This window comes from Ochotona princeps, chromosome 13, assembly GCF_030435755.1.
Source record: "Ochotona princeps isolate mOchPri1 chromosome 13, mOchPri1.hap1, whole genome shotgun sequence".
In the NCBI taxonomy this organism is placed as follows: Eukaryota; Metazoa; Chordata; class Mammalia; order Lagomorpha; family Ochotonidae; genus Ochotona; species Ochotona princeps.
This window is the reverse complement of record NC_080844.1, coordinates 3,604,387-3,748,565: the sequence shown is the minus strand read 5'-3', so window position 1 is coordinate 3,748,565 and position 144,179 is coordinate 3,604,387. Positions and strand designations below refer to the sequence as shown.

Genomic DNA, 144,179 nt, shown 5'->3' with positions numbered 1-144,179 from the left:
ATGGCTACCACAAGGTGAATAAAGTTCCAGAAGATAACAGAAAAAGAACAAAAATCTGAACACAAAATGCTAGAATTAACAGATAAAACTGCCTAGTCTATAGGCAGAAACAAAACCTCACATATTCAAAATGCTCAGCATATCCCCAAGTCCTGAAGTGGATCACGAGACTGCTCAGAAATCACCGCCATCAAGCATCCTTGACTCAGAGCAGGACACACAAGGCATTCCCTGAAGGGACAATGGTCCAAACCACTCCTGCTAGGATGGCACTCATTCATCCTGCACTAGAGGGAGAAAACTCTACCTTACAGCTCTGAAACAGGAAGGGCAAGTCTGCAGACACACACACCACTGAAATAAAAACTGCAGTGAGATTAAGGAAACCTGTGAGGATACTCTCCTGCTGACAAAAAAGTTCATACGAAGCGTTTTCACTGTGACACAGTGAGTGAAGACAATCTGTAATTGTGAGATCTCATACATGTTCCGGTCTCATGGCAGCAGCTTCCACTTCTGATCCAGCTCCCTGCCAGGGCCTTGAGAGGCAGCAACACATGACCCAAAGGTGGGTGCCCCTGCCACAATTTTGACACATCTGCAAGAAGCTCCTGGATCTCAGCTTCAACCTGCATAAGCCCTCTCCATTGTGGCCTTCTGGAAGTGAAGACTGAATGGAAGACTGAATGGAAGACTGTGCAGTCATCATTGTTGCTTTATTCAGTGCTCATTGTCTGTGCGAGGCTATCCCTATACTCTGCGAGGTATCCTATTTCTGAATCAATTATTTCCATTTTCTGTGCTTTGAAACTTATTTTGTCTTTTCTGTATAGTTTTGAAGATTATATATTTCACATGCAAAAATATCTTTGCCTTTTTTCCCCCGGTTTTCACTGCAGCAAGTCTGTGTTCTTCTCAGAACAAAAGGGTAAAGGAAATACATTCTTGGATTAGGTTTGTACCAGAAAACTAAAATGAAATAGTTTGTGTGAAAGTGCATTTCTGTCAGAAATGTATTAAGAGACATCAGATGTGGTTATTTTTCTTGTTTTTAGAAAGGAAATGGAAAATTGATGACCCAGTAGAAAGCAACCAAGAAAATCAAAATGAACACTTTTGGCAGCTCGTATTCACCACCAACAGAACCATAAGTGTGGAAAGTGGTGCAAAAGTAAGGAAAACTTCCAGTCTGGGCACAGACCTTGTTTCTTCAAGAAATTTTCCCTGTAAAATTTGTGACTCATGTGAAGTGAGCTTGAAAAATATTTCAGGCTTACTTGGTGGTAAAAAGAATTATTCCCGAAAGAAGCCTAATGAATTGAATGTATGTGAGAAGTTACTCCTTGATATTAAGCATGAGAAAATTGCTGCTGGAGGGAAATCTTGTAAATATTTACAAAAAAGAAATGGCCTAAGTCACCGCCATGCTCTCGCTCAGCCAGTCCTGGACCCACCTTTTCAGTATCGTGAAAATGGACAAGGCTTCCATGAGGAGTCAGCCTTTGTAGCAAGTCAGAGGTCTCAGTTGGGAGAGACAGCCTGTAAATACAGTGAATGTGGAAGAACCTTCATAGGTGATTTAAAACTCAGTGGATCTCAGAGAACCCACTTGGAAATGGAGCCAGACGAATGCAGTGTGTGTGGGAAGTCCTACGTGGATTTAAGATTTGGACATCAGAGAGCTCCCACAGGGCACAGTCCCTATGACTATAATGAGTATGGTGAAATCTTCTGTGATGATTCAACTTTTATTATCCACCAGGGAACCTACTCAAGAAAGATTTCTCAAGAATACAAAGTGAGTGACAAAACTTGGGAAAAATCATCCCTCTTTAAACATCAGATAGTACATACGAAGCAAAAGCCCTATGACTACAAAGAAAATGGGAATAATTTCAGGAAAAAGTCACATATTAGCCACCTTCGAAGAGGTCACTCAGGAGAAAAAACCTTTGAATGTAGTGAATGTGGGAAGACCTTCTGGGAGAAGTCAAACCTCACCCAACATCAGAGAACACACACCGGGGAGAAGCCCTATGAATGTACTGAATGCGGGAAAGCCTTCTGCCAGAAACCACACCTGACCAACCATCAGCGAACACACACAGGAGAAAAACCCTATGAATGTAAGCAATGTGGAAAAACATTCTGTGTGAAGTCAAATCTCACTGAGCATCAAAGAACACACACAGGGGAGAAACCCTATGAATGTAATGCATGCGGGAAGTCCTTCTGCCACAGGTCTGCCCCAACCGTCCATCAAAGAACTCACACCGGGGAGAAACCCTTTATATGTAGTGAATGTGGGAAATCCTTCTGTGTGAAGTCAAATCTCATTGTACATCAAAGAACTCACACGGGGGAGAAGCCATATAAATGTAATGAGTGTGGGAAGACCTTCTGTGAAAAATCAGCTCTCACAAAACACCAGAGGACTCACACAGGGGAGAAGCCCTATGAGTGTACTGCATGTGGGAAGACCTTCAGCCAGCGATCAGTGCTCACAAAACATCAAAGAATTCACACCAGAGTGAAAGCTCTTTCAGCATCCTGAATGTGTGAGACCTCCATACAGTTTGTCACAAGTGTAGTTTTTAAAAATGAGAGAAAACCAAAGATTGTCTTAAGTTACTAGAAAATGACACCTTGTTTGAATATACAAGAGTGTTCCAGAATTAACGCTTGGCATTAGTTCATGTGTACTGAGGAGAAATCTGTTCATTTAAGCTATGTAGTTTAAAAAAGCAAAAACACTTTTATCTGGAATTTATGTTATTTGGTGTTACATTCCAGATGATACCAAAACTGTATTATAAACACAATGGGCAATATTTCTTCATATCCATATTCTCAGTGGAATCTGAAGTTTAAAAAAATTGAATGACAATAGCATTAAGTACACATGTGGAAAGACTTTATGTGAATGTGTCAGCAGAAGTGTACAGTGTGTTCGATTTGTATACTGGAACCCAAGATGATTGTGAGGAGAAAATATGAACCCTAGTTGAGTGCCGATTATGGTATTTATTAATATTTTCCATGTTAGATAACACCAGTATCTTTCTAGCTTGATATGTGTGTATGAGTATGTATATATGTATATTATATGTAAATATATTTGTACTCACATAATTAAACATATAGTGAGTGATGTGCTAGCATTATCTAACACTAACATAAAAGTGCTGCTGATAAATTTTCAGGATTTTCATGAGCCAGCTGTTAAACAGTCATTATTCAAAATTCTATAGACTTAGACTTATAACTAAAGCATATTTAAAACAAAGGTAATGAAAATTCAACAGTCATCAATCACTTCCCAAGTATTTGACTGTAGGTCACTATTATTATCTGTTTATTACTGAATCTGTATTGTCAAAATAGTGTAACTATTATATTGCAGCATTTCTCTTCCTCGTTTCATTAGTCAGTGCCAATTCACTGGTGGCTTGGCCCTAATGGGAATATTTACACCATGGAAATTGGCAAACATGACATATTATGGGTTTTATTTTCCTAGTGAACCCATTGTCAAAACTTGCCAACACACCTCTCTCTGTGCACGTGAAAATACATTTGGCAGCCTTAAAGTACAGCATATGTGCCCCATTTTCTATTTCCTGACATGGCTATGGCCATTACTACTTAACTGCCTCTTTAGTAAAACCAAAACAATGTTTTTGGGAGGTTTTTAACTACCTCTGAATCAGTCCTGTTCTCTAGCACAGCAGACTTTGTAACTTGGCCAGTATTTTTAAAGTGAAATGGTATTTCACAGCTGCCACCTGCCTTTTCTGTTGCCTGGCAAAAATGAACAAATATGGCCATAACTACCAAACTATTCTCAATAGAGAAGTCAAATATATTTTTCCAAGGTCTTTAAGCTACCTCTAGGTCAGCCAATAATGTAATTACTGCTAATAAGATTGGCGTTGATATAATTGTGCAGAGTTGAGCATCAGTGATAAGCAATGATACTCACTGCACTCTACACATAAAGAGAAGTGTATAGAATGAAATGTCCATTTTGTATTTGTGATATTTCACTGTAGTTAGTGTCTTTGTACACATACGTGTAACCCAACATTTGTGTGTGTTAGTGCCATAGAGCATAATGTAACTTCTCTGCCTTCTTTGTGGTGGTTTCCTGGGCTTCATTGGACCTACTTCTTCCTTGCTGAGCTAAGCTTACCTCTTGTCCACCCTGTCTCTGGGTAAAGTTTAGGGGGTAAACCAAAATTACTCAAAGTAAATCATGGAAATTGAATTCTAATGATTTTGAAGGGTGAGCATGTTTGGAAAATACTCTGGTGATTCTGAGAAACAGCTCAGTGGTTAAATGTTGTCAGGCATGAGAAGATCCAAGACACGAGAAGACTGTCCCTCCTGTGCTAGACCATTTCATGTCTGCGATGTCGATGGATGTCTGGGACCCTGAGGAACAGTAAACTGAAGACAAGTGCACAGGTGGAGAAAGCCGGCTCAGAAAAGATGTCACTGAGCTCACTGCACCTACTCTTTACCTGTGACAGTAATGACCTTTTTGTTCTTAGGGCTGTCTAATCCTTAGAGCTAAAGGATCCAGCTGACTTAGAGGAACCTTTTTATAAGTTAGTATTCTATACAGTGTTTTGGGGAAGAACTGTTTTGACAAGTTGATACAGGCTTAACTACTTGTATCAGCCATGAGTGATTCTGGTGGGGAAAACAAGGGGGTGGGTTCTTAAATAAAGACTTTTAATGGCAGACAGTACAGAGGTATGGGCTGGGAACAATGGATGTTTTAATACCCAGAGGCTGGCATCAGCAGGAGGCCACTGCCACTCTGAGACCTTAGGGGCAAGGGTAGATGGTACCAGAGCCCAGTGAGTCACCATTGTGGAGCAGAGATTGTCTTTAGGATTGCAGCTGCGGGTTACCAGCCTCTGCCTTTGGAGCAGCCAGCCAGATGCATCTGCAGTGAGCCCCTATGGGTGAAGAGGGAGGGAAGAGTCTGGGCGGAGAAAATGAACAACAAAGCAGCACAAGTAAATTTGCTTTTTCATTTCTGTAAGTTATGTTTTTTAAGAATATGAAAAATAAAGTTACTCTATAGTTGAAAATTAAGTAGTTCTGCTTCATTGTCCTTTTGTATGCATATAACTAAGCTCCTTTTAGAACCAGGGACTGCAGCAGGTCCATCTGCTCTCACATGTATGAGTGGACATTGTGTCAGATTATATTATTCATGTGTTCATGGTGTTCATATATGTTTTTAGGGATTTATTTATTTTACTTTATAGAGTTACTGAGAGACAGAGGAGCAGAAATAGATCTTCTGTGCACTGGTTCACTCTCCAGATGGCAGTAGTAGCCAGAGTTCAGCTGGTCCAAACCTGGAAGACAGGAGTTTCTTCTGAATCTCCCACATGGGTGTAGGGACCCAGTGATTTGGGTCATTCTCCACTGTTTTCTGGAGCTACCAGCAAGGAGCTGGATCAGAAGTAGAGCAACCATGACAAACCGGTGCCCATATGGGATACTGGTGGCACTGGCAGGGGATTAGCTTGCTATGCCACTGTGCTGGCCCCTCCCTTATGCTCATATGGGTAAATAGCCAATTGTCCCTGGCACTAATTTACTCCCTTTGTTATTAAGTTGATATGACAGAATCATGCATTTCATGTAATGTGTTGTGGTAGGTGATTTTTACTCCTTGCAACTTTTCTACCTTCTTCTAATGGTAGAACCTGGACTCGTGCTCACAGGGCTGACACTTGACCAGTCCTGCCTTTGTATTCCCCAAGAGGTGGTGAATGGTTCCAAAATCAGCCAGTGAGATCCTACCCTAGGATTTTTACTGGAGATGAGATTATTTGTGTCTTTGTTGTTGCAATCATATCACGAAAGTATATTTCAGCTGTATTCTGGCAAGAATCAAGCCTTCAATACACACAAAAATACATTTGCAAAAGAAATTATGGTGATAAAAGAACAATACAAATAGAGGCATGTGTGATTTGGGGGTAGAATGGAGAGGAAGGACTTGACTGAGAGGGCTACATTGAGGGAAGAGCAACGGATGTGAGGAGTAATTGTTTGCAAGAACTTGGTGTGTGTTTAACACAGAAGCATGTGTAACAACATTTTTATGCGAGATTCTGTGTAATGAAACAGTACTTAACAGTTATTGTAATTTTGATTTATTTTTTCACTACTACCTTCTTTCAAAAACAATACTCATGCCCATTAACTAAACTAATTAGAACCAATGGGTCCTCTCCCAGGCACTGGTGGGATAGAACCAGATCAGGAATTGCTTGGTGGTTAAGTTTGTGCTCATGGCTTATCCAGACTGGGCTTTTTTCCATGCACACTGTAATACTCATACACACACAAAACAAACACATACACATAGTATACCTATGGCTAACTCATACTGAAATCTTAGTTTCAATGGGCATTTGAATTTTAAGTCAATTATATTTCATATATTAATTAAATTCTTTATTACATGCGAACTTATAGTGATATGAATTGCAAATTACTATTACCTGAAATTAGATCAGGGCAGAACTGGTATGGCTAGAAATTTATAAGCTGTAATTCTTTTTGTTATTGGAAAAAACAAACCTTCATATCTAAGTTTTTCAGATTTTAATGTTTGTGGTAGTGATGAGAAGCATTTTTTATCTGAACATCAATAAGTTTAGAACAACAGGATAATAGAAGGTTGTGAGGTACTTTAAACAGGAAATACCATGCAGTGAGTTTAATAAGAGAAAAACTTAAGTCTCCAAAAATACTAATTAAAATCATTGACATGACTTTACCACAGAAATTATAAGCTGATATTCCCTGAAAATAAGGTTTTCCATTTTTACATATTTTTAAAAAAATTTAATTTGAGAAAGGCAGATTTTACAGAGAGGGAGAGAGGGATCTTCCATTTGGTTCATTCCTCTAAGTGCTGCAGTGGCCACAGCTGGGCTCCTCTGAAACAACGAGCCTAGAGCTTCCTCTGGGTCTCCCACAAGTTTGCAAGGGACCCAAGGACCTAAACCTGCTTTCCCAGGTTATAAACAGAGCTGCACAAGACGTAGAGCAGGCAGCACTTACACTGGTGCCAATATGGGATGCTAACATCACAGATGGAGGCTTAACCCTCCTATGCCAAAGTCCCAGGCCCTCCATTTAACCTTATATATGTGAGAAAAGCAGGAAAATAATATAGTTGCTACTAATTTCTAATAGCTATACTTCAGGGCTGAGGAACCATCAGGCCTATAAAATCATTTGATCTGACCCTGCCAAAGCAACTGCAGGTGGTACTTGAAATTCTGTAAGCCTAGAATCAGGCTAATTTTTTCGTTATTTTCTCTAGTTCTTTTTTTATTATTATCATTTTATGATACATTTCCATAGGCCCTGGGATGTACTCTGTCCCCTTCCCATAACCACTCCCCCTACCCCATTGAGTTCCCTGGTATTATTACTACAGTATAGTTCTTCATAAACAGTCCTATGTCCATCATTGCAGACATGGATAACGGCAGAGTCCAGCATCCTACTATCAAGATATGGTTAACAGTTTCATTGGGAGTCCATCTTTGATCTGGAAGTACAGATGCATACTGCATTGTATCCTCACATCTGGATATGATAGTCTCCATTACACAGTTACTATACATCCCCTTAAATGAAAAGCCACACAACAAAATCAACAACAGGCAGAAAGAAAATAAAAACATCGTAAACTTAAATAATATGTTATTGAATGACTAGTGTCACTGAAGAGATGTAAAAGAAAATCAAGAAACTTCTTGAAGAAAATGATGCTACTGTATGATCAATGAAGTCAGTGAAGAATTTAATGGGAAAGTGTTTTGAAGAGATGAAACTAAATTTTCAAAATCAAAATCCATGAGATGCAGTTTTGCTGATTTTTGTTGGTGAGATATGTCTCCTGTAGGAAACAAATAGATGGGTTCTTGTTTTTTTTTTTTTTTTTTTTTTTTTTTTTATCCAGTCTACTAATCTATGACATCTGATTGATGAGAATAAGCCATTCACATTCAGGATTAATATGAATGGGTGGTAATTTGGCCCTGTCATTTTAGTAATGGGTTGTTCCTTGATTTAGTTTTCTGTTGTTATTTACTGGGGTGTTCTTCACATTTGCCTTTTGCTTTGGTGGGGGCTATTTCTCTTCTCTCTCAGGAGAATACCTTTACCATTTGTAGGCCAGGTTTGCAAGAGGCATATTCTTTTAACTTTTCTTTACTGCAGAAGAATTTTCTTTCATTTTCAAAGACAAAGGACAGCCTTCTTGGGTATGTTATCCTGGACTGACAATCTTTACTTTTAGATTCTGGAATATGTCGTTCCATTCTCTTCTGGCCTGTAGAGTTTCCTGTGAGAGGTCTCCTGTGAGTTTAATTGGCATTCCTTTTTATGTGAACAGATTTTTTTTCACATGCTCATTTAAGGATCTTTTCATTATGTTTGATTGAAGAGAGCTTGATTATCATGTGTCTTGATGAAGATTGCTTTTGGTGAACTCAGTTGGGAGTTCTGTGCCCCTCTTGGATATTTTCTCATTATTACATTAAATGCATTTGTAAGCCCAGCTTCTCTTTCTGCACCTTCTGGGACTCCCATAGCTTATATCTGGCCTTTTAGTAGTGTCTTTCAATTCTTGAATGCTTTTTTTAGCTAGACCCAGATCTGCTTCCAGCTTCTTGTTTGTTTTCCCTTGGTGACAGGAAATATCTTCCAATTCTGAGATTCTTTCTTCTGCCTCCTTCATTCTATTTTGGAGACTCTGCACTGTACTTTCTTTTTTTTTAAGATTTATTTATTTTTATTACAAAGTCAAATACATAGAGAAAAGGAGAGACAGAAAGATATTCCCTCTGAATATTCACTCCCCAAGTGACTGCAACAGCCAGTGCAGCACTGATCCAAAGTCGGGAACCAGAACCTCTTCCAGGTCTCCCACATGGGTGCAGGGTCCCAAGGCTTTGGGCAGTCCTCAGCTGCTTTTCCAGGCCACAAGCAGGGAGCTGGATGGGAAGTGGAGCTGCTGGAATTAGAACTGGAGCCCATATGTAATCCTGGCATGTGCAACACGAAGACTTTAGCTGCTAGGCCACAGCACCGGGCTCTCCACTCTACTTTCAATCTACTACATTGTACTCATTTCTAACATATCAGCTTTCATTGGATCCATTTCCTGTGTTATGTATTGCTTAATTTAACACCTGTATTATGTGCTTCTCACTGTTGATAAGAAGCCTTATAGTAAGTGTTTTGAATTTTCTATTCCCCACTTTTTTCGATGTATTCCAGTTAACTCTGAGGTTGGCGAAGGTCTTTGCTCCTTTGCAGGGGAGTCTTCAATAATATTCATTATGCCTTTGTCTCTTTTGCTCTTGTTATCAGATTCTTATCCTTAGGCAAGTTTTTTTTTAAGATTTATTTTTATTGCAAAGGTAGATATATACAGAGAGGAGGAAAGACAGAAAGAAAAATCTTCCATCTGATGATTCGCTCTCCAAGTGACCTCAACAGCTGCTGCTACGCCGATCCGAAGCCAGAAGCTCATATCCTCTTCCAGGTCTCCCATGCAGGTGCAGGGTCCCAAGGCTCTGGACCATCCTTGACTGCTTTCCCCAGCCACAAGCAAGTTGCTGGATGGGAAGCAGGGCTGCCAGATTTAGAACCAGCGCCATATGGGATCCTGGGGTGTTCAATATGAGGATTTTAGCCACTAGGCCCCTGCACCTGGCCCAGGGCAGGTTTTTAAGTTGTGTCACCTACAGGTCTACAGTTTGATTTTACTTCTTGTGGTTGGTACACGGCTCTCTGTGTGCAGTCACTTGTGCCTCTCCCCCAGCAAGTTGCAGGTCTGGGTTCTTATGTTGGGCTTCCACCATGGCTGGATATGGGGGCTAGTAGGGTTGACCTAGGCTTCAATGCCTATTGGCATGTATGAGAACTGAATGGGATGGGGTACAGACAGGACCAGTCTGCTGTACATGCTAGCAAGCACAGGAACCAGGACAGGGGTCCTGGTGGGGGTCATTGTGTGTCACTCTGACTAGGCTTCAACTCCCACTCGTTTGCATAGGGGCTGTGCGTGCAGTTGGCAGGATCAGGCTGGACTGCAAGACCAATTAGTTTGTGTAGAAGACAGGGCTGGAGACAACTGACCCAGCAATTGCAGCTATCACTGTGTGCATAGGCCATTTTGTGTGACAGACTGTACTGGACCCTGTATTGGCAAACACACACAGAATCAGGTCTGGGATCACCTCAGATGAAAGTTCTTTGGAATTCTCCCAACTGAACTGCTGGACTCTGAATTCCAACCATGGAGAAAATTGCAGGTTCCATAGTCTGACCATGGAATGCATGTGTCAGAATTGGCTTCCTCAGTGGCTTACACGGAACAGTAGACGGCATATCTAGATGCACATAAAGGATATGGCAGTACACTGGAGCATGCAGAGAAAACCTGGTTCCATAAGAGAGGATGGAGGATAGAACAAATCAATCAACCAGCCCAGCCAGGTATTGGCAGTGAATACCTGGGCAAATGGAGACTCTAAGGTGGACTATGTCTGTTGAGTCTGGAGAGATTTCACTTGGATTGGAGTAGCAGGATTGGCAGCATTACAGAACTGTTGAACTATCAAAACCACTTGAGCAGGGCCCACGGAGCATGCCTCACATCAGGGACCCTGGAATGGTTAGGAGGCTGAGTGTGGCTTCTCCTCTTATCTCTCCCCTCCCCCCAGATACTACCAAGAAAAAAGAGAATGTGTAAACAATGGTCTTACTCACTTTCCTCTAGCCTTGACTCTTTGCACCCTAATCAAATATGTAAAAACTATCAAAAATAAAATTTAAATAAAAAATAAAGAACAATGAATGTAATATATATGAACCAGACCTGAGTCTCTCCCTCTTGTCTCAGTACGACAGAAACACAAGACAGATGCAGCCAAGCACACAGCCCTCATCTCCCATCTCTCACTCAAGGAATGTGGCATGTACCTGGGAGTGACAGGCCACGAATATTTCTCATATCACACTGACAGCAAGCTGTCAGAGGCTGAATTGCAGACCAATACAGCTGAGGAGTCTTGGGCTCTCACTCCAATTCCACTCAGTTAACAAAAGCTCTAACTCTACAATCTAAGAATATTGTGCTCCCAGTTACACTTGCTTTGGCTTTGTGGGGAGGAGACCAAGAAGACCAGAACTTTGTGACTACCTCCACATAACACATTCTACGTGGATTAGAAGTGTGTCATTGTCTCCCCTAAAAATTGGGACATGGCTCACATTTTGCCAACAAGACAAAAGAGTGAGTAAAGTCAAGGGGCCTAAAATTCTTCCCAGTGAATTATTTGAAATATTGTTCAGAGAAGTCCTACTCCAGAGGAACTGAAGGAAGATGTTGGAAAAGAGCTAAAGAGGTGGGCTAGTGGCTTCATGAGAGATACAGGCTACACTACAGGCCAGGTGGGTTACCAGGGATGAAAAAAGCTAAGCGACAACTAGGGAATCCCCATCCCATCAGAACAAATCCCATTACTGACACCAAAACCTCGATGCCAGCCTTGTGTCATACACTGTTAGTTGTGATCCATTTCCAATCTTCCACCTATTTCCAGCCCCAAGGTAAGCATGGTCTTGTACTGGCTAACAATAAAACAGAATAGAAAAGAACCTTGTATTGTAACTATCAGAGAACTAGAGGTATAGACAGATGGACAGTGTGATGGTTGTAAGCACCTTCCCTTTCAAATGAAGATAATTCTTGACATTTGAAGGTTTGGTACTCTTCTTCTTTATTTTTATCTGTTTGAGAGCCAGATATACAAGGGCCAGGACATTGAACAGCAATTACACAGACAGAGGAACCTGTCCACATACTTGTCTACATATCCAGAGAAAAGTGAAAGCTCAAAAGTGACCTAGGAGACCTTACGTTTGTACCTCAGACTGATCCCTGGTACACAGAGACTAACATTTTCTTTAGAGAGGAAGAGAATGACCACACACAAAAAAATAGTAAACCCTGCAGAAGAGGAAGAATCCAATCTCCATAAACACCACAATTGTTCATTCAAAACACCATTTTCATAGACAAGAGAAATCACAAAGTATAGTCAAAACTATGTCCCATTCATTTTTCCTTTAAATCCTGATGGTAGACTTAAAACAATGTCTTAAAGATGATCATGAAGCTAAAAGAAGAAATAAGGAGAAACATCGTATGAATAAAATAGTGTTAAAGAGGAAACAAAACAAATTCTAGAGATGAAAATGTGACAACGTATATTTGCTTAGAGAGATTCAGAAACATTTGAACAGGCATAGGAATCCAGGACCTTCAAGACAGAACCACTGAAATCACCAATATGAAGAACATGAAATAAGAGGAAAACTGATCAAGACCAAGAGGGTTGTGAGACACCATGATGTGCACTGCGGGAATCCCAGGGGGGAAAAAATGTAGATTATTTGAAACAGTGATAGTTGATGAATATGTGAACACAGATGTGGCAAAAGCTCAATAAGCTCCCAGTAGGATAGAACCCATGGTACCCACTTTGAGGCACATTACAGTCAAACCGCCAAAAGACAGAATCGAAACAGCATCAACAAAGAAGCAACTTGGGGCCTGACATAATGGCTCAATGGCTAAATCCTTGATTTGCAAGTACTGGGATCCCATATAGGCGCCAATTTGTGTCCTGGCTGCTCCACTTTCCCTTCTAGCTCTCTGCTTGTGGCCTGGGAAAGCAGAGGATGGACCAAAGCCTTGGGACCCTGCACCTATTGGGGAGACCTAGAAGAGACTTCTGGTTCCTGGCTTTGGATTGGCTCAGCTTCAACTTTTTTTTGCTTACTCCCCTATCAGCCATTTGGAGAGTAAATCAGCAGATGGAAGATCTTTCGCTCCTTCTCGCCATGAGTCTGAACTGCCTTTCCAATAAACACAAATAAATCTTAAAATAAAAAAAAAAAGCAAGGTATTACAAGAAGTCCTCAAAAAGGTTTTCAACAACTTTCTTCTCAGATTTTGGAAGGCAGTGGGTTGATACATTCAAAATATTCAAGAAAAGCAAAAAGTCTACAAAAAGTCTACAAAAATCTTATGTTCAGTACAACTGCCCTTCAAACTGGAGAAATTAAGACTTTATACACAAATGGTTTATTACTATTAAGCCTCCCCTGCAGAAAGTATTAATGGGAATCTTTCACGGTTGAAACAAAAGGACATTAGGTACTTGAGACCATACGAACACTGGTCTAGGTAAATATGTGGCTAGTTCTAAAAACTAGCATTATGTAAACTTGGATTATGATCCTGGTTTTTGTTCCCTACTGATTTAACAGACTAATTCATAAGAAACATTTATTTTTAGATACTCCATAAGTAATTTTGTGAGATCAGTCCCTGAAAAGGGAGACAACCGTAAAGAAACTGAGTTTTTGTATGTTGCAGTTTAGTATGATTGAAATTGGAATGTTAAATTAAGCAAAGAAAATAGCTATGGAAAATATGCAGAGGGAAGATGGCTAACTTCAAGGATGTGATGTCAGATGGAAAGGCACTCATAATTGCTAAATGTTTGTGCATTCCAAGAGGATTTTATTAAGCATGGCTTCCAGTTGCTACTAAATGATATCAGCCTCCTCAGGGAGGAGTCAGGCATGCATGTGCCCAACATAACCTGTGTCAGTCTGTATTTGTGAAGACAAAAGGATATAAAATTAAGTTTTAGTAACATTGCATAGTTGCCTACTTTGGAGGAAACTTCTAACTCAAGAAAAAAAAAAAAACAGAGAAAGAAGTGACCCTCAGCCAGAAGTAAAATCTGAAGTCTTAAATATAATCCTCTGTGCTTTAAAAGCCCATGTGAAGGGGACAGCAGTGGCTAAGCCTCCACCTTTAGTGCTGGCATCCCATAAGGGTATGGGTTCAAGTCATGATGGCTCCACTTCTAATCCAGTTTCCTGCTTATGGATCAGGAAAGTAGTGGAGGGTGACCCAAGTCCTTGGACCCCTACATCCACATGGGAGCTTCTGGCTTCTGGCATTTGGTTTTCCCAGCCCAGGCTGTTGCAGCATTTTTGGGATGAGCCAGTGAACAGACAATCTGTCTCTCCATCTCTGATACTCTGCTGTAAAAATAAACATTAAAAAAATACTTTAAAAAAAGGAGGGAGGGTGGTGCAGTGGCCTAGAGGCTCAACGTGGTAGCTTAGTGGCTAAAGTCCTCGCCTTGAACGCGCTGGGATCCCATATGGGTGCCGGTTCTAATCCCGGCAGCCCCACTTCCTATCCAGCTCCCTGCTTTTGGCCTGGGAAAGCAGTCGAGGACGGCCCAAGGCCTTGGGTTCCTGCACCCATGTGGGAGACCAGGAGGAAGTTCCTAACTCCTGGCTTTGAATCAGCATAGCACCGGCTTTTGAGGTCACTTGGGAAGTGAATCATCGGACAGAAGATCTTCCTCCCTGTCTCTCCTGTTCTCTGTATGTCTGACTTTGCACTTCAAAAAAATACATTTTTAAAAGAAATTAAAAATTGAAAAAATCAGTATCACACAGCAAATAGCGAAAAATATCAGTGTTGGACAGCCGCATTTAAAACACTGCACTTGCAGCTTCTGAATTTGTCTCACCAAAATTGACTGAAACAAGACACTGAACTATGAGATTGCAAAAAAATGCAGAATGCATAAAAAATGATCAGTATTCAGTATGTGCAAAGAGAAGGATCCAATGTGTGATCATGTGATGAATAAATGATTTACAAACACGAGTGCTATTTTGCTAAATACTTTCAAAATCAACAGGTTTTCTGGCACTGTGGAATACTGTTGAACCTATGCTTTTGCCTCAATTCTCTTAAGAGTCTGTCTTGTTCTGTTGTTACTATGTCTAGTTGTAAATCTTTACTGCTAATCCTGTTATGTTTAACATTGTGGAGTGAGAGATTTATCTTGGGGTCATTTTATAATACAGAAAATGTTCCTAGCCATGATGTCCTGTTACTGGTTTAGACACGTAACATATTTAGCACCTTTTACCAAGTCTTCTGGTACCTTGGTGTTTATTTTCTCTTGCTGTCTGACCAGCAGTGGAGCAGCCACAGCCTTGTTGCCAGCTACAGTGAAATGGGAAAAGCATTCCTTCTTCTATGCTTTAGTCACAGCATATCATAACCATGGTTTTTGAAAGTTTGGATTGGGGCTTTTAAGGTCTTTTTGAGGAGCAATGAAAATCCCACTATGTCCCGTTTCTCTGTTATATAATGTGTATTTAAATCCAAACACACCACTTTTCCCCCAAGCATTAACATGATTGCTGGTCCCCTTCAACGCATTGTAGGTAACATTTTTGCATTTTGTAAGAGTTTTAATTCAGTTTATTATTTTTTAATTGAAGAACCTCCAACATACTGGAATTAGAGTATAAAACTTAAACAATTACTAAAGTTGAAAGAATGATAGGTGTCTTGTGGCTATCAACATCTCAAGCAGTAAAAATGACCTAATGTAAAAAAATAATTCTTGGGTGTTATCTTTCCAGTATTAGCTACTATTTAAGGAATGTGATTCTTGTAATTTCCTGTAAAAAGAATACAACACTTCCTAATGTATTTTTTCCGGCTCCTGACTGTCAGAACTCAAATGTAACTATGCTATAGCAACCTCTCCTGGGTACCTGGAGGGGAGGTGGGGAATAATCTCAGAATATGCAGGTGACACAGATATGACGTGACAACTGCTGATGTGACTTTGTTCACACTGCTATGACAGGCCCTAAAGGAAAGTCGGTGTTTTAAAAATGTGGGTAGCATCTTCCTACTTGTCTTCAAATCAAAGAAAAATACATGTACTTCAGTTTTGCTTTTTCTCAGTGATGCAATCAAGCAATAGTTTGTTTCAAAGTGACCAACTGAGATATACAAGCTTTTTCCTTATTTAAAAAAAAAAGGTATTTTTCTTTTTCATTCATACTGTCTATTAATTACTGTCTTATGTATTAGGTGTTCAATAGATGGGCGGGGACTTTAAAACATTCATGGAAAAGTGGAATCTAAAGATCTGTTAGGGTCCATTGCAGTAATGTAGCAGCTGAAGTCCATGCGTAGCATGTGCCGGGATCCCATATGAGCACCGGTTCTAATCCTGGCGGCCCCACTTACCATCCAGCCTCCTTGTTGTGGCCTGGGAAGGCAGCTGAGGATGACTCAAACCCTTGGGACCCTGCATCCATATTGGAGACCCAGAAGAAGCTCCTGGCTCCTGGCTTCAGATTAGCTCAGCTCCAGCCACTGTGGCCACTTGGGAATGAATCATTGGATGCAAGATATACCTCTCTGTCTTTTCTCTCTGTGTATCTGACTTTACAATAAAAATGAATAAATCTTTAAAAAAAGTAGATGTTTCTGTATAAAAAATTTTGAAGTCCATGCAGAATTTTTCATAATACACATTACATGGACTTTTAGAGTACTCGTTAGATCTCTAGAAAGAAAATACGCAAGATATAAAGGTGAAATCAAAACATTTTACTATGATCACTAAAAATGTAGGAAATATGGAGCAAAAAAGCTAGAAGGCATGAGAAAAATAAAATGAGCACAATAAAAGAAATACCTCATTTAGAGTATTTTAAATGTAAAGTGATTAAAATTTTCAATCAAAAGATATCAAGATCGATTTATTTGATTTTATTTTATTACAAAGTCAGATATACAGAGAGGAGGAGAGACAGAGAGAAAGATCCTCCATCCAATGATTCACTCCCCAAGTGAGCCGCAACGGCCAGTGCTGTGCCGATCTGAAGCCGGGAACCAGGAACCTCCCACGCAGGTGCAGGGTCCCAATGCATTGGGCTGTCCTCAACTGCTTTCCCAGGCCACAAGCGGGGAGCTGGATGGGAAGTGGAACTGCCGGGATTAGAACCGGCGTCCATATGGGATCCCGGGGCTTTCAAGGCGAGGACTTTAGCTGCTAGGCCACGCTGCCGGCCCCAAGATCGATTTTTTAAAAAATGACCCAGTTATATGTGTGCAAGTCATCCAGATTAGATCCTAATTAAAATATTTTAAAAGGGAAAAAGTGAAAGAATTCCATGAAAACAGTAAAAACAAAATTTGTTTTCTAAAGATGTTACATCAGAAAAGATTACAAGAGGGTCAGGCATGATGGTCTAGTGACAAAAGTCCTCGCCTTAAACACACCGGGATCCCCTGGGTGCCGGTTCTAATCCCGGCTGCTCCACTTTCCATCTAGCTCCCTGCTTGTGGCCTGGGAAAGCAGTTCGAGGATGGCCCAAAGCCTTGGGACCCTGCACCAGCATGGGAGACCTGGAAGAGGCTCCTGGCTCCTGGCTTTGGATCAGCTAAGCTGCAGCCATTGCAGCAACTTGGGGAGTGAATCATTGGATGGAAGATCTTCCTCTCTGTCTCTTCTCCTCTCGGTATATCTGCCTTTCTAAAATAAACAATAAAAAAAGGAAAAAAAAAAAGATTACAAGAGACAAGATGTTGAAATACTCAATAAAAATATAGTAATAAAAACCTGTATATAATGTAACAGCAAAATATACAAAGCAAGGATTTACAGTAAGAACTAAATAGAGAAACAGTTCTATAAGAGTTGGAAGTTTAATGTCCTTTATCATTAATGGAAGGCAGACAATATAACAAAGTAACTACTGAGACATATCAGCTCTGTGCACTAAAATAATCTGTTCTCACATGCACATAAATCATTCTCCAGTTTACACTGTATAGTACGCAAATTCAACCTCATTTAAAAAAAGAAAATACTTAGTGAAAGAGAGGGAGAGAGATCTATCCACTAGTTCATTCTGCAAATGCTCACAGGCGCTGGAGCTGAGCCAAGCCGATGTGTTGCCACAAGATGTTCATTAGCACAAGCTGGAATCAGGCACAGCCAAGACTCAAATTCAGGCACTATGATACAAGATTCCAGCAACTTTACGTGACATTCTAAACCACCATGCCAGACACCCATCACCTCAACTGATTTTTTAAAGATATCACACAAAGTATTTTCTCTGAGCTCAGCAAAAGGGAAACTGGAAAAATTCATAAATCCATAGAAGAGAAGTATATTTCAATGTATCAAACAAAAACCACAAGGACATCAAAAGTGCTTACAAGATTAATTTTTATACACCAAATTTATGCAGTACAACTAAAGTAGTAACTAAGCAAGATATTTATTACCACAGATGCTTACATTAAGATCTCAAATCAACTTACCTAACTTTAAAACTTAGCAAACAGAAAATGAACCAGCTATTGCTTCTTGGCCTTTTGGCTAAGATTGAGCATGAAAATGAATGAAAAGTAAGAAAGTTTGGAGCAGAGACAGAAAGAGAGACAAAGCAACAGGGGAGTTAGTGAAACCAGGAGTTAGTAAAAAAATAGATAGATACATATGTATATATACATACATATATGTGTGTATGTATGTATGAAAGAATATGACAAACCCTTAGAGAAACTAAGAAAAAGAATGTGATTCGTGAAAATCAAGAAGGTCAAAGAGGATATAGTAATTCTAAAGAAATAAAATATTTTTAGAAAATATTAAGAACTGTTGTGTTCCAACAAATCTGTAACATGAAGTAGCCAAAGACCTAGAGACATAAAATCCCCAAACACTGTACATGCTGGTGGGTACTGCTGCCTAGTCTGGGATGGCCCACCCCATCTTGGCATTCACTGGCAGAAGCTGCGGCATTTCTCTGTCTGGTCTGCCTCCAAGCCCACTCACACGACAGTGGGTTCTGCAGACTGGACCAGCCTGGTCTGGCACCCATCTGCCCCCAACACCAGCTCCCATGTTCACCAGCTGCATCTGCAGCCTACTAGGGAAATCCCCAAGCATTCCTATCAGATCTCATCCCAACTGGATTTCTCTCACTCTGGTGAATGCTCTAGCCAGCCTGACATGGCCTACCCTAGTACCACTCAGCAGTGGGTACTGTTGCCCTGCACAACTGGTCTGCACCCATTCTGGCTCTTGCTGGCAGGTGCAACAGCCCAGCAAATGCTACTCTGGCTCTTACGAGTGCCAGCAAGTGGTGGCACATACTCCAGTGTGGCTTCCTCCCAGACCCAGCCCACACACATACCAAGAGATCCAGCAGCCTTGTTTAGCATAGTCTTCTCCCTACCCTAAGCCTGACTCTCATGCTTCCCAATGGGAGCTCTAGTCTAGAAGGGGAGTCCCCATAGTTCCCCCTCCAGGCCTGCTCATAGTCCAGGATCTTGTACATGCGTTCAAGTGCTTCAGCCAAGCCTGGCATGGCCTGCTCCCCGTCTTGGCACTTGCCAGCAGATGCTGAAGCCTAGCTCAGCCTGGCCCCAGCCATGGCTCTTACATGAACACATGGGTGTGGCTGCCTAGCTTGGCAAGTCAGAGGATGCTATGACCTGACCCAACCTAGCCAACACATATACCTTGTGTCTGATGCAGCCTTCTCTGGCCTGTACCACCCCCAATCCCAACTCTCATGCTCACCAGTGGAAACAACAGCCTAGTCGAGGAGTTCTGCAAGTCCCCTACTATCCCCATATTTCATGTGTCTTGGTGTGTGTGAGCATAATCTGGCCCAGGTTCTGGAATGTACATGTGCTGATTGGTGCTTCAACCCGGCTCAGCCCACCCCAGACCTAGTTCTTATGTGCAATGGCAGGTGCTGTAGCCTGGCTCAGCCAGTCCTGCTCCCAGCCCCAACTCCAATGAGTGCCAATGAGTTCTGTGGTCTTGCCTGGCTTGAATTGTCACCACCCCCAGCTCTCATGCAAACAGGTAGGTACTGCAGTTCCATAGGATGATTCCACAAATTTCCTACAAAATCTTCCCCCAGGCATGGTTCTTTTGCAAGCCAGGTAGTACCATAGCCCAGCCCCACATGGTCTACAACCTGCCCTGACACTTTATTTATGGCAGGTACTACCAGGCAGGACCTCTCCCCCAGCCCCGCCCCCCAACGCAAACCTTCTTTTGTGTAGGCCACATGGCAAAGCCACTAATCATGGCACATGAACCAGCAAATAACTGAACTGCATTTTTTCCTCTGCAGAGCATCTGACAGCCAACACTGCAGCTTCCCCTTCTGCGTGCTAGGCCAATGGAATCTCATCTACTTCTCTCAAGACAAGGCTATCTGCTCCTCACATAGCTGTTACCATCCATTCAGTAATACCTTCAGCAGCGTGGCTGATCCACCCGTGAACCAACAATTCTACAAGGCAGGAGACCAGGCTGAGCCCCATTTCCCCAGAGGGTATGGATTGACTCTGCCCTCGGAATGCTTTCCGGCAAGTCTCTCTGCCTGATGAAGTTCCTCTGTGAGGAATCCACATTGTCCCTTAGTGGCAACATCCCTCCTTGGATATGCCACTCCAGGTCCACTGTTGGTCACTCTTGATTCCTGCCACTTCTGCTGTGGTGAACTCTGTCCAATGCAGAACTGGCACAGCAGTTCTCAGGGTCACAGTAGTGCTGCCAGTCAGAGGCTCCAATGACTTAAATGCTTCCTACATCAGCCATGTTCTTTTTGCAAAACCTGCATCTATTGAACCAAGGAATCTAGGGATTTTCTTTGGTCCAGACAAAACAAGGCCTAAACAACTGGTTACCCTGTCTCATGGTACATATTGTCCATGTACCTCATTATATTAGATCCAGTTCCAGATCTTCTCCCTGAGTTGGATAACTTAATTTCTGAAAAGTTTCCATATTATTATTTGATTGTTAAAAACCAGGTGGTTATTCCTAAACTCAGTCACAATTTTAAGCTTTCTTGAAAATGGGTTTAAGGTGGGTGCCAGGCCAGGGTGTCTTCATATTCGGATCCCTGACTCCAGCCACAGTGTACATGCAGTGAGCTGTCCCCCAACTCCACTGTGGGTTCTGCAGACTGGACCAGCCTGGTCTGGCACCCATCTGCCCCCAACACCAGTTCCCATGTTCACCAGAGACTGCTCCCTTCATGGTGAGTATACCAAAGGGGGAAGTATAGAGACCTGGGTGGGCGACAGCGAGCTCTGGGGTTTTTGGTTCTTTGAATCACTGGTTACCTAGCTCCATGTTGAGCCCACTGTGCTCTGGGAAGTCAATCAATCCTAAAGACTCCCAATGACAGAGTAACTTTTCCTTCAAAGAGAAGTGAGGGTAATGAGACCTGGAAGGGTTGAGAGAGACCAGATGATCTTTATGGATAAGTCTGATATACCAACCTCCTATGAATTCTATGCAGAACTTGTAATCACTGAACAAAGCTGACCAAAAACACTAGTCCATGCAAAAGCTAATGCTCGGGACTTGTCTAGCAGGATCATATCCTATTACCTGATATGATGATGGCTCAGGAGATGGGTCTCCTTAGGCAGGACCATGATAATATATAGCACAAAAGAGAACCATACCCAGGGGTAGATTCTGTGGGGGATATGTGGACCAAAACCTGTGGAAATTCTAGCCCCACTGGTTAGCTCAAGAGTTGGGGTAGTTATGGACTAACCTAGGTGTGACTAAGGAGCTGGCTATCACTCACAGGTAAAGGAACCAATAACAGTCTGGACTGATCAAGGCAGCAGTACCCGAATGTGCATCCTGATTAGGGTGTGGGGTGGGCCGGGCAGCAACATTCACCAGCTCATACAAGGCCAAATGGAAGGCCAGATTATGCCGGACACTGGTCTAAAACCCACTGGCATGTATGAAAACTGGGTCTGGGAATGGGTCAAGTGGAGGAACTTCAGAAACTCCCGTGGCGAGTCATTGCTCCCGCTAGTGAACACTTGATCCAGACCTGGGGGTCAGACAAGCTGGGCAAAGTAGCCCCAACAGCTGGCTAATGTGTCAGTTGGTAATGGAACAGAGTAGACTGGGCAGGACTGAGCAAACCTTAGCCCAGAAGCAAAATTAGAAATCAGGATGGAGCACAGGTCATGCTGAGTTAGGCTCTTGAACCTACTGGTCTGCATGAGCCAGGGACACAAAGCCACAGCATCTAAGGCAGGAGCCAGGACAGGTGAGGGGCTGAGCCAAGCTGAGTCAGAGCCCCACTGGTTAGCTCAAGAGTTGGGGTAGTTATGGACTAACCTAGGTGTGACTAAGGAGCTGGCTATCACTCACGGGTAAAGGAACCAATAACAGTCTGGACTGATCAAGGCAGCAGTACCCGAATATGCATCCTGATTAGGGTGTGGGGTGGGCCGGGCAGCAATGTTCACCAGCTCATACAAGGCCAAATGGAAGGCCAGATTATGCCGGACACTGATCTAAAACCCACTGGCATGTATGAAAACTGGGTCTGGGAATGGATCAAGTGGAGGAACTTCAGAAAATCCCGTGGTGAGTTATAGCTCCCGCTAGTGAACACTTGATCCAGACCTGGGGGTCGGACAAGCTGGGCAAAGTAGCCCCAACAGCTGGCTAATGTGTCAGTTGGTAATGGAACAGAGTAGACTGGGCAGGACTGAGCAAACCTTTGCCCATAAGCAAAATTAGAAATCAGGATGGAGCACAGGTCATGCTGAGCTAGGCTCTTGAACCTACTGGTCTGCATGAGCCAGGGGCACTAAGCCACAGCATCTAAGGCAGGGGCCAGGAGCAACCACTGGCATGCGTGCAATCTATGGTTGGGAACAGGCCTGGCTGGGGAGCTAAGGGGTCACCCTAGCTGAGTTGAGGTTCCCACCAAGGAGCACAGGGCTAAAATGGGGTCTGTGTTCTGATCAGGATACAGTTGTAGTCTCACTTAGTACAAGTGTGGACTGGGACTGGATGAACCAAGCTGGGCTAGACTCCAGCACCATCTGGTGTTCTGGAGGACCAGGGAAGATGTGGGACGGACTAGGCTAGGTTCTCACCCCTACTAAGCCATGTGTGAGCTGTATGTGGATATGGACAAGCCATGGCTGGGCTGAAACATCCAACAGTAAGAACCAGATTGGGTTGAATGCCAGTCAGGAAAAACCACTGATCCTGCTAGGACAGGAGGTGAACTGAGTAGGGCTGGCTCATGGAACCCATGGTATACATGAAATCTCGCACTGGGAGAGGTTCTGATGGAGGAGCCTGGGTAATTTCTCTGGCAGGACGCAGACCCAACAGGTAAGCCCAAGAGGCATGATAGGAAACAGCCCAGAGCAGGCCATGGAAAGTTTCCAACTGGCAGACATTTGGCATGGGTCAGGCTCAGAACAGGCTGAATCAGTTCAGTCCACCCACTGGTGAATCTGAGCACCAGAACAGAGTGTGGGTCGAGCCAGGTTCGGTCATGACAAAAACCAGTGCGCAATACAGAATGCCAAGGTGAGGTTATCTGTACCGGATGTGACTGCAGCACCCAACCATCACATGTGAGAACCAGGAAGGGAGGAGGCGGAGCTGGCAGGGGGAACAGAAGGGGGGTTCCCCTGCTGGACAGCTGGACAGTGTGAGCTGGAATGGGGGCAGACCAGACCAAGCAGGGCTACAACACCTGTGGGCCTCATGTGGACTAGATCAGGGAAAAGCCAGGCTGGGCTCATTGTTCCGACTGGTGCAAACAAAAATTAGAGTGGGTGAGGGTTGGTAGGGCTTGGCCACAGCATCAGCTGGCAGAAGCTGGCACTGGGAGCCAATTTTGTCAAGTTAAACTGCAGAAACACCTGGAGAGTGCATAATGCGGGAGTGGGAGTGGCCTAGAAGGGAAACAGTGGGCTCCTCCCTCTTGGGTTACCACTTCCACTGGAGGGCAATAAAACCAGGGCAGGGGCAAGAGTGGCTAGACAGAAAGGCACCCAACAGCATATGTGTAGGCTGCACAGTGGAGTTGGTTAGATGGAACTAGCCTTTAATGCCTACTGACATGTATGAGAGATGAATGCGATGTGGGACAGACTGGACTAGTCTGCTACACATACTGGCAAACCAGGGTAGGGAGCGGGCCTGGTGGGGGTTATTGTGGGCCGCTCCAACTAGGCTGCAGCTCCCACTGGTTTATGTGAGGGCCGAGTATGTGCTGGGCAGTCAGACTGAACTGCAATACCCATTGGTTCCATTGGAAGATGGGGCTGGAAACAGAACCAACCCAGCAATTACAACCACCAGCTGACTGGGGCGATGGACTGCACCAGGACCTGTACTTCATAGTACATACAAAACTCTGGTATAGGATTACATCAGACAAAGTTTCTTTGGGGATCTCCCCAATTGAACTGCCGGACTCAGAACCCTAACCATGAAAAGACAAAAGACAGAACAGCTCAATCAACCACCTCAGTTATGTGTTGGCAGTGAAAAACTGTGCAAATGGAGACTCTAAGATGGACTATGTCAATCAGTGGATTCTTCAATGACCTCATCGTGTTTGGAGTGGCGAGACTGGCAGCAATTCATAACTGTTGAACTATCAAAACCATTGAGGAAGACCCTCGGAGCATGCCCCACATCTGGGACCTGGAGTGGGTGGGAGACTGGGTGGGGCTTCTACTTTAATGGTCCCCTTAACCCCAGATACATGAAGGAGACAATGTGGAAATAATAGTCTTACCCACTTTCCTCTAGCCCTTGAACCTTTTTACCCTAATTAACCATGTAAAGAACGTCAAAAATATTATAAAAAATATTTTAAGGAAAAAAAAAAGAAAATGGGTTTAACTATTACCCCAACTATGGCGGTTGTAGAAATGGCAGTGAACACACGTCAGCTCCTGGGAAGAACTGGATTCTCCTTTTAGATCACCACCAGAAAAGCTTAGGTTTCCTATACAGTAAGGATCAGGAACATGGTCCTGATTGCAGAACCAGTCCTGATTACAGAATCTTCGCATGTGTCTCCTACTCCACTCTTACAGACCATCCCAGAAGATCTATAAAATTCAGGAAAAATCTAGGCATTCTTAAAGAAGAAATATCTTTGGTTGTAATAAAAAGGGGTTGAATGAGTTCCAGCAAGCAGGGCTCTCAAGCTCGTGGAAACCAAGCTGCGGAAGAAAACTTCAAAAGGCCAACGAGAGGCAACATGCAGAGAAGATCAGAGGTGCCTCCTCAGGAAAGAAGTCAACTGGCCAGCAGCTGAAGAATGCTGAACAAGCTCTGCCAGGAAGATGGGGGGATCATTTGGCTAAGAACCCCCCTTCTGGATCAATGAGGAAGACCAGAACAAGCAGAAGACCCCCCTGGAAACAGAAATGGCAGAAGTACCAGCTAAGCACCCCAGCTGCCTCCTAAGAGGAGGGCACGGGCTAATCCCACTGTCGAGAGTGAGGATGCATTCAAGGATCGAATGGAAGTTAAAGTAAAGATTCCTGAAGAGTTAAAACCATGGATTGTTGGGGACTGGGACTTGGCAACCAGGCAGAAGCAACTGTTTCAACTCCCTGCTAAGAAGAATGTTCATGCAATCCTGGAAGAATATGGCAACTGCAAGAAGTCACAGGAAAACATCGATAACAAGGAGTATGTGGTTAATGAGGTGGAGGGAGGCATTAAGGAGTATTTCAACGTGATGTTGGGCACTCAACTGCTCTACAAGTTTGAGAGGCCCCAGTATGCCAAGATCATGTTGGCCCACCCTGATGCAACAATGTCCCAGGTCTATGAGGCACCACACCCACTGAGATTGTTTGTGAGAACTGGAGCAATGCTGGCTTATAAGCCCCTTGATTAGAAGAACCTTGCTCTGTTGTTGGGCTACTTGCATGATTTCCTAAAATATCTGGCAAAGAATTCTGCATCTTTGGAAGGATCAAGATGGCAGAATAGGGTAAGGACATGTTTAAACGGACGGAAAAACAGTTAATCAGGATGAAGCAGAGAGGACATATTTCAGGAAATAGGAAAGGACACAACAATAGCAGAGGAGTACCTGGAAACTGACAGACACAGGAAAGCAGTGGGCACAACAGTGTGGTGTTGCAGTGACTGATACTCCAGCGGCATTCAGCTAACAGCAATCTGAACTCCATCAGCAACCAGGTGGGAAGGGACTTTCACTGGGAGCTTGGGAGGAGAGCCCAAACAAAGAACTGTCCGTCCTGCTGGTCCGTTTGATCTGACCAGGAGCAGAGACAGAGCAGCAGATCCCAGACAGACAGTGGGAGAACAGGGTGGATTTCACAGCCCTGTCAGCCCCCTAGAGCCAAACTGTGTGCCATTTTGCGTAAGGAGGAAAAGGCAAGGGAAAGGACTGAGCACACACTGAGCTGGGAGTAAACTCATTTCTGACTCAGTGAACTGCAGCTACGTGGCATCCTACAGGTTCCACCCAACACAAGTCTGGGTAGCCCTAAGACCTGACGGCCAGCAGATCAAGAACTCTAGTAGTGGTACGTCAGGTGCCATTTTGTACACTGTGGCAATACCTTTAGGACTGCAGGGGACAACAGTGAACTGCGTATGTGCTGAGCTCATGAGAACTCATTGAGGTCCATGGATTGCACTGATCCCGCAGGAAGAAAATACTGACTGTGGCATTGTACGGGTCAAAACAGGTCCGTGTGGCACCCAGACCTGACTCCAACAGATTCCGGCAAGATCAGTGCCACCAACAAGCTAACTATATAGGACGCCTGGTGTCTCTCTAATCCTGGGACCTGCTCCAATTGAAAGTGGGAGAAAGGTTGCAGAGACAACAGTGCAGCCTCAGCACGGTATCATAGGAGGTGGAGAGTGGTGAGCCAGGAGCTGGGGCTGTGGAGACCACGGTGGAAATCTAACATAAGAACCCAGACCTGGAACTCGCTGGAGGTTGTGGCACAAGTGGCTGCAAGCAAAGAGTTGTGTACCAATAGCAATAAGTAAAATCACATTGGGTGACAGAGCTTAGAAACCTGCCCCAAGGAGAAGACTCTGCTAACCAGAAGTACAATGACCAAGAGCAAAAGGAGAGACAAAAGCACAATGAATATTACCGAAAACTCCCCTGCAAAGGAGCAAAACCCTATGCCAATCTCAGAGTTAACTGAGGAAGACATCGAGAAAATGGGGGACACAGAATTCATAAAACTCATTGTAAAGATTCTGATCAACAATGAGAAACACATACAAGAGTTCGAAGAATTTAAGGAAGCAATAAGGCAAGTCAAGGCTGATATACCAGAAATTAATTACACAGTAGAGCAAATTAAAAGTATAGTGGAGAGTCTCCAAAATAGAATGAAGCAAGCAGAAGAAAGAATCTCAGAATTGGAAGGTATTTCCTGTTATCAGGGGGAAGCAAACAAAAAGCTGGAAGCAGAGCTGGATCATGCCAAAAAAAGTATTCAAGAATTGAAAGACACTATGAAGAGGCCAAATATAAGAGTTATAGGAGTCCCAGAAGGCGCAGGAAGAGAAGCTGAGTCTGCAAAAGTATTTAATGAAATAATAAAGGAAAATTTCCCTAATCTGGAGAAAGAATGTGGAAACAAGATCCAGGAGGGGCACATAACTCCCAACAGGCCTCATCAAAAGCGATCTTCACCAAGACACATGATCTTTAAGTTCTCTTCAATTGAACATAAGGAAAAGATCCTTAAATGTGCACATGAAAAAAATCAATTGACATATAAAGCAATGCCAATTAAACTCACAGGAGATCTCTCACAGGAAGCTCTACAGGCAAGAAGAGAATGGAGTGGGCCCGACGGCGTGGCCTAGGGGCTAATGTCCTAGCCTTGAAAGCCCCGGGATCCCATATGGGCGCCGGTTCTAATCCCGGCAGCTCCACTTCCCATCCAGATCCCTGCTTGTGGCCTGGGAAAGCAGTTGAGGACGGCCCAATGCATTGGGACACTGCACCCGCGTGGGAGACCTGCAAGAGGTTCCAGGTTTCTGGCATCGGATCAGCGAGCATTGACCCGCTGCGGCTCACTTGGGAAGTGAATCATCGGACGGAAGATCTTCCTCTCTGTCTCTCCTCCTCTGTGTATACCTGGCAGTAATAAAATGAATAAATCTTTTTAAAAAAGTGAAAAAAAAAAGAGAATGGAGTGACATATTCCAGATTCTAAAAGAAAAAAACTGGCGGCCTAGGATAACATATCCAGCAAAGCTTTCTTTTGTCTCTGAAAATGAAATAAAATTCTTCTGCAGTAAAGAAAAGCTAAAAGAATTTGCCTCTTACAAACCTGCCCTACAAATGATAATTCAAGATGTTCTCTTGACAGGGAAGAGGAACAGCACCTACCAAAACCAAAGGCCAATGCGAAGAACATGCCAATAAAATGACAACAGAAGACTAAACCAATGAACAACCCATTCCTAAAAGGACAGGACCAAAGTACCATCCATACATCTTAACCCTGAATGTAAATGGCTTAAGCTCAATCAAACGTCCTAGATTAGTAGACTGGATTAAAAAACAAAACCCATCTGCTTATTGTCTGGAGGAAACACACTTCAACAAAGATCAGCGGAAACTATATCACATGTGTTTTGTTGTTTTCTGTTGGCTTCATCTCTTCAAAACACTTTCTTCTGATTAAATCATTCAATGACTCGTAGATCATGCAGTGGCATCATTTTCTTCAAGAAGGTTCTTGATTTTCATTTCTTCAGCTACACGTTAGTCATTTAATAGCATGTTATTTAACTTCATGGTGTTGTTCTTTTTTCTCCTGGATGTTGATTTTTTTTGTGGCTCTTCATTTTAGGGGATGTATAACTGTGTAACGGAAACTGTCATATCTAGTAACATGTCATTTAACTTCATGGCATTGTAAATTTCTATTTTTCTTCCTATTGTTGATTTTGTATTATGACTTTTCATTTAAGGGGATGTACAGTAGCTATGAAATGGAGACTAACATCCAGATGTGAGGATGCAGTGTGGTATGCATTTCTGCTTCCAGACAAAGATGGACTTATAATGAAACTGTTTACTATATCTTGACAATAGGATGCTGGACTCTCTGCCATTGTCCATGCCCACAATGATGGACATATGACTGAGTATGAAGAACTATATGTTAGCAATGATATAGAGGACTAGGTGGGGGGGAGGGAATTGGGGAGTGGATAAGGGAATATGGAGCTGTATCAAAAAATGATACCAATAATAATAATAAAATGTAAAAAAAAATAAAATAGGGAGGTCTTTAAAAAAACAGATTGAAAAAATCTTTGTAGACTTCAACAGAGATAAGGGACTAACATCTAGTACTTACAAAGAATATCAAAGGGCCTAATATCTAGGATTTATAAAGAACTTCAGAAACTCAGTGACAGCAAAACAAACTCTTAAGTAATGGGCCAAGGAAATGAGCATTTTTTCAAGAGAACAAACTTAAACGGCTAGTAAACATGACAAAAGGCTCAGGCTTTCAAGCTATTAGGGAACTGCAAATAAAAAGCATTCTGAGGTTACCCTAATTCCAGTGAGAATGGTCTATCTCCATAAATCTGCTAACAATATGTGCTGACATGGATGTGGGGAAAAGGTACCCAACTCTAGTTGGTGGGAGTGTAGGCTAGGGTAGGCACCGTGGAAGTCAGTGTGGTAAGTAAGATGACTGAAAACTGATCTACCATATACCCAGCTATCCAAAAGACACTAGAGCAAATCGACTTAACTGATATCTACACAGCGTTCCATCCGAGAGACTGAGAGTATACTTTTTTCACCAGTATATAAATTTTTTTTTCCTGGACTAATCATGTTACAAGGCCACAAATCAAGCCACAGCATTTTTTTTTTAAAAATTAAATTATACCATGCATCTTCCCAGCCCACCATGGAGTAAAACTAGACACCAATAAGTCAGAATACCCCAGAAGACAGGTAAATACATGGAAATTGAATGATACGTGAGCTAAATGAGCTAGAAAGACAACAGTAAAACAATCCCAAGATTAAAAGGAAAAAAGAAAGAACCAAATAAGGAAGGAAATAAACCCAAGTGAGACCAAAAGAACAATACAAAAGATCAATGAAACAAAGAGCTGATTCTTTCAGGAAATCAACAAAATAGATGCTGCACTAACTCAACTAATCAAAAAAGGAGGGAGAAGATATGCATCAATAGCATCAGAGACCAAAAAGGAAATAGAACAACAAATACCTCAGATACACAGAGAATTATTGGGAACTATTGCAAGCAACTACATATGAACAAATCAGAAGACCAAGAAGAAATGGATACTTTTTGGACACAAAAATTGAATCAAGAAGCAGCTAACAATCTAAATACACCTATAACAGAACTGAGATTGAATTGGTAATTAAAGCCCTCCCGAACAAGAAAAGCCTGGGACCAGGTGGCTTCACTGTTGAATTCTATCAAATATTACAAGAACTTACCCCAATTCTCCACAAGCTTTTCCAAACAACAGACAAGGAGGCAATCCTTTCCAACTCTTTCTATGAAGCCAATGTCACCCACCTTAATATCAAAGCCACACAGAGACACAACAGAGAAACAAAACCATAGACCAATATCCTTGGTGAACATAGACACAAAGATTCTCTGCAAAATACTAGCCAACAGGATCCAACAGTACATCTGGCAGATCAACTCACCCACACCAGGTATGCAGGGATGGTTCAACATTTACAAATCATTAATAGAACTCACCGCATCAGTAAACTGAAAAGGAAAATCCACATGATCATCTCAATAGATGCAGAGAAGGTGTTAGATAAAATTCAACACCACTTCATGCTGAAAGCCTGAAGCAAGATAGGCACAGAAGGAACATTCTACAACACAAAACAGTTTATGAAAAAACCAATGCCGGCATCATATTAAACATGGAAAGGCTGGAAACCTTACTAAGATCTAGTACATCTAAGCCATGGAATATTACTAAGATCTAGAACTAAACAAGGATGTTGACTTTCACTACTGCTGTTCAATATAATATTGGAAGTCCTTGCCAGAGTTATTAGGCAAGAAAATGATATTAAAGGAATCCAAATTGGAAATGAGGAATTAAAATTATCCCTACGTGCAGATGACATCATCATCTCCAGAGGAGAACCAAAAGATTCAATCAAGAGTCTATTGGAACTTATAAGAGACTTCAGCAGAGTAGCAGGATAAAAAAATCAATGAACGTAAATCGATGGCGCTATGTGCACCAGCAATTCCATGGCTGAGAAAGAAATTGAAAGTACAGCCCCTTTTAAAATAGTGGAAAGTAACCTTAAATGCCTAGGAGTTAATTTAGCCAAAATGTAGACTTCTATGATTAAAAACTGTAAAATATCAGAAAAAGAAATAGAGGAAGACAATAAAAAATGGAGAAACTTCCCATGTTCCTGGATCAGAAGGATCTTAATCATCAAAATGTGCATTTTAAGAAAAGTAAAATACACATTCCAATTACACTCCAATTAAAATTCCAACTGCATTCTTCTCCGAAACAGAAGAGAAGATATAAAAGCTCATCTGGGAACACAAGAGACCCTGCATAGCTTAAGCAATCCTGAAGAAAAAAACCAAGTTGGAAGAATTTCAATTCCAGACCTCAAGACATACTACAGAGCAGTGGTCATCAAAACAGTCTGGTACTGGTAAAGAAACAGAGAAGATCAATGGAACAGAATAGAAACACCAGAATGGAGTCCACACATGTATAGTCAACTAATCTTTGACAAGAAAACTGAAAACAACCCAGGAAAAAGGTTTAAATCTTTAACAAATGCTGTTGGGACAATTGGATAGCAGTCTGCAGAAGTACAAAGCAAGACCCACACCTGTCACCTTATACAATATAAATCAGCTCTAAATGGTTCAAGCACCTAAATCTGCACCCAGAAACTATCAAGCTATCGGAAGAAAACATAGGAATCACTCTCCAAGATATAGGAATGGAGAAAGACTTGGAAAAGACAATCAAAGCACAGTGAGTCAAAGACAAAATACACAAATGGGACTACATCAAACTAAAAAGTCTATGTACAACAAAGGAAACTACTACAAAGTGAAGAAGTAAGCAAAAGAATGGGAGAAAATCATTGCACACTACAAAAGTGATAAGGGACTAATATACAGGATCTACAAGGAGCTTCAGAAACCCAGTCACAGGTACACAAACAAACAAGCAAACAAACAAACCGGTGAATACATGGCCAAAAGAAATGAACAGACATTTTCAAAAGAACAAATTCAAATGGCTGACAGACATATGAAAAGATGCTCAGGCTCCTTAGTTGTCGGGGAGACACAAATGAAATCCACTTTGAGGTACCACCTAACTCCAATCAGACTGGCCTACATTCAGAATTCTAGTAACATCACCTGCTGGCATGGATGTGGGGAGAAAGGCACCCTCCTTTACTTCTGGTGGGAGTATAGACTAGTACAACCACTATGGAAATCAGTACAGAGAGTGACTGGAGAACTCCAAATAAACTTGTCATATGAACTAGCTATACAGCTCCTAGGAATATATCCAAACGAAATGAAATCTGCATATGAGAAGGGGATCTGTAATCCTTTATTTCCAGCAGTACAAGCTACAATGGCAAAGACATGGAAACAACCCAGATGCCCATCCAAAGAGGAGTGGGTAAAGAAATGTGGTACATCTAATCCATGGAATACTACTCAGCCATTAAAAGGAATGAACTTACTCAATTTGCAACCAAATGATCCCAACTAGAGACCATCATGCTCAGTGAAGCAAGTCAACCACAAAAGGACAAATATATTATGTTCTCCCTGATATAAGGCAAACTTCATGCATATTGTAAGATCAATAACCCTTCAATATTGTTTGTGCTGCAATCCATGGGTTTTGATATTGTGTTTATTTTCACTTCTTCAAAAATAGTTTTTCTCTTATTGAAATCCTCACTGACTCATGGATCACACAGTAGCATCATCTTCTCCAAGAAGCTTTCCTGTTTTCTTTCTCATTTCTACATTGATACACTGGTTATTCAGTAATAAGTTAGTTAACTTCATGGTGCTATAAATCTTTTGTTTTATTATTATTCCTATTGTTTTCTTTCATAGCTTCTCATTTAAGCGAATGTATAGAACTGTGTAATAGAGATTATCGTGTCCAGTTGTGAAGATATAATGCAGGATGCATCTCTCTTTCCAAATCAAAGATGGACTCCCATTGAAGCTGTTGGATATTTTGAGAAAATCATGCTGGACTTTCTGCCAGTCTGTGCTAGCAATGTCAGGATACAATTAAACAACAATGATAGACTTATGGTTGCTTATGAAGTACTATACTATTGTAATAATATGGGAGAGGAAAAGAAGATGGGCAACTACAGCAGGCCTAATAACCAAGGGTGCAGAAGGAAGGGGATGGGATTCAGTGGAGGAGAGGGCAGAAAGAGGAGAATTGTCGGGAAAGCTGTCCAAAACACCCAGGAGTTGACCAGACTGAGGCAGGTGGCATGCAGCAGAGAGATACACATGGAAGACTCTCGAGACTGCAAGCTGTATCTGCAGCACAACAGGGTGAAGGCAGACACCATCCAGAGGAACCAGGGACTCAAGCAAAATTTGGTGTCACAAATCGATCTATGGAAAACCCTGAGGGTGCCTGCCCAGGTGGAGAAAGGCAGGATGACCCTTGGGGCAAAATATGCGTGAAGGGGGGCTAGAGTAAAATGATACTAATGATGATGTAGATAATTTAAAAAAAATTCACATCATCTGGGCCCAGCAAAGTGATCTAGTGACTAAAGGCCTCACTTTGAACACTCCGAGATCCCATATGGGCACAGGTTCTAATCCTGGTGACCCCACTTCCCATCCAGCTCCCTGCTGGTGGCCTGGGAAAGCAGTTGAAAAAGGCCCAAAGCCTTGGGACCCTGCATACCATGGGAGACCCAGAAGAAGTTCATGGCTCTTGGCTTCAGATTGGCTTAGCACCAGCCATTGTGGTGACTTGGGGCATGAACCATTGGAGGAGAGATCCTCCTCTCTGTCTCTCATCCTCTCTCTATATATCTGACTTTGCAATAAAAATAAATCAATCTTCAAAAAATAAAAAAATAAAAATCACATCATCACAGAAATAAAACAGGACCAAAATGACATAGCAGGGTTAAAAAGCACAGTACAAAGGCTGACCAACAGAATGAATGCTGCAGAAGACAGAATATCAGAAACAGAAGACTACCAAAACAAGAACACACAACTCACTAAGCATCTGGAAGAAAATCTGAACAGAGCCATAAATGTATACAAGAACTGAATAATGCCATTAAAAATTCAAATATTAGAATTATAGGTCTTCCTGAAGAAGTGGAAAGAGAGACAGCATTGCAGGAGGTATTCAATGAACTTATAAAGGAGAACTTCCAAAACACCGAGATCATTAAGGCAACCCAAATCCAGAAAGGACATAGAACCCCAGATTCAACCCAAAAAGAACCTCACTCAGACATGTTGTCTTAAAGCTCCCCTCCAACAATTACAAGTAAAGAATTCTGAAACAAGCACGAAGACAAGACTATAGTTAGAGGAAAACCAATCAGAATCAGTGCCGTCTTCTCATAAGGGACCCTTCAAGCAAGAGGAGAATGGAGTAACATTTTTCAAATCCTGAAACAGAACAACTGTCAACCAAGAACAATGTACTCAGCGAAGAACATTACTCTTCAGCGACACATTCGTCATTCAGTAGCATGTTATTTAACTTCTTGGTGTTGTTAATTTCTTTTTTCTTCCTGTTGTTGATTTTGTTGTGTGTCTTTTCATTTAAGGGGCTGTATAGTAGCTCTGTAACACAGACTGTCATCCCTAGTAACATGATAACTTCATGGCATTGTAAATTTCTATTTTTCTTCCTATTGTTGATTTTGTACTGTGACTTTATATTTAAGGGGATGTTCAGTAACTGTGAAATGGAGAATAACATATCCAGATGTGAGGATACAATGTAATATGCATCTCTACCTCAAGACAAAGATGGAATTACAATGAAACTGTTTACTATATCTTGAAAATAAAATGCTAGACTCTACCATTGTCCATGCCCGCAATGATGACATATGACTGTGTATGAAGAACTATACTTTAGTAATGATATCGAGGAACTAGGTGGGGGGGGAGGGAAGCTGGGGAGGAGCATAAGGGAAATCCTTGGAGCCTCTTTAACTGTATCATAAAATAATAATAATAATAATAATACATTTAAAAAGATAATAATGTGTCACTGAAGAATAAGGAAGAATAATGTTCCACTTCCCATCAAGCTCCCTGCTTGTGTTCTGGAAAGCAGTCTAGGATGGTCCAAGTCCTTGGGCCCCGGCACCAGTGTGGGAAGTCCAAAGAAGCTTTTAGCTCCTGACTCCAGATCAGCTCAGCTCTAGCCACTGCAGCCACTTGGGGAGTGAACCAATGGATGAAAGATTTTTCTCTATTTCTCTCTGTAAATCTGATTTGCCTTTCCAATAAAAATAAACAATTTTTAGATTATTATTTTACTTTAAGGTTGAAACATTCAGAGATAAGAGTAGGAGGGGAGACAGACAGATCTTTCATCCACTGGATCACTTCCCAACAGTCCCAATAGCCAGAGCTGTGCCAGTCTGAAGCTGGGACTCCAAAGAGGGTCCAAGTGCCCAAGGACTTGGGCCATCCTCCACTGCTTTCTCAGATCATGTATAGAGAGTTGAGTTGGAACTGGAGCATCCACGATACAAACCAGTGCCCATCTGGGATGTTGGCACCACATATGGAGGATTAGCTTGTTACACTGCCATACCAGCCCCATTAATGCAACCTTGAAAATCAACTCACTAAGGTGTGAAAGGCCATGCATGAATGACGGATGCACAGTTTTTTTTGTCAGAATTCATACTTAACCACTACATATTCATGCTTTTCTGGATTTTGGATGTTATTATTCACTTAATTTTTAACAATTATTCTTTAATTCTATGTTTAATTTTATCTTTAATTCATTTGTATACTCTTTCTTTGAAATTCTGGGTTTAACATACTATTTATCATTTTTCTACCTGCAAGATTATTAAAATTACTACTGTAAATTATTAAAGGAAATGATTTACCTAAAGTTTCTCCTCATGTCTCCTAATCGCATCAATGAAACAAATTTAGAAAAGCACCATCACATGAGCACACAGGAATCACTTTCCCCAAGCCACAAAGTTGGGACAACACAAGTAAATCCACAGTATGGTCCTTTTCAGCACCCATTCTCTACCACCTGCTTCATAACAGAACCTGGATTTGGATCTGACCCTTGACTGGCTCTCCATGATTAATCTCTGGCTAATGAGACATAAAGAGGTAAGCTGCAGGGAGCTTGAAAGTTTCTCTCTCTCTCTCTCTCTCTCTCTCTAGCTATCTCTATCTATCCATATAAATACATGTATATGTATTTATATTTCTACATATATATAGATACATCAAAAATATAGTTGGAAAAATATATATATATATATAGTTGGAAAGCCAGATTTACAGAGAGAGAGGGAAAGATCTTCCATATGCTAGTTCATTAAGCAAATGGCCACAAAGCCAGAGTTCAACTGATCCAAAGCCAGGAGCCAGGAGCCTCCCGAGTGCAGGATCCCAATGCTTTGGGCCATCCTCGACTGCTTTCCCAGGCCACAAGCAGGGAGACAAAGGGGTCCTAACTGTTGCATCTAGGACATCTAAGCCAGCACCCATAGGGGATGCAGACATTTAAAAGTAAAGGATTAACCAATTGAGGCACAATGCCAGGTCCTGGAAGTTCTCTTAAGAGAGAATCAGCCTGCTTGCTTTCTTCAAATTTACTTTCACTTCCTCTTGGAATCTTGGAACGAGTAAATTCCAACAAGAACATAAGCTACCATATTCCATCATGGGAGAATATGTTAAGACCATCAAAGCTACAAAGCCAAGGAAATGAAAACCCCACTCTCGGTGTAATGAAGCTGCTTCACTGGAGGAACTAAACAGAGAAGCAGGAGTGCAATCTGGAAGCTTCAGTCATTGTCCGAGCAAGACATGATGGTTTTGCCTGGTGCTGATGGCAGAGATTTATGCAATATTCTAGCACTGGAGTTTAAAGGATGTTATGATTGGTTGGATACTGACCAAAAGCAATAAGAACTAACATGAATCCCAATTTTGGGAGCCCTGATTTTCAGAGTCTGTGCAGGGTATTACAGAATACTGAGTAGGGCCCGACGGCATGGCCTAGCGGCCAAGGTCCTCGCCTTGAACACCCCGGGATCCCATATGGGCACCCGTTCTAATCCCGGCAGCTCCACCTCCCATCCAGCTCCCTGCTTGTGGCCTGGGAAAGCAGTCGAGGACGGTCCAAAGCTTTGGGACCCTGCACCCGCGTGGGAGACCTGGAAGAGGTTCCTGGTTCCCGGCATGGGATCAGCACGCGCTGGCCCATTGCGGCTCACTTGGGGAGTGAATCATCGGACAGAAGATCTTCCTCTCTGTCTCTCCTCCTCTCTGTATATCTGACTTTGTAATCAAATAAATAAACCTTAAAAAAAAAAAAAGAATACTGAGTAGATACTGTTTCTATTCTGAGAGTTTTAATGGCAGCTGGTTACAGCAGCCTAACACCCATGAAATAAAACCAACAGAAGATGTAACAGATACAAAGAAGTGCATCATTCAGACTATAGGCTCCAAGAAGGGAGAAACCTCAAACGACAAGGGTTTTCCCCTTTTGTGAAGAACACGGAAGACACAGGACCCAAGCCAGCCTTGACAAACCGTCACTGGCATTCAGCAGAGAGGGGCCCACATGAGCACAGGTGCAGAGGAGGAAAGCACAGCGGGGTCCACCCCAAAGAAGGCAAGCAAGGGACTCAACAGCAATGATGGCACCAATGCACTTGGCTGTGGCTTTACTGGACAGGCTTTTAAAGGACTGGTGCTGAAACAGAGACATCAAGGAGGTAACAGCCTCATTCCCATGTGGTAATCCTTGTTTACACCCTTTGGGGAAGGGTCAAAAGTCCTTGAAGCCAAATGAAGAGAGATACTCAGGCCTGGGGGTCGGTGGCTTCAGAGCCCACAGCAGAAAAGGCCTGAGCTCAAAGTCCATCTTGAATGCTCCCTGGTAGGATAAATCTGCATCAGTCACTCATCTTCTCTGGTCCTCAGCTGCTATACAGTAGAGGACAATGGCATCTCCCATGAGGGGTAACTGAACACCCAAGAAAGGCTTAGCACAGTGCCTAGGCTAGGATACAAACCCTCTGTGCTATGATTTGAAAAACGAGTTCCTTCTAGAATATCCTGTAAATTTTTGTCACAGTTTGTACATACTTGAGGGCTACTGCAGTGGTCTCCTTGTCGTTTTGTTTTTGCAGATTTTTAAATACACAAGCAAACCTGTGTTCCCCTATTCTATAGCTCCAGGGTGACCTAATGAGCTCCCTGAAAAGATGGTTCGCAGGCCTGACCCTGTCAGGCAGGCTTGTCCTCATCCATCAAGGCCACAGACGAAGCAGAGCCATGCTGAGGGTCCCCTTATCCCTAGCCCCACCCTACAGAGGCAATAAGCCACCCTCAACCAAGATATTTTTACTTAAATATAGAACTGGCATGCCTACCAAGTCTCTCATCATTCAGCCAGCACTTCCTTCTTTAACCTAAAATACCCATGGAGCTGGCAGTAGGCAGTGGGCAAAGAGGACAGTGGGGTGTGGGAAGTTCAACACAATTCCCCAGTCCCACCGTTCTGGATGGCATGTTTGTTGGATCCTTTCCAAATGCAAACACACATATCTTCTTTTTCAGATTTATTTATTTATTATTGCAAAGGCAGATATACACAGAGGAGATACAGAGAAAAACCTTCCATCACTGGTTTATCCCCTAAGTGGCCACAACGACTGGAGCTAAGCTGATCTGAAGCCAGGAGCTTCTTTCAGGTCTCCCATGTGAAAGCAGGGTCCCAATGCATTGGGCCGTCCTCGACTGCTTTCCCAGGCCACAAGCGGGGAGCTGGATGGGAAGTGGAGCTGCCGGGATTAGAACTGGTGCCCATATGGGATCCCGGGGCTTTCAAGGTGAGGACTTTAGCCGCTAGGCCACACCGCCGGGACCGGAGAAGCAATCTTTAATATAAGAATCATGTGGGGAATATTGTATACCCATCTTGTATATCCACACTGAGTACAAAAGAAACCTCACACGTCTAATTTTCCCATGGGCTAATCTACTCAGGGATTCCTGGTGTCCAGAACAAACATAATACATACTTAAATAAAACCATACATGGACTGAAGCTCAGCAACCTATCCATACTTAACTTTACTTCACAGGTACAAAACCATCATAAAGTTTAAGTTGACAACACTGCAAGTAGACAGAGACTTTCAAAATGGCTGATCATTATCTAATGAACCCAACCAATAGATGAGGCCACACTCTGGTGTCCAGAGGGTCAGACCAGCTACAGATGTCCTGGAAGAACGCCACACCCAGCTTGTGAGTGCCCTACAATGTGGTACAACTGTGGGCCACTTCAAAAAGGGGTGGGGAAATGAGACAATGAGAACATCTTATCATGAAATTTCTTTTAAATGCTTCGAACAAAATAAAGATGCTACTAATCAAAAAACCAGTCATTAATCCTAAAAAGAAATTTCAACAGCAGAGAGCAGAACACATCACATCAAATCCCATTATCTCTGGCTCCCCATAAAGTGGTGACTATTCAAAGCAAGTAACAAAACAACTTACACTTTTGATGAGCTGGGTGCTGGTATAAGGAAGTCATTGAAGACATCGTGCAGGCGACAATCCGTGAACTTCAGCTTCCCAGATAATCCCGTTCACCTGCTTCCTGATTTCATGTGTCCTAGACACGGTCTGCTGGAAAATCCCTGGAAAACTGCAGGAGCTGTTTCCAAGGCAAGAACACACTGCATCAGGCGTTAGGAAAGGATCTGCTTTGTCTGCTGGATCCTACTCTGAGGGTTCCAAGATCTAGTGGTACTGGACGATACCAGGATAAGGTCAGTTTATGTTGGCCACAAGTGCCTGAAAGACTCTCAGTGTTACATGCTGGGCATGCTACAGAACCTCTACTACCATTTATAAATGCTCTCCATGGGACACTAAGTCACCAACCTCAAATTCCTGGCTCCCACCAATCCTGTCCCCACACTTGGCACCTAAAGGTTGTTGCCCATGCCAAATTATCCTTGCCACACAGGGCATTAGGGTTCCTCTCCTCCCTCCAAACCTCCACAGGCCTCCATCCCATGCCTGTGTCCAGTGGCAATCACCAGAGTCAGATGCTCCTGCAGATCTCTAACATCAACTAGAGTCACCGCACACAGCATCCGACCCCTGTGCCTGCTCAGCTCTGAGGCATGACAGACAGAAGTGGAGCTAAACCTGGGGGCAACAGCAGCCTGAGCCCAGCCTGCCCAGTCCCAGTGAGGTCCCTCTGCCCTGGCACGGCATCTCCAGTCCTTTCCCAGCCCTTCCAATCCACCATGGTGTCTGTCCACTTTTGTCATCTGTGCCACACAGCTCACGTGGGGTTCTGCAGGGCAGCACCATCCACTTGGATCCAGGGACTACAGTGCTCTGAAAACTGAGTCCCAGTGGCCAAGCTGTTCCTGAGGCATGATGCTGACATGCGACTCCAGCACACAGAAAACCAGGGCATTCCTGCCACTCCATCATCGTCCTGTGCGGGGAAAGACCATGGCCACCTGGGCCAAGCATATCTGGCCCCAGTGTAGTTTCTCCTGCCAGGCACAGTCCCTCTGCCCCAGTATGGCCTATTCACTTGAACCCAGATGCTCCAGCCCCAGCCAGGCTCCTCAACTTTTGCCATCCTGACCACCCAGCTCACCTGGGCGTTGCATGTGGCTGCACAGTCAATCCAGACTCAGGGACTACAGTGCTCATCAAATGGAAACCCTGCAGCCAAGCTGGTCCTTGGACGAGGCACTGGCACCCTGGTGACCCTGGCACACTCATGTCTGACAGATGTCCTATGAGGGAAAACCCGAGGGCACCTGGGTCCAGCCCCAATGCAGCCCTTCTGCCCAAGCCCAGACGCTCCACCCCAGCCGGGCCCCCTCCACTTTTATTGTCTGTGCCGGGCTCACCTGGGGATCCATGTGCCTGCATAGTCCTTTGGGGCCCAAGGTCCTTCAACCAAGCTCATCCTGGGGCATGACTCTGGTACCTGGACCTCAGTACCCATTACCCCACTGCATACAGAACACCTGGCATGCTCCTGATGCTCAGCAGGACATCCTGTTCAAGGAAAGACACGGTCATCTGAGCATTCCCTCTCCAGCCCCAACGAGTCTCTCCACGCAAGCCCAGCTCCTCTGGCCTAGCCAGGCCATCCACCCACCTGGTACCCTCCAGTGCAGCCTTGCCCCACCACACAGGCCCAGGCCCTCCACACAAGCCTGGTCCCCTCCACTTTTGCTATCCAGCCTCGAGACACCTGGGGCCCTGAGAAGCTGTTTGTGCAGTCCCAGAAAGCCCAGCCATCGGTACACTGAGTCCCTGTAGCCAAGCTGGTCCATAGATGGGACTCCAACACTCACATAACCCCAGTACACTCCCATTCAATTTCTGTCCTGTTGGAGACAGACCATGGCCAGCATCAGTCTGCTCCCTCCATCCCTAGAGCAACCAATCCATCCCAGTAGGGATGTTAGCATAGCCCCCTTCACTTTGACCATTCACATCATGTGATTCACTTGGGGATACACAAGGCTGCATGAACCATCTGGCCCCAGGTACCACAGTATTCTGGGAACCAAGTCCTGGCAGCCAAGCTGGTCCTAGAGCTTAACCTCAGCCATCACATGACTATTGTGCCCATGAAAACTCAGTGCACACCTGCCTGGTGGTTCTAGTTAGGGGAAACATCACAGCCACCTGGGTCCAACCTGTCCGGCCCTTTGTGGCCCCTCCATCTAGGCACAGACACACACCCCAACCAGGACCCTCCACCCCAGCACTACCTCTGCACCCCAGCCCAATCATCCTTCCAGTTTTGCCATCCCAGAAGCACAGCTTATTGAGGGTTCCAGAGAGCTATACAGTTGCTTTGGTCCTAAGGACCTCCACGCTCAAGGAACTGAGCCTGGACAGCCACGCTGGTCCTAGAGCTCAACAGTGGGCCCAGACCCTGAACCCTGAAACAGCAGTCATGCAGCTCAACTGGGGATTCAAAGGGCTGTACAGCACTTCAGGTACCAAGGACCATAGAGTTCGGAAAACCACGTGGCAGCAGCCAAGCCAGAACTGGAGCTTGATCCCAGCGTCATGATGATCCCAGGACCCTCCTGCTCGAAGGTTGTCCTGCCAGGGAAATAACATGGCCTCCTAGATCCAGCCTGTCCAACCCAAGTGTGGCTGCTCCACTCCTTCATGCCCCAACATCTCAGCTCTGCCCCGGCGGGGCTCCTCCACTTCTATCTTCCCAAGCATGAAGCTTGCCCGGGGCTCGGCAGGGTTTCACAGTCCATCTGGGCCCAAGAAGCACAGAGCTCTAGGAACTGAATCCTGGCATCCAAGCTGGTCCTGAACATGACCTTGGCACTGAGAGACCCTGGAACATACAGAACCCTGTTTTTGGCACTCTGTCCTGTTCAGGAAAAGACCATGGCTGCACGGGCCTATTATTTCCAGCCCCAATGCAGTCCCTTCTGTGAGGTACAGACCCTCAATCCTAGCATGGTCCCTCTGGCTGAGCCTGGCTGCTCCATCCCCAGCCCAGCCACCCCAACACAAAGCAGCATCCCATGCCAGCCTGGCCCCTCTGGCCCTGCCCCTGCACCCCTCCACTTTATCCATTCTAGCCATACGGGTCACCTGGGGTTATGAGTGGCTGCATGCCCTCTCACGCACGCCCAAGGAACACAGCCTTTGCCAAACCAAAGTCCCAAAGAGCTCATTTGGAGACACTACCCCAATACCCATGTGACCCAGCCAGGTACTCTAGCACAGCCCCTAAGCCCCTGAGAGGCCCCTCCACTTTCCCCAACTTGGCCATGGACCTTACCTGCAGTTGCTCAGGTCTGAACAGTCTATCCCTGTCCAAAGACCTCTGTGTGCCAGGAATCAGGTCCTGACAGCCAAGCTGGTCCTGGGGCGTGAACCAGGCACCCACATGATGCCAGCCCCTCAACCCTGTCCCCGCCCCCTCACTCCAGCCCAGGGCCCCTCCACTTAGACCACTTTGAAGGCATGCTTCAGCAGCAGTTCCTCAGGGCTGCACAGTCCTCTCTGTGTTCTGGCAACTGACCACCAGCAGCCACACTGCTCCTGAGGTATGACCCTGGTGCCCATGGGACCCCAGTGACCACATGACCCTGTCTAGCTCCGCTGCCCCAGCCAAGCCCCTGTAGCCCAACCCAGCCACATAGCTTACCTGGGATTCCACAGGACTGTGCTATCCATCAGGGTTCAAACACTACAGCACTTGAGAGCAGAAATCTGCAGCCAAACTGGTCCTGAAGCTTGACTCCGGCGGACTCCTGCTGCAAAGTCCTGTTGCAGAAACAATGTGGTACCTGAGTCCAGTCTGTCTAACCCCAAACTAGCCCTCCTGCCCAGTCCAGCACCTGAGTCCCAGACCACTTCCCCAACTTCTACCATCTCAGCCAGGCTACTCAACTCCTTTCAAGAGGCCTACATTGTCCGTCCCACCCCCAGGATCCCAGCACTCAAGAACCAAGTTACGACTGTTGCTGGTCCTGCACAAACGTGACCGAGAGCCCAAGTGCCCACATCCTACACATGACCTGGTGTGCCCCTGCCATACGGCCCTCCATTTGGGAAAAAAACCAGGAGCAGCCTGGACATGAATCAAAACACGCGCAAACACACACACACGCACACACACACACACACACAAAATAACAACCACCACCACCTACGAAAAAGGAGCTGAGGTCCCAGTGGCGAGGCCTAGCAGCCAAAGTCCTTGCCTTGAACAGCGCCGGGATCCCATATGGGCTCCGGTTCTAATCCCAGCAGCTCCACTTCCCATCCAGCTCCCCGCTTGTGGCCTGGGAAAGCAGACGAGGACGGTCCAAAGCTTTGGGACCCTGCACCCGTGTGGGAGACCTGGAAGAGGTTCCTGGTTCCCAGCTTCGGATCAGTGCAGTACCGGCCGTAGCAGTCACTTGGGGAGTGAAGCTTCGGACGGAAGATCTTCCTCTCTGTCTCTTCTACTCTGTGTATATCTGATTTGGTAATAAAAACAAAAATAAATCTTAAAAAAAAAAAAAAAAAGAAAGAAAAAGGAGCTGAGGCTGAGGACACCGGTGACCTAAGGTTGCCAGGGCCAACCACTGCGCCTCAGCCAGGACCCTCTGTCCCAGACTGTCCCAGCCACAACCCCTCCACCCCAGGCGGGAGCTCTCCATCCCATCCGGGAGTCCTCCAACCCGTCCCAGCCCAGGGACTCTCTGTCATAGCCAAGAGCTGTCCGCCCATAACCCAGTGACCCTGCGCTCCAGCCCAGTGGCCCTCCACTCCGGCCCAGTGATCCTCCACCCTGGCCAGGAGAACTCGGTCCCAGCAGAGAGCCCTCTACCCCAACCGGGAACCCTCCACCTCAACCCAGTGACCCCACGCTCCACCCCAATAACCTTCTACCCTGGCTGAGAACCCTTCCACCCTGGCCAGAAGCCCCCCCCACCCCGGCCCGGTGCCCCTGCAGCCTTGCCGGGAGCCCCTCTACCCCGTGGCCCGGTGCACTTCCACTCTGGCCGGGAACCCCTCCACCCCAACCCGGTGCCCCTCTGTCCTAGCCGGGAACCCCTCTACCCCAACCCGGTGCCCCTCTGTCCTAGCCAGGAGCCCCTCCACCCCAAGCCGGCGCCCCTCTGTCCTAGCCGGGAGCCCCTCAACCCTGGCCCGGTGCCCCTCTGTCCTAGCCGCGAGCCCTCCACCCTGGCCCGATGCCCCTCTGTCCTAGCCGCGAGCCCTCCACCCCAACCCGGTGCCCCTCTGTCCTAGCCGCGAGCCCCTCCACCCTGGCCCGGTGCCCCTCTGTCCTAGCCGCGAGCCCCTCCACCCTGGCCCGGTGCCCCTCTGTCCTAGCCAGGAGCCCTCCACCCCAACCCGGCGCCCCTCTGTCCTAGCCGCGAGCCCCTCCACCCCGGCCGGGGCCCTCACACTAACTATCCTGTCAGCGCCTTACCTGCGCTTCCATGCGTCCGCTCACCTCGGAGTCCTGGCGTCGAATGACTCCTGAGAGTGACCCTGACGCCAGCGTGACCCAAGCGTGTGCGTGACCCCGGCGCTCACGTGAAGACGTCACCTACGTGACCCCGGCGTGCTCGGCAATGGCCGTCCTCCAGTGCATCTGGAAGGGAAGAAGTGAGGCGCGCAAAACCCTAAGTCAGTGACAGAGGATCTTCCTCTGTCTGTCTAGATTTCCATTAAAAGTAAAATGTTTAAAAAGAAAAAAAAAAAGGAAGAAAGTACGGCACTGGTCAGGAGCCAGTTTTTTTTGAGGTTTTTTTTTTTTTAAAGATTTATTTATTTTTATCACCCAGTCAGATATACAGAGAGGAGGTGACAGAGGAAGATCTTCCATCGGATGATTCATTCCTCAAGTGGCCGCAACAGCGTGACCCCAGCTGGTGCTGCGCCGATCCGAAGCCTGGATCCAGGAACTTCCTCCAAGTCTCACGTGTGGGATGCATCTTTAAAAATAAAAGGTAATCCCGATGCACGGCACTGGTCAGCGGCCAGTCGGAAGGCCCCTGCCGCTTGGAAGGGTAGGAGATGGTGGGGCCTTCCCAGGACCAGGTCAGGGGAACTCGGGAGGGCGCCCGGCTGCTTGGACCAGTGGGAGGTGGGAGTGCCTTCCCTGGTCGGGGTTGGGGGACGCCTTCCCTGGCTGTGGTGGGGGGTGGGAGGGTGCTCAGAAGGGTAGGGTGTGGGGGAGCCTTCCGCAGCCCGTTTCTCGGGAACCCCCAGACTCCTGGAAGGGTAGGGGGTCAAGGCACCTTTTCTGGCCCAGGTCTGCAGCCCCTCTAGCAGGCCCAGCCACCTGAAGGGTTGGGTGGGGTCGTCTTTCCCTGCTGGGTCAAGGGAGCCTTCCCCAGGCCGGGTCGTGGCAGGGGGACCCCTAGGGCAGGTCCCCAGACTCCTGGAAGGGTGGGGGGTCGGGGCGCCTTCCACAGCCCTGGTTGGGAGTAGGGGATTGGGCGCCTTCCCTGGGCAGGGTCTGGGGTTCCCTTGCATGGTCCTCCTGCCATCTGCAAGGGTGGGGGTTGGGGGCAATCAATCTGATCCTTCCATGTACTGGGATCCCATATGGGAGGAAGTTCAAGTCCCGACTGTTCCACTTCAGACCCAGCTCCCTGCCTGTGGCCTGGGAAAGCAGTAGAGAAGGCCCGAAGTCTTGTACCCGTGTGGGCGACCCAGAAGAAACTCCTGGGTTTGGATGGACTCAACTGGCGCCATTCTGGCCATCTGAGGAGTGAACCAGCAAATGTAGAATCTTTCTCTGTCTCTCATTCTCTCTGTAAATCTGCTTTTCCAATAAAAATATTAAAAAATGCTAACCAAAATGCCCATCAACAGAGGATTGGATAAGAAAGCTATGGTTCATCTACTCCATGGAATACTACCCAGCTATTAAAAAAAAAACAAAATGCAGTTCTTTGTAGCCACATGTGCCAAACTGGAAACCATAATGCTAAGGGAAATGAGCCAATCCCAAAAGGTTAAATACCACATGTTTGCCTTAATTTAAGATGATACGATGTTATGTATAAATGTTATGTTATGAATGTTATATGTTGTGTATAAACTAAAATTGAAATGTAAGTGAGGTGGTCACAGAAGGTGGCTAGGAACTCGCATTTACTTTTAACATATTGGTTACTCATTACTATGTCAATTAATTCCATAATGATGTATATTTTTGCTGATGGTATGTTGGAGCTTTCAATTGACTGGGATGATACTCTGCTGGCTCTGTCTTCAGACCAGAAAGGGTATACCTAAGACGCCGTTGAATTTGACTGGACAATAAGATGCTGGACTCTATGTTTGGTATACGCTTGCAATGGGGGAATCTCAACTGAAGTTGAGCTGTGGTTATGCAACAATGTGGAGGAATCCACCATGGTGGGAGGGTTTGAGGAGGGGTGGGGAGAATCCATGTACCTATGAAACTGTGTCACATAATACAATGTAATTAATGAATTAAAAATAAATAAAATAAAATAAAATAAGCCTTTAAAAACAGTGTGGTATCTTAGCAGCTAAAGTCTTCATCTTGCACATGCCAGGATCCCAAATTCCTGCGAGTTCTTTTTTTTTTTTAATTCTTTTATTTTAATAATCTTTACATTGTCAGGTCAAGGGCTACAGGAAAGTGGGTAAAAGCATTGTTTCCATATTAACGTTATTTTTTTTTTCTGTATCTGGGGAAGGGGAGAGATAAATGGAGAAGCCCCTCCCAGCCTCCGACCCATCCCCGGTCCCCAATGTGAGGCATACGCCAAGTGTCCTGATCATGCAGTTTTGAAAGTTCAACAGGTCTTGGACTTCAGGTGACATTAAGGATGGCAGGAATACAGGCATTTATCACTTATCCTGTCCCAATCCTGGGAAACAAGGAGGAAGCTCATGGCTCCTGTCTTCCGATCAGCTCAGCTCCAGCCATTAAGCCATTTGGGAAGTGAACTAGCAGATGAAAGAACTCTCTCTCTCTTTCTCTCTCTTGTTCTCTCTGTGTGTGTGTCCTCTACTTAACTCCTGTTTTTCATTGAATATTTGAAGAGTCAACTCTAATGATGTTAAATTGGTGTTTTCCATATAAGCAGATATTTGAAACAGAAGAATAAATTTTATGAATTGCCTATGTATATACATAATTTGTGCTCTTTGTACATTTATCTTTTTAAATTATTTTTAATTATATTGTTGACAATCTTTACATAGTTAATTATGGTAAAAAGGTTCAGAGGCAATAGGGAAGTGGGTAAGACTATTATGTCCATATTGTTTCCTTCTTGTATCTGAGGTAAAGGGGGATATTGAGGGAGAAGCCCCACCCAGTTTCCCACCCTCCCCAAGTCCCGGCTGTGGGGCATGCTCTGAGATCCTTGCTCAAGTGGTTTTAATAGTTCACCAGTTATGACTCGCTGCCATTTTCGCCACTCCTAGCTCGGTGAGGTCGTTGAAGAATCCACTGATTCATAGTCTTCATTTGCACAGTATTTCGCTGTGCGAGTTCTAATCATGGCAACCCTCTTCCCATTCAGTTCCATGCTTGTGGTCTGGGGAAATAGTACAGAATGACCCAAATCCCGGGACCCTGTAAATTTGTGGGAGACCTGGAAGAAGAACCTAGCTCCTGGCTTCAGGTCGGCACAGTGTGGCCATTGCGGACATTTGGGAAGTGATTCAATGGACAGAAAAATTTCCCTGTCTCTCCAATTCTGTTATCGGAGTTTCAAATTAGAATAAATAAATCTTTAAAAACATGTCTTTCCCGTGAGAAAAAATAGATGACAAAAATTATACACAGAATTTCTTTATTTGAAGTTAGAGCTGTGCACCTGTGTATCTATATATGTGCTTACCTATGAATTTATGCAAGTATGTATTCATGTAGGCATTGATCACATAGTTGTTTATGTATGTATGCAGTGTTTCTAAAGATATAGATATATCTGTGTGTGTCTCTGTGTGTGTATACGTGATGTACCTGTTGGTGTGTGTCTTGATTAGGACTAGGGAATGAGGGAGGGGGATTGAGTTCCCACATCCCCTGCTTCTCTCCCCAAATGGCAGACCAGGCTGAATCAGTTCAGTTCACCCACTGGTGAATCTGAGCACCAGAACAGAGCGTGAGTCGAGCCAGGTTCGGTCATGACAAAAACCAGTGCGCAATACAGAATGCCAAGGTGAGGTTACCTGTACTGGATGTGACCGCAGTGCCCAACCATCACATGTGAGAACCAGGAAGGGAGGAGGCGGAGCTGGCAGGGGGAATAGAGGGGGGTTCCCCTGCTGGACAGCTGGACAGTGAGCTGGGATGGGGGCAGACCAGACCAAGCAGGGCTACAACACCTGTGGGCCTCATGTGGACTAGATCAGGGAAAAGCCAGGTTGGGCTCATTGTTCCGACTGGTGCAAACAAAAATTAGAGTGGGTGAGAGTTGGTAGGGCTTGGCCACAGCATCAGCTGGCAGAAGCTGGCACTAGGAGCCAATTTTGTCAAGTTAAACTGCAGAACCACCTGGAGAGTGCATAATGCGGGAGTGGGAGTGGCCTAGAAGGGAAACAGTGGGCTCCTCCCTCTTGGGTTACCACTTCCACTAGAGGGCAATAAAACCAGGGCAGGGGCAAGAGTGGCTAGACAGAAAGGCACCCAACAGCATCTGTGTAGGCTGCATAGTGGAGCTGGTTAGATGGAACTAGCCTTTAATGCCTATTGACATGTATGAGAGCTGAATGGCATGTGGGAGAGACTGGACTAGTCTGCTACACATACTGGCAAACCAGGGTAGGGAGTGGGCCTGGTGGGGGTTATTGTGGGCCGCTCCAACTAGGCTGCAGCTCCCACTGGTTTATGTGAGGGCCGAGTATGTGCTGGGCAGTCAGACTGAACTGCAATACCCATTGGTTCCATTGGAAGATGGGGCTGGAAACAGAACCAACCCAGCAATTGCAACCACCAACTGATTGGGGCGATGGACTGCACCAGGACCTGTACTTCATAGTACATACAAAGATCTGGTATGGGATTACATCAGACAAAGTTTCTTTGGGGATTACCCCAGCTGAACTGCCAGACTCAGAACCCTAACCATGAAAAGACAAAAGACAGAACAGCTCAACCAACCACCTCAGCTATGTGTTGGCAGTGAAAAACTGGGCAAATGGAGACTCTAAGATGGACTATGTCAATCAGTGGATTCTTCAATGACCTCATCGTGTTTGGAGTGGCAAGATTGGCAGCAATTCATAACTGTTGAACTATCAAAACCACTTGAGCAAGACCCTCAGAGCATGACCCACATCTGGGACCTGGAGTGGGTGGGAGACTGGGTGGGGCGTCTCCTTTAATGGTCCCCTTAACCCCAGATACATGAAGGAGACAATGTGGAAATAATAGTCTTACCCACCTTCCTCTAGCCCTTGAACCTTTTTACCCTAATTAACCATGTAAAGAATGTCAAAAATATAATAAAAAATATTTTAAGGAAAAAAAGAAAGAAAATGGGTTTAACTATTACCCCAACTATGGCAGTTGTAAAAACGGCAGTGAACACACGTCAGCTCCTGGGAAGAACTGGATTCTCCTTTTAGATCACCACCAGAAAAGCTTAGGTTTCCTATACAGTAAGGATCAGGAACATGGTCCTGATTGCAGAACCAGTCCTGATTACAGAATCTTCACATGTGTCTCCTACTCCACTCTTACAGACCATCCCAGAAGATCTATAAAAATCAGGAAAAATCTAGGCATTCTTGAAAAGGAAAGAAGAAATATCTTTGGTTGTAATAAAAAGGGGTTGAATGAGTTCCAGAAAGCAGGGCTCTCAAGCTCGTGGAAACCAAGCTGCGGAAGAAAACTTCAAAAGGCCAACGAGAGGCAACATGCAGAGAAGATCAGAGGTGCCTCCTCAGGAAAGAAGTCAACTGGTCAGCAGCTGAAGAATGCTGAACAAGCTCTGCCAGGAAGATGGGGGGATCATTTGGCTGAGAACCCCCCTTCTGGATCAATGAGGAAGACCAGAACAAGCAAAAGACCCCTGGAAACAGAAATGGCAGAAGCACCAGCCAAGCACCCCAGCTGCCGCCTAAGAAGAGGGCACGGGCTAATCCCACTGTCGAGAGTGAGGATGCATTCAAGAATCGAATGGAAGTTAAAGTAAAGATTCCTGAAGAGTGAAAACCATGGATTGTCGAGGACTGGGACTTGGTAACCAGGCAGAAGCAGCTGTCTCAACTCCCTCCTAAGAAGAATGTTGATGCAATTCTGGAAGAATATGGCAACTGCAAGAAGTCACAGGAAAACATCGATAACAAGGAGTATGTGGTTAATGAGGTGGAGGGAGGCATTAAGGAGTATTTCAATATGATGTTGGGCACTCAACTGCTCTACAAGTTTGAGAGGCCCCAGTATGCCAAGATCTTGTTGGCCCACTCTGATGCACCAATGTCCCAGGTCTATGAGGCACCACACCCACTGAGATTGTTTGTGAGAACTGGAGCAATGCTGGCTTATAAGCCCCTTGATTAGAAGAACCTTGCTCTGTTGTTGGGCTACTTGCATGATTTCCTAAAGTATCTGGCAAAGAATTCTGCATCTTTGGAAGGATCAAGATGGCAGAATAGGGTAAGGACATGTTTAAACGGATGGAAAAACAGTTAATCAGGATGAAGCAGAGAGGACATATTTCAGGAAATAGGAAAGGACACAACAATAGCAGAGGAGTACCTGGAAACTGACAGACACAGGAAAGCAGTGGGCACAACAGTGTGGTGTTGCAGTGACTGATACTCCAGCGGCATTCAGCTAACAGCAATCTGAACTCCACCAGCAACCGGGTGAGAAGGGACTTTCACTGGGAGCTTGGGAGGAGAGCCCAAACAAAGAACTGTCCGTCCTGCTGGTCCGTTTGATCTGACCAGGAGCAGAGACAGAGCAGCAGATCCCAGACAGACAGTGGGAGAACAGGGTGGATTTCACAGCCCTGTCAGCCCCCTAGAGCCAAATTGTGTGCCATTTTGCGTAAGGAGGAAAAGGCAAGGGAAAGGACTGAGCACACACTGAGCTGGGAGTAAACTCATTTCTGACTCGGTGAACTGCAGCAACGTGGCATCCTACAGGTTCCACCCAACACAAGTCTGGGTAGCCCTAAGACCTGACGGCCAGAAGATCAAGAACTCTAGTAGTGGTACGTCAGGTGCCATTTTGTACACTGTGGCAATACCTTTAGGACTGCAGGGGACAACAGTGAACTGCGCATGTGCTGAGCTCATGAGAACTCACTGAGGTCCGTGGATTGCACTGATCCCGCAGGAAGAAAATACTGACTGTGGCATTGTACGGGTCAAAACAGGTCCGTGTGGCACCCAGACCTGACTCCAACAGGTTCCGGCAAGATCAGTGCCACCAACAAGCTAACTATATAGGACGCCTGGTGTCTCTCTAATCCTGGGACCTGCTCCAATTGAAAGTGGGCGAAAGGTTGCAGAGACAACAGTGCAGCCTCAGCACGGTATCACAGGAGGTGGAGAGTGGTGAGCCAGGAGCTGGGGCTGTGGAGACCACGGTGGAAATCTAACATAAGAACCCAGACCTGGAACTCGCTGGAGGTTGTGGCACAAGTGGCTGCAAGCAAAGAGTTGTGTACCAATAGCAATAAGTAAAATCACATTGGGTGACAGAGCTTAGAAACCTGCCCCAAGGAGAAGACTCTGCTAACCAGAAGTACAATGACCAAGAGCAAAAGGAGAGACAAAAGCACAATGAATAATACCGAAAACTCCCCTGCAAAGGAGCAAAACCCTATGCCAATCTCAGAGTTAACTGAGGAAGACATCGAGAAAATGGGGGACACAGAATTCATAAAACTCATTGTAAAGATTCTGATCAACAATGAGAAACACATACAAGAGTTCGAAGAATTTAAGGAAGCAATAAAGCAAGTCAAGGCTGATATACCAGAAATTAAGTACACAGTAGAGCAAATTAAAAGTACAGTGGAGAGTCTCCAAAATAGAATGAAGCAAGCAGAAGAAAGAATCTCAGAATTGGAAGGTATTTCCTGTTATCAGGGCCAAGCAAACAAAAAGCTGGAAGCAGAGCTGGATCATGCCAAAAAAAGTATTCAAGAATTGAAAGACACTATGAAGAGGCCAAATATAAGAGTTATCGGAGTCCCAGAAGGTGCAGAGAGAAGCTGAGTTTACAAAAGTAGTTAATGAAATAATAAAGGAAAATTTCCCTAATCTGGAGAAAGAATGGGGAAACAAGATCCAGGAGGGGCACAGAACTCCCAACAGGCCTCATCAAAAGCGATCTTCACCAAGACACATGATCTTTAAGTTCTCTTCAATTGAACATAAGGAAAAGATCCTTAAATGTGCACATGAAAAAAATCAATTGACATATAAAGCAATGCCAATTAAACTCACAGGAAACTCTACAGGCAAGAAGAGCATGGAGTGACATATTCCAGATTCTAAAAGAAAAAAAAAAAATTGTGGCCCTAATAACATATCCAACAAAGCTTTCTTATGTCTTTGAAAATGAAAGAAAATTCTTCTGCAGTAAAGAAAAGTTAAAAGAATTTGCCTCTTCCAAACCTGCCCTACAAATGATAATTCAAGAGAATCTCTTTGACAGAGAAGAAGAATAGCACCAAACAAAACCAAAGGCCAATGCGAGGAACACCCCAGTAAAATGACAACAGAAGACTAAACCAATGAACAACCCAGTCCTAAAAGGACAGGACCAAAGTACCATCCATACATCTTAACCCTGAATGTAAATGGCTTAAGCTCAATCAAACGTCCTAGATTAGTAGACTGGATTAAAAAACAAAACCCATCTGTTTATTGTCTGGAGGAAACACACTTCAACAAAGATCAGCGGAAACTATATCACATGGGTTTTGTTGTTTTCTGTTGGCTTCATCTCTTCAAAACACATTCTTCTGATTAAATCATTCAATGACTCGTAGATCATGCAGTGGCATCATTTTCTTCAAGAAGGTTCTTGATTTTCATTTCTTCAGCTACACGTTAGTCATTTAATAGCATGTTAATTTAACTTCATGGTGTTGTTCTTTTTTCTCCTGGATGTTGATTTTTTTGTGTGGCTCTTCATTTTAGGGGATGTATAACTGTGTAACGGAAACTGTCATATCTAGTAACATGTCATTTAACTTCATGGCATTGTAAATTTCTATTTTTCTTCCTATTGTTGATTTTGTATTATGACTTTTCATTTAAGGGGATGTACAGTAGCTATGAAATGGAGACTAACATCCAGATGTGAGGATGTAGTGTGGTATGCATTTCTGCTTCCAGACAAAGATGGACTTATAATGAAACTGTTTACTATATCTTGACAATAGGATGCTGGACTCTCTGCCATTGTCCATGCCCACAATGATGGACATATGACTGAGTATGAAGAACTATATGTTAGCAATGATATAGAGGAACTAGGTGGGGGGGAGGGAATTGGGGAGTGGATAAGGGAATATGGAGCTGTATCAAAAAATGATACCAATAATAATAATAAAATGTAAAAAAAAATAAAACAGGGAGGTCTTTAAAAAAACAGATTGAAAAAATCTTTGTAGACTTCAACACAAATAAGGGACTAACATCTAGTATTTACAAAGAATATCAAAGGGCCTAATATCTAGGATTTATAAAGAACTTCAGAAACTCAGTGACAGCAAAACAAACTCTTAAGTAATGGGCCAAGGAAATGAGCATTTTTTCAAGAGAACAAACTTAAACGGCTAGTAAACATGACAAAAGGCTCAGGCTTTCAAGCTATTAGGGAACTGCAAATAAAAAGCATTCTGAGGTTACCCTAATTCCAGTGAGAATGGTCTATCTCCATAAATCTGCTAACAATATGTGCTGACATGGATGTGGGGAAAAGGTACCCAACTCTAGTTGGTGGGAGTGTAGGCTAGTGTAGGCACCGTGGAAGTCAGTGTGGTAAGTAAGATGACTGAAAACTGATCTACCATATACCCAGCTATCTAACATACACTAGAGCAAATCAACTTAATTGATATCTACACAGCGTTCCATCCGAGAGATTGAGAGTATACTTTTTTCACCAGTATATGAATTTTTTTTCTTGGACTAATCATGTTACAAGGCCACAAATCAAGCCACAGCATTTTTTTTAAAAAAAATTTAAATTATACCATGCATCTTCCCAGCCCACCATGGAGTCAAACTAGAGACCAATAAGTCAGAATACCCCAGAAGACAGGTAAATACATGGAAATTGAATGATACGTGAGCTAAATGAGCTAGAAAGACAACAGTAAAACAATCCCAAGATTAAAAGGAAAAAAGAAAGAACCAAATAAGGAAGGAAACAAACCAAATAGAGACCAAAAGAACAATACAAAAGATCAATGAAACAAAGAGCTGATTCTTTCAGGAAATCAACAAAATAGATGCTGCACTAACTCAACTAATCAAAAAAGGAGGGAGAAGATATGCACCAATAGCATCAGAGACAAAAAAGGAAATAGAACAACAAATACCTCAGATACACAGAGAATTATTGGGAACTATTGCAAGCAACTACATATGAACAAATCAGAAGACCAAGAAGAAATGGATACTTTTTGGACACAAAAATTGAATCAAGAAGCAGCTAACAATCTAAATACACCTATAACAGAACTGAGATTGAATTGGTAATTAAAGCCCTCCCGAACAAGAAAAGCCTGGGACCAGGTGGCTTCACTGTTGAATTCTATCAAATATTACAAGAACTTACCCCAATTCTCCACAAGCTTTTCCAAACAACAGACAAGGAGGCAATCCTTTCCAACTCTTTCTATGAAGCCAATGTCACCCACCTTAATATCAAAGCCACACAGAGACACAACAGAGAAACAAAACCATAGACCAATATCCTTGGTGAACATAGACACAAAGATTCTCTGCAAAATACTAGCCAACAGGATCCAACAGTACATCTGGCAGATCAACTCACCCACACCAGGTATGCAGGGATGGTTCAACATTTACAAATCATTAATAGAACTCACCGCATCAGTAAACTGAAAAGGAAAAACCACATGATCATCTCAATGGATGCAGAGAAGGTGTTAGATAAAATTCAACACCACTTCATGCTGAAAGCCTGAAGCAAGATAGGCACAGAAGGAACATTCTACAACACAAAACAGTTTATGAAAAAACCAATGCCAGCATCATATTAAACATGGAAAGGCTGGAAACCTTACTAAGATCTAGTACATCTAAGCCATGGAATATTACTAAGATCTAGAACTAAACAAGGATGTTGACTTTTACTACTGCTGTTCAATATAATATTGGAAGGCCTTGCCAGAGTTATTAGGCAAGAAAATGATATTAAAGGAATCCAAATTGGAAATGAGGAATTAAAATTATCCCTACGTGCAGATGACATCATCATCTCCAGAGGAGAACCAAAAGATTCAATCAAGAGTCTATTGGAACTTATAAGAGACTTCAGCAGAGTAGCAGGATAAAAAAATCAATGAACATAAATCGATGGCGCTATGTGCACCAGCAATTCCATGGCTGAGAAAGAAATTGAAAGTACAGCCCCTTTTAAAATAGTGGAAAGTAACCTTAAATGCCTAGGAATTAATTTAGCCAAAATGTAGACTTCTATGATTAAAAACTGTAAAATATCAGAAAAAGAAAGAGAGGAAGACAATAAAAAATGGAGAAACTTCCCATGTTCCTGGATCAGAAGGATCTTAATCATCAAAATGTGCATTTTAAGAAAAGTAACATACACATTCCAATTACACTCCAATTAAAATTCCAACTGCATTCTTCTCCGAAACAGAAGAGAAGATATAAAAGCTCATCTGGGAACACAAGAGACCATGCATAGCCAAAGCTATCCTGAAGAAAAAAACCAAGTTGGAAGAATTTCAATTCCAGACCTCAAGACATACTACAGAGCAGTGGTCATCAAAACAGTCTGGTACTGGTAAAGAAACAGAGAAGAAGAACAATGGAACAGAATAGAAGCACCAGAATGGAGTCCACACATGTATAGCCAACTAATCTTTGACAAGAAAACTGAAAACAACCCAGGAAAAAGGTTTAAATCTTTAACAAATGCTGTTGGGACAATTGGATAGCAGTCTGCAGAAGTACAAAGCAAGACCCACACCTGTCACCTTATACAATATAAATCAGCTCTAAATGGTTCAAGGACCTAAATCTGCACCCAGAAACTATCAAGTTATCGGAAGAAAACATAGGAATCACTCTCTAAGATATAGGAATGGAGAAAGACTTCTTGGAAAAGACAATCAAAGCACAGTCAGTCAAAGACAAAATACACAAATGGGACTACATCAAACAGTCTATGTACAACAAAGGAAACTACTACAAAGTGAAGAAGCAAGCAAAAGAATGGGAGAAAATCATTGCACACTACAAAAGTGATAAGGGACTAATATACAGGATCTACAAGGAACTTCAGAAACCCAGTCACGGGTACACAAACAAACAAGCAAACAAACAAACCGGTGAATACATGGCCAAAAGAAATGAACACACATTTTCAAAAGAACAAATTCAAATGGCTGACAGACATATGAAAAGATGCTCAGGCTCCTTAGCTGTTGGGGAGACACAAATGAAATCCACTTTGAGGTACCACCTAACTCCAATCAGACTGGCCTACATTCAGAATTCTAGTAACATCACCTGCTGGCATGGATGTGGGGAGAAAGGCACCCTCCTTTACTTCTGGTGGGAGTATAGACTAGTACAACCCCTATGGAAATCAGTACGGAGAGTGACTGGAGAACTCCAAATAAACTTGTCATATGAACTAGCTATACCGCTCCTAGGAATACATCTAAAGGAAATGAAATCTGCATATGAGAAGGGGATCTGTAATCCTTTATTTCCAGCAGTACAAGCTACAATGGCAAAGACATGGAAACAACCCAGATGCCCATCCAAAGAGGAGTGGGTAAAGAAATGTGGTACATCTAATCCATGGAATACTACTCAGCCATTAAAAGGAATGAACTTACTCAATTTGCAACCAAATGATCCCAACTAGTGACCATCATGCTCAGTGAAGCAAGTCAACCCCAAACGGACAAATACATTATGTTCTCTCTGATATAAGGCAAACTTCATGCATACTGTAAGATCAATAGCCCTTCAATATTGTTTGTGCTGCAATCCATGGGTTTTGATATTGTGTTTATTCTCACTTCTTCAAAATAGTTTTTCTCTTACTGAAATCTTCACTGACTCATCGATCACACAGCAGCATCATCTTCTCCAAGAAGCTTTCCTGTTTTCTTTCTCATTTCTACATTGATGCACTGGTTATTCAGTAATAAGTTAGTTAACTTCATGGTGCTATAAATCTTTTGTTTTATTATTATTCCTATTGTTTTCTTTCATAGCTTCTCATTTAAGCAAATGTATAGAACTGTGTAATAGAGATTATCGTGTCCAGTTGTGAAGATATAATGCAGGATGCAGCTCTCTTTCCAAATCAAAGATGGACTCCCATTGAAGCTGTTGGATATTTTGAGAAAATGACGCTGGACTTTCTGCCAGTCTGTGCTAGCAATGTCAGGATACAATTAAACAACAATGATGGACTTATGGTTGCTTATGAAGTACTATAGTATTGTAATAATATGGGAGAGGAAAAGAAGATGGGCAACTACAGCAGGCCTAATAACCAAGGGTGCAGAGGGAAGGGGATGGGATTCAGTGGAGGAGAGGGCAGAAAGAGGAGAATTGTCGGGAAAGCTGTCCAAAACACCCAGAAGTTGACCAGACTGAGGCAGGTGGCATGCAGCAGAGAGAGATACACAAGAAAGACTCTCGAGACTGCAAGCTGTATCTGCAGCACAACAGGGTGAAGGCAGACACCATCCAGAGGAACCAGGGACTCAAGCAAAATTTGGTGTCACAAATCGATCTATGGAAAACCCTGAGGGTGCCTGCCCAGGTGGAGAAAGGCAGGATGACCCTTGGGGCAAAATATGCGTGAAGGGGGGCCAGAGTAAAATGATACTAATGATGATGTAGATAATTTAAAGAAAATTCACATCATCTGGGCCCAGCAAAGTGACCTAGTGACTAAAGGCCTCACTTTGAACACTCCGAGATCCCATATGGGCACAGGTTCTAATCCTGGTGACCCCACTTCCCACCCAGCTCCCTGCTGGTGGCCTGGGAAAGCAGTTGAAAAAGGCCTAAAGCCTTGGGACCCTGCACACCATGGGAGACCCAGAAGAAGTTCATGGCTCCTGGCTTCAGATTGGCTTAGCACCAGCCGTTGTGGTGACTTGGGGCGTGAACCATTGGAGGAGAGATCCTCCTCTCTGTCCCTCATCCTCTCTCTATATATCTGACTTTGCAATAAAAATAAATCAATCTTCAAAAAATAAAAAAAATAAAAATCACATCATCACAGAAATAAAACAGGACCAAAATGACATAGCAGGGTTAAAAAGCACAGTACAAAGGCTGACCAACAGAATGAATGCTGCAGAAGACAGAATATCAGAAACAGAAGACTACCAAAACAAGAACACACAACTCACTAAGCATCTGGAAGAAAATCTGAACAGAGCCATAAATGTATACAACAACTGAACAATGCCATTAAAAATTCAAATATTAGAATTATAGGTCTTCCTGAAGAAGTGGAAAGAGAGACAGCATTGCAGGAGGTATTCAATGAACTTATAAAGGAGAACTTCCAAAACACCAAGATCATTAAGGCAACCCAAATCCAGAAAGGACACAGAACCCCATATGCAACCCAAAAAGAACCTCACTCAGACATGTTGTCTTAAAGCTCCCCTCCAACAATTACAAGTAAAGAATTCTGAAACAAGCACTAAGACAAGACTATAGTTAGAGGAAAACCAATCAGAATCACTGCTGTCTTCTCATAAGGGACCCTTCAAGCAAGAGGAGAATGGAGTTAACATTTTTCAAATCCTGAAACAGAACAACTGTCAACCAAGAACAATGTACTCAGCAAAGAACATTATTCTTCAGCGACACATTCGTCATTCAGTAGCATGTTATTTAACTTCTTGGTGTTGTTAATTTCTTTTTTCTTCCTGTTGTTGATTTTGTTGTGTGTCTTTTCATTTAAGGGGCTGTATAGTAGCTCTGTAACGCAGACTGTCATCCCTAGTAACATGATAACTTCATGGCATTGTAAATTTCTATTTTTCTTCCTATTGTTGATTTTGTACTGTGACTTTATATTTAAGGGGATGTTCAGTAACTGTGAAATGGAGAATAACATATCCAGATGTGAGGATACAATGTAGTATGCATCTCTACCTCAAGACAAAGATGGAATTACAATGAAACTGTTTACTATATCTTGAAAATAAAATGCTAGACTCTACCATTGTCCATGCCCGCAATGATGACATATGACTGTGTATGAAGAACTATACTTTAGTAATGATATCGAGGAACTAGGTGGGGGGGGAGGGAAGCTGGGGAGGAGCATAAGGGAAATCCTTGGAGCCTCTTTAACTGTATCATAAAATAATAATAATAATAATAATACATTTAAAAAGATAATAATGTGTCACTGAAGAATAAGGAAGAATAATGTTCCACTTCCCATCAAGCTCCCTGCTTGTGTTCTGGAAAGCAGTCTAGGATGGTCCAAGTCCTTGGGCCCCGGCACCAGTGTGGGAGGTCCAAAGAAGCTTTTAGCTCCTGACTCCAGATCAGCTCAGCTCTAGCCACTGCAGCCACTTGGGGAGTGAACCAATGGATGAAAGATTTTTCTCTATTTCTCTCTGTAAATCTGATTTGCCTTTCCAATAAAAATAAACAATTTTTAGATTATTATTTTACTTTAAGGTTGAAACATTCAGAGATAAGAGTAGGAGGGGAGACAGACAGATCTTTCATCCACTGGATCACTTCCCAACAGTCCCAATAGCCAGAGCTGTGCCAGTCTGAAGCTGGGACTCCAAAGAGGGTCCAAGTGCCCAAGGACTTGGGCCATCCTCTACTGCTTTCTCAGATCATGTATAGAGTTGAGTTGGAACTGGAGCATCCACGATACAAACCAGTGCCCATCTGGGATGTTGGCACCACATATGGAGGATTAGCTTGTTACACTGCCATACCAGCCCCATTAATGCAACCTTGAAAATCAACTCACTAAGGTGTGAAAGGCCATGCATGAATGACGGATGCACAGTTTTTTTGGTCAGAATTCATACTTAACCACTACATATTCATGCTTTTCTGGATTTTGGATGTTAGTATTCACTTAATTTTTAACAATTATTCTTTAATTCTATGTTTAATTTTATCTTTAATTCATTTGTATACTCTTTCTTTGAAATTCTGGGTTTAACATACTATTTATCATTTTTCTACCTGCAAGATTATTAAAATTACTACTGTAAATTATTAAAGGAAATGATTTACCTAAAGTTTCTCCTCATGTCTCCTAATCGCATCAATGAAACAAATTTAGAAAAGCACCACTACATGAGCACATAGGAATCATTTTCCCCAAGCCACAAAGTTGGGACAACACAAGTAAATCCACAGTATGGTCCTTTTCAGCACCCATTCTCTACCACCTGCTTCATAACAGAACCTGGATTTGGATCTGACCCTTGACTGGCTCTCCATGATTAATCTCTGGCTAATGAGACATAAAGAGGTAACCTGCAGGGAGCTTGAAAGTTTCTCTCTCTCTCTAGCTATCTCTATCTATCTATATAAATACATGTATAAGTATCTATATTTCTACATATATATATAGATAGATCAAAAATATAGTTGGAAAAAATATATATATATATATAGTTGGAAAGCCAGATTTACAGAGAGAGAGGGAAAGATCTTCCATATGCTAGTTCACTAAGCAAATGGCCACAAAGCCAAAGTTCAACTGATCCAAAGCCAGGAGCCAGGAGCCTCCCGAGTGCAGGATCCCAATGCTTTGGGCCATCCTCGACTGCTTTCCCAGGCCACAAGCAGGGAGACAAAGGGGACCTAACTGTTGCATCTAGGACATCTAAGCCAGCACCCATAGGGGATGCAGACATTTAAAAGTAAAGGATTATCCAGAATATTGCATTTCTGAAATACTTCCATTAAGGGACTTCTGTAGTACTACACACATGTAATAATAAATTATGTTTTTGTGTGTATGGTTTTGCCTCATTTCTTCTAAAAGAACAAGCAAAATTGTAGGATATGTGTGTGAGTGATTTGTGTGGAATACTGTAAAGTCCTTAATAGGCATGAAAATAATTGCTGTATTAAATTTATATTTATTTACTTATTGAGAGAAAGAGGGAAGAAGAGAAAAGACAAGACAAGAGGGAGAGAGATTTATATGATCCGCTGTTCACCCCCTGAATGCCAACAGAAGGGAGCAGTGAGCCCGATGTGAGTTTCAGAGCCATGGACACAATTTAGGTTTCCCAAGAAGGTGTCATGAACTCAGTCTCTTAGGTCCACCTAGGGTGTAAATTATTAGAAACCTATCTGTGATTCCATTATTAAATATTGTACCGACAAATATGAAAGGTCTTCAACTCACCATGAATGACATGAAGAACACTACTTATTAATTTTTTTACTGTTTGAAATTTATAAAAACCCAAGGGCAATATTCCAACGATAAAGTTACGACAACTCCAGATGCAAATGTGTGGCTCACTCACTGAATTTCATTCACTGATGGTATTTTTTTGTTCAAAAAATTATTACAAAATTTACTTAAGGACTGGGCTTTTAAGTCTCTGAAAACAGATCTGACAGTACAGTCCAATTCCTGTATGACATATCCACCTGAAACAGAACATGTCCCTTGAATAGGAGCGTTTGGCTTTTCCACTGACTCAGAATTCCAACACTAGACAATAGCTACAACTCAAGTCAACTGGCTGGCACCTTTAGCACTTGGATCCCTGAGCTACTCTTATACTCTGTAGAGGTTGCAGGAGATTACATAAAATAGAGCCTAGAGAAAATTATCTGTAAATTGCCTTTAGACAAAATTTAAGCTATCATGGTATACTGAGTTTCTATGATTACTTTCCTATTTCTGGAAAAGCATGGGAGTAGAGACAATCAATAAATAAATTATAATTAGTTTTAGTTAGCCAATATTGCATTCATCGAGCAATTTTTTTCTATATTGCCAGGAGGAACATTTAAAGATTCACTTTAGAATAAAGTTGAAATAATTTGCTTTCTCATTCAACCATGTAAGGTTTTTTTATTCTTGTTATAAATATGCAAATATGTGAACCAGAAATATTTAATGACTTAGTAAAAACTTCAAGCATCCTATTGTCAAATAAGCACTAAAAGAACTTACTTGTTTGATTTTATGAGCAAAACATCTTATTGAATAAACAACTATTTCTGAAATGTTAAGAAATGAAAGCCAGCTGTCATAACTATTAATTTATTTCACCAAAGAGTTAAGAATTTAGTCATCATTTTTAATATTAAATCGTAGGGCTTATATAAATGGAATGCAATTTTAAGTATATTAGTCAGCCTCAGACCAGTGTCATCATATTTTGTTATTGTAAGGTAATTACTATAAACTATACTATTAGTAATATTGTGAGAAATTGCATCAGGTCATTTTCAATGCATAAGGAAATACTGATTCACATGTGTTTTTAAAACATTTAGAGTTTAAGAATTTGCAATCCTTTACAATAGGCTTAAAAATGCTATAGCTTAAAAAAACCTAAATCATTAAAGCTAAGGGAAATGAGCCAATCCCAAAAGGTTAAATACCACATGTTTGCCTTAATTTAAGATGATATGATGTTATGTATAACATGTTATGTTTTGAATGTTATATGTTGTGTATAAACTAAAATTGAAGTATAGGTGAGGTGGTCACAGAAGGTGGCTAGGAACTCGCATTTATCTTTAACATATTGGTTACTCATTACTATGTCAATTAATTCCATAATGATGTAAATTTTTGCTGATGGTATGTTGGAGCTTTCAATTGACTGGGATGATACTCTGAAGGCTCTGTCTTCAGATCAGAGAGGGTATACCTAAGAAGCCGTTGAACTTGACTGGACAATAAGATGTTGGACTCTAGTATACGCTTGCAATGGGGGAATCTCAACTGAACTTGAGCTGTGGTTATGCAACAAGGTGGAGGAATCCACCATGGTGGGAGGGTTTGGGGAGGGGTGGGGAGAACCCAAGTATCTATGTAACTGTGTCACATAATACAATGTAATTAATGCAGTTAAATAATAAATAATTAAAAAAAAAAAAAAGTAAAGGATTAACCAATTGAGGCACAATGCCAGGTCCTGGAAGTTCTCTTAAGAGAGAATCAGCCTGCTTGCTTTCTTCAAATTTACTTTCACTTCCTCTTGGAATCTTGGAACGAGTAAATTCCAACAAGAACATAAGCTACCATATTCCATCATGGGAGAATATGTTAAGAACATCAAAGCTACAAAGGCAAGGAAATGAAAACCCCACTCTCGGTGTAATGAAGCTACTTCACTGGAGGAAGTAAACAGAGAAGCAGGAGTGCAATTTGGAGCTTCAGTCATTGTCCGAGCAAGACATGATGGTTTTGCCTGGTGCTGATGGCAGAGATTTATGCAATATTCTAGAACTGGAGTTTAAAGGATGTTATGATTGGTTGGATACTGACCAAAAGCAATAAAGAACTAACATGAATCCCGATTTTGGGAGCCCTGATTTTCAGAGTCTGTGCAGGGTATTACAGAATACTGAGTAGGGCCCGACGGCGTGGCCTAGCGGCCAAGGTCCTTGCCTTGAACACCCCGGGATCCCATATGGGCGCCCGTTCTAATCCCGGCAGCTCCACCTCCCATCCAGCTCCCTGCTTGTGGCCTGGGAAAGCAGTCGAGGACGGTCCAAAGCTTTGGGACCCTCCCGCGTGGGAGACCTGGAAGAGGTTCCTGGTTCCCAGCATGGGATCAGCGCGCACCGGCCCATTGCGGCTCACTTGGGGAGTGAATCATCGGACAGAAGATCTTCCTCTCTGTCTCTCCTCCTCTCTGTATATCTGACTTTGTAATCAAATAAATAAACCTTAAAAAAAAAAAAAGAATACTGAGTAGATACTGTTTCTATTCTGAGAGTTTTAATGGCAGCTGGTTACAGCAGCCTAACACCCATGAAATAAAACCAACAGAAGATGTAACAGATACAAAGAAGTGCATCCTTCAGACTATAGGCTCCAAGAAGGGAGAAACCTCAAACGACAAGGGTTTTCCCCTTTTGTGAAGAACACGGAAGACACAGGACCCAAGCCAGCCTTGACAAACAGTCACTGGCATTCAGCAGAGAGGGGCCCACATGAGCACAGGTGCAGAGCAGGAAAGCACAGCGGGGTCCACCCCAAAGAAGGCAAGCAAGTGACTCAACAGCAATGATGGCACCAATGCACTTGGCTGTGGCTTTACTGGACAGGCTTTTAAAGGACTGGTGCTGAAACAGAGACATCAATGAGGTAACAGCCTCATTCCCATGTGGTAATCCTTGTTTACACCCTTTGTGGAAGGGTCAAAAGTCCTTGAAGCCAAATGAAGAGAGATACTCAGGCCTGGGGGTCAGTGGCTTCAGAGCCCACAGCAGAAAAGGCCTGAGCTCAAAGTCCATCTTGAATGCTCCCTGGTAGGATAAATCTGCATCAGTCACTCATCTTCTCTGGTCCTCAGCTGCTATACAGTAGAGGACAATGGCATCTCCCATGAGGGGTAACTGAACACCCAAGAAAGGCTTAGCACAGTGCCTAGGCTAGGATACAAACCCTCTGTGCTATGATTTAAAAAACGAGTTCCTTCTAAAATATCCTATAAATTTTTGTCACAGTTTGTACATACTTGAGGGCTACTGCAGTGGTCTCCTTGTCGTTTTGTTTTTGCAGATTTTTAAATACACAAGCAAACCTGTGTTCCCCTATTCTATAGCTCCAGGGTGACCTAATGAGCTCCCTGAAAAGATGGTTCGCAGGCCTGACCCTGTCAGGCAGGCTTGTCCTCATCCATCAAGGCCACAGACGAAGCAGAGCCATGCTGAGGGTCCCCCTATCCCTAGCCCCACCCTACAGAGGCAATAAGCCACCCTCAACCAAGATATTTTTACTTAAATATAGAACTGGCATGCCTACCAAGTCTCTCATCATTCACCCAGTACTTCCTTCTTTAACCTAAAATACCCATGGAGCTGGCAGTAGGCAGTGGGCAAAGAGGACAGTGGGGTGTGGGAAGTTCAACACAATTCCCCAGTCCTACCGTTCTGGATGGCATGTTTGTTGGATCCTTTCCAAATGCAAACACACATATCTTCTTTTTCAGATTTATTTATTTATTATTGCAAAGGCAGATATACAGAGAGGAGATACAGAGAAAAACCTTCCATCACTGGTTTATCCCCTAAGTGGCCACAACGACTGGAGCTAAGCTGATCTGAAGCCAGGAGCTTCTTCCAGGTCTCCCATGTGAAAGCAGGGTCCCAATGCATTGGGCCTTCCTCGACTGCTTTCCCAGGCCACAAGCGGGGAGCTGGATGGGAAGTGGAGCTGCCGGGATTAGAACTGGTGCCCACATGGGATCCCGGGGCTTTCAAGGTGAGGACTTTAGCCGCTAGGCCACACCGCCGGGACCGGAGAAGCAATCTTTAATATAAGAATAATGTGGGGAATATTGTATACCCATCTTGTATATCCACACTGAGTACAAAAGAAACCTCACACGTCTAATTTTCCCATGGGCTAATCTACTCAGGGATTCCTGGTGTCCAGAACAAACATAATACATACTTAAATAAAACCATACATGGACTGAAGCTCAGCAACCTATCCATAATTAACTTTACTTCACAGGTACAAAACCATCATAAAGTTTAAGTTGACAACACTGCAAGTAGACAGAGACTTTCAAAATGGCTGATCATTATCTAATGAACCCAACCAATAGATGAGGCCACACTCTGGTGTCCAGAGGGTCAGACCAGCTACAGATGTCCTGGAAGAACGCCACACCCAGCTTGTGAGTGCCCTACAATGTGGTACAACTGTGGGCCACTTCAAAAAGGGGTGGGGAAATGAGACAATGAGAACATCTTATCATGAAATTTCTTTTAAATGCTTCGAACAAAATAAAGATGCTACTAATCAAAAAACCAGTCATTAATCCTAAAAAGAAATTTCAACAGCAGAGAGCAGAACACATCACATCAAATCCCATTATCTCTGGCTCCCCATAAAGTGGTGACTATTCAAAGCAAGTAACAAAACAACTTACACTTTTGATGAGCTGGGTGCTGGTATAAGGAAGTCATTGAAGACATCGTGCAGGCGACAATCCGTGAACTTCAGCTTCCCAGATAATCCCGTTCACCTGCTTCCTGATTTCATGTGTCCTAGACACGGTCTGCTGGAAAATTCCTGGAGAAACTGCAGGAGCTGTTTCCAAGGCAAGAACACACTGCATCAGTCGTTAGGAAAGGATCTGCTTTGTCTGCTGGATCCTACTCTGAGGGTTCCAAGATCTAGTGGTACTGGACGATACCAGGATAAGGTCAGTTTATGTTGGCCACAAGTTCCTGAAAGACTCTCAGTGTTACATGTTGGGCATGCTACAGAACCTCTACTACCATTTATAAATGCTCTCCATGGGACACTAAGTCATCAACCTCAAATTCCTGGCTCCCACCAATCCTGTCCCCACACTTGGCACCTAAAGGTTGTTGCCCATGCCAAATTATCATTGCCACACAGGGCATCAAGGTTCCTCTCCTCCCTCCAAACCTCCACAGGCCTCCATCCCATGCCTGTGTCCAGTGGCAATCACCAGAGTCAGATGCTCCTGCAGATCTCTAACATCAACTAGAGTCACCGCACACAGCATCCGACCCCTGTGCCTGCTCAGCTCTGAGGCATGACAGACAGAAGTGGAGCTAAACCTGGGGGCAACAGCAGCCTGAGCCCAGCCTGCCCAGTCCCAGTGAGGTCCCTCTGCCCTGGCACGGCATCTCCAGTCCTTTCCCAGCCCTTCCAATCCACCATGGTGTCTGTCCACTTTTGTCATCTGTGCCACACAGCTCACGTGGGGTTCTGCAGGGCAGCACCATCCACTTGGATCCAGGGACTACAGTGCTCTGAAAACTGAGTCCCAGTGGCCAAGCTGTTCCTGAGGCATGATGCTGACATGCGACTCCAGCACACAGAAAACCAGGGCATTCCTGCCACTCCATCATCGTCCTGTGCGGGGAAAGACCATGGCCACCTGGGCCAAGCATATCTGGCCCCAGTGTAGTTTCTCCTGCCAGGCACAGTCCCTCTGCCCCAGTATGGCCTATTCACTTGAACCCAGATGCTCCAGCCCCAGCCAGGCTCCTCAACTTTTGCCATCCTGACCACCCAGCTCACCTGGACATTGCATGTGGCTGCACAGTCAATCCAGACTCAGGGACTACAGTGCTCATCAAATGGAAACCCTGCAGCCAAGCTGGTCCTTGGACGAGGCACTGGCACCCTGGTGACCCTGGCACACTCATGTCTGACAGATGTCCTATGAGGGAAAACCCGAGGGCACCTGGGTCCAGCCCCAATGCAGCCCTTCTGCCCAAGCCCAGACGCTCCACCCCAGCCGGGCCCCCTCCACTTTTATTGTCTGTGCCGGGCTCACCTGGGGATCCATGTGCCTGCATAGTCCTTTGGGGCCCAAGGTCCTTCAACCAAGCTCATCCTGGGGCATGACTCTGGTCCTGGACCTCAGTACCCATTACCCCACTGCATACAGAACACCTGGCATGCTCCTGATGCTCAGCAGGACATCCTGTTCAAGGAAAGACACGGTCATCTGAGCATTCCCTCTCCAGCCCCAACGAGTCTCTCCACGCAAGCCCAGCTCCTCTGGCCTAGCCAGGCCATCCACCCACCTGGTACCCTCCAGTGCAGCCTTGCCCCACCACACAGGCCCAGGCCCTCCACACAAGCCTGGTCCCCTCCACTTTTGCTATCCAGCCTCGAGACACCTGGGGCCCTGAGAAGCTGTTTGTGCAGTCCCAGAAAGCCCAGCCATCGGTACACTGAGTCCCTGTAGCCAAGCTGGTCCATAGATGGGACTCCAACACTCACATAACCCCAGTACACTCCCATTCAATTTCTGTCCTGTTGGAGACAGACCATGGCCAGCATCAGTCTGCTCCCTCCATCCCTAGAGCAACCAATCCATCCCAGTAGGGATGTTAGCATAGCCCCCTTCACTTTGACCATTCACATCATGTGATTCACTTGGGGATACACAAGGCTGCATGAACCATCTGGCCCCAGGTACCACAGTATTCTGGGAACCAAGTCCTGGCAGCCAAGCTGGTCCTAGAGCTTAACCTCAGCCCTCACATGACTATTGTGCCCATGAAAACTCAGTGCACACCTGCCTGGTGGTTCTAGTTAGGGGAAACATCACAGCCACCTGGGTCCAACCTGTCCGGCCCTTTGTGGCCCCTCCATCTAGGCACAGACACACACCCCAACCAGGACCCTCCACCCCAGCACTACCTCTGCACCCCAGCCCAATCATCCTTCCAGTTTTGCCATCCCAGAAGCACAGCTTATTGAGGGTTCCAGAGAGCTATACAGTTGCTTTGGTCCTAAGGACCTCCACGCTCAAGGAACTGAGCCTGGACAGCCACGCTGGTCCTAGAGCTCAACAGTGGGCCCAGACCCTGAACCCTGAAACAGCAGTCATGCAGCTCAACTGGGGATTCAAAGGGCTGTACAGCACTTCAGGTACCAAGGACCATAGAGTTCGGAAAACCACGTGGCAGCAGCCAAGCCAGAACTGGAGCTTGATCCCAGCGTCATGATGATCCCAGGACCCTCCTGCTCGAAGGTTGTCCTGCCAGGGAAATAACATGGCCTCCTAGATCCAGCCTGTCCAACCCAAGTGTGGCTGCTCCACTCCTTCATGCCCCAACATCTCAGCTCTGCCCCGGCGGGGCTCCTCCACTTCTATCTTCCCAAGCATGAAGCTTGCCCGGGGCTCGGCAGGGTTTCACAGTCCATCTGGGCCCAAGAAGCACAGAGCTCTAGGAACTGAATCCTGGCATCCAAGCTGGTCCTGAACATGACCTTGGCACTGAGAGACCCTGGAACATACAGAACCCTGTTTTTGGCACTCTGTCCTGTTCAGGAAAAGACCATGGCTGCACGGGCCTATTATTTCCAGCCCCAATGCAGTCCCTTCTGTGAGGTACAGACCCTCAATCCTAGCATGGTCCCTCTGGCTGAGCCTGGCTGCTCCATCCCCAGCCCAGCCACCCCAACACAAAGCAGCATCCCATGCCAGCCTGGCCCCTCTGGCCCTGCCCCTGCACCCCTCCACTTTATCCATTCTAGCCATACGGGTCACCTGGGGTTATGAGTGGCTGCATGCCCTCTCACGCACGCCCAAGGAACACAGCCTTTGCCAAACCAAAGTCCCAAAGAGCTCATTTGGAGACACTACCCCAATACCCATGTGACCCAGCCAGGTACTCTAGCACAGCCCCTAAGCCCCTGAGAGGCCCCTCCACTTTCCCCAACTTGGCCATGGACCTTACCTGCAGTTGCTCAGGTCTGAACAGTCTATCCCTGTCCAAAGACCTCTGTGTGCCAGGAATCAGGTCCTGACAGCCAAGCTGGTCCTGGGGCGTGAACCAGGCACCCACATGATGCCAGCCCCTCAACCCTGTCCCCGCCCCCTCACTCCAGCCCAGGGCCCCTCCACTTAGACCATTTTGAAGGCATGCTTCAGCAGCAGTTCCTCAGGGCTGCACAGTCCTCTCTGTGTTCTGGCAACTGACCACCAGCAGCCACACTGCTCCTGAGGTATGACCCTGGTGCCCATGGGACCCCAGTGACCACATGACCCTGTCTAGCCCCGCTGCCCCAGCCAAGCCCCTGTAGCCCAACCCAGCCACATAGCTTACCTGGGATTCCACAGGACTGTGCTATCCATCAGGGTTCAAACACTACAGCACTTGAGAGCAGAAATCTGCAGCCAAACTGGTCCTGAAGCTTGACTCCGGCGGACTCCTGCTGCAAAGTCCTGTTGCAGAAACAATGTGGTACCTGAGTCCAGTCTGTCTAACCCCAAACTAGCCCTCCTGCCCAGTCCAGCACCTGAGTCCCAGACCACTTCCCCAACTTCTACCATCTCAGCCAGGCTACTCAACTCCTTTCAAGAGGCCTACGTTGTCCGTCCCACCCCCAGGATCCCAGCACTCAAGAACCAAGTTACGACTGTTGCTGGTCCTGCACAAACGTGACCGAGAGCCCAAGTGCCCACATCCTACACATGACCTGGTGTGCCCCTGCCATACGGCCCTCCATTTGGGAAAAAAACCAGGAGCAGCCTGGACATGAATCAAAACACGCGCAAACACACACACACGCACACACACGCACACACACACACACACACAAAATAACAACCACCACCACCTACGAAAAAGGAGCTGAGGTCCCAGTGGCGAGGCCTAGCAGCCAAAGTCCTTGCCTTGAACAGCGCCGGGATCCCATATGGGCTCCGGTTCTAATCCCAGCAGCTCCACTTCCCATCCAGCTCCCCGCTTGTGGCCTGGGAAAGCAGACGAGGACGGTCCAAAGCTTTGGGACCCTGCACCCGTGTGGGAGACCTGGAAGAGGTTCCTGGTTCCCAGCTTCGGATCAGTGCAGTACCGGCCGTAGCAGTCACTTGGGGAGTGAAGCTTCGGACGGAAGATCTTCCTCTCTGTCTCTTCTACTCTGTGTATATCTGATTTGGTAATAAAAACAAAAATAAATCTTAAAAAAAAAAAAAAAAAGAAAGAAAAAGGAGCTGAGGCTGAGGACACCGGTGACCTAAGGTTGCCAGGGCCAACCACTGCGCCTCAGCCAGGGCCCTCTGTCCCAGACTGTCCCAGCCACAACCCCTCCACCCCAGGCGGGAGCTCTCCATCCCATCCGGGAGTCCTCCAACCCGTCCCAGCCCAGGGACCCTCTGTCATAGCCAAGAGCTGTCCGCCCATAACCCAGTGACCCTGCGCTCCAGCCCAGTGGCCCTCCACTCCGGCCCAGTGAACCTCCACCCTGGCCAGGAGAACTCGGTCCCAGCAGAGAGCCCTCTACCCCAACCGGGAACCCTCCACCTCAACCCACTGACCACATGCTCCACCCCAATAACCTTCTACCCTGGCTGAGAACCCTTCCACCCTGGCCAGAAGGCCCCCCACCCCGGCCCGGTGCCCCTGCAGCCTTGCCGGGAGCCCTTCTACCCAGTGACCCGGTGCACTTCCACCCTGGCCGGGAACCCCTCCACCCCAACCCGGTGCCCCTCTGTCCTAGCCGGGAACCCCTCCACCCCAACCCGGTGCCCCTCTGTCCTAGCCAGGAGCCCCTCCACCCCAACCCGGTGCCCCTCGGTCCTAGTCGGGAGCCCCTCAACCCTGGCCCGGTGCCCCTCTGTCCTACCCGCGAGCCCCTCCACCCTGGCCCGGTACCCTTCTGTCCTAGCCGCGAGCCCTTCCACACCGGCCCGTCGCACGTCCACCCCCGCGCAGCGCCCTCCACCCTGACCCGGTGCCCCTCTGTCCTAGCCGGGAACCCCTCCACCCCGGCCCAGTGCCCCTCTGTCCTAGCCGGGAACCCCTCCACCCCAACCCGGTGCCCCTCTGTCCTAGCCGTGAGCCCCTCCACCCCAAGCCGGGGCCCCTCTGTCCTAGCCGCGAGCCCTCCACCCCAACCCGGTGCCCCTCTGTCCTAGCCGCGAGCCCCTCCACCCCGGCCCGGTGCCCCTCTGTCCTAGCCGCGAGCCCCTCCACCCCGGCCCGGTGCCCCTCTGTCCTAGCCGGGAACCCCTCCACCCCAACCCGGTGCCCCTCTGTCCTAGCCGCGAGCCCCTCCATCCCGGCCCGGGCCCTCACACTAACTATGCCGTCCGCGCCTTACCTGCGCTTCCATGCGTCCGCTCACCTCGGAGTCCTGGCGTCGAATGACTCCTGAGAGTGACCCTGACGCCAGCGTGACCCAAGCGTGTGCGTGACCCCGGCGCTCACGTGAGGACGTCACCTACGTGACCCCGGCGTGCTCGGCAATGGCCGTCCTCCAGTGCATCTGGAAGGGAAGAAGTGAGGCGCGCAAAACCCTAAGTCAGTGACAGAGGATCTTCCTCTGTCTGTCTAGATTTCCATTAAAAGTAAAATGTTTAAAAAGAAAAAAAAAAGGAAGAAAGTACGGCACTGGTCAGGAGCCAGTTTTTTTTAAAGATTTATTTATTTTTATCACCAAGTCAGATATACAGAGAGGAGGTGACAGAGGAAGATCTTCCATCGGATGATTCACTCCCCAAGTGGCCGCAACAGCGTGACCCCAGCTGGTGCTGCGCCGATCCGAAGCCTGGATCCAGGAACTTACTCCAAGTCTCACGTGTGGATGCATCTTTAAAAATAAAAGGTAATCCCGATGCACGGCACTGGTCAGCGGCCAGTCGGAAGGCCCCTGCCGCTTGGAAGGGTAGGAGATGGTGGGGCCTTCCCAGGACCAGGTCAGGGGAACTCGGGAGGGCGCCCGGCTGCTTGGACCAGTGGGAGGTGGGAGTGCCTTCGCTGGTCGGGGTTGGGGGATGCCTTCCCTGGCTGTGGTGGGGGGTGGGAGGGTGCTCAGAAGGGTAGGGTGTGGGGGAGCCTTCCGCAGCCCGTTTCTCGGGAACCCCCAGACTCCTGGAAGGGTAGGGGGTCAAGGCACCTTTTCTGGCCCAGGTCTGCAGCCCCTCTAGCAGGCCCAGCCACCTGAAGGGTTGGGTGGGGTCGTCTTTTCCCTGCTGGGTCAAGGGAGCCTTCCCCAGGCCGGGTCGTGGCAGGGGGACCCCTAGGGCAGGTCCCCAGACTCCTGGAAGGGTGGGGGGTCGGGGCGCCTTCCACAGCCCTGGTTGGGGGTAGGGGATTGGGCGCCTTCCCTGGGCAGGGTCTGGGGTTCCCTTGCATGGTCCTCCTGCCATCTGCAAGGGTGGGGGTTGGGGGCAATCAATCTGATCCTTCCATGTACTGGGATCCCATATGGGAGGAAGTTCAAGTCCCGACTGTTCCACTTCAGACCCAGCTCCCTGCCTGTGGCCTGGGAAAGCAGTAGAGAAGGCCCGAAGTCTTGGGGCCCTGTACCCGTGTGGGCGACCCAGAAGAAACTCCTGGGTTTGGATGGACTCAACTGGTGCCATTCTGGCCATCTGAGGAGTGAACCAGCAAATGTAGAATCTTTCTCTGTCTCTCATTCTCTCTGTAAATCTGCTTTTCCAATAAAAATATTAAAAAATGCTTTTATCGATCAAGAAAGGGAGGGACAAGGGATGGGGAAAGGCTAGAAACATGGCAAGGAATGAGATGTCCACGTATATGTGTGTGTGAACGTAGGTGTATATATATGTATGTATTTTTAAAAGTATATACTCGTGTATTTGTATGTGTGAATGTAGGCATTGTGAGTTTTTGCTTGTGTATTCATGTGTTTAGATATGCGCAAGGGGTGTGGTTGTGTGAGGGGCGTGGGTATAGAGGGGACATGGGGGGACAGGAGAGGAGGGAGGAAGAAGCGGGAGTGAGAGGGAGACAGGGAAGGAGAGACAAGGGGAGATGGGGTGGGGAAAGGCAGGGAACCATGGCAAGGAATGAGATATCCATGTATATGTGTGTATTATTAAGGTATATATTTATGTAATTGTGTATGAATAGAGCCATGTATGAGGTTATATTTATATTTGTGTATTCATGTGTTTCGATATGGGGAAGGGGCGTGGGTGTGTGAGGGGGCTCAATTATTGAGGTAACAACTGGGACAGGGAGAGGGGGCAGGAAGAAGGGGGAGAGAGGGAGATGCAGAAGGGGAAGACAAGGGGAAAAGGGGTGTGCAAAGGCAGAAAACCTGGGGAAGGAATGGGGTATTGTGTGTGTGTGTGAATGTAGGTGTATATATGTATGTATATAGTGTAAAGGTGTATATTTATGTAATTATGTGTGTGAATGTAGGTGTATATATGTATGTATATAGTATAAAGGTGTATATTTATGTAATTATGTGTGTGAATGTAGGTGTTTACACATAGGTATATATTATAAAAGTATGTATGTAGTCACGTTGTAAATCAGCCATGTATAAGTTTGTATAGGTATATATTTGTGCATTCATGTGTTTAGATAATGGAGAAGGGGTGTGGGTTTGTGAGGGGGCACAGGAAAAGAGGGAGACTTATGGGCACAGGGAGAGGAGGGAGGAGGAAGTGGGAGAGAGATGGGAAGAGAGAGTCAAGGGGAAATGGGTGTGGGGAAAGGGAACCAGGGCAAGAAATGGGGGTGTGTATATGTGTGTGTGCTTCAGTATATACACAGGTGCTTATACAGGTGCATGTGTAATTATATGTGTGCATGTTTATGAGTGTGTGTATGATTTTACATAATTATGGATGTATGTGTATACATGCATACCTATATAAGTATTTATGTATGTATTTACATGGATTTGGTTAAGAATTATATATATGTTTACATAAGTATACGTGTTTATGTGTAGCTATTTATGTAATCAACCAATGGTTACATGTGTGCACACATGCAATGATGTAGGTATATGTATGCATGTATATTAATTATGTGTATATGATGTATTTACATATATATTTAGGCATTATGTGTTTACATGAGTATGTATGAATATAGCTATATATTTGTATTTAGTTGTATATTTGTTAGTTATATATGTATGTATTGTGTGTGAAGGAACCAATGTCATCACCGTGGCTTTTAGCAGAACAGAAGCAGGGGACTCAATAGAAAGTAGAGCAGCTGAGACGTGACCTGGCTGGCACCTTGTTTCCCAGGATTGGGACAGGATAAGTGATAAATGCCTGTATTCCTGCCATCCTTAATGTCACCTGAAGTCCAAGACCTGTTGAACTTTCAAAACTGCATGATCAGGACACTCAGCGTATGCCTCACATTGGGGACCGGGGATGGGTGGGAAGCTGGGAGGGGCTTCTCCCTTTATCTCTCCCCTTCCCCAGATACAGAAAAAAAAAATAACGTTAATATGGAAACAATGCTTTTACCCACTTTCCTGTAGCCCTTGACCTGACAATGTAAAGATTATTAAAATAAAAGAATTTAAAAAAAAGAAGAACTCACAGCAATTTGGGATCCTGGCATGTGCAAGATGAAGACTTTAGCTGCTAAGATACCACACTGTTTTTAAAGGCATAATTTATTTTACTTTATTTTTAAAGGCATATTTCAAAGAGAAGTGTAAAGAGCGGAAGATCTTCCCTCTGCTGGATCACTCTCCAAGTGTCTGAAATGCCTGGAGCTGAGCTGATCCAAATCAGGATCCTAAAGCTTCTTCTGGGTCTCCCACACAGCTGCAGAGTCCCAAGGCTTTGGACTAACCCAGAGTATTTTCCCAGACCACCAGCAGGGACTTGCAAGTGATGCAGAGCAGCTGGGACATCTAGAGATGCCTGCTTCTGTTCTGCTAAAAGCCACGGTGATGACATTGGTTCCTTCACACACAATACATACATATATAACTAACAAATATACAACTAAATACAAATATATAGCTATATTCATACATACTCATGTAAACACATAATGCCTAAATATATATGTAAATACATCATATACACATAATTAATATACATGCATACATATACCTACATCATTGCATGTGTGCACACATGTAACCATTGGTTGATTACATAAATAGCTACACATAAACACGTATACTTATGTAAACATATATATAATTCTTAACCAAATCCATGTAAATACATACATAAATACTTATATAGGTATGCATGTATACACAGACATACACAATTATGTAAAATCATACACACACTCATAAACATGCACACATATAATTACACATGCACCTTTATAAGCACCTGTGTATATACTGAAGCACACACACATATACACACCCCCATTTCTTGCCCTGGTTCCCTTTCCCCACACCCATTTCCCCTTGACTCTCTCTTCCCATCTCTCTCCCACTTCCTCCTCCCTCCTCTCCCTGTGCCCATAAGTCTCCCTCTTTTCCTGTGCCCCCTCACAAACCCACACCCCTTCTCCATTATCTAAACACATGAATGCACAAATATATACCTAGATAAACTTATACATGGCTAATTTACACACATGACTACATACATACCTTTATAATATATACCTATGTGTAAACACCTACATTCACACACATAATTACATAAATATACACCTTTATACTATATACATACATATATACACCTACATTCACACACATAATTACATAAATATACACCTTTACACTATATACATACATATATACACCTACATTCACACACACACACAATACCCCATTCCTTCCCCAGGTTTTCTGCCTTTGCACACCCCTTTTCCCCTTGTCTTCCCCTTCTGCATCTCCCTCTCTCCCCCTTCTTCCTGCCTCCTCTCCCTGTCCCAGATGTTACCTCAATAATTGAGCCCCCTCACACACCCACGCCCCTTCCCCATATCGAAACACATGAATACACAAATATAAATATAACCTCATACATGGCTCTATTCATACACAATTACATAAATATATACCTTAATAATACACACATATACATGGATATCTCATTCCTTGCCATGGTTCCCTGCCTTTCCCCACCCCATCTCCCCTTGTCTCTCCTTCCCTGTCTCCCTCTCACTCCCGCTTCTTCCTCCCTCCTCTCCTGTCCCCCCCATGTCCCCTCTATACCCACGCCCCTCACACAACCACACCCCTTGCCCATATCTAAACACATGAATACACAAGTAAAAACTCACAATGCCTACATTCACACATACAAATACACAAATATATACTTTTAAAAATACATACATATAGATACACCTAAATTCACACACACATATACATGGACATCTCATTCCTTGCCATGTTTCTAGCCTTTCCCCATCCCTTGTCCCTCCCTTTCTTGATCGATAAAAGCATTTTTTAATATTTTTATTGGAAAAGCAGATTTACAGAGAGAATGAGAGACAGAGAAAGATTCTACATTTGCTGGTTCACTCCTCAGATGGCCAGAATGGCACCAGTTGAGTCCATCCAAACCCAGGAGTTTCTTCTGGGTCGCCCACACGGGTACAGGGCCCCAAGACTTCGGGCCTTCTCTACTGCTTTCCCAGGCCACAGGCAGGGAGCTGGGTCTGAAGTGGAACAGTCGGGACTTGAACTTCCTCCCATATGGGATCCCAGTACATGGAAGGATCAGATTGATTGCCCCCAACCCCCACCCTTGCAGATGGCAGGAGGACCATGCAAGGGAACCCCAGACCCTGCCCAGGGAAGGCGCCCAATCCCCTACTCCCAACCAGGGCTGTGGAAGGCGCCCCGACCCCCCACCCTTCCAGGAGTCTGGGGACCTGCCCTAGGGGTCCCCCTGCCACGACCCGGCCTGGGGAAGGCTCCCTTGACCCAGCAGGGAAAGACGACCCCACCCAACCCTTCAGGTGGCTGGGCCTGCTAGAGGGGCTGCAGACCTGGGCCAGAAAAGGTGCCTTGACCCCCTACCCTTCCAGGAGTCTGGGGGTTCCCGAGAAACGGGCTGCGGAAGGCTCCCCCACACCCTACCCTTCTGAGCACCCTCCCACCCCCCACCACAGCCAGGGAAGGCATCCCCCAACCCCGACCAGCGAAGGCACTCCCACCTCCCACTGGTCCAAGCAGCCGGGCGCCCTCCCGAGTTCCCCTGACCTGGTCCTGGGAAGGCCCCACCATCTCCTACCCTTCCAAGCGGCAGGGGCCTTCCGACTGGCCGCTGACCAGTGCCGTGCATCGGGATTACCTTTTATTTTTAAAGATGCATCCACACGTGAGACTTGGAGTAAGTTCCTGGATCCAGGCTTCGGATCGGCGCAGCACCAGCTGGGGTCACGCTGTTGCGGCCACTTGGGGAGTGAATCATCCGATGGAAGATCTTCCTCTGTCTCACCTCCTCTCTGTATATCTGACTTGGTGATAAAAATAAATAAATCTTTAAAAAAAAAAAAACCTCAAAAAAAAACTGGCTCCTGACCAGTGCCGTACTTTCTTCCTTTTTTTTTTTCTTTTTAAACGTTTTACTTTTAATGGAAATCTAGACAGACAGAGGAAGATCCTCTGTCACTGACTTAGGGTTTTGCGCGCCTCACTTCTTCCCTTCCAGATGCACTGGAGGACGGCCATTGCCGAGCACGCCGGGGTCACGTAGGTGACGTCCTCACGTGAGCGCCGGGGTCACGCACACGCTTGGGTCACGCTGGCGTCAGGGTCACTCTCAGGAGTCATTCGACGCCAGGACTCCGAGGTGAGCGGACAGGATAGTTAGTGTGAGGGCCCGGGCCGGGGTGGAGGGGCTCGCGGCTAGGACAGAGGGGCACCGGGTTGGGGTGGAGGGGCTCGCGGCTAGGACAGAGGGGCACCGGGCCGGTGTGGAAGGGCTCGCGGCTAGGACAGAAGGGCACCGGGTCGGGGTGGAGGGCTCCCGGCTAGGACAGAGGGGCGCCGGGTTGGGGTGGAGGGGCTCGCGACTAGGACAGAGGGGCACCGGGCCGGGGTGGAGGGGCTCGTGGCTAGGACAGAGGGGCACCGGGCCGGGTTGGAGGGGCTCGTGGCTAGGACAGAGGGGCGCCGGGCCAGGGTTGAGGGGCTCCTGGCTAGGACAGAGGGGCACCGGGTTGGGGTGGAGGGGTTCCCGGCTAGGACAGAGGGGCACCGGGTTGGGGTGGAGGGGTTCCCGGCCAGGGTGGAAGTGCACCGGGCCACGGGGTAGAGGGGCTCCCGGCAAGGCTGCAGGGGCACCGGGCCAGGGTGGGGGGCCTTCTGGCCAGGGTAGAAGGGTTCTCAGCCAGGGTGAAAGGTTATTGAGGTGGAGCGTGGGGTCACTGGGTTGAGGTGGAGGGTTCCCGGTTGGGGTAGAGGGCTCTCTGCTGGGACCGAGTTCTCCTGGCCAGGGTGGAGGATCACTGGGCCGGAGTGGAGGGCCACTGGGCTGGTGCGCAGGGTCACTGGGTTATGGGCGGACAGCTCTTGGCTATGACAGAGGGTCCCTGGGCTGGGACGGGTTGGAGGACTCCCGGATGGGATGGAGAGCTCCCGCCTGGGGTGGAGGGGTTGTGGCTGGGACAGTCTGGGACAGAGGGCCCTGGCTGAGGCGCAGTGGTTGGCCCTGGCAACCTTAGGTCACCGGTGTCCTCAGCCTCAGCTCCTTTTTCTTTCTTTTTTTTTTTTTTTAAGATTTATTTTTGTTTTTATTACCAAATCAGATATACACAGAGTAGAAGAGACAGAGAGGAAGATCTTCCGTCCGAAGCTTCACTCCCCAAGTGACTGCTACGGCCGGTACTGCACTGATCCGAAGCTGGGAACCAGGAACCTCTTCCAGGTCTCCCACACGGGTGCAGGTTCCCAAAGCTTTGGACCGTCCTCGTCTGCTTTCCCAGGCCACAAGCGGGGAGCTGGATGGGAAGTGGAGCTGCTGGGATTAGAACCGGAGCCCATATGGGATCCCGGCGCTGTTCAAGGCAAGGACTTTGGCTGCTAGGCCTCGCCACTGGGACCTCAGCTCCTTTTTCGTAGGTGGTGGTGGTTGTTATTTTGTGTGTGTGTGTGTGTGTGCGTGTGTGTGCGTGTGTGTGTGTTTGCGCGTGTTTTGATTCATGTCCAGGCTGCTCCTGGTTTTTTTCCCAAATGGAGGGCCGTATGGCAGGGGCACACCAGGTCATGTGTAGGATGTGGGCACTTGGGCTCTCGGTCACGTTTGTGCAGGACCAGCAACAGTCGTAACTTGGTTCTTGAGTGCTGGGATCCTGGGGGTGGGACGGACAATGTAGGCCTCTTGAAAGGAGTTGAGTAGCCTGGCTGAGATGGTAGAAGTTGGGGAAGTGGTCTGGGACTCAGGTGCTGGACTGGGCAGGAGGGCTAGTTTGGGGTTAGACAGACTGGACTCAGGTACCACATTGTTTCTGCAACAGGACTTTGCAGCAGGAGTCCGCCGGAGTCAAGCTTCAGGACCAGTTTGGCTGCAGATTTCTGCTCTCAAGTGCTGTAGTGTTTGAACCCTGATGGATAGCACAGTCCTGTGGAATCCCAGGTAAGCTATGTGGCTGAGTTGGGCTACAGGGGCTTGGCTGGGGCAGCGGGGCTAGACAGGGTCATGTGGTCACTGGGGTCCCATGGGCACCAGGGTCATACCTCAGGAGCAGTGTGGCTGCTGGTGGTCAGTTGCCAGAACACAGAGAGGACTGTGCAGCCCTGAGGAACTGCTGCTGAAGCATGCCTTCAAAATGGTCTAAGTGGAGGGGCCCTGGGCTGGAGTGAGGGGGCGGGGACAGGGTTGAGGGGCTGGCATCATGTGGGTGCCTGGTTGACGCCCCAGGACCAGCTTGGCTGTCAGGACCTGATTCCTGGCACACAGAGGTCTTTGGACAGGGATAGACTGTTCAGACCTGAGCAACTGCAGGTAAGGTCCATGGCCAAGTTGGGGAAAGTGGAGGGGCCTCTCAGGGGCTTAGGGGCTGTGCTAGAGTACCTGGCTGGGTCACATGGGTATTGGGCTAGTGTCTCCAAATGAGCTCTTTGGGACTTTGGTTTGGCAAAGGCTGTGTTCCTTGGGCGTGCGTGAGAGGGCATGCAGCCACTCATAACCCCAGGTGACCCGTATGGCTAGAATGGATAAAGTGGAGGGGTGCAGGGGCAGGGCCAGAGGGGCCAGGCTGGCATGGGATGCTGCTTTGTGTTGGGGTGGCTGGGCTGGGGATGGAGCAGCCAGGCTCAGCCAGAGGGACCATGCTAGGATTGAGGGTCTGTACCTCACAGAAGGGACTGCATTGGGGCTGGAAATAATAGGCCCGTGCAGCCATGGTCTTTTCCTGAACAGGACAGAGTGCCAAAAACAGGGTTCTGTATGTTCCAGGGTCTCTCAGTGCCAAGGTCATGTTCAGGACCAGCTTGGATGCCAGGATTCAGTTCCTAGAGCTCTGTGCTTCTTGGGCCCAGATGGACTGTGAAACCCTGCCGAGCCCCGGGCAAGCTTCATGCTTGGGAAGATAGAAGTGGAGGAGCCCCGCCGGGGCAGAGCTGAGATGTTGGGGCATGAAGGAGTGGAGCAGCCACACTTGGGTTGGACAGGCTGGATCTAGGAGGCCATGTTATTTCCCTGGCAGGACAACCTTCGAGCAGGAGGGTCCTGGGATCATCATGACGCTGGGATCAAGCTCCAGTTCTGGCTTGGCTGCTGCCACGTGGTTTTCCGAACTCTATGGTCCTTGGCACCTGAAGTGCTGTACAGCCCTTTGAATCCCCAGTTGAGCTGCATGACTGCTGTTTCAGGGTTCAGGGTCTGGGCCCACTGTTGAGCTCTAGGACCAGCGTGGCTGTCCAGGCTCAGTTCCTTGAGCGTGGAGGTCCTTAGGACCAAAGCAACTGTATAGCTCTCTGGAACCCTCAATAAGCTGTGCTTCTGGGATGGCAAAACTGGAAGGATGATTGGGCTGGGGTGCAGAGGTAGTGCTGGGGTGGAGGGTCCTGGTTGGGGTGTGTGTCTGTGCCTAGATGGAGGGGCCACAAAGGGCCGGACAGGTTGGACCCAGGTGGCTGTGATGTTTCCCCTAACTAGAACCACCAGGCAGGTGTGCACTGAGTTTTCATGGGCACAATAGTCATGTGAGGGCTGAGGTTAAGCTCTAGGACCAGCTTGGCTGCCAGGACTTGGTTCCCAGAATACTGTGGTACCTGGGGCCAGATGGTTCATGCAGCCTTGTGTATCCCCAAGTGAATCACATGATGTGAATGGTCAAAGTGAAGGGGGCTATGCTAACATCCCTACTGGGATGGATTGGTTGCTCTAGGGATGGAGGGAGCAGACTGATGCTGGCCATGGTCTGTCTCCAACAGGACAGAAATTGAATGGGAGTGTACTGGGGTTATGTGAGTGTTGGAGTCCCATCTATGGACCAGCTTGGCTACAGGGACTCAGTGTACCGATGGCTGGGCTTTCTGGGACTGCACAAACAGCTTCTCAGGGCCCCAGGTGTCTCGAGGCTGGATAGCAAAAGTGGAGGGGACCAGGCTTGTGTGGAGGGCCTGGGCCTGTGTGGTGGGGCAAGGCTGCACTGGAGGGTACCAGGTGGGTGGATGGCCTGGCTAGGCCAGAGGAGCTGGGCTTGCGTGGAGAGACTCGTTGGGGCTGGAGAGGGAATGCTCAGATGACCGTGTCTTTCCTTGAACAGGATGTCCTGCTGAGCATCAGGAGCATGCCAGATGTTCTGTATGCAGTGGGGTAATGGGTACTGAGGTCCAGGTACCAGAGTCATGCCCCAGGATGAGCTTGGTTGAAGGACCTTGGGCCCCAAAGGACTATGCAGGCACATGGATCCCCAGGTGAGCCCGGCACAGACAATAAAAGTGGAGGGGGCCCGGCTGGGGTGGAGCGTCTGGGCTTGGGCAGAAGGGCTGCATTGGGGCTGGACCCAGGTGCCCTCGGGTTTTCCCTCATAGGACATCTGTCAGACATGAGTGTGCCAGGGTCACCAGGGTGCCAGTGCCTGGTCCAAGGACCAGCTTGGCTGCAGGGTTTCCATTTGATGAGCACTGTGGTCCCTGAGTCTGGATTGACTGTGCAGCCACATGCAACGCCCAGGTGAGCTGGGTGGTCAGGATGGCAAAAGTTGAGGAGCCTGGCTGGGGCTGGAGCATCTGGGTTCAAGTGAATAGGCCATACTGGGGCAGAGGGACTGTGCCTGGCAGGAGAAACTACACTGGGGCCAGATATGCTTGGCCCAGGTGGCCATGGTCTTTCCCCGCACAGGACGATGATGGAGTGGCAGGAATGCCCTGGTTTTCTGTGTGCTGGAGTCGCATGTCAGCATCATGCCTCAGGAACAGCTTGGCCACTGGGACTCAGTTTTTAGAGCACTGTAGTCCCTGGGTCCGTGTGGGTGGTCTGCCCCGCAGAACCCCACGTGAGCTGTGTGGCACAGATGATAAAAGTGGACAGACACCATGGTGGATTGGAAGGGCTGGGATAGGGCTGGAGGTGCCGTGCCAGGGCACAGGGACCTCACTGGGACTGGGCAGGCTGGGCTCTGGCTGCTGTTGCGACCAGGTTCAGTTCCACTTCTGTCTGTCATGCCTCAGAGCTGAGCAGGCACAGGGGTCGGATGCTGTGTGAGGTGGCTCTAGTTGATGTTAGACATCTGCAGGAGCATCTGACTCTGGTGATTGCCACTGGACACAGGCATGGGATGGAGGCCTGTGGAGGTTTGGAGGGAGGAGAGGAACCTTGATGCCCTGTGTGGCAATGATAATTTGGCATGGGCAACAACCTTTAGGTGCCAAGTGTGGGGACAGGATTGGTGGGAGCCAGGAATTTGAGGTTGGTGACTTAGTGTCCCATGGAGAGCATTTATAAATGGTAGTAGAGGTTCTGTAGCATGCCCAGCATGTAACACTGAGTGTCTTTCAGGAAGTTGTGGCCAACATAAACTGACCTTATCCTGGTATCGTCCAGTTCCACTAGATCTTGGAACCCTCAGAGTAGGATCCAGCAGACAAAGCAGATCCTTTCCTAACGCCTGATGCAGTGTGTTCTTGCCTTGGAAACAGCTCCTGCAGTTTCTCCAGGAATTTTCCAGCAGACCGTGTCTAGGACACATGAAATGAAGAAGCAGGTGAACGGGATTATCTGGGAAGCTGAAGTTCACGGATTGTCGCCTGCACGATGTCTTCAATGATTTCCCTATACCAGCACCCAGCTCATCAAAAGTGTAAGTTGTTTTGTTACTTGCTTTGAATAGTCACCACTTTATGGGGAGCCAGAGATAATGGGATTTGATGTGATGTGTTCTGCTCTCTGCTGTTGAAATTTCTTTTTAGGATTAATGACTGGTTTTTTGATTAGTAGCATCTTTATTTTGTTCAAAGCATTTAAAAGAAATTTCATGATAAGATGTCTCATTTCCCCAACCCTTTTTGAAGTGGCCCACAGTTGTACCACATTGTAGGGCACTCACAAGCTGGGTGTGGCGTTCTTCCAGGACATCTGTAGCTGGTCTGACCCTCTGGACACCAGAGTGTGGCCTCATCTATTGGTTGGGTTCATTAGATAATGATCAGCCATTTTGAAAGTCTCTGTCTACTTGCAGTGTTGTCAACTTAAACTTTATGATGGTTTTGTACCTGTGAAGTAAAGTTAAGTATGGATAGGTTGCTGAGTTTCAGTCCATGTATGGTTTTATTTAAGTATGTATTATGTTTGTTCTGGACACCAGGAATCCCTGAGTAGATTAGCCCATGGGAAAATTAGACGTGTGAGGTTTCTTTTGTACTCAGTGTGGATATACAAGATGGGTATACAATATTCCCCACATTATTCTTACATTTAAGATTGCTTCTTCCCATCATGCCCATTTGAGCTATTTGGTGTTATCATCCAAATGCTGTCATGCTGGAGATCTTATTCTTGAACCTGTCCAATCATCTACTGGCAGTATGCTCTTGTGCAGGCATGTCACACAAGGAATTGGGACAGCAGCCATAAATCGTGTGAAGGATGATGCCAGATTCAACTAGCTGTTGACGTGTGATATTTGGGTATGTTAAAGGGCTCAGAACCTCTTGCAAGAGCAGGATGAGAGAAATGTGGTTCAGACTGCCCGTCCTGTTCTTGTTTGGGCATTGCGTATTGACCAGGTGAGAAGGTGGAAACATGAACTCTGTGGCCTCCTAGGTCTTGACCTTTCCCATAGTGTGACGTTACCAACTTTGACTTTACCCTCAGTTTCCCTTTCCTGGGATTTGTTCCATTTTATTTTCTGTCTGTCCATCTCCATAGTGGTTTGCACTTGTTGGAGACCTGCTGTCCGCAGATGAGTACTAATGTGATAAGGTGTCCTAAATGGAAGGAGCTTTTCAAGACCCTGGTTTGTCACATTTATGTCAGCTAGGTAGAAGCTGGGTTTGAGAGAGGATTGGATGGGTGATGATTGCTCAGGATACAGCTGGGACTCAGTGTTCTGGGCCCCTTCTTCCTGATCCAGTGCTGCTCTATATGCTGGAGTCCTCTTACTCTTGGTATAAAGTTAAGGCACAATGTGTACTTTAGTGAAGTAAACAGTCCCACCTAAGATCAGGGCCCTAGCTTCTCCTGCCCTTCATTGTATTGTATTAGTTCCTATCATATGGAATTTCCAGGGATCGTTCAGTTTTGACCTGCAGAAATATTGTTTACGTAAGAGTGCCAGATCATAGTTAAGACAAATGCTGTATGCAAGTTTAAAAAATGCAAGCCACCAAGGGCTTTTGTTTGGATGATTGCTCATTTGGACAGTTGGTTGGTTCAGATGACTGGAATGTGGCATGGATGAACTCAGATTACAGACCTGAGGGCCAATTTCCAAGTGTAAGCCTCATTGCAAGTGGCCATGCCAGCAATAGTATTTGCATGGTGTCTTGTACGTTCCAGAAGGTAGGTGCAGGGCATGCAGTAGATCTGCAGGTAGTCCAAGGGGAGGCTCATCTTCATTACAGACTGCATGGTAACATAGAAAATGAAATAACCTTGCACACAGGTGGACCCATCTTTAAGTCTGATTCACCTCTTTGCAACTGAAGACTTGGGAAGGTCCTCAAGTTTTCTGGCTTTTAGTTTCTCACATTTAAAATAGGAGTAAAAAGATTTGTCTTTCTGTTTTTTACAATTGTAGTAGCATAAAACTTGAGAGTAATTATTAACGCTTGGCTTATGGTAATGAAAAGCTGTTTCTGAAAACACACACTTTACATGACGTAAGACTGGTTAGTTGTGTGTCACCTTGCACTGTCTCCAACACCTGTTGCCAGTTCATAAATCTCTCCTCTTTGTGTCTGTCTGCTCTGAGTCTTGTGGCTGGCTATGTCCAGTTTCTTGTTAGATACTTGGATTCATTGGATTACAGTTTATCCTCCCAGGGAGACTCTGTTTTCATCAAGTGCAGTGAGATCTTTTGGGGTACACACTATTTCTATCCCAGCTGGAGTTCATAGAAGGGCCTTGGATGGAATAAATGGTTGAATAAAACAAGCTGCATGTGGACTCTCAAACATCCACTGGATAATCCCAGGAAGATTTCCCCTAGTGCTGTCTGCATAATGTTCTGTGTTCCAGCTGCATGTTGAATGATAGGTGACTCAAGGCAATTTGACGTTTAAATTTTCTGTTCTCAAATTGCTGACTGGCTCTTAGAGCCTGACACCAGTGCTATTTGTCCTGTAAGGGGAAACACTGCTTCCACTAACAGATTGATGGGTCATTCCAGCCAAGCTGCACTTTCCCTGTAATAAAGCAGTACCTTGTTTCTAAGCAGGTTAAGAACTGATTTCCTCATTAAATAGCATATCATGAAATGAATGTGATTGTTAAGTATAAGGACAGGGTGTATTAGTGGTGTCTTATTACACAGTCTTCATTATAAAAGAACGGCTATTGCTAAAACAGTCCCCATTTAACAGGTAGTGGGACATGATTCTTGAGCTGTGAGTGCTGATTAGGGCTGGATAATGCCCTGTTCCTGCCTGTTCTGTCTGTCAGGGAACAAGGCAGACCCAGGGAAAATAGACAAGCGTGTGTTGACAATAGATTAAAAAGCCCCACGTAAAGTCCATTAATACAGCTCATCTTTAGGATTTGCTTTCTACTGTACTCACAGAATTGGCAGCATTTAATCTCTTCTGAGACCAGCTGAGAGAACCTTTTTCCCCTTCTGAGTGATAGGCTGGGTTTTCTGAGACACAGATTTGTCTGTAGGGCCCACAGGTGCTGTGATGGCTTATGTACCATCTAATGATGGTGGTGTGTGTTGATGATATACCTGTTTGCATGGGGAAATTTGTTCCTTCAGCTTTACCAGGAACATACTTGCTGATGGTTCACAGAACTGAGCCAAATTTATTGGTTTTGCAGTAACACAAGCATAGGACTGATGAGAATTCTGCTTTTTCCTGCATGAACTTTAATTTCAGTTTTGTTTTGTTTTGATAAAGTTGTGTGTGTGTGTGTACATTTTCTTTGTGTTTGCATTGTGGTAGAAAATGCACCCAATTGCAAATTAGGCTTCCATAAAAAAGGGAAAATCCACAGCCTGCCTGCGTATTATCCCTGCAAGGAAGAGACATTAAAGGAGAATGGAGGACCTGTGTGTGTGTGTGTGTGTGTGTGTGTGTGTGTGTGTGTGTGTTTGTGTGTGTTTAGGAGGGATGTTGTAGGATGCCAGAGTCAGCAGACTGATGCTGAAAGATGTCTGTCACCAGCCGGGCATCGTTGTGTCAGGCACTTTTCCTGAGAATATGAAAGTTCTGATCTCTTGTCATATAGCTTATGGATTTCCCTTCTCACTGTACTCTCAAGTGATTGGTGCAACAGTGCCTTGTTAATCCTGGAACCTCCAGGGTTTCTCCATAAGAGTCCAAATGATGAAAGAAGTTCAGAGAGTCCCACGGGAAATGGCCATGTGTTTAGAGAGCAGTGAGCAGGTCCTGCGCTTGGGAGGAAGAAGGGATTGGGTGATGTTCTTGCTGTCTCTTTCTCTTGATTTATTTGTTTATTGGAAATTCAGATATAGAAAAAGGAGAAGAGACAGACAGTTCTTCAGTCTGCTGGTTTGCTATGTAAGTGGCCACAATGACCAGAGCTGAGCTGATCTGGATTCAGGATCCAGGTGCTTCTTTCTGGTCTCTGACACAGGTGCAGAGTCCCGATGCTTTGGGCTATCCTCTGCTGCTTTCCCAAGGCCACAAGCAGGGAGTTGGAAGGCAAGTGGTGCAGCCAGAACATGAACCTGTGTCCATATGGGATCATTGCCCTTGCCTAGTGAGGGTGTGAACCACTAGTCTACCATGCTGGGCCCAGGTGGTTTTCTTAAAGGGGGATTTTAGGCAGACTTTGGGATATCTTTTGAGGAAGAGCACTGTTCATAGCACCTTATATTTCATCTTCTGGTCGCTACAAGTGCCCCTGAAAAGCTCTCCCTTGATGCTTCTCTGAAGCTCCCAGTTGGTAGTTTGAGCTGATGGCGTCCAGTGCTTGGGCCACTGCTGAACAAGTTGACTTTGACCTATCATGACCTATAAGTTCTCTCATCTGAGCAGCTGTGGGCAAGAGTGCTTGTTCTAACCTGTCCTTCCTTCTGTCTTTTCTAGAATTTCACCTTACCCCCAATAAGTCAAGAAGGGGTAGAGATCCTTGTAAAGGGCAGGACTTGAGCTTCAAGAAATTCACGTATTGGTGCCACTTCTTTTTCTTGGTATCACATACACTCTTGCTGCAAGTCTGGAAGAAGCTAGACCTTTTAGTTTTGCAGCAGAGTGCCTCTGGAGTCTTCATCAAAGTACGCTTCTTTGTGGTGGAATCTAGGTGCTGCCCTGATTAGCTGTGTGTAGGGGTGATTGCAGGTTTGCGGGACTGGGTTTATTCCCCTTCTTTGTCCTCACATCTATTCAGTAGACCTGACTTTCCATCTCTAACTAGTTTCTTACATCAAAACGTGGATTATTTTTTCTAGGTCCATGGGCCAAGCCATGTCAGGGAGAGTTGAGACCAGTGATGGCTTGGCCCATTCACCTAGATAAACAGATATCCACATTTTCATGTATAGATTGAATGTGAAGGCCTAATGCAGACTGCTCTGGGTTTCAAGGGAGACCAGTTAGGAAATTAATTCAACAGCCAAGCATTTCTGCTGCTACATCTAGTTGATTATTCAGGTTAATATCTTTAGCTTATCTTCTCCTAAGTGTAAGTATCTGTCAATAGTTAATAGCATACATGGAGTTTCCTTCAGTGTATTAAAATCATACATTGGACAATTGATGGCAGGAACCCAGGTTTATTTTTGACTTTGTCACTTTGGAATCAATCTGTCATCTTACTTAATATGAATGAAGTAACACATTGATCTGGGTTGCACATTGGCTGGTGCCCTTTCTGCGTGTCTCACCCTACCTTGTGCACCTGCTCCAGGCCTTCTACCTGTATGAAGATATCGGCAGCCTTGTTAGAGGAAGCTGTCCAGAGAGTTTGGCTTTTCCTGGTTTTCACACCAGCCACTGCAGGATAGCATCTGTGTCTTTCCCTCAGTCTTGGGAAAGAACCCAGATTGACTTTCCATTTTGCCTTGTGCTGTTTTCACCGTTACCTTTCCATACACCTAGGAGACCTTGTCAGAGTGCCCGGGAAAGAATCCTCAGGAGATTGAGAGCCCCAGGACTAAGGGACTTGTGTTCTAGCCTCAGGTATCTGGCTCCTGAGGTTAATCCAGGAAAGTCACATCTTTGCCTTTTCTTTCACTCTTCCTTCTTGGGTGCATTGTGATTGACAGCTGCCTTTTGGTGAGGCTGTTAGGGATGCACACCTGAAAGAGTGGGTGTGACAGAGGTTTGAGAAATCAAAGGCATGGAAGAGGTGCCAGGGAGTGTGTGCTACTCCTGCATGCACACCTGGCATCTTCATCCAGTCCAAATTAAAGACAACCTCATTATTACCATGAAATCTGCATTCATGCAAATATACAAATATGTGTATGACTAATGGTGGTGGGCTTGCTTTTAATCCTTCATTGCTTTGGTGTGTTGCATTTCATTTTCTGATGATGCGGGCATGGTAATGATTGCCACTGACATTTACCACATTAAAAAATATTTTATTCAGTTTTATTGGAAAGGCATATTTATATAGAGAAGGAGATACAGAAAGATTTTCTGTCTGTTGGTTCACTCTGCAAGTGGCTGCAGCTAGAGCTGAGCCAATCAGGAGCCAGGAGCTTCTTCCAGGTCTGTGTTGCGAGTGCAGGGTCCCAAGGCTTTGGACTGTCCTTGAGTGCTTTCCCAGGCCACAAGCAGGGAGCTTGGTGGGAAATGGAGCAGCCAAAACATGAGCCAGCATCCATATGGAATCCCAGCATGTGCAAGGCAAATATTTAGCCACAACACTATTCCACTGGGCCCTACTACATTTTTTTAATGTTCTTTTTATGATCCTGCAGGAGATAATTAGTATTGGGTATTTTTTCATTTTTGTATTGTGAAATTCCAGGCTAAACAGTGACATTGTAGGGAAGGGAGAAGTCACACAGAGAAGGAATGTGTGAAAATAAACTCAGCCCAGGAACCATGTTCAACAGAGATTAACATTAAGGTAGCCCTGTGTTCATATCTACTCTGTGGGACATATGCTCCTGGAATCTCAAAGCTGGGTGTTAAGAAATGTGTATCTGTGACCCGGCGCATTATACTCGCTAAAGTCCTCTCTTTGCACATGCCAGGATCCATAGGGGCACTGGATTTAATCCTGGCTGCTGCACTTTCCATGCAGCTTATTGCTTGTGGCCCGGGAAAACAGTCAAGGATGGCCCAACACCTTGGGACCCTGCTTTCACATGGGAGACCTGGAAGAAGCTCCTGGCTTCAGATCAGCTTAGCTCCAGTCGTTGTGGCCACTTAGGGGAGAAACCAGTGATGGAAGGTTTTTCTCTGTATCTCCTCTCTGTATATCTGCCTTTGCAATAATAAATAAATAAATCTGAAAAAGAAGATATGTGTGTTTGCATTTGGAAAGGATCCAACAAACATGCCATCCAGAACGGTAGGACTGGGGAATTGTGTTGAACTTCCCACACCCCACTGTCCTCTTTGCCCACTGCCTACTGCCAGCTCCATGGGTATTTTAGGTTAAAGAAGGAAGTGCTGGGTGAATGATGAGAGACTTGGTAGGCATGCCAGTTCTATATTTAAGTATAAATATCTTGGTTGAGGGTGGCTTATTGCCTCTGTAGGGTGGGGCTAGGGATAGGGGGACCCTCAGCATGGCTCTGCTTCGTCTGTGGCCTTGATGGATGAGGACAAGCCTGCCTGACAGGGTCAGGCCTGCGAACCATCTTTTCAGGGAGCTCATTAGGTCACCCTGGAGCTATAGAATAGGGGAACACAGGTTTGCTTGTGTATTTAAAAATCTGCGAAAACAAAACGACAAGGAGACCACTGCAGTAGCCCTCAAGTATGTACAAACTGTGACAAAAATTTACAGGATATTCTAGAAGGAACTCGTTTTTTAAATCATAGCACAGAGGGTTTGTATCCTAGCCTAGGCACTGTGCTAAGCCTTTCTTGGGTGTTCAGTTACCCCTCATGGGAGATGCCATTGTCCTCTACTGTATAGCAGCTGAGGACCAGAGAAGATGAGTGACTGATGCAGATTTATCCTACCAGGGAGCATTCAAGATGGACTTTGAGCTCAGGCCTTTTCTGCTGTGGGCTCTGAAGCCACTGACCCCCAGGCCTGAGTATCTCTCTTCATTTGGCTTCAAGGACTTTTGACCCTTCCACAAAGGATGTAAACAAGGATTACCACATGGGAATGAGGCTGTTACCTCATTGATGTCTCTGTTTCAGCACCAGTCCTTTAAAAGCCTGTCCAGTAAAGCCACAGCCAAGTGCATTGGTGCCATCATTGCTGTTGAGTCACTTGCTTGCCTTCTTTGGGGTGGACCCCGCTGTGCTTTCCTCCTCTGCACCTGTGCTCATGTGGGCCCCTCTCTGCTGAATGCCAGTGACGGTTTGTCAAGGCTGGCTTGGGTCCTGTGTCTTCCGTGTTCTTCACAAAAGGGGAAAACCCTTGTTGTTTGAGGTTTCTCCCTTCTTGGAGCCTATAGTCTGAATGATGCACTTCTTTGTATCTGTTACATCTTCTGTTGGTTTTATTTCATGGGTGTTAGGCTGCTGTAACCAGCTGCCATTAAAACTCTCAGAATAGAAACAGTATCTACTCAGTATTCTTTTTTTTTTTTTAAGGTTTATTTATTTGATTACAAAGTCATATATACAGAGAGGAGGAGAGACAGAGAGGAAGATCTTCTGTCCGATGATTCACTCCCCAAGTGAGCCGCAATGGGCCGGTGCGCGCTGATCCCATGCCGGGAACCAGGAACCTCTTCCAGGTCTCCCACACGGGTGCAGTGTCCCAAAGCTTTGGGCCGTCCTCGACTGCTTTCCCAGGCCACAAGCAGGGAGCTGGATGGGAGGTGGAGCTGCCGGGATTAGAACGGACGGTCATATGGGATCCCGGGGTGTTCAAGGCAAGGACCTTGGCCGCTAGGCCATGCCGTCGGGCCCTACTCAGTATTCTGTAATACCCTGCACAGACTCTGAAAATCAGGGCTCCCAAAATCGGGATTCATGTTAGTTCTTTATTGCTTTTGGTCAGTATCCAACCAATCATAACATCCTTTAAACTCCAGTGCTAGAATATTGCATAAATCTCTGCCATCAGCACCAGGCAAAACCATCATGTCTTGCTCGGACAATGACTGAAGCTCCAAATTGCACTCCTGCTTCTCTGTTTACTTCCTCCAGTGAAGCAGCTTCATTACACCGAGAGTGGGGTTTTCATTTCCTTGCCTTTGTAGCTTTGATGTTCTTAACATATTCTCCCATGATGGAATATGGTAGCTTATGTTCTTGTTGGAATTTACTCGTTCCAAGATTCCAAGAGGAAGTGAAAGTAAATTTGAAGAAAGCAAGCAGGCTGATTCTCTCTTAAGAGAACTTCCAGGACCTGGCATTGTGCCTCAATTGGTTAATCCTTTACTTTTAAATGTCTGCATCCCCTATGGGTGCTGGCTTAGATGTCCTAGATGCAACAGTTAGGTCCCCTTTGTCTCCCTGCTTGTGGCCTGGGAAAGCAGTCGAGGATGGCCCAAAGCATTGGGATCCTGCACTCGGGAGGCTCCTGGCTCCTGGCTTTGGATCAGTTGAACTTTGGCTTTGTGGCCATTTGCTTAGTGAACTAGCATATGGAAGATCTTTCCCTCTCTCTCTGTAAATCTGACTTTCCAACTATATATATATATTTTTTCCAACTATATTTTTGATCTATCTATATATATGTAGAAATATAAATACTTATGCATGTATTTATATAGATAGATAGAGATAGCTAGAGAGAGAGAGAAACTTTCAAGCTCCCTGCAGGTTACCTCTTTATGTCTCATTAGCCAGAGATTAATCATGGAGAGCCAGTCAAGGGTCAGATCCAAATCCAGGTTCTGTTATGAAGCAGGTGGTAGAGAATGGGTGCTGAAAAGGACCATACTGTGGATTTGCTTGTGTTGTCCCAACTTTGTGGCTTGGGGAAAGTGATTCCTATGTGCTCATGTGGTGGTGCTTTTCTAAATTTGTTTCATTGATGCGATTAGGAGACATGAGGAGAAACTTTAGGTAAATCATTTCCTTTAATAATTTACAGTAGTAATTTTAATAATCTTGCAGGTAGAAAAATGATAAATAGTATGTTAAACCCAGAATTTCAAAGAAAGAGTATACAAATGAATTAAAGATAAAATTAAACATAGAATTAAAGAATAATTGTTAAAAATTAAGTGAATAATAACATCCAAAATCCAGAAAAGCATGAATATGTAGTGGTTAAGTATGAATTCTGACAAAAAAAACTGTGCATCCATCATTCATGCATGGCCTTTCACACCTTAGTGAGTTGATTTTCAAGGTTGCATTAATGGGGCTGGTATGGCAGTGTAACAAGCTAATCCTCATCCCAGATGGGCACTGGTTTGTATCGTGGATGCTGCAGTTCCAACTCAACTCTCTATACATGATCTGAGAAAGCAGTGGAGGATGGCCCAAGTCCTTGGGCACTTGGACCCTCTTTGGAGTCCCAGCTTCAGACTGGCACAGCTCTGGCTATTGGGACTGTTGGGAAGTGATCCAGTGGATGAAAGATCTGTCTGTCTCCCCTCCTACTCTTATCTCTGAATGTTTCAACCTTAAAGTAAAATAATAATCTAAAAATTGTTTATTTTTATTGGAAAGGCAAATCAGATTTACAGAGAGAAATAGAGAAAAATCTTTCATCCATTGGTTCACTCCCCAAGTAGCCGCAGTGGCTAGAGCTGAGCTGATCTGGAGTCAGGAGCTAAAAGCTTCTTTGGACTTCCCACACTGGTGCCAGGGCCCAAGGACTTGGACCATCCTAGACTGCTTTCCAGAACACAAGCAGGGAGCTTGATGGGAAGTGGAACATTATTCTTCCTTATTCTTGCAACACATTATTATCTTTTTAAATGTATTATTATTATTATTATTATTATTATTTTATGATACAGTTAAAGAGGCTCCAAGGATTTCCCCTATCCTCCTCCCCAGCTTCCCTCCCCCCCACCTTATTCCTCTATATCATTACGAAAGTAGAGTTCTTCATACACAGTCATATGTCACCATTGCAGGCATGGACAATGGTAGAGTCTAGCATTTTATTTTCAAGATATAGTAAACAGTTTCATTGTAATTCCATCTTTGTCTTGAGGTAGAGATGCATACTACATTGTATCCTCACATCTGGATATGTTATTCTCCATTTCACAGTTACTGAACATCCCCTTAAATATAAAGTCACAGTACAAAATCAACAATAGGAAGAAAAATAGAAATTTACAATGCCATGAAGTTATCATGTTACTAGGGATGACAGTCTGTGTTACAGAGCTACTATACAGCCCATTAAATGAAAAGACACACAGCAAAATCAACAACAGGAAGAAAAAAGAAATTAACAACACCGAGAAGCTAAATAACATGCTACTGAATGACTAATGTGTCGCTGAAGAGTAATGTTCTTCACTGAGTACATTGTTCTTGGTTGACAGTTGTTCTGTTTCAGGATTTGAAAAATGTTACTCCATTCTCCTCTTGCTTGAAGGGTCCCTTATGAGAAGACGGCAGTGATTCTGATTGGTTTTCCTCTAGCTATAGTCTTGTCTTCGTGCTTGTTTCAGAATTCTTTACTTGTAATTGTTGGAGGGGAGCTTTAAGACAACATGTCTGAGTGAGGTTCTTTTTGGGTTGAATCTGGGGTTCTATGTCCTTTCTGGATTTGGGTTGCCTTAATGATCTCGGTGTTTTGGAAGTTCTCCTTTATAAGTTCATTGAATACCTCCTGCAATGCTGTCTCTCTTTCCACTTCTTCAGGAAGACCTATAATTCTAATATTTGAATTTTTAATGGCATTGTTCAGTTGTTGTATACATTTATGGCTCTGTTCAGATTTTCTTCCAGATGCTTAGTGAGTTGTGTGTTCTTGTTTTGGTAGTCTTCTGTTTCTGATATTCTGTCTTCTGCAGCATTCATTCTGTTGGTCAGCCTTTGTACTGTGCTTTTTAACCCTGCTATGTCATTTTGGTCCTGTTTTATTTCTGTGATGATGTGATTTTTATTTTTTTTATTTTTTGAAGATTGATTTATTTTTTATTGCAAAGTCAGATATATAGAGAGAGGATGAGAGACAGAGAGGAGGATCTCTCCTCCAATGGTTCACGCCCCAAGTCACCACAATGGCTGGTGCTAAGCCAATCTGAAGCCAAGAGCCATGAACTTCTTCTGGGTCTCCCATGGTGTGCAGGGTCCCAAGGCTTTGGGCCTTTTTCAACTGCTTTCCCAGGCCACCAGCAGGGAGCTGGGTGGGAAGTGGGGTCACCAGGATTAGAACCTGTGCCCATATGGGATCTCGGAGTGTTCAAAGTGAGGCCTTTAGTCACTAGGTCACTTTGCTGGGCCCAGATGATGTGAATTTTTTTTAAATTATCTACATCATCATTAGTATCATTTTACTCTGGCCCCCCTTCACGCATATTTTGCCCCAAGGGTCATCCTGCCTTTCTCCACCTGGGCAGGCACCCTCAGGGTTTTCCATAGATCGATTTGTGACACCAAATTTTGCTTGAGTCCCTGGTTCCTCTGGATGGTGTCTGCCTTCACCCTGTTGTGCTGCAGATACAGCTTGCAGTCTTGAGAGGCTTTCATGTGTATCTCTCCGCTGCATGCCACCTGCCTCAGTCTGGTCAACTCCTGGGTGTTTTGGACAGCTTTCCCGACAATTCTCCTCTTTCTGCCCCCTCCTCCACTGAATCCCATCCCCTTCCTTCTGCACCCTTGGTTATTAGGCCTGCTGTAGTTGCCCATCTTCTTTTCCTCTCCCATATTATTACAATAGTATAGTACTTCATAAGCAACCATAAGTCCATCATTGTTGTTTAATTGTATCTTGACATTGCTAGCACAGACTGGCAGAAAGTCCAGCATGATTTTCTCAATATATCCAACAGCTTCAATGGGAGTCCATCTTTGATTTGGAAAAAGAGATGCATCCTGCATTATATCTTCACAACTGAACACGATAATCTCTATTACACAGTTCTATACATTCGCTTAAATGAGAAGCTATGAAAGAAAACAATAGGAATAATAATAAAACAAAAGATTTATAGCACCACGAAGTTAACTAACTTATTACTGAATAACCAGTGCATCAATGTAGAAATGAGAAAGAAAACAGGAAAGCTTTTTGGAGAAGATGATACTACTGTGTGATCCATGAGACGGTGAAGATTTCAATAAGAGAAAAACTATTTTGAAGAAGTGAAAATAAACATAATATCAAAACCCATGGATTGCAGCACAAACAATATTGAAGGGTTATTGATCTTACAATCTGCATGAAGTTTGCCTTATATCAGAGAGAACATAATGTATTTGTCCTTTTGGGGTTGACTTGCTTCACTGAGCATGATGGTCACTAGTTGGGATCATTTGGTTGCAAATTGAGTAAGTTCATTCCTTTTAATGGCTGAGTAGTATTCCATGGATTAGATGTACCACATTTCTTTACCCACTCCTCTTTGGATGGGCATCTGGGTTGTTTCCATGTCTTTGCCATTGTAGCTTGTACTGCTGGAAATAAAGGATTACAGATCCCCTTCTCATATGCAGATTTCATTTCGTTTGGATATATTCCTAGGAGCGGTATAGCTAGTTCATCTGACAAGTTTATTTGGAGTTCTCCAGTCACTCTCTGTACTGATTTCCATAGGGGTTGTACTAACCTATACTCCCACCAGAAGTAAAGGAGGGTGCCTTTCTCCCCACATCATGCCAGCAGGTGATGTTACTAGAATTCTGAATGTAGGCCAGTCTGATTGGAGTTAGGTGGTACCTCAAAGTGGATTTCATTTGTGTCTCCCCAACAGCTAAGGAGCCTGAGCATCTTTTCATATGTCTGTCAGCCATTTGAATTTGTTCTTTTGAAAATGTCTGTTCATTTCTTTTGGCCATGTATTCACCGGTTTGTTTGTTTGCTTGTTTGTTTGTGTACCTGTGACTGGGTTTCTGAAGCTCCTTGTAGATCCTGTATATTAGTCCCTTATCACTTTTGTAGTGTGCAATGATTTTCTCCCATTCTTTTGCTTACTTCACTTTGTAGTAGTTTCCTTTGTTGTACATAGACTGTTTGATGTAGTCCCATTTGTGTATTTTGTCTTTGACTCACTGTGCTTTGATTGTCTTTTCCAAGAAGTCTTTCTCCATTCCTATATCTTGGAGAGTGATTCCTATGTTTTCTTCCGATAACTTGATAGTTTCTGGGTGCAGATTTAGGTGCTTGAACCATTTAGAGCTGATTTATATTGTATAAGGTGACAGGTGTGGGTCTTGCTTTGTACTTCTGCAGACTGCTATCCAATTGTCCCAACAGCATTTGTTAAAGATTTAAACCTTTTTCCTGGGTTGTTTTCAGTTTTCTTGTCAAAGATTAGTTGACTATACATGTGTGGACTCCATTCTGGTGTTTCTATTCTGTTCCATTGTTCTTCTTCTCTGTTTCTTTACCAGTACCAGACTGTTTTGATGACCACTGCTCTGTAGTATGTCTTGAGGTCTGGAATTGAAATTCTTCCAACTTGGTTTTTCTTCAGGATCGCTTAAGCTATGCATGGTCTCTTGTGTTCCCAGATGAGCTTTTGTATCTTCTCTTCTGTTTCGGAGAAGAATGCTGTTGGAATTTTAATTGGAGTGTAATTGGAATGTGAATGTTACTTTTCTTAAAATGCACATTTTGATGATTAAGATCCTTCTGATCCAGGAACATGGGAAGTTTCTCCATTTTTTATTGTCTTCCTCTATTTCTTTTTCTGATATTTTACAGTTTTTAATCATAGAAGTCTACATTTTGGCTAAATTAATTCCTAGGCATTTAAGGTTACTTTCCACTATTTTAAAAAGGGCTGTACTTTGAATTTCTTTCTCAGCCATGGAATTGCTGGTGCACATAGCGCCATTGATTTATGTTCATTGATTTTTTTATCCTGCTACTCTGCTGAAGTCTCTTATAAGTTCCAATAGACTCTTGATTGAATCTTTTGGTTCTCCTCTGGAGATGATGATGTCATCTGCACGTAGGGATAATTTTAATTCCTCATTTCCAATTTGGATTCCTTTAATATCATTTTCTTGCCTAATAACTCTGGCAAGGTCTTCCAATATTATATTGAACAGCAGTAGTAAAAGTCAACATCCTTGTTTAGTTCTAGATCTTAGTAATATTCCATGGCTTAGATGTACTAGATCTTAGTAAGGTTTCCAGCCTTTCCATGTTTAATATGATGCTGGCATTGGTTTTTTCATAAACTGTTTTGTGTTGTAGAATGTTCCTTCTGTGCCTATCTTGCTTCAGGCTTTCAGCATGAAGTGGTGTTGAATTTTATCTAACACCTTCTCTGCATCCATTGAGATGATCATGTGGTTTTTCCTTTTCAGTTTACTGATGCGGTGAGTTCTATTAATGATCTGTAAATGTTGAACCATCCCTGCATACCTGGTGTGGGTGAGTTGATCTGCCAGATGTACTGTTGGATCCTGTTGGCTAGTATTTTGCAGAGAATCTTTGTGTCTGTGTTCACCAAGGATATTGGTCTATGGTTTTGTTTCTCTGTTGTGTCTCTGTGTGGCTTTGATATTAAGGTGGGTGACATTGGCTTCATAGAAAGAGTTGGAAAGGATTGCCTCCTTTTCTGTTGTTTGGAAAAGCTTGTGGAGAATTGGGGTAAGTTCTTGTAATATTTGATAGAATTCAACAGTGAAGCCACCTGGTCCCAGGCTTTTCTTGTTCGGGAGGGCTTTAATTACCAATTCAATCTCAGTTCTGTTATAGGTGTATTTAGATTGTTAGCTGCTTCTTGATTCAATTTTTGTGTCCAAAAAGTATCCATTTCTTCTTGGTCTTCTGATTTGTTCATATGTAGTTGCTTGCAATAGTTCCCAATAATTCTCTGTGTATCTGAGGTATTTGTTGTTCTATTTCCTTTTTTGTCTCTGATGCTATTGATGCATATCTTCTCCCTCCTTTTTTGATTAGTTGAGTTAGTGCAGCATCTATTTTGTTGATTTCCTGAAAGAATCAGCTCTTTGTTTCATTGATCTTTTGTATTGTTCTTTTGGTCTCACTTGGGTTTGTTTCCTTCCTTATTTGGTTCTTTCTTTTTTCCTTTTAATCTTGGGATTGTTTTACTGTTGTCTTTCTAGCTCATTTAGCTCACGTATCATTCAATTTCCATGTATTTACCTGTCTTCTGGGGTATTCTGACTTATTGGTCTCTAGTTTTACTCCATGGTGGGCTGGGAAGATGCATGGTATAATTTAGTTTTTTTAAAAAAAATGCTGTGGCTTGATTTGTGGCCTTGTAACATGATTAGTGCAGGAAAAAAAATTCATATACTGGTGAAAAAAGTATACTCTCAATCTCTCGGATGGAACGCTGTGTAGATATCAATTAAGTTGATTTGCTCTAGTGTATGTTAGATAGCTGGGTATATGGTAGATCAGTTTTCAGTCATCTTACTTACCACACTGACTTCCACGGTGCCTACACTAGCCTACACTCCCACCAACATAGAGTTGGGTACCTTTTCCCCACATCCATGTCAGCACATATTGTTAGCAGATTTATGGAGATAGACCATTCTCACTGGAATTAGGGTAACCTCAGAATGCTTTTTATTTGCAGTTCCCTAATAGCTTGAAAGCCTGAGCCTTTTGTCATGTTTACTAGCCGTTTAAGTTTGTTCTCTTGAAAAAATGCTCATTTCCTTGGCCCATTACTTAAGAGTTTGTTTTGCTGTCACTGAGTTTCTGAAGTTCTTTATAAATCCTAGATATTAGGCCCTTTGATATTCTTTGTAAATACTAGATGTTAGTCCCTGATTTGTGTTGAAGTCTACAAAGATTTTTTCAATCTGTTTTTTTAAAGACCTCCCTGTTTTATTTTTTTTTACATTTTATTATTATTATTGGTATCATTTTTTGATACAGCTCCATATTCCCTTATCCCCTCCCCAATTCCCTCCCCCCCACCTAGTTCCTCTATATCATTGCTAACATATAGTTCTTCATACTCAGTCATATGTCCATCATTGTGGGCATGGACAATGGCAGAGAGTCCAGCATCCTATTGTCAAGATATAGTAAACAGTTTCATTATAAGTCCATCTTTGTCTGGAAGCAGAAATGCATACCACACTGCATCCTCACATCTGGATGTTAGTCTCCATTTCATAGCTACTGTACATCCCCTTAAATGAAAAGTCATAATACAAAATCAACAATAGGAAGAAAAATAGAAATTTACAATGCCATGAAGTTAAATGACATGTTACTAGATATGACAGTTTCCGTTACACAGTTATACATCCCCTAAAATGAAGAGCCACACAAAAAAATCAACATCCAGGAGAAAAAAGAACAACACCATGAAGTTAAATTAACATGCTATTAAATGACTAACGTGTAGCTGAAGAAATGAAAATCAAGAACCTTCTTGAAGAAAATGATGCCACTGCATGATCTACGAGTCATTGAATGATTTAATCAGAAGAAAGTGTTTTGAAGAGATGAAGCCAACAGAAAACAACAAAACACATGTGATATAGTTTCCGCTGATCTTTGTTGAAGTGTGTTTCCTCCAGACAATAAACAGATGGGTTTTGTTTTTTAATCCAGTCTACTAATCTAGGACGTTTGATTGAGCTTAAGCCATTTACATTCAGGGTTAAGATGTATGGATGGTACTTTGGTCCTGTCCTTTTAGGAATGGGTTGTTCATTGGTTTAGTCTTCTGTTGTCATTTTATTGGGGTGTTCCTCGCATTGGCCTTTGGTTTTGTTTGGTGCTATTCTTCTTCTCTGTCAAGAGAACATCTTGAAGTATCATTTGTAGGGCAGGTTTGGAAGAGGCAAATTCTTTTAACTTTTCTTTACTGCAGAAGAATTTTCTTTCATTTTCAAAGACATAAGAAAGCTTTGCTGGATATGTTATTAGGGCCACAATTTTTTTTTTCTTTTAGAATCTGGAATATGTCACTCCATTCTCTTCTTGCCTGTAGAGTTTCCCGTGAGTTTAATTGGCATTGCTTTATATGTCAATTGATTTTTTTCATGTGCACATTTAAGGATCTTTTCCTTATGTTCAATTGAAGAGAACTTAAAGATCATGTGTCTTGGTGAAGATCGCTTTTGATGAGGCCTGTTGGGAGTTCTGTGCCCCTCCTGGATCTTGTTTCCCCATTCTTTCTCCAGATTAGGGAAATTTTCCTTTATTATTTCATTAAATACTTTTGTAAACTCAACTTCTCTTTCTGCACCTTCTGGGACTCCGATAACTCTTATATTTGGCCTCTTCATAGTGTCTTTCAATTCTTGAATACTTTTTTTGGCGTGATCCAGCTCTGCTTGCAGCTTTTTGTTTGCTTGGCCCTGATAACAGGAAATACCTTCCAATTCTGAGATTCTTTCTTCTGCTTGCTTCATTCTATTTTGGAGACTCTCCACTGTACTTTTAATTTGCTCTACTGTGTACTTAATTTCTGGTATATCAGCCTTGACTTGCTTTATTGCTTCCTTAAATTCTTTGAACTCTTGTATGTGTTTCTCATTGTTGATCAGAATCTTTACAATGAGTTTTATGAATTCTGTGTCCCCCATTTTCTCGATGTCTTCGTCAGTTAACTCTGAGATTGGCATAGGGTTTTGCTCCTTTGCAGGGGAGTTTTCGGTAATATTCATTGTGCTTTTGTCTCTCCTTTTGCTCTTGGTCATTGTACTTCTGGTTAGCAGAGTCTTCTCCTTGGGGCAGGTTTCTAAGCTCTGTCACCCAATGTGATTTTACTTATTGCTATTGATACACAACTCTTTGCTTGCAGCCACTTGTGCCACAACCTCCAGCGAGTTCCAGGTCTGGGTTCTTATGTTAGATTTCCACCGTGGTCTCCACAGCCCCAGCTCCTGGCTCACCACTCTCCACCTCCTGTGATACCGTGCTGAGGCTGCACTGTTGTCTCTGCAACCTTTCTCCCACTTTCAATTGGAGTAGGTCCCAGGATTAGAGAGACACCAGGCGTCCTATATCGTTAGGTTGGTGGTGGCACTGATCTTGCCGGAATCTGTTGGAGTCAGGTCTGGGTGCCACATGGACCTGTTTTGACCCGTACAATGCCACAGTCAGTATTTTCTTCCTGCGGGATCAGTGCAATCCATGGACCTCAGTGAGTTCTCATGAGCTCAGCACATGCGCAGTTCACTGTTGTCCCCTGCAGTCCTAAAGGTATTGCCACAGTGTACAAAATGGCACCTGACGTACCACTACTAGAGTTCTTGATCTGCTGGCCATCAGGTCTTTGGGCTACCCAGACTTGTGTTGGGTGGAACCTGTAGGATGCCACGTTGCTGCAGTTCACTGAGTCAGAAATGAGTTTACTCCCAGCTCAGTGTGTGCTCAGTCCTTTCCCTTGCCTTTTCCTCCTTACGCAAAATGGCACACAATTTGGCTCTAGGGGGCTGACAGGGCTGTGAAATCCACCCTGTTCTCCCACTGTCTGTCTGGGATCTGCTGCTCTGTCTCTGCTCCTGGTCAGATCAAACGGACCAGCAGGACGGACAGTTCTTTGTTTGGGCTCTCCTCCCAAGCTCCCAGTGCAAGTCCCTTCCCACCCGGTTGCTGATGGAGTTCAGATTGCTGTTAGCTGAATGCCGCTGGAGTATCAGTCACTGCAACACCACACTGTTGTGCCCACTGCTTTCCTGTGTCTGTCAGTTTCCAGGTACTCCTCTGCTATTGTTGTGTCCTTTCCTATTTCCTGAAATATGTCCTCTCTGCTTCATCCTGATTAACTGTTTTTCCGTCCGTTTAAACATGTCCTTACCCTATTCTGCCATCTTGATCCTTCCAAAGATGCAGAATTCTGTGCCAGATACTTTAGGAAATCATGCAAGTAGCCCAACAACAGAGCAAGGCTCTTCTAATCAAGGGGCTTATAAGCCAGCATTGCTTCAGTTCTCACAAACAATCTCAGTGGGTGTGGTGCCTCATAGACCTGGGACATTGTTGCATCAGAGTGGGCCAACAAGATCTTGGCATACTGGGGCCTCTCAAACTTGTAGAGCAGTTGAGTGCCCAACATCACGTTGAAATACTCCTTAATGCCTCCCTCCACCTCATTAACCACATACTCCTTGTTATCGATGTTTTCCTGTGACTTCTTGCAGTTGGCATATTCTTCCAGAATTGCATCAACATTCTTCTTAGCAGGGAGTTGAGACAGCTGCTTCTGCCTGGTTACCAAGTCCCAGTCCTCGACAATCCATGGTTTTCACTCTTCAGGAATCTTTACTTTAACTTCCATTCGATTCTTGAATGCATCCTCACTCTCGACAGTGGGATTAGCCCGTGCCCTCTTCTTAGGCGGCAGCTGGGGTGCTTGGCTGGTGCTTCTGCCATTTCTGTTTCCAGGGGTCTTCTGCTTGTTCTGGTCTTCCTCATTGATCCAGAAGGGGGGTTCTCAGCCAAATGATCCCCCCATCTTCCTGGCAGAGCTTGTTCAGCATTCTTCAGCTGCTGGCCAGTTGACTTCTTTCCTGAGGAGGCACCTCTGATCGTCTCTGCATGTTGCCTCTCGTTGGCCTTTTGAAGTTTTCTTCCGCAGCTTGGTTTCCACGAGCTTGAGAGCCCTGCTTTCTGGAACTCATTCAACCCCGTTTTTATTACAACCAAAGATATTTCTTCTTTCCTTTTCAAGAATGCCTAGATTTTTCCTGATTTTTATAGATCTTCTGGGATGGTCTGTAAGAGTGGAGTAGGAGACACATGTGAAGATTCTGTAATCAGGACTGGTTCTGCAATCAGGACCATGTTCCTGATGCTTACTGTATAGGAAACCTGAGCTTTTCTGGTGGTGATCTAAAAGGAGAATCCAGTTCTTCCCCGGAGCTGACGTGTGTTCACTGCCGTTTTTACAACCGCCATAGTTGGGGTAATAGTTAAACCCATTTTCTTTTTTTTTTCTTTAAAATATTTTTTATTATATTTTTGACATTCTTTACATGGTTAATTAGGGTAAAAAGGTTCAAGGGCTAGAGGAAAGTGGGTAAGACTATTATTTCCACATTGTCTCCTTCATGTATCTGGGGTTAAGGGGACCATTAAAGGAGACGCCCCACCCAGTCTCCCACCCACTCCAGGTCCCAGATGTGGGTCATGCTCTGAGGATCTTGCTCAAGTGGTTTTGATAGTTCAACAGTTATGAATTGCTGCCAATCTTGCCACTCCAAACACGATGAGGTCATTGAAGAATCCACTGATTGACATAGTCCATCTTAGAGTCTCCATTTGCACAGTTTTTCACTGCCAACACATAGCTGAGGTGGTTGATTGAGCTGTTCTGTCTTTTGTCTTTTCATGGTTAGGGTTCTGAGTCCGGCAGTTCAGTCGGGGTAATCCCCAAAGAAACTTTGTCTGATGTAATCCCATACCAGATCTTTGTATGTACTATGAAGTACAGGTCCTGGTGCAGTCCATCGCCCCAATCAGTTGGTGGTTGCAATTGCTGGGTTGGTTCTGTTTCCAGCCCCATCTTCCAATGGAACCAATGGGTATTGCAGTTCAGTCTGACTGCCCAGCACATACTCGGCCCTCACATAAACCAGTGGGAGCTGCAGCCTAGTTGGAGCGGCCCACAATAACCCCCACCAGGCCCGCTCCCTACCCTGGTTTGCCAGTATGTGTAGCAGACTAGTCCAGTCTCTCCCACATGCCATTCAGCTCTCATACATGTCAATAGGCATTAAAGGCTAGTTCCATCTAACCATCTCCACTATGCAGCCTACACAGATGCTGTTGGGTGCCTTTCTATCTAGCCACTCTTGCCCCTGCCCTGGTTTTATTGCCCTCTAGTGGAAGTGGTAACCCAAGAGGGAGGAGCCCACTGTTTCCCTTCTAGGCCACTCCCACTCCCGCATTATGCACTCTCCAGGTGGTTCTGCAGTTTAACTTGACAAAATTAGCTCCTAGTGCCAGCTTCTGCCAGCTGATGCTGTGGCCAAGCCCTACCAACTCTCACCCACTCTAATTTTTGTTTGCACCAGTCGGAACAATGAGCCCAACCTGGCTTTTCCCTGATCTAGTCCACATGAGGCCCACAGGTGTTGTAGCCCTGCTTGGTCTGGTCTGCCCCCATCCCAGCTCACTGTCCAGCTGTCCAGCAGGGGAACGCCCCCTCTATTCCCCCTGCCGGCTCCGCCTCCTCCCTTCCTGGTTCTCACATGTGATGGTTGGGCACTGCGGTCACATCCAGTACAGGTAACGTCACCTTGGCATTCTGTATTGCGCACTGGTTTTTGTCATGACCGAACCTGGCTCGACCCACACTCTGTTCTGGTGCTCAGATTCACCAGTGGGTGAACTGAAATGATTCAGCCTGGTCTGCCATTTGGGGAGAGAAGCAGGGGATGTGGGAACTCAATCCCCCTCCCTCACTCCCTAGTCCTAATGAAGACACACACCAACAGGTACATCACGTATACACACACAGAGACACACACAGATCTATCTATATCTTTAGAAACACTGCATACATACATAAACAACTATGTGATCAATGCCTACATGAATACATACTTGCATAAATTCATAGGTAAGCACATATATAGATACACAGGTGCACAGCTCTAACTTCAAATAAAGAAATTCTGTGTATAATTTTTGTCATCTATTTTTTCTCACGGGAAAGACATGTTTTTAAAGATTTATTTATTCTAATTTGAAACTCCGATAACAGAATTGGAGAGACAGGGAAATTTTTCTGTCCATTGAATCACTTCCCAAATGTCCGCAATGGCCACACTGTGCCGACCTGAAGCCAGGAGCTAGGTTCTTCTTCCAGGTCTCCCACAAATTTACAGGGTCCCGGGATTTGGGTCATTCTGTACTATTTCCCCAGACCACAAGCATGGAACTGAATGGGAAGAGGGTTGCCATGATTAGAACACGCACAGCGAAATACTGTGCAAATGAAGACTATGAATCAGTGGATTCTTCAACGACCTCACCGAGCTAGGAGTGGCGAAAATGGCAGCGAGTCATAACTGGTGAACTATTAAAACCACTTGAGCAAGGATCTCAGAGCATGCCCCACAGCCAGGACTTGGGGAGGGTGGGAAACTGGGTGGGGCTTCTCCCTCAATATCCCCCTTTACCTCAGATACAAGAAGGAAACAATATGGACATAATAGTCTTACCCACTTCCCTATTGCCCCTGAACCTTTTTACCATAATTAACTATGTAAAGATTGTCAACAATATAATTAAAAATAATTAAAAAAGATAAATGTACAAAGAGCACAAATTATGTATATACATAGGCAATTCATAAAATTTATTCTTCTGTTTCAAATATCTGCTTATACGGAAAACACCAATATAACATCATTAGAGTCGACTCTTCAAATATTCAATGAAAAACAGGAGTTAAGTAGAGGACACACACACACAGAGAACAAGAGAGAGAAAGAGAGAGAGAGTTCTTTCATCTGCTAGTTCACTTCCCAAATGGCTTAATGGCTGGAGCTGAGCTGATCAGAAGACAGGAGCCAGGAGCTTCCTCCTTGTTTCCCAGGATTGGGATAGGATAAGTGATAAATGCCTGTATTCCTGCCATCCTTAATGTCACCTGAAGTCCAAGACCTGTTGAACTTTCAAAACTGCATGATCAGGACACTTGGCGTATGCCTCACATTGGGGACCGGGGATGGGTCGGAGGCTGGGAGGGGCTTCTCCATTTATCTCTCCCCTTCCCCAGATACAGAAAAAAAAATAACGTTAATATGGAAACAATGCTTTTACCCACTTTCCTGTAGCCCTTGACGTGACAATGTAAAGATTATTAAAATAAAAGAATTAAAAAAAAAAAAAGAACTCGCAGGAATTTGGGATCCTGGCATGTGCAAGATGAAGACTTTAGCTGCTAAGATACCACAGTTTTTAAAGGCTTATTTTATTTTATTTTATTTATTTTTAATTCATTAATTACATTGTATTATGTGACACAGTTTCATAGGTACATGGATTCTCCCCACCCCTCCTCAAACCCTCCCACCATGGTGGATTCCTCCACATTGTTGCATAACCACAGCTCAACTTCAGTTGAGAGTCCCCCATTGCAAGCGTATACCAAACATAGAGTCCAGCATCTTATTGTCCAGTCAAATTCAACGGCTTCTTAGGTATACCCTTTCTGGTCTGAAGACAGAGCCAGCAGAGTATCATCCCAGTCAATTGAAAGCTCCAACATACCATCAGCAAAAATTTACATCATTATGGAATTAATTGACATAGTAATGAGTAACCAATATGTTAAAAGTAAATGCGAGTTCCTAGCCACCTTCTGTGACCACCTCACTTACATTTCAATTTTAGTTTATACACAACATATAACATTCATAACATAACATGTTATACATAACATCATATCATCTTAAATTAAGGCAAACGTGGTATTTAACCTTTTGGGATTGGCTCATTTCCCTTAGCATTATGGTTTCCAGTTTGGCACATTTGGCTACAAAGAACTGCATTTTGTTTTTTTTTTAATAGCTGGGTAGTATTCCATGGAGTAGATGAACCATAGCTTTCTTATCCAATCCTCTGTTGATGGGCATTTTGGTTAGCATTTTTTAATATTTTTATTGGAAAAGCAGATTTACAGAGAGAATGAGAGACAGAGAAAGATTCTACATTTGCTGGTTCACTCCTCAGATGGCCAGAATGGCACCAGTTGAGTCCATCCAAACCCAGGAGTTTCTTCTGGGTCGCCCACACGGGTACAGGGCCCCAAGACTTCGGGCCTTCTCTACTGCTTTCCCAGGCCACAGGCAGGGAGCTGGGTCTGAAGTGGAACAGTCGGGACTTGAACTTCCTCCCATATGGGATCCCAGTACATGGAAGGATCAGATTGATTGCCCCCAACCCCCACCCTTGCAGATGGCAGGAGGACCATGCAAGGGAACCCCAGACCCTGCCCAGGGAAGGCGCCCAATCCCCTACTCCCAACCAGGGCTGTGGAAGGCGCCCCGACCCCCCACCCTTCCAGGAGTCTGGGGACCTGCCCTAGGGGTCCCCCTGCCACAACCCGGCCTGGGGAAGGCTCCCTTGACCCAGCAGGGAAAGACGACCCCACCCAACCCTTCAGGTGGCTGGGCCTGCTAGAGGGGCTGCAGACCTGGGCCAGAAAAGGTGCCTTGACCCCCTACCCTTCCAGGAGTCTGGGGGTTCCCGAGAAACGGGCTGCGGAAGGCTCCCCCACACCCTACCCTTCTGAGCACCCTCCCACCCCCCACCACAGCCAGGGAAGGCGTCCCCCAACCCCGACCAGGGAAGGCACTCCCACCTCCCACTGGTCCAAGCAGCCGGGCGCCCTCCCGAGTTCCCCTGACCTGGTCCTGGGAAGGCCCCACCATCTCCTACCCTTCCAAGCGGCAGGGGCCTTCCGACTGGCCGCTGACCAGTGCCGTGCATCGGGATTACCTTTTATTTTTAAAGATGCATCCACACGTGAGACTTGGAGGAAGTTCCTGGATCCAGGCTTCGGATCGGCGCAGCACCAGCTGGGGTCACGCTGTTGCGGCCACTTGGGGAGTGAATCATCCCATGGAAGATCTTCCTCTGTCTCACCTCCTCTCTGTATATCTGACTTGGTGATAAAAATAAATAAATCTTTAAAAAAAACCTTAAAAGAACTGGCTCCTGACCAGTGCCGTACTTTCTTCCTTTTTTTTCTTTTTAAACATTTTACTTTTAATGGAAATCTAGACAGACAGAGGAAGATCCTCTGTCACTGACTTAGGGTTTTGCGCGCCTCACTTCTTCCCTTCCAGATGCACTGGAGGACGGCCATTGCCGAGCACGCCGGGGTCACGTAGGTGACGTCCTCACGTGAGCGCCGGGGTCACGCACACGCTTGGGTCACGCTGGCGTCAGGGTCACTCTCAGGAGTCATTCGACGCCAGGACTCCGAGGTGAGCGGACGCATGGAAGCGCAGGTAAGGCGCTGACAGGATAGTTAGTGTGAGGGCCCGGGCCGGGGTGGAGGGGCTCGCGGCTAGGACAGAGGGGCACCGGGCCAGGGTGGAGGGGCTCCTGGCTAGGACAGAGGGGCACCGGGCCGGGGTGGAGGGGTTCCCGGCTAGGACAGAGGGGCACCGGGTTGGGGTGGAGGGGTTCCCGGCTAGGACAGAGGGGCACCGGGTTGGGGTGGAGGGCGCTGGGCCTGTGTGGACGGGCGACGGGCCGGTGTGGAGGGGCTCGCGGCTAGGACAGAAGGGTACAGGGCCAGGGTGGAGGGCTCCCGGGTAGGACAGAGGGGCACCGGGCCGGGTTGAAGGGGCTCCTGGCTAGGACAGAGGGGCACCGGGTTGGCGTGGAGGGGTTCCCGGCTAGGACAGAGGGGCACCGCGCCGGCTTGGGGTGGAGGGCTCCTGGCTAGGACAGAGGGGCACCGGGTTGGGGTGGAGGGCTCCCTGCTAGGACAGAGGGGCACCGGACCAGGGTGGAGGGCTCCCTGCTAGGACAGAGGGGCGCCGGGCCAGGGTGGAGGGGCTCCTGGCTAGGACAGAGGGGCACCGGGCCGGGGTGGAGGGCTCCCGGCTAGGACAGAGGGGCCCCTGCTTGGGGTGCAGGGCTCCTAGCTAGGACAGAGTGGCACCGGTACGGGGTGGAGGGGCTCCTGGCTAGGACAGAGGGGCACCGGGTTGGGGTGGAGGGGTTCCCGGCCAGGCTAGGACAGAGGGGCACCGGGTTGGGGTGGAGGGGTTCCCGGCCAGGGTGGAAGTGCACCGGGCCACGGGGTAGAGGGGCTCCTGGCAAGGCTGCAGGGGCACCGGGCCAGGGTGGGGGCCTTCTGGCCAGGGTGGAAGGGTTCTCAGCCAGGGTGAAAGGTTATTGGGGTGGAGCGTGGGGTCACTGGGTTGAGGTGGATGGTTCCCGGTTGGGGTAGAGGGCTCTCTGCTGGGACCGAGTTCTCCTGGCCAGGGTGGAGGATCACTGGGCCGGAGTGGAGGGCCACTGGGCTGGAGCGCAGGGTCACTGGGTTATGGGCGAACAGCTCTTGGCTATGACAGAGGGTCCCTGGGCTGGGACGGGTTGGAGGACTCCCGGATGGGATGGAGGGCTCCCGCCTGGGGTGGAGGGGTTGTGGCTGGGACAGTCTGGGACAGAGGGCCCTGGCTGAGGCGCAGTGGTTGGCCCTGGCAACCCTAGGTCACCGGTGTCCTCAGCCTCAGCTCCTTTTTCTTTCTTTTTTTTTTTTTTTTTAAGATTTATTTTTGTTTTTATTACCAAGTCAGATATACAGAGAGTAGAAGAGACAGAGAGGAAGATCTTCCGTCCGAAGCTTCACTCCCCAAGTGACTGCTACGGCCGGTACTGCACTGATCCGAAGCTGGGAACCAGGAACCTCTTCCAGGTCACCCACACGGGTGCAGGTTCCCAAAGCTTTGGACCGTCCTCGTCTGCTTTCCCAGGCCACAAGCGGGGAGCTGGATGGGAAGTGGAGCTGCTGGGATTAGAACCGGAGCCCATATGGGATCCCGGCGCTGTTCAAGGCAAGGACTTTGGCTGCTAGGCCTCGCCACTGGGACCTCAGCTCCTTTTTCGTAGGTGGTGGTGGTTGTTATTTTGTGTGTGTGTGTGTGTGTGTGTGTGTGTGCGTGTGTGTGTGTTTGCGCGTGTTTTGATTCATGTCCAGGCTGCTCCTGTTTTTTTTCCCAAATGGAGGGCCGTATGGCAGGGGCACACCAGGTCATGTGTAGGATGTGGGCACTTGGGCTCTCGGTCACATTTGTGCAGGACCAGCAACAGTCGTAACTTGGTTCTTGAGTGCTGGGATCCTGGGGGTGGGACGGACAATGTAGGCCTCTTGAAAGGAGTTGAGTAGCCTGGCTGAGATGGTAGAAGTTGGGGAAGTGGTCTGGGACTCAGGTGCTGGACTGGGCAGGAGGGCTAGTTTGGGGTTAGACAGACTGGACTCAGGTACCACATTGTTTCTGCAACAGGACTTTGCAGCAGGAGTCCGCCGGAGTCAAGCTTCAGGACCAGTTTGGCTGCAGATTTCTGCTCTCAAGTGCTGTAGTGTTTGAACCCTGATGGATAGCACAGTCCTGTGGAATCCCAGGTAAGCTATGTGGCTGGGTTGGGCTACAGGGGCTTGGCTGGGGCAGTGGGGCTAGACAGGGTCGTGTGGTCACTGGGGTCCCATGGGCACCAGGGTCATACCTCAGGAGCAGTGTGGCTGCTGGTGGTCAGTTGCCAGAACACAGAGAGGACTGTGCAGCCCTGAGGAACTGCTGCTGAAGCATGCCTTCAAAATGGTCTAAGTGGAGGGGCCCTGGGCTGGAGTGAGGGGGCGGGGACAGGGTTGAGGGGCTGGCATCATGTGGGTGCCTGGTTGACGCCCCAGGACCAGCTTGGCTGTCAGGACCTGATTCCTGGCGCACAGAGGTCTTTGGACAGGGATAGACTGTTCAGACCTGAGCAACTGCAGGTAAGGCCCATGGCCAATTTGGGGAAAGTGGAGGGGCCTCTCAGGGGCTTAGGGGCTGTGCTAGAGGACCTGGCTGGGTCACATGGGTATTGGGGTAGTGTCTCCAAATGAGCTCTTTGGGACTTTGGTTTGACGAAGGCTGTGTTCCTTGGGCGTGCGTGAGAGGGCATGCAGCCACTCATAACCCCAGGTGACCCGTATGGCTAGAATGGATAAAGTGGAGGGGTGCAGGGGCAGGGCCAGAGGGGCCAGGCTGGCATGGGATGCTGCTTTGTGTTGGGGTGGCTGGGCTGGGGATGGAGCAGCCAGGCTCAGCCACAGGGACCATGCTAGGACTGAGGGTCTGTTCCTCACAGAAGGGACTGCATTGGGGCCGGAAATAATAGGCCCGTGCAGCCATGGACTTTTCCTGAACAGGACAGAGTGCCAAAAACAGGGTTCTGTATGTTTCAGGGTCTCTCAGTACCAAGGTCATGTTCAGGACCAGCTTGGATGCCAGGATTCAGTTCCTAGAGCTCTGTGCTTCTTGGGCCCAGATGGACTGTGAAACCCTGCCGAGCCCCGGGCAAGCTTCATGCTTGGGAAGATAGAAGTGGAGGAGCCCCGCCGGGGCAGAGCTGAGATGTTGGGGCATGAAGGAGTGGAGCAGCCACACTTGGGTTGGACAGGCTGGATCTAGGAGGCCATGTTATTTCCCTGGCAGGACAACCTTCGAGCAGGAGGGTCCTGGGATCATCATGACGCTGGGATCAAGCTCCAGTTCTGGCTTGGCTGCTGCCACGTGGTTTTCCGAACTCTATGGTCCTTGGTACCTGAAGTGCTGTACAGCCCTTTGAATCCCCAGTTGAGCTGCATGACTGCTGTTTCAGTGTTGAGGTCTGGGCCCACTGTTGAGCTCTAGGACCAGCGTGGCAGTCCAGGCTCAGTTCCTTGAGCGTGGAGGTCCTTAGGACCAAAACAACTGCATAGCTCTCTGGAACCCTCAATAAGCTGTGCTTCTGGGATGGCAAAACTGGAAGGGTGCTTGGGCTGGGGTGCAGAGGCAGTGCTGGGATAGAGGGTCCTGGTTGGGGTGTGTGTCTGTGCCTAGGTGGAGGGGCCACAAAGGGCCGGACAGGTTGGACCCAGGTGGCTGTGATGTTTCCCCTAACTAGAACCACCAGGCAGGTGTGCACTGAGTTTTCATGGGCACAATAGTCATGTGAGGGCTGAGGTTAAGCTCTAGGACCAGCTTGGCTGCCAGGACTCAGGACCCAGAATACTGTGGTACCTGGGGCCAGATGGTTCATGCAGCCCTGTGTATCCCCAAGTGAATCACATGATGTGAATGGACAAAGTGAAGGGGGCTATGCTAGCATCCCTACTGGGATGGATTGGTTGCTCTAGGGATGGAGGGAGCAGACTGATGCTGGCCATGGTCTGTCTCCAACAGGACAGAAATCGAATGGGAGTGTACTGGGGTTATGTGGGTGTTGGAGTCCCATCTATGGACCAGCTTGGCTGCCGGGACTCAGTGTACCGTTGGCTGGGCTTTCTGGGACTGCACAAACAGTTTCTCAGGGGCCCAGGTGTCTCGAGGCTAGATAGCAAAAGTGGAGGGGGCCAGGCTTGTGTGGAGGGCCTGGGCCTGTGTGGTGGGGCAAGGCTGCACTGGAGGGTACCAGGTGGGTGGATGGCCTGGCTAGGCCAGAGGAGCTGGGCTTGCGTGGAGAGACTCGTTGGGGCTGGAGAAGGAATGCTTAGATGACCGTGTCTTTCCTTGAACAGGATGTCCTGCTGAGCATCAGGAGCATGCCAGGTGTTCTGTATGCAGTGGGGTAATGGGTACTGAGGTCCAGGTACCAGAGTCATGCCCCAGGATGAGCTTGGTTGAAGGGCCTTGGGCCCCAAAGGACTATGCAGACACATGGATCCCCAGGTGAGCCCGGCACAGACAATAAAAGTGGAGGGGGCCCGGCTGGGGTGGAGCATCTGGGCTTGGGCAGAAGGGCTGCATTGGGGCTGGACCCAGGTGCCCTCGGGTTTTCCCTCATAGGACATCTGTCAGACATGAGTGTGCCAGGGTCACCAGGGTGCCAGTGCCTGGTCCAAGGACCAGCTTGGCTGCAGGGTTTCCATTTGATGAGCACTGTAGTCCCTGAGTCTGGATTGACTGTGCAGCCACATGCAACGCCCAGGTGAGCTGGGTGGTCAGGATGGCAAAAGTTGAGGAGCCTGGCTGGGGCTGGAGCATCTGGGTTCAAGTGAGTAGGCCATACTGGGGCAGAGGGACTGTGCCTGGCAGGAGAAACTACACTGGGGCCAGATATGCTTGGCCCAGGTGGCCATGGTCTTTCCCCGCACAGGACGATGATGGAGTGGCAGGAATGCCCTGGTTTTCTGTGTGCTGGAGTCGCATGTCAGCATCATGCCTCAGGAACAGCTTGGCCACTGGGACTCAGTTTTCAGAGCACTGTAGTCCCTGGATCCAAGTGGATGGTGCTGCCCCGCAGAACCCCACGTGAGCTGTGTGGCACAGATGACAAAAGTGGACAGACACCATGGTGGATTGAAAGGGCTGGGAAAGGACTGGAGATGCCGTGCCAGGGCACAGGGACCTCACTGGGACTGGGCAGGCTGGGCTCAGGCTGCTGTTGCGACCAGGTTCAGTTCCACTTCTGTCTGTCATGCCTCAGAGCTGAGCAGGCACAGGGGTCGGATGCTGTGTGCGGTGGCTCTAGTTGATGTTAGAGATCTGCAGGAGCATCTGACTCTGGTGATTGCCACTGGACACAGGCATGGGATGGAGGCCAGTGGAGGTTTGGAGGGAGGAGAGGAACCCTAATGCCCTGTGTGGCAAGGATAATTTGGCATGGGCAACAACCTTTAGGTGCCAAGTGTGGGGACAGGATTGGTGGGAGCCAGGAATTTGAGGTTGGTGACTTAGTGTCCCATGGAGAGCATTTATAAATGGTAGTAGAGGTTCTGTAGCATGCCCAACATGTAACACTGTGAGAGTCTTTCAGGCACTTGTGGCCAACATAAACTGACCTTATCCTGGTATCTCGTCCAGTACCGCTAGATCTTGGAACCCTCAGAGTAGGATCCAGCAGACAAAGCAGATCCTTTCCTAACGCCTGATGCAGTGTGTTCTTGCCTTGGAAACAGCTCCTGCAGTTTCTCCAGGAATTTTCCAGCAGACCGTGTCTAGGACACATGAAATGAAGAAGCAGGTGAACGGGATTATCTGGGAAGCTGAAGTTCACGGATTGTCGCCTGCACGATGTCTTCAATGATTTCCCTATACCAGCACCCAGCTCATCAAAAGTGTAAGTTGTTTTGTTACTTGCTTTGAATAGTCACCACTTTATGGGGAGCCAGAGATAATGGGATTTGATGTGATGTGTTCTGCTCTCTGCTGTTGAAATTTCTTTTTAGGATTAATGACTGGTTTTTTGATTAGTAGCATCTTTATTTTGTTCAAAGCATTTAAAAGAAATTTCATGATAAGATGTTCTCATTGTCTCATTTCCCCACCCCTTTTTGAAGTGGCCCACAGTTGTACCACATTGTAGGGCACTCACAAGCTGGGTGTGGCGTTCTTCCAGGACATCTGTAGCTGGTCTGACCCTCTGGACACCAGAGTGTGGCCTCATCTATTGGTTGGGTTCATTAGATAATGATCAGCCATTTTGAAAGTCTCTGTCTACTTGCAGTGTTGTCAACTTAAACTTTATGATGGTTTTGTACCTGTGAAGTAAAGTTAAGTATGGATAGGTTGCTGAGTTTCAGTCCATGTATGGTTTTATTTAAGTATGTATTATGTTTGTTCTGGACACCAGGAATCCCTGAGTAGATTAGCCCATGGGAAAATTAGACGTGTGAGGTTTCTTTTGTACTCAGTGTGGATATACAAGATGGGTATACAATATTCCCCACATTATTCTTACATTTAAGATTGCTTCTTCCCATCATGCCCATTTGAGCTATTTGGTGTTATCATCCAAATGCTGTCATGCTGGAGATCTTATTCTTGAACCTGTCCAATCATCTACTGGCAGTATGCTCTTGTGCAGGCATGTCACACAAGGAATTGGGACAGCAGCCATAAATCGTGTGAAGGATGATGCCAGATTCAACTAGCTGTTGACGTGTGATATTTGGGTATGTTAAAGGGCTCAGAACCTCTTGCAAGAGCAGGATGAGAGAAATGTGGTTCAGACTGCCCGTCCTGTTCTTGTTTGGGCATTGCGTATTGACCAGGTGAGAAGGTGGAAACATGAACTCTGTGGCCTCCTAGGTCTTGACCTTTCCCATAGTGTGACGTTACCAACTTTGACTTTACCCTCAGTTTCCCTTTCCTGGGATTTGTTCCATTTTATTTTCTGTCTGTCCATCTCCATAGTGGTTTGCACTTGTTGGAGACCTGCTGTCCGCAGATGAGTACTAATGTGATAAGGTGTCCTAAATGGAAGGAGCTTTTCAAGACCCTGGTTTGTCACATTTATGTCAGCTAGGTAGAAGCTGGGTTTGAGAGAGGATTGAATGGGTGATGATTGCTCAGGATACAGCTGGGACTCAGTGTTCTGGGCCCCTTCTTCCTGATCCAGTGCTGCTCTATATGCTGGAGTCCTCTTACTCTTGGTATAAAGTTAAGGCACAATGTGTACTTTGGTGAAGTAAACAGTCCCACCTAAGATCAGGGCCCTAGCTTCTCCTGCCCTTCATTGTATTGTATTAGTTCCTATCATATGGAATTTCCAGGGATCGTTCAGTTTTGACCTGCAGAAATATTGTTTACGTAAGAGTGCCAGATCATAGTTAAGACAAATGCTGTATGCAAGTTTAAAAAATGCAAGCCACCAAGGGCTTTTGTTTGGATGATTGCTCATTTGGACAGTTGGTTGGTTCAGATGACTGGAATGTGGCATGGATGAACTCAGATTACAGACCTGAGGGCCAATTTCCAAGTGTAAGCCTCATTGCAAGTGGCCATGCCAGCAATAGTATTTGCATGGTGTCTTGTACGTTCCAGAAGGTAGGTGCAGGGCATGCAGTAGATCTGCAGGTAGTCCAAGGGGAGGCTTATCTTCATTACAGACTGCATGGTAACATAGAAAATGAAATAACCTTGCACACAGGTGGACCCATCTTTAAGTCTGATTCACCTCTTTGCAACTGAAGACTTGGGAAGGTCCTCAAGTTTTCTGGCTTTTAGTTTCTCACGTTTAAAATAGGAGTAAAAAGATTTGTCTTTCTGTTTTTTACAATTGTAGTAGCATAAAACTTGAGAGTAATTATTAACGCTTGGCTTATGGTAATGAAAAGCTGTTTCTGAAAACACACACTTTACATGACGTAAGACTGGTTAGTTGTGTGTCACCTTGCACTGTCTCCAACACCTGTTGCCAGTTCATAAATCTCTCCTCTTTGTGTCTGTCTCCTCTGAGTCTTGTGGCTGGCTATGTCCAGTTTCTTGTTAGATACTTGGATTCATTGGATTACAGTTTATCCTCCCAGAGAGACTCTGTTTTCATCAAGTGCAGTGAGATCTTTTGGGGTACACACTATTTCTATCCCAGCTGGAGTTCATAGAAGGGCCTTGGATGGAATAAATGGTTGAATAAAACAAGCTGCATGTGGACTCTCAAACAGCCACTGGATAATCCCAGGAAGATTTCCCCTAGTGCTGTCTGCATAATGTTCTGTGTTCCAGCTGCATGTTGAATGATAGGTGACTCAAGGCAATTTGATGTTTAAATTTTCTGTTCTCAAATTGCTGACTGGCTCTTAGAGCCTGACACCAGTGCTATTTGTCCTGTAAGGGGAAACACTGCTTCCACTAACAGATTGATGGGTCATTCCAGCCAAGCTGCACTTTCCCTGTAATAAAGCAGTACCTTGCTTCTAAGCAGGTTAAGAACTGATTTCCTTATTAAATAGCATATCATGAAATGAATGTGATTGTTAAGTATAAGGACAGGGTGTATTAGTGGTGTCTTATTACACAGTCTTCATTATAAAAGAACGGCTATTGCTAAAGCAGTCCCCATTTAACAGGTAGTGGGACATGATTCTTGAGCTGTGAGTGCTGATTAGGGCTGGATAATGCCCTGTTCCTGCCTGTTCTGTCTGTCAGGGAACAAGGCAGACCCAGGGAAAATAGACAAGCGTGTGTTGACAATAGATTAAAAAGCCCCACGTAAAGTCCATTAATACAGCTCATCTTTAGGATTTGCTTTCTACTGTACTCACAGAATTGGCAGCATTTAATCTCTTCTGAGACCAGCTGAGAGAACCTTTTTCCCCTTCTGAGTGATAGGCTGGGTTTTCTGAGACACAGATTTGTCTGTAGGGCCCACAGGTGCTGTGATGGCTTATGTACCGTCTAATGATGGTGGTGTGTGTTGATGATATACCTGTTTGCATGGGGAAATTTGTTCCTTCAGCTTTACCAGGAACATACTTGCTGATGGTTCACAGAACTGAGCCAAATTTATTGGTTTTGCAGTAACACAAGCATGGACTGATGAGAATTCTGCTTTTTCCTGCATGAACTTTAATTTCAGTTTTGTTTTGTTTTGATAAAGTTGTGTGTGTCTGTGTATATTTTCTTTGTGTTTGCATTGTGGTAGAAAATGCACCCAATTGCAAATTAGGCTTCCATAAAAAAGGGAAAATCCACAGCCTGCCTGCGTATTATCCCTGCAAGGAAGAGACATTAAAGGAGAATGGAGGACCTGTGTGTGTGTGTGTGTGTGTGTGTGTGTGTGTGTGTGTTTAGGAGGGATGTTGTAGGATGCCAGAGTCAGCAGACTGATGCTGAAAGATGTCTGTCACCAGCCGGGCATCGTTGTGTCAGGCACTTTTCCTGAGAATATGAAAGTTCTGATCTCTTGTCATATAGCTTATGGATTTCCCTTCTCACTGTACTCTCAAGTGATTGGTGCAACAGTGCCTTGTTAATCCTGGAACCTCCAGGGCTTCTCCATAAGAGTCCAAATGATGAAAGAAGTTCAGAGAGTCCCACGGGAAATGGCCATGTGTTTAGAGAGCAGTGAGCAGGTCCTGCACTTGGGAGGAAGAAGGGATTGGGTGATGTTCTTGCTGTCTCTTTCTCTTGATTTATTTGTTTATTGGAAATTCAGATATAGAAAAAGGAGAAGAGACAGACAGTTCTTCAGTCTGCTGGTTTGCTATGTAAGTGGCCACAATGACCAGAGCTGAGCTGATCTGGATTCAGGATCCAGGTGCTTCTTTCTGGTCTCTGACACAGGTGCAGAGTCCCGATGCTTTGGGCTATCCTCTGCTGCTTTCCCAAGGCCACAAGCAGGGAGTTGGAAGGCAAGTGGTGCAGCCAGAACATGAACCTGTGTCCATATGGGATCATGGCCCTTGCCTAGTGAGGGTGTGAACCACTAGTCTACCATGCTGGGCCCAGGTGGTTTTCTTAAAGGGGGATTTTAGGCAGACTTTGGGATATCTTTTGAGGAAGAGCACTGTTCATAGCACCTTATATTTCATCTTCTGGTCGCTACAAGTGCCCCTGAAAAGCTCTCCCTTGATGCTTCTCTGAAGCTCCCAGTTGGTAGTTTGAGCTGATGGCGTCCAGTGCTTGGGCCACTGCTGAACAAGTTGACTTTGACCTATCATGACCTATAAGTTCTCTCATCTGAGCAGCTGTGGGCAAGAGTGCTTGTTCTAACCTGTCCTTCCTTCTGTCTTTTCTAGAATTTCACCTTACCCCCAATAAGTCAAGAAGGGGTAGAGATCCTTGTAAAGGGCAGGACTTGAGCTTCAAGAAATTCACGTATTGGTGCCACTTCTTTTTCTTGGTATCACGTACACTCTTGCTGCAAGTCTGGAAGAAGCTAGACCTTTTAGTTTTGCAGCAGAGTGCCTCTGGAGTCTTCATCAAAGTACGCTTCTTTGTGGTGGAATCTAGGTGCTGCCCTGATTAGCTGTGTGTAGGGGTGATTGCAGGTTTGCGGGACTGGGTTTATTCCCCTTCTTTGTCCTCACATCTATTCAGTAGACCTGACTTTCCATCTCTAACTAGTTTCTTACATCAAAACGTGGGTTTTTTTTGTCTAGGTCCATGGGCCAAGCCATGTCAGGGAGAGTTGAGACCAGTGATGGCTTGGCCCATTCACCTAGATAAACAGATATCCACATTTTCATGTATAGATTGAATGTGAAGGCCTAATGCAGACTGCTCTGGGTTTCAAGGGAGACCAGTTAGGAAATTAATTCAACAGCCAAGCATTTCTGCTGCTACATCTAGTTGATTATTCAGGTTAATATCTTTAGCTTATCTTCTCCTAAGTGTAAGTATCTGTCAATAGTTAATAGCATACATTGAGTTTCCTTCAGTGTATTAAAATCATACATTGGACAATTGATGGCAGGAACCCAGGTTTATTTTTGACTTTGTCACTTTGGAATCAATCTGTCATCTTACTTAATATGAATGAAGTAACACATTGATCTGGGTTGCACATTGGCTGGTACCCTTTCTGCGTGTCTCACCCTACCTTGTGCACCTGCTCCAGGCCTTCTACCTGTATGAAGATATCGGCAGCCTTGTTAGAGGAAGCTGTCCAGAGAGTTTGGCTTTTCCTGGTTTTCACACCAGCCGCAGCAGGATAGCATCTGTGTCTTTCCCTCAGTCTTGGGAAAGAACCCAGATTGACTTTCCATTTTGCCTTGTGCTGTTTTCACCGTTACCTTTCCATACACCTAGGAGACCTTGTCAGAGTGCCCGGGAAAGAATCCTCAGGAGATTGAGAGCCCCAGGACTAAGGGACTTGTGTTCTAGCCTCAGGTATCTGGCTCCTGAGGTTAATCCAGGAAGGTCACATCTTTGCCTTTTCTTTCACTCTTCCTTCTTGGGTGCATTGTGATTGACAGTTGCCTTTTGGTGAGTCTGTTAGGGATGCACACCTGAAAGAGTGGGTGTGACAGAGGTTTGAGAAATCAAAGGCATGGAAGAGGTGCCAGGGAGTGTGTGCTACTCCTGCATGCACACCTGGCATCTTCATCCAGTCCAAATTAAAGACAACCTCATTATTACCATGAAATCTGCATTCATGCAAATATACAAATATGTGTATGACTAATGGTGGTGGGCTTGCTTTTAATCCTTCATTGCTTTGGTGTGTTGCATTTCATTTTCTGATGATGCGGGCATGGTAATGATTGCCACTGACATTTACCACATTAAAAAATATTTTATTCAGTTTTATTGGAAAGGCATATTTATATAGAGAAGGAGATACAGAAAGATTTTCTGTCTGTTGGTTCACGCTGCAAGTGGCTGCAGCTAGAGCTGAGCCAATCAGGAGCCAGGAGCTTCTTCCAGGTCTGTGATGCGAGTGCAGGGTCCCAAGGCTTTGGACTGTCCTTGAGTGCTTTCCCAGGCCACAAGCAGGGAGCTTGGTGGGAAGTGGAGCAGCCAAAACATGAGCCAGCATCCAATGGAATCCCAGCATGTGCAAGGCAAAGATTTAGCCACGACACTATTCCACTGGGCCCTACTACATTTTATTAATGTTCTTTTTATGATCCTGCAGGAGATAATTAGTATTGGGTATTTTTTCATTTTTGTATTGTGAAATTCCAGGCTAAACAGTGACATTGTAGGGAAGGGAGAAGTCACACAGAGAAGGAATGTGTGAAAATAAACTCAGCCCAGGAACCATGTTCAACAGAGATTAACATTAAGGTAGCCCTGTGTTCATATCTACTCTGTGGGACATATGCTCCTGGAATCTCAAAGCTGGGTGTTAAGAAATGTGTATCTGTGACCCGGCGCATTATACTCGCTAAAGTCCTCTCCTTGCACATGCCAGGATCCATATGGGCACTGGATTTAATCCTGGCTGCTGCACTTCCCATGCAGCTTATTGCTTGTGGCCCGGGAAAACAGTCAAGGACGGAACAACACCTTGGGACCCTGCTTTCACATGGGAGACCTGGAAGAAGCTCCTGGCTTCAGATCAGCTTAGCTCCAGTCGTTGTGGCCACTTAGGGGATAAACCAGTGATGGAAGGTTTTTCTCTGTATCTCCTCTCTGTATATCTGCCTTTGCAATAATAAATAAATAAATCTGAAAAAGAAGATATGTGTGTTTGCATTTGGAAAGGATCCAACAAACATGCCATCCAGAACGGTAGGACTGGGGAATTGTGTTGAACTTCCCACACCACACTGTCCTCTTTGCCCACTGCCTACTGCCAGCTCCATGGGTATTTTAGGTTAAAGAAGGAAGTGCTGGGTGAATGATGAGAGACTTGGTAGGCATGCCAGTTCTATATTTAAGTATAAATATCTTGGTTGAGGGTGGCTTATTGCCTCTGTAGGGTGGGGCTAGGGATAGGGGGACCCTCAGCATGGCTCTGCTTCGTCTGTGGCCTTGATGGATGAGGACAAGCCTGCCTGACAGGGTCAGGCCTGCGAACCATCTTTTCAGGGAGCTCATTAGGTCACCCTGGAGCTATAGAATAGGGGAACACAGGTTTGCTTGTGTATTTAAAAATCTGCGAAAACAAAACGACAAGGAGACCACTGCAGTAGCCCTCAAGTATGTACAAACTGTGACAAAAATTTACAGGACATTCTAGAAGGAACTCGTTTTTCAAATCATAGCACAGAGGGTTTGTGTCCTAGCCTAGGCACTGTGCTAAGCCTTTCTTGGGTGTTCAGTTACCCCTCATGGGAGATGCCATTGTCCTCTACTGTATAGCAGCTGAGGACCAGAGAAGATGAGTGACTGATGCAGATTTATCCTACCAGGGAGCATTCAAGATGGACTTTGAGCTCAGGCCTTTTCTGCTGTGGGCTCTGAAGCCACTGACCCCCAGGCCTGAGTATCTTCTTCATTTGGCTTCATGGACTTTTGGCCCTTCCCCAAAGGATGTAAACAAGGATTACCACATGGGAATGAGGCTGTTACCTCCTTGATGTCTCTGTTTCAGCACCAGTCCTTTAAAAGCCTGTCCAGTAAAGCCCCAGCCAAGTGCATTGGTGCCATCATTGCTGTTGAGTCACTTGCTTGCCTTCTTTGGGGTGGACCCCGCTGTGCTTTCCTCCTCTGCACCTGTGCTCATGTGTGCCCCTCTCTGCTGAATGCCAGTGACGGTTTGTCAAGGCTGGCTTGGGTCCTGTGTCTTCCGTGTTCTTCACAAAAGGGGAAAACCCTTGTCGTTTGAGGTTTCTCCCTTCTTGGAGCCTATAGTCTGAATGATGCACTTCTTTGTATCTGTTACATCTTCTGTTGGTTTTATTTCATGGGTGTTAGGCTGCTGTAACCAGCTGCCATTAAAACTCTCAGAATAGAAACAGTATCTACTCAGTATTCTTTTTTTTTTTAAGGTTTATTTATTTCATTACAAAGTCAGATATACAGAGAGGAGGAGAGACAGAGAGGAAGATCTTCTGTCGGATGATTCACTCCCCAAGTGAGCCGCAATGGGCCGGTGCGTGCTGATCCCATGCCGGGAACCAGGAACCTCTTCCAGGTCTCCCACGCGGGTGCAGGGTCCCAAAGCTTTGGGCCATCCTCGACTGCTTTCCCAGGCCACAAGCAGGGAGCTGGATGGGAGGTGGAGCTGCCGGGATTAGAACGGACGCCCATATGGGATCCCGGGGTGTTCAAGGCGAGGACCTTGGCTGCTAGGCCACGCCGTCGGGCCCTACTCAGTATTCTGTAATACCCTGCACAGACTCTGAAAATCAGGGCTCCCAAAATCGGGATTCATGTTAGTTCTTTATTGCTTTTGGTCAGTATCCAACCAATCATAACATCCTTTAAACTCCAGTGCTAGAATATTGCATAAATCTCTGCCATCAGCACCAGGCAAAACCATCATGTCTTGCTCGGACAATGACTGAAGCTCCAAATTGCACTCCTGCTTCTCTGTTTACTTCCTCCAGTGAAGCAGCTTCATTACACCGAGAGTGGGGTTTTCATTTCCTTGCCTTTGTAGCTTTGATGTTCTTAACATATTCTCCCATGATGGAATATGGTAGCTTATGTTCTTGTTGGAATTTACTCGTTCCAAGATTCCAAGAGGAAGTGAAAGTAAATTTGAAGAAAGCAAGCAGGCTGATTCTCTCTTCAGAGAACTTCCAGGACCTGGCATTGTGCCTCAATTGGTTAATCCTTTACTTTTAAATGTCTGCATCCCCTATGGGTGCTGGCTTAGATGTCCTAGATGCAACAGTTAGGTCCCCTTTGTCTCCCTGCTTGTGGCCTGGGAAAGCAGTCGAGGATGGCCCAAAGCATTGGGATCCTGCACTCGGGAGGCTCCTGGCTCCTGGCTTTGGATCAGTTGAACTCTGGCTTTGTGGCCATTTGCTTAGTGAACTAGCATATGGAAGATCTTTCCCTCTCTCTCTGTAAATCTGGCTTTCCAACTATATATATATATATTTTTTTCCAACTATATTTTTGATGTATCTATATATATGTAGAAATATAAATACATATACATGTATTTATATGGATAGATAGAGATAGCTAGAGAGAGAGAGAGAGAAACTTTCAAGCTCCCTGCAGGTTACCTCTTTATATCTCATTAGCCAGAGATTAATCATGGAGAGCCAGTCAAGGGTCAGAACCAAATCCAGGTTCTGTTATGAAGCAGGTGGTAGAGAATGGGTGCTGAAAAGGACCATACTGTGGATTTGCTTGTGTTGTCCCAACTTTGTGGCTTGGGGAAAATGATTCCTGTGTGCTCATGTGGTGGTGCTTTTCTAAATTTGTTTCATTGATGCGATTAGGAGACATGAGGAGAAACTTTAGGTAAATCATTTCCTTTAATAATTTACAGTAGTAATTTTAATAATCTTGCAGGTAGAAAAATGATAAATAGTATGTTAAACCCAGAATTTCAAAGAAAGAGTATACAAATGAATTAAAGATAAAATTAAACATAGAATTAAAGAATAATTGTTAAAAATTAAGTGAATACTAACATCCAAAATCCAGAAAAGCATGAATATGTAGTGGTTAAGTATGAATTCTGACAAAAAAAACTGTGCATCCGTCATTCATGCATGGCCTTTCACACCTTAGTGAGTTGATTTTCAAGGTTGCATTAATGGGGCTGGTATGGCAGTGTAACAAGCTAATCCTCCATATGTGGTGCCAACATCCCCGATGGGCACTGGTTTGTATCGTGGATGCTCCAGTTCCAACTCAACTCTCTATACATGATCTGAGAAAGCAGTGGAGGATGGCCCAAGTCCTTGGGCACTTGGACCCTCTTTGGAGTCCCAGCTTCAGACTGGCACAGCTCTGGCTATTGGGACTGTTGGGAAGTGATCCAGTGGATGAAAGATCTGTCTGTCTCCCCTCCTACTCTTATCTCTGAATGTTTCAACCTTAAAGTAAAATAATAATCTAAAAATTGTTTGTTTTTATTGGAAAGGCAAATCAGATTTACAGAGAGAAATAGAGAAAAATCTTTCATCCATTGGTTCACTCCCCAAGTGGCTGCAGTGGCTAGAGCTGAGCTGATCTGGAGTCAGGAGCTAAAAGCTTCTTTGGACTTCCCACACTGGTGCCGGGGCCCAAGGACTTGGACCATCCTAGACTGCTTTCCAGAACACAAGCAGGGAGCTTGATGGGAAGTGGAACATTATTCTTCCTTATTCTTCAGTGACACATTATTATCTTTTTAAATGTATTATTATTATTATTATTATTATTATTTTGTGATACAGTTAAAGAGGCTCCAAGGATTTCTCTTATGCTCCTCCCCAGCTTCCCTCCCCCCCCCACCTAGTTCCTCGACATCATTACTAAAGTATAGTTCTTCATACACAGTCATATGTCATCATTGCGGGCATGGACAATGGTAGAGTCTAGCATTTTATTTTCAAGATATAGTAAACAGTTTCATTGTAATTCCATCTTTGTCTTGAGGTAGAGATGCATACTACATTGTATCCTCACATCTGGATATTTTATTCTCCATTTCACAGTTACTGAACATCCCCTTAAATATAAAGTCACAGTACAAAATCAACAATAGGAAGAAAAATAGAAATTTACAATGCCATGAAATTATCATGTTACTAGGGATGACAGTCTGTGTTACAGAGCTACTATACAGCCCCTTAAATGAAAAGACACACAACAAAATCAACAACAGGAAGAAAAAAGAAATTAACAACAGCAAGAAGTTAAATAACATGCTACTGAATGACGAATGTGTCGCTGAAGAGTAATGTTCTTTGCTGAGTACATTGTTCTTGGTTGACAGTTGTTCTGTTTCAGGATTTGAAAAATGTTACTCCATTCTCCTCTTGCTTGAAGGGTCCCTTATGAGAAGACAGCAGTGATTCTGATTGGTTTTCCTCTAACTATAGTCTTGTCTTTGTGCTTGTTTCAGAATTCTTTACTTGTAATCGTTGGAGGGGAGCTTTAAGACAACATGTCTGAGTGAGGTTCTTTTTGGGTTGAATCTGGGGTTCTATGTCCTTTCTGGATTTGGGTTGCCTTAATGATCTCGGTGTTTTGGAAGTTCTCCTTTATAAGTTCATTGAATACCTCCTGCAATGCTGTCTCTCTTTCCACTTCTTCAGGAAGACCTATAATTCTAATATTTGAATTTTTAATGGCATTGTTCAGTTCTTGTATACATTTATGGCTCTGTTCAGATTTTCTTCCAGATGCTTAGTGAGTTGTGTGTTCTTGTTTTGGTAGTCTTCTGTTTCTGATATTCTGTCTTCTGCAGCATTCATTCTGTTGGTCAGCCTTTGTACTGTGCTTTTTAACCCTGCTATGTCATTTTGGTCCTGTTTTATTTCTGTGATGATGTGATTTTTATTTTTTTTATTTTTTGAAGATTGATTTATTTTTATTGCAAAGTCAGATATATAGAGAGAGGATGAGAGACAGAGAGGAGGATCTCTCCTCCAATGGTTCACGCCCCAAGTCACCACAACGGCTGGTGCTAAGCCAATCTGAAGCCAGGAGCCATGAACTTCTTCTGGGTCTCCCATGGTATGTAGGGTCCCAAGGCTTTGGGCCATTTTCAACTGCTTTCCCAGGCCACCAGCAGGGAGCTGGATGGGAAGTGGGGTCACCAGGATTAGAACCTGTGCCCATATGGGATCTCGGAGTGTTCAAAGTGAGGCCTTTAGTCACTAGGTCACTTTGCTGGGCCCAGATGATGTGAATTTTTTTTAAATTATCTACATCATCATTAGTGTCATTTTACTCTGGCCCCCCTTCACGCATATTTTGCCCCAAGGGTCATCCTGCCTTTCTCCACCTGGGCAGGCACCCTCAGGGTTTTCCAGAGATTGATTTGTGACACCAAATTTTGCTTGAGTCCCTGGTTCCTCTGGATGGTGTCTGCCTTCACCCTGTTGTGCTGCAGATACAGTTTGCAGTCTCGAGAGTCTTTCATGTGTATCTCTCCGCTGCATGCCACCTGCCTCAGTCTGGTCAACTTCTGGGTGTTTGGACAGCTTTCCCGACAATTCTCCTCTTTCTGCCCCCTCCTCCACTGAATCCCATCCCCTTCCTTCTGCACCCTTGGTTAGTAGGCCTGCTGTAGTTGCCCATCTTCTTTTCCTCTCCCATATTATTACAATAGTATAGTACTTCATAAGCAACCATAAGTCCATCATTGTTGTTTAATTGTATCCTGACATTGCTAGCACAGACTGGCAGAAAGTCCAGCGTCGTTTTCTCAAAATATCCAACAGCTTCAATGGGAGTCCATCTTTGATTTGGAAAGAGAGATGCATCCTGCATTATATCTTCACAACTGGACACGATAATCTCTATTACACAGTTCTATACATTCGCTTAAATGAGAAGCTATGAAAGAAAACAATAGGAATAATAATAAAACAAAAGATTTATAGCACCATGAAGTTAACTAACTTATTACTGAATAACCAGTGCATCAATGTAGAAATGAGAAAGAAAACAGGAAAGCTTCTTGGAGAAGATGCTGCTGCTGTGTGATCGATGAGTCAGTGAAGATTTCAATAAGAGAAAAACTGTTTTGAAGAAGTGAGAATAAACACAATATCAAAACCCATGGATTGCAGCACAAACAATATTGAAGGGTTATTGATCTTACAGTATGCATGAAGTTTGCCTTATATCAGAGAGAACATAATGTATTTGTCCTTTTGGGGTTGACTTGCTTCACTGAGCATGATGTTCACTAGTTGGGATCATTTGGTTGCAAATTGAGTAAGTTCATTCCTTTTAATGGCTGAGTAGTATTCCATGGATTAGATGTACCACATTTCTTTACCCACTCCTCTTTGGATGGGCATCTGGGTTGTTTCCATGTCTTTGCCATTGTAGCTTGTACTGCTGGAAATAAAGGATTACAGATCCCCTTCTCATATGCAGATTTCATTTCGTTTGGATATATTCCTAGGAGCTGTATAGCTAGTTCATATGACAAGTTTATTTGGAGTTCTCCAGTCACTCTCCATACTGATTTCCATAGGGGTTGTACTAGTCTATACTCCCACCAGAAGTAAAGGAGGGTGCCTTTCTCCCCACATCCATGCCAGCAGGTGATGTTACTAGAATTCTGAATGTAGGCCAGTCTGATTGGAGTTAGGTGGTACCTCAAAGTGGATTTCATTTGTGTCTCCCCGACAGCTAAGGAGCCTGAGCATCTTTTCATATGTCTGTCAGCCATTTGAATTTGTTCTTTTGAAAATGTCTGTTCATTTCTTTTGGCCATGTATTCACCGGTTTGTTTGTTTGCTTTTTTGTTTGTGTACCTGTGACTGGGTTTCTGAAGCTCCTTGTAGATCCTGTATATTAGTCCCTTATCACTTTTGTAGTGTGCAATGATTTTCTCCCATTCTTTTGCTTACTTCTTCACTTTGTAGTAGTTTCCTTTGTTGTATATAGACTGTTTGATGTAGTCCCATTTGTGTATTTTGTCTTTGACTCACTGTGCTTTGATTGTCTTTTCCAAGTCTTTCTCCATTCCTATATCTTGGAGAGTGATTCCTATGTTTTCTTCCGATAGCTTGATAGTTTCTGGGTGCAGATTTAGGTGCTTGAACCATTTAGAGCTGATTTATATTGTATAAGGTGACAGGTGTGGGTCTTGCTTTGTACTTCTGCAGACTGCTATCCAATTGTCCCAACAGCATTTGTTAAAGATTTAAACCTTTTTCCTGGGTTGTTTTCAGTTTTCTTGTCAAAGATTAGTTGACTATACATGTGTGGGCTCCATTCTGGTGTTTCTATTCTGTTCCATTGATCTTCTCTGTTTCTTTACCAGTACCAGACTGTTTTGATGACCACTGCTCTGTAGTATGTCTTGAGGTCTGGAATTGAAATTCTTCCAACTTGGTTTTTTTCTTCAGGATAGCTTAGGCTATGCATGGTCTCTTGTGTTCCCAGATGAGCTTTTATATCTTCTCTTCTGTTTCGGAGAAGAATGCTGTTGGAATTTTAATTGGAGTGTAATTGGAATGTGTATTTTACTTTTCTTAAAATGCACATTTTGATGATTAAGATCCTTCTGATCCAGGAACATGGGAAGTTTCTCCATTTTTTATTGTCTTCCTCTATTTCTTTTTCTGATATTTTACAGTTTTTAATCATAGAAGTCTACATTTTGGCTAAATTAATTCCTAGGCATTTAAGGTTACTTTCCACTATTTTAAAAGGGGCTGTACTTTCAATTTCTTTCTCAGCCATGGAATTGCTGGTGCACATAGCGCCATCGATTTATGTTCATTGATTTTTTTATCCTGCTACTCTGCTGAAGTCTCTTATAAGTTCCAATAGACTCTTGATTGAATCTTTTGGTTCTCCTCTGGAGATGATGATGTCATCTGCACGTAGGGATAATTTTAATTCCTCATTTCCAAGTTGGATTCCTTTAATATCATTTTCTTGCCTAATAACTCTGGCAAGGACTTCCAATATTATATAGAACAGCAGTAGTGAAAGTCAACATCCTTGTTTAGTTCTAGATCTTAGTAATATTCCATGGCTTAGATGTACTAGATCTTAGTAAGGTTTCCAGCCTTTCCATGTTTAATATGATGCTGGCATTGGTTTTTTCATAAACTGTTTTGTGTTGTAGAATGTTCCTTCTGTGCCTATCTTGCTTCAGGCTTTCAGCATGAAGTGGTGTTGAATTTTATCTAACACCTTCTCTGCATCCATTGAGATGATCATGTGGTTTTTCCTTTTCAGTTTACTGATGCGGTGAGTTCTATTAATGATTTGTAAATGTTGAACCATCCCTGCATACCTGGTGTGGGTGAGTTGATCTGCCAGATGTACTGTTGGATCCTGTTGGCTAGTATTTTGCAGAGAATCTTTGTGTCTATGTTCACCAAGGATATTGGTCTATGGTTTTGTTTCTCTGTTGTGTCTCTGTGTGGCTTTGATATTAAGGTGGGTGACATTGGCTTCATAGAAAGAGTTGGAAAGGATTGCCTCCTTTTCTGTTGTTTGGAAAAGCTTGTGGAGAATTGGGGTAAGTTCTTGTAATATTTGATAGAATTCAACAGTGAAGCCACCTGGTCCCAGGCTTTTCTTGTTCGGGAGGGCTTTAATTACCAATTCAATCTCAGTTCTGTTATAGGTGTATTTAGATTGTTAGCTGCTTCTTGATTCAATTTTTGTGTCCAAAAAGTATCCATTTCTTCTTGGTCTTCTGATTTGTTCATATGTAGTTGCTTGCAATAGTTCCCAATAATTCTCTGTGTATCTGAGGTATTTGTTGTTCTATTTCCTTTTTTGTCTCTGATGCTATTGATGCATATCTTCTCCCTCCTTTTTTGATTAGTTGAGTTAGTGCAGCATCTATTTTGTTGATTTCCTGAAAGAATCAGCTCTTTGTTTCATTGATCTTTTGTATTGTTCTTTTGGTCTCACTTGGGTTTATTTCCTTCCTTATTTGGTTCTTTCTTTTTTCCTTTTAACCTTGGGATTGTTTTACTGTTGTTTTTCTAGCTCATTTAGCTCACGTATCATTCAATTTCCATGTATTTACCTGTCTTCTGGGGTATTCTGACTTATTGGTCTCTAGTTTTACTCCATGGTGGGCTGGGAAGATGCATGGTATAATTTCATTTTTTTAAAAAAAATGCTGTGGCTTGATTTGTGGCCTTGTAACATGATTAGTCCAGGAAAAAAAATTCATATACTGGTGAAAAAAGTATACTCTCAATCTCTCGGATGGAACGCTGTGTAGATATCAATTAAGTTGATTTGCTCTAGTGTCTTTTGGATAGCTGGGTATATGGTAGGTCAGTTTTCAGTCATCTTACTTGCCACACTGACTTCCACGGTGCCTACACTAGCCTACACTCCCACCAACATAGAGTTGGGTACCTTTTCCCCACATCCATGTCAGCACATATTGTTAGCAGATTTATGGAGATAGACCATTCTCACTGGAATTAGGGTAACCTCAGAATGCTTTTTATTTGCAGTTCCCTAATAGCTTGAAAGCCTGAGCCTTTTGTCATGTTTACTAGCCGTTTAAGTTTGTTCTCTTGAAAAAATGCTCATTTCCTTGGCCCATTACTTAAGAGTTTGTTTTGCTGTCACTGATTTTCTGAAGTTCTTTATAAATCCTAGATATTAGGCCCTTTGATATTCTTTGTAAATACTAGATGTTAGTCCCTTATTTGTGTTGAAGTGTACAAAGATTTTTTCAATCTGTTTTTTAAAGACCTCCCTGTTTTATTTTTTTTACATTTTATTATTATTGGTATCATTTTTTGATACAGCTCCATATTCCCTTATCCACTCCCCAATTCCCTCCCCCCCACCTAGTTCCTCTATATCATTGCTAACATATAGTTCTTCATACTCAGTCATATGTCCATCATTGTGGGCATGGACAATGGCAGAGAGTCCAGCATCCTATTGTCAAGATATAGTAAACAGTTTCATTATAAGTCCATCTTTGTCTGGAAGCAGAAATGCATACCACACTGCATCCTCACATCTGGATGTTAGTCTCCATTTCATAGCTACTGTACATCCCCTTAAATGAAAAGTCATAATACAAAATCAACAATAGGAAGAAAAATAGAAATTTACAATGCCATGAAGTTAAATGACATGTTACTAGATATGACAGTTTCCGTTACACAGTTATACATCCCCTAAAATGAAGAGCCACAAAAGAAAAGTCAGCATCCAGGAGAAAAAAGAACAACACCATGAAGTTAAATAACATGCTATTAAATGACTAATGTGTAGCTGAAGAAATGAAAATCAAGAACCTTCTTGAAGAAAATGATGCCACTGCATGATCTACGAGTCATTGAATGATTTAATCAGAATAACGTGTTTTGAAGAGATGAAGCCAACAGAAAACAACAAAACACATGTGATATAGTTTCCACTGATCTTTGTTGAAGTGTGTTTCCTCCAGACAATCAACAGACGGGTTTTGTTTTTTAATCCAGTCTACTAATCTAGGACGTTTGAGCTGAAGCCATTTACATTCAGGGTTAATACGTATGGATGGTACTTTGGTCCTGTCCTTTTAGGAATGGGTTGTTCATTGATTTAGTCTTCTGTTGTCATTTTACTGGGGTGTTCTTCGCATTGGCCTTTTGTTTTGGTAGGCGCTGCTCCTCTTCTCTGTCAAGAGAACATCTTAAAGTATCATTTGTAGGGCAGGTTTGTAAGAGGCAAATTCTTTTAGCTTTTCTTTACTGCAGAAGAATTTTATTTGATTTTCAAAGACAAAAGAAAGCTTTGTTGGATATGTTATCCTAGGCCGCCAATTTTTTTCTTTTAGAATCTGGAATATGTCACTCCATTCTCTTCTTGCATGTAGAGCTTCCTGTGAGAGATCTCCTGTGAGTTTAATTGGCATTGCTTTATATGTCAATTGATTTTTTTCATGTGCACATTTAAGGATCTTTTCCTTATGTTCAATTGAAGAGAACTTAAAGATCATGTGTCTTGGTGAAGATCGCTTTTGATCAAGCCTGTTGGGAGTTCTGTGCCCCTCCTGGATCTTGTTTCCCCATTCTTTCTCCAGATGAGGTAAATTTTCCTTTATTATTTCATTAAATACTTTTGCAGACTCAGCTTCTCTTTCTGCACCTTCTGGGACTCCTATAACTCTTAGATTTGGCCTCTTCATAGTATCTTTCAATTCTTGAATACTTTTTTTGGCGTGATCCAGCTCTGCTTCCAGCTTTTTGTTTGCTTCCCCCTGATAACAGGAAATACCTTCCAGTTCTGAGATTCTTTCTTCTGCTTGCTTCATTCTATTTTGGAGACTCTCCACTATACTTTTAATTTGCTCTACTGTGTTCTTAATTTCTGGTATATCAGCCTTGACTTGCCTTATTGCTTCCTTAAATTCTTCGAACTCTTGTGTTTCTCATTGTTGATCATAATCTTTAAAATGAGTTTTATGAATTCTGTGTCCCCCACTTTCTCGATGTCTTCCTCAGTTAACTCTGAGATTGGCATAGGGTTTTGCTCCTTTGCAGGGGAGTCTTCAGTAATATTCATTGTGCCTTTGTCTCTTCTTTTGCTCTTGTTCATTGTACTTCTGATTAGAAGAGTCTTGAATTCCTTGGGGCAGGTTTCCAAGCTTTGTCACCCACAGGTCTACAATGCGATTTTACTTATTTCTATTGGTACACAACTCTTTGCTTGTAGCCACTTGTGCCACAACCTCCAGCGAGTTCCAGGTCTGGGTTCTTATGTTAGATTTCCACCGTGGTCTCCACAGCCCCAGCTCCTGGCTCACCACTCTCCACCTCCTGCGATACCGTGCTGAGGCTGCACTGTTGTCTCTGCAACCTTTCTCCCACTTTCAATTGGAGCAGGTCCCAGGATTAGAGAGACACCAGGCGTCCTATATAGTTAGGTTGGTGGTGGCACTGATCTTGCTGGAACCTGTTGGAGTCAGGTCTGGGTGCCACACGGACCTATTTTGACCCGTACAATGCCGCAGTCAGTATTTTCTTCCTGTGGGATCAGTGCAATCCACGGACCTCAGTGAGTTCTCATGAGCTCAGCACATACGCAGTTCACTGTTATCCCCTGCAGTCCTAAAGGTATTGCCACAGTGTACAAAATGGCACCTGACGTACCACTACTAGTGTTCTTGATCTGCTGGCCGTCAGGTGTTAGGGCTACCCAGACTTGTGTTGGGTGGAACCTGTAGGATGCCACGTAGCTGCAGTTCACTGAGTCAGAAATGAGTTTACTCCCAGCTCAGTGTGTGCTCAGTCCTTTCCCTTGCCTTTTCCGCCTTACGCAAAATGACACACAATTTGGCTCTAGGGGGCTTACAGGGCTGTGAAATCCACCCTGTTCTCCCATTGTCCATCTGGGATCTGCTGCTCTGTCTCTGCTCCTGGTCAGATCAAACAGACCAGCAGCACGGATAGTTCTTTGTTTGGGCTCTCCTCCCAAGCTCCCAGTGAAAGTCCCTTCCCACCTGGTTGCTGATGGAGTTCAGATTGCTGTTAGCTGAATGCCGCTGGAGTATCAGTCACTGCAACACCACACTGTTGTGCCCACTGCTTTCCTGTGTCTGTCAGTTTCCAGGTACTCCTCTGCTATTGTTGTGTCCTTTCCTATTTCCTGAAATATGTCCTCTCTGCTTCATCCTGATTAACTGTTTTTCCGTCCGTTTAAACATGTCCTTACCCTATTCTGCCATCTTGATCCTTCCAAAGATGCAGAATTCTTTGCCAGATATTTTAGGAAATCATGCAAGTAGCCCAACAACAGAGCAAGGCTCTTCTAATCAAGGGGCTTATAAGCCAGCATTGCTCCAGTTCTCACAATCTCAGTGGGTGTGGTGCCTCATAGACCTGGGACATTGGTGCATCAGGGTGGGCCAACAAGATCTTGGCATACTGGGGCCTCTCAAACTTGTAGAGCAGTTGAGTGCCCAACATCACATTGAAATACTCCTTAATGCCTCCCTCCACCTCATTAACCACATACTCCTTGTTATCGATGTTTTCCTGTGACTTCTTGCAGTTGCCATATTCTTCCAGAATTGTATCACCATTCTTCTTAGGAGGGAGTTGAGACAGCTGCTTCTGCCTGGTTACCAAGTCCCAGTCCTCGACAATCCATGGTTTTAACTCTTCAGGAATCTTTACTTTAACTTCCATTCGATCCTTGAATGCATCCTCGCTCTCGACAGTGGGATTAGCCCGTGCCCTCTTCTTAGGCGGCAGCTGGGGTGCTTAGCTGGTACTTCTGCCATTTCTGTTTCCAGGGGGGTCTTCTGCTTGTTCTGGTCTTCCTCATTGATCCAGAAGGGGGGTTCTTAGCCAAATGATCCCCCCCATCTTCCTGGCAGAGCTTGTTCAGCATTCTTCAGCTGCTGGCCAGTAGACTTCTTTCCTGAGGAGGCACCTCTGATCTTCTCTACATGTTGCCTCTCATTGGCTTTTTGAAGTTTTCTTCCGCAGCTTGGTTTCCACGAGCTTGAGAGCCCTGCTTGCTGGAACTCATTCAACCCCTTTTTATTACAACCAAAGATATTTCTTCTTCAAGAATGCCTAGATTTTTCCTGATTTTTATAGATCTTCTGGGATGGTCTGTAAGAGTGGAGTAGGAGACACATGCGAAGATTCTGTAATCAGGACTGGTTCTGCAATCAGGACCATGTTCCTGATCCTTACTGTATAGGAAACCTGAGCTTTTCTGGTGGTGATCTAAAAGGAGAATCCAGTTTTTCCCAGGAGCTGACGTGTGTTCACTGCCATTTCTACAACCGCCATAGTTGGGGTAATAGTTAAACCCATTTTCTTTTTTTTTTTTCTTTAAAATATTTTTTATTATATTTTTGACATTCTTTACATGGTTAATTAGGGTAAAAAGGTTCAAGGGCTACAGGAAAGTGGGTAAGACTATTATTTCCACATTGTTTCCTTCATGTATCTGGAGTAAATGGGACCATTAAAGGAGAAGCCCCACCCAGTCTCCCACCCACTGCAGGTCCCAGATGTGGGTCATGCTCCGAGGGTCTTGCTCAAGCGGTTTTGATAGTTCAACAGTTATGAATTGCTGCCAATCTCGCCACTCCAAACACGATGAGGTCATTGAAGAATCCACTGATTGACATAGTCCATCTTAGAGTCTCCATTTGCCCAGTTTTTCACTGCCAACACATAGCTGAGGTGGTTGATTGAGCTGTTCTGTCTTTTGTCTTTTCATGGTTAGGGTTCTGAGTCTGGCAGTTCAGCTGGGGTAATCCCCAAAGAAACTTTGTCTGATGTAATCCCATACCAGATTTTTGTATGTACTATGAAGTACAGGTCCTGGTGCAGTCCATCACCCCAGTCAGCTGGTGGTTGTAATTGCTGGGTTGGTTCTGTTTCCAGCCCCATCTTCCAATGGAACCAATGGAACCAATGGGTATTGCAGTTCAGTCTGACTGCCCAGCACATACTGGGCCCTCACATAAACCAGTGGGAGCTGCAGCCTAGTTGGAGCGGCCCACAATAACCCCCACCAGGCCCGCTCCCTACCCTGGTTTGCCAGTATGTGTAGCAGACTAGTCCAGTCTCTCCCACATGCCATTCATCTCTCATACATGTCAATAGGCATTAAAGGCTAGTTCCATCTAACCAGCTCCACTATGCAGCCTACACAGATGCTGTTGGGTGCCTTTCTGTCTAGCCACTCTTGCCCCTGCCCTGGTTTTATTGCCCTCCAGTGGAAGTGGTAACCCAAGAGGGAGGAGCCCACTGTTTCCCTTCTAGGCCATTCCCACTCCCGCATTATGCACTCTCCAGGTGGTTCTGCAGTTTAACTTGACAAAATTAGCTCCCAGTGCCGGCTTCTGCCAGCTGATGCTGTGGCCAAGCCCCACCAACCCTCACCCACTCTAATTTATGTTTGCACCAGTCGGAACAAAGAGCCTGGCTTTTCCCTGATCTAGTCCACATGAGGCCCACAGGTGTTGTAGCCCTGCATAGTCTGGTCTGCCCCCATCCCAGCTTACTGTCTAGGTGTCCAGCAGGGGAACCCCCCCTCTATTCCCCCTGGCGGCTCCGCCTCCTCCCTTCCTGGTTCTCACATGTGATGGTTGGGCGCTGCGGTCACATCCAGTACAGGTAACGTCACCTTGGCATTCTGTATTGCGCACTGGTTTTTGTCATGACCGAACCTGGCTCGACCCACACTCTGTTCTGGTGCTCAGATTCACCAGTGGGTGAACCGAACTGATTCATCCTGGTCTGCCCCTGACCCATGCCAAATGTCTGCCAGTTGGAAACTTTCCATGGCCTGCTCTGGGCTGTTTCCTATCATGCCTCTTGGGCTGACCTGTTGGGTCTGTGTCCTGCCAGAGAAATTACCCAGGCTCCTCCATCAGAACCTCTCCCAATGCGAGATTTCATGCATACCAGGGGGTCCATGAGCCAGCCCTACTCAGTTCACCTCCTGTCCTAGCAGGATCAGTGGTTTTTCCTGACTGGCCTTCAACCCAATGTGGATCTTACTGTTGGATGTTTCAGCCCAGCCATGGCTCGTCCATATCCACATACAGCTCACACATGGCTTAGTAGGGGTGAGAACCTAGCCTAGTCCGTCCCGCATCTTCCCTGGTCCTCCACAACACCAGATGGTGCTGGAGTCTAGCCCAGCTTGGTACATCCAGTCCCAGTCCACACTTGTACTAAGTGAGACTACAACTGTATCCTGATCAGAACACAGACCCCATTTTAGCCCTGTGCTCCTTGGTGGGAACCTCAACTCAGCTAGGGTGACCCCTTAGCTCCCCAGCCAGGCCTGTTCCCAGCCATAGATTGCACGCATGCCAGTGGTTGCTCTGACTCAGCTTGGCTCAGCCCCTCACCTGTCCTGGCCCCTGCCTTAGATGCTGTGGCTTAGTGCCCCTGGCTCATGCAGACCAGTAGGTTCAAGAGCCTAGCTCAGCATGACCTGTGCTCCATCCTGATTTCTAATTTTGCTTCTGGGCTAAGGTTTGCTCAGTCCTGCCCAGTCTACTCTGTTCCATTACCAACTGACACATTAGCCAGCTGTTGGAGCTACTTTGCCCAGCTTGTCCGACCCCTAAGTCTGTATCAAGTGTTCACTAGCGGGAGCTATAACTCGCCACGGGAGTTTCTCAAGTTCGTCCACTTGATCCATTCCCAGACCCAGTTTTCAGACATGCCAGTGGGTTTTAGACCAGTGTCCGGCATAATCTGGCCTTCCATTTGGCCTTGTATGACCTGGTGAACGTTGTTGCCCGGCCCACCCCACACCCTAATCAGGATGCATATTCGGGTACTGCTGCCTTGATCAGTCCAGACTGTTATTGGTTCCTTTACCTGTGAGTGATAGCCAGCTCTTTAGTCACACCTAGGTTAGTCCATAACTACCCCAACTCTTGAGCTAACCAGTGGGGCTAGAATTTCCACAGGTTTTGGTCCACATATTCCCCACAGAATCTACCCCTGGGTATGGTTCTCTTTTGTGCTAGATATTATCATGGTCCTGCCTAAGGAGACCCATCTCCTGAGCCATCATCATATCAGGTAATAGGATATGATCCTGCTAGAAAAGTCCCGAGCATTAGCTTTTGCATGGACTAGTGTTTGGTGGTCAGCTTTGTTCAGTGATTACAAGTTCTGCACAGAATTCATAGGAGGTTGGTATATCAGACTTATCCATAAAGATCATCTGGTCTCTCTCAACCCTTCCAGGTCTCATTACCCTCACTTCTCTTTGAAGGAAAAGTTACTCTGTCATTGGGAGTCTTTAGGATTGATTGACTTCCCAGAGCACAGTGGGCTCAACATGGAGCTAGGTAACCAGTGATTCAAAGAACCAAAAACCCCAGAGCTCGCTGTCGCCCACCCAGGTCTCTATACTTTCCCGTTTGGTATACTCACCATGAAGGGAGCAGTCTCTGGAGCCCGAGGAAAGCCGGGGGACAGCTCACCGCATGTACACTGGAGTCAGGGATCCGAATATGAAGCCACCCTGGCCTGGCACCCACCTTAAACCCATTTTCAAGAAAGCTAAGAAAGCTTAAAGTTGTGACTGAGTTTAGGAATAACCACCTGGTTTTTAACAATCAAATAATAATATGGAAACTTTTCAGAAATTAAGTTATCCAACTCAGGGAGAAGATCTGGAACTGGATCTAATATAACGAGGTACATGGACAATATGTACCATGAGACAGGGTAACCAGTTGTTTAGGCCTTGTTTTGTCTGGACCAAAGAAAATCTCTAGATTCCTTTGTTCAACAGATGCAGGTTTTGCAAAATGAACATGGCTGATGTAGGAAGCATTTAAGTCATTGGAGCCTCTGACTGGCAGCACTACTGTGACCCTGAGAACTGCTGTGCCAGTTCTGCATTGGACAGAGTTCACCACAGCAGAAGTGGCAGGAATCAAGAGTGACCAACAGTGGACCTGGAGTGGTACATCGAAGGAGGGATGTTGCCACTAAGGGACAATGTGGATTCCTCACAGAGGAACTTCATCAGGCAGAGAGACTTGCCGGAAAGCATTCCGAGGGCAGAGTCAATCCATACCCTCTGGGGAAATGGGGCTCAGCCTGGTCTCCTGCCTTGTAGAATTGTTGGTTCACGAGTGGATCAGCCACACTGCTGAAGGTATTACTGAATGGATGGTAACAGCTGTGTGAGGAGCAGATAGCCTTGTCTTGAGAGAAGTAGATGAGATTCCATTGGCCTAGCACGCAGAAGGGGAAGCTGCAGTGTTGGCTGTCAGATGCTCTGCAGAGGAAAAAATGCAGTTCAGTTATTTGCTGGTTCATGTGCCATGATTAGTGGCTTTGCCATGTGGCCACACAAAAGAAGGTTTGCGTTGGGGGGCGGGGCTGGGGGAGAGGTCCTGCCTGGTAGTACCTGCCATAAATAAAGTGTCAGGGCAGGTTGTAGACCATGTGGGGCTGGGCTATGGTACTACCTGGCTTGCAAAAGAACCATGCCTGGGGGAAGATTTTGTAGGAAATTTGTGGAATCATCCTATGGAACTGCAGTACCTACCTGTTTGCATGAGAGCTGGGGGTGGTGACGATTCAAGCCAGGCAAGACCACAGAACTCACTGGCACTCATTGGAGTTGGGGCTGGGATCAGGACTGGCTGAGCCAGGCTACAGCACCTGCCATTACACATAAGAACTAGGTATGGGGTGGGCTGAGCCGAATTGAAGCACCAATCAGCACATGTACATTCCAGAACCTGGGCCAGATTATGCTCACACACACCAAGACACATGAAATATGGGGATAGTAGGGGACTTGCAGAACTCCTCGACTAGGCTGTTGTTTCCACTGGTGAGCATGAGAGTTGGGATTGGGGGTGGGACAGGCCAGAGAAGGCTGCATCAGACACAAGGTATATGTGTTGGCTAGGTTGGGTCAGGTCATAGCATCCTCTGACTTGCCAAGCTAGGCAGCCACACCCATGTGTTCATGTAAGAGCCATGGCTGGGGCCAGGCTGAGCTAGGCTTCAGCATCTGCTGGCAAGTGCCAAGACGGGGAGCAGGCCATGCCAGGCTTGGCTGAAGCACTTGAACGCATGTACAAGATCCTGGACTATGAGCAGGCCTGGAGGGGGAACTATGGGGACTCCCCTTCTAGACTAGAGCTCCCATTGGGAAGCATGAGAGTCAGGCTTAGGGTAGGGAGAAGACTATGCTAAACAAGGCTGCTGGACCTCTTGGTATGTGTGTGGGCTGGGTCTGGGAGGAAGCCACACTGGAGTATGTGCCACCACTTGCTGGCACTCGTAAGAGCCAGAGTAGCATTTGCTGGGCTGTTGCACCTGCCAGCAAGAGCCAGAATGGGTGCAGACCAGTTGTGCAGGGCAACAGTACCCACTGCTGAGTGGTACTAGGGTAGGCCATGTCAGGCTGGCTAGAGCATTCACCAGAGTGAGAGAAATCCAGTTGGGATGAGATCTGATAGGAATGCTTGGGGATTTCCCTAGTAGGCTGCAGATGCAGCTGGTGAACATGGGAGCTGGTGTTGGGGGCAGATGGGTGCCAGACCAGGCTGGTCCAGTCTGCAGAACACACTGACGTGTGAGTGTGCTTGGAGGCAGACCAGACAGAGAAATGCCGCAGCTTCTGCCAGTGAATGCCAAGATGGGGTGGGCCATCCCAGACTAGGCAGCAGTACCCACCAGCATGTACAGTGTTTGGGGATTTTATGTCTCTAGGTCTTTGGCTACTTCATGTTACAGATTTGTTGGAACACAACAGTTCTTAATATTTTCTAAAAATATTTTATTTCTTTAGAATTACTATATCCTCTTTGACCTTCTTGATTTTCACGAATCACATTCTTTTTCTTAGTTTCTCTAAGGGTTTGTCATATTCTTTCATACATACATACACACATATATGTATGTATATATACATATGTATCTATCTATTTTTTACTAACTCCTGGTTTCACTAACTCCCCTGTTGCTTTGTCTCTCTTTCTGTCTCTGCTCCAAACTTTCTTACTTTTCATTCATTTTCATGCTCAATCTTAGCCAAAAGGCCAAGAAGCAATAGCTGGTTCATTTTCTGTTTGCTAAGTTTTAAAGTTAGGTAAGTTGATTTGAGATCTTAATGTAAGCATCTGTGGTAATAAATATCTTGCTTAGTTACTGCTTTAGTTGTACTGCATAAATTTGGTGTATAAAAATTAATCTTGTAAGCACTTTTGATGTCCTTGTGGTTTTTGTTTGATACATTGAAATATACTTCTCTTCTATGGATTTATGAATTTTTCCAGTTTCCCTTTTGCTGAGCTCAGAGAAAATACTTTGTGTGATATCTTTAAAAAATCAGTTGAGGTGATGGGTGTCTGGCATGGTGGTTTAGAATGTCACGTAAAGTTGCTGGAATCTTGTATCATAGTGCCTGAATTTGAGTCTTGGCTGTGCCTGATTCCAGCTTGTGCTAATGAACATCTTGTGGCAACACATCGGCTTGGCTCAGCTCCAGCTCCTGTGAGCATTTGCAGAATGAACTAGTGGATAGATCTCTCTCCCTCTCTTTCACTAAGTATTTTCTTTTTTTAAATGAGGTTGAATTTGCGTACTATACAGTGTAAACTGGAGAATGATTTATGTGCATGTGAGAACAGATTATTTTAGTGCACAGAGCTGATATGTCTCAGTAGTTACTTTGTTGTATTGTCTGCCTTCCATTAATGATAAAGGACATCAAACTTCCAACTCTTATAGAACTGTTTTTCTATTTAGTTCTTACTGTAAATCCTTGCTTTGTATATTTTGCTGTTACATTATATGCAGGTTTTTATTACTATATTTTTATTGAGTATTTCAACATCTTGTCTCTTGTAATCTTTTTTTTTCCTTTTTTTATTGTTTATTTTAGAAAGGCAGATATACCGAGAGGAGAAGAGACAGAGAGGAAGATCTTCCATCCAATGATTCACTCCCCAAGTTGCTGCAATGGCTGCAGCTTAGCTGATCCAAAGCCAGGAGCCAGGAGCCTCTTCCAGGTCTCCCATGCTGGTGCAGGGTCCCAAGGCTTTGGGCCATCCTCGAACTGCTTTCCCAGGCCACAAGCAGGGAGCTAGATGGAAAGTGGAGCAGCCGGGATTAGAACCGGCACCCAGGGGATCCCGGTGTGTTTAAGGCGAGGACTTTTGTCACTAGACCATCATGCCTGACCCTCTTGTAATCTTTTCTGATGTAACATCTTTAGAAAACAAATTTTGTTTTTACTGTTTTCATGGAATTCTTTCACTCTTTCCCTTTTAAAATATTTTAATTAGGATCTAATCTGGATGACTTGCACACATATAACTGGGTCATTTTTTAAAAAATCGATCTTGGGGCCGGCAGCGTGGCCTAGCAGCTAAAGTCCTCGCCTTGAAAGCCCCGGGATCCCATATGGACGCCGGTTCTAATCCCGGCAGTTCCACTTCCCATTCAGCTCCGCGCTTGTGGCCTGGGAAAGCAGTTGAGGACAGCCCAATGCATTGGGACCCTGCACCTGCGTGGGAGGTTCCTGGTTCCCGGCTTCAGATCGGCACAGCACTGGCCGTTGCGGTTCACTTGGGGAGTGAATCATTGGATGGAGGATCTTTCTCTCTGTCTCTCCTCCTCTCTGTATATCTGACTTTGTAATAAAATAAAATAAAATAAATCGATCTTGATATCTTTTGATTGAAAATTTTAATCACTTTACATTTAAAATACTCTAAATGAGGTATTTCTTTTATTGTGCTCATTTTATTTTTCTCATGCCTTCTAGCTTTTTTGCTCCATATTTCCTACATTTTTAGTGATCATAGTAAAATGTTTTGATTTCACCTTTATATCTTGTGTATTTTCTTTCTAGAGATCTAACGAGTACTCTAAAAGTCCATGTAATGTGTATTATGAAAAATTCTGCATGGACTTCAAAATTTTTTATACAGAAACATCTACTTTTTTTAAAGATTTATTCATTTTTAGTGTAAAGTCAGATACACAGAGAGAAAAGACAGAGAGGTATATCTTGCATCCAATGATTCATTCCCAAGTGGCCACAGTGGCTGGAGCTGAGCTAATCTGAAGCCAGGAGCCAGGAGCTTCTTCTGGGTCTCCAATATGGATGCAGGGTCCCAAGGGTTTGAGTCATCCTCAGCTGCCTTCCCAGGCCACATCAAGGAGGCTGGATGGTAAGTGGGGCTGCCAGGATTAGAACCGGTGCTCATATGGGATCCCGGCACAT

The 144,179-nt window shown here is 45.3% G+C and overlaps 1 protein-coding gene and 4 pseudogenes across 1 annotated transcript; 3 read left to right on the top strand and 2 right to left on the bottom strand.

Moving 5' to 3' along the window:
* The first annotated feature begins 1,015 nt into the window (after positions 1-1,015).
* On the top strand, positions 1,016-2,751 carry LOC131481677 (zinc finger protein 248-like). The gene has a single exon (XM_058671536.1). It carries the CDS (start codon positions 1,031-1,033, stop codon positions 2,552-2,554), a length of 1,524 nt encoding a protein of 507 aa, XP_058527519.1. The 5' UTR covers positions 1,016-1,030; the 3' UTR covers positions 2,555-2,751.
* Positions 2,752-24,721: 21,970 nt separating this feature from the next.
* Positions 24,722-38,352, top strand: LOC131481756 (mortality factor 4-like protein 2; annotated as a pseudogene).
* A 6,786-nt stretch (positions 38,353-45,138) lies between these two features.
* On the top strand, positions 45,139-90,029 carry LOC131481755 (mortality factor 4-like protein 2; annotated as a pseudogene).
* Positions 90,030-90,052: 23 nt separating this feature from the next.
* LOC101521778 (mortality factor 4-like protein 2) lies at positions 90,053-104,879 on the bottom strand (annotated as a pseudogene).
* Positions 104,880-121,321: 16,442 nt separating this feature from the next.
* LOC131481754 (mortality factor 4-like protein 2) lies at positions 121,322-135,959 on the bottom strand (annotated as a pseudogene).
* Positions 135,960-144,179: the final 8,220 nt, after the last annotated feature.

Excerpts from the sequence above, each read along its gene's own strand:
- LOC131481677 (XM_058671536.1), top strand. The coding sequence starts at position 1,031 with ATGTGGTTATTTTTCTTGTTTTTAGAAAGGAAATGGAAAATTGATGAC.